Raw genomic sequence first — 144179 nt, 5'->3', positions numbered from 1 at the left:
AGGCAAGTTGGTACCTGAGTTCTATAGTGACCTGTTGCTTGGAAGTTCAATCCCCCACACTTAGCCAGAAAAAAAAAAAAATTGTAAACAGATCACCACCGCACGCACATAGAGACCAACATATATTGAAAAAAAAAAAAAAAAAACTCTTTAAAGTCATGTTTAGTGGTGAACTCAAGAATTTATTTTTGGGGGAGTTAATAATAAATAAGATGGCTAAATCTTTTTTCTTTGTATAAACTACAAAGACAATTCAATACAGAAATTTAGTACTTTATAAGTTATTGGGTATTCATTACTACTTTTCCCATGTATATATGAATCCTCTTTACATGTCCAGCAGGTTAATTACAGGGTTAGGTATTTCATTTCTGTTGTTCTAATGAGAAACTAGTTTAATTAACACTACTCCATGGAAAATAAAATGCAGGGCAATCTGTGAAGTTTCCACGAAGTGCCTTATTTTGGGCGATTTTTTAGACTAAATCACACTTAGGATTTTCACATCAAGTAAGTGAAAAACAAAAGTATTACGTAATTAAATTCTCCCTAACCAAACAACAGGCAATGCTATTTGTAAGTAGTTTAGAGCTAAACATTTAGGCATATATCTTATTCAACATATCCTTATAGTTGAGCCTGTACTTTCTTTCATGCATGAAAGAGAATTTGACGATGCAACTATTCTACGAGGCTTTGACCAATAAATATATTATCTTAGCACATATGGAGTTTGTTATATGAGATCAATTAATGTTTTTGTCAATATGTTATTTACATATAAACCACAACTGATCTATTTAATGTCGAGTACATTTAGAAATAAATCTACATAAATTTAAAATAAAGAAAATTAATATGAACATCCAACTAGAGAAGGGATCAACTTATATGTGTATCATCACTCTTCCCGTGTGTAGGTCCTTTAAAGCTAAGAAAAAGTAACGTGCCCCTTGCTAGCAAATATATTATTTTTCTTGCATTTTTCAACATAAAACATTTTATATTAGAAAAAACTGAAAAAAAAAAAAAAAATTAGATTAGTATATTGTGACAAACTTTGTCGTTGTTACAACTTACGTAAAGAAATGGAATGAATAAATTAATAGACTAGTTGATCTAATTAAGTTGAGAACAAGTTGCCTTAGTAATTACTTTAGGTTTAAAACAAGTATGATCTTGAAAATAAAAGTTAAGGATAATTACATACCATCTTTCTATGATTTGGTTCTATCACAATTTAGAACACAAAATCACAAACATTTAATTATTACATTTGATCCCTAAGATTTAGGCTAAAATGAAATCATTAGATTTTTCTCCACATTATCCCTAACAATTTCATTTCAGTCTAAACTTTAGGGTCAAGAATCATATAACTTAGTAGCATAGCAAGTTCTTCTTTATTTGGAGAATTACGATTCAAATCTCTCCTCATTGTTGTAACTATTGAATACAAAATAAAAATAAAACTTTAGAGAGTCAACATGTAGTAGTTGACAAAACTTGTGAGGCTAGATTGTAATAGGCCATACAAAAAGGAGAAATTTTTATCCACAACTACAAAATCTAATAATTTGGAGAGAAAACCCCAAACAATTTATATTTTAATTCAAACTTTTGAGAGGTTAAATATAACAATTGAAAGTTCAAATATTTATTAAATTATTATCAAACCAAACCAAAAGGGAGTAATTTGTAATTTTTCCTGAAAGTCATTGTAAAAGAAACATTTGGCTAAAAGTATATAATAAAAGAATAAGATCAATTACATGTGATCATGATCTCATAACTTATAAATATTTTTTTTCTTTTGTCTTTTTTAATAATTCAATTCAAGGATGGGGCCAGGAGATTGATTGAGTGCGGGGCGAGAAGAGGTGAAGTATTTATGAAAGAAAGAGTCTTAAAAGCTACGATGATGATTTGGTTGTCTGAGTTTTTTGAATGTTGTAAAAGGAGGTTAGTATGGACCAAACCTAATGTAACCTTGCTGAATTTCGTCAAGTTGAACAACATGATACTCACATATATCCACATGCAATTTGAGATGCCGTTTCAACGAACTAATATTATTTGAATTATTTTTGTAAAAATAGTCAAATATTGTAGTTATTTTCCCCCTAATCTACAAATCAAATAAAAGTTTCAATGATATTGTTCTAATAAAAATAATTATTATTATTACTAAGATTAATTATAAAATATGTCAAGACAAATAACAAATAAACAAATAAAAGGACAAACAAACAAATTAACAAGATACCCACTCCAATACTATGCAGTATGCACGACACTACAATTCACACGGACCACACCTCAAATTCTCAATAAGTCTAAAGGCGCACCAAAATTGATAACAAATTTTACATAAGTGGCAAATTGTCAACAGTAAATAATAAAGTAAAATTTGTTATAAAAATGATAACTTATCAACTCAACAGGTGTAAAATCTATTATTAAATTGTTGTGTATAGAGTTTTATTAAATTTCAACAACAAACCAGTCAAAACTTTCAAACTCAATCAACTTTATAGTAAGTGTGCATTTTGGATACAACTTATTTTACTGAAAATTAAAAACTAAAAACAATAAAAAAAATATTTGTTTATTGTTTATTATTGTTTGGCACTGTTCATTGGCCTAAATTTACTGTTCATGACCAATGAACAGTACATAACACGCTGGTTAAAAAAAAAAAAAAAAAAATGCTCTAAACGCAAACATGGACATGAATCCAAACTGGCCTTAAATGTCTTCTCAAAAAACTTTACAATAACTAAATGTAAAGTCTTTACTTTCAAATAATTAAATAATCATGCATTCAAAGCAATTGAAATAAAGCATCAATCCAAAAAAAAAAAAAGAAGAAAATAGAAGAAGAGAAAGATAGACTTTAACGGTACAAATATATATTTTGTAAAACAAAATATTACTCATTTTCTCAGTGAGACTCTGCTCTTATGACCATCTATGTGAGAGAGAAAGAGTGACTGAGATCAGTGGCTGAGCCAGAATTTCAAGTCAGGAGGGGCAAGATTTAAAGACAAGATTGAAGGTAAAATTAATCTAAGAAATATTAATCAATACTGATAACAAAATAAATAAACAACTATATGCCAAAGTCATTGTCATACATAATCTAATATGAAATTTTACTTTAATTCATTTTTTTCATTTCAAATTAAATTTACTCAATTGCAAAATCTACTTCAACACGAGCTCATTTAGAATTTGACCTGGACATATTACTATGAAGTATATATGTGTTCCTCAATGCCATGAATGCTTTTAAAATCTAATGTAGACATTCGAGTTTATAGCAAAAACTCAGTTTTTTTTTTTCTTTTTTCTTTTAGATCAGCAAAAACTCAGGTTGAGACTGAAAATGGTTGATTACAAGAGAAAAAAAGTTGTAAATAAGAGGCTATTTGGTGAGGTGCTACAGTTTGGTATCACTATATTTTTTTTCCAGTCCTATTCAACGAAGTTGTGTGCAAAACCAATGTACTAGTAGGTGGGACCCATTATTTAATAAAAGTGCTACTTCAGTGCTTTGTGCATGTAAAATTGTCTTCTTGTTGACTAAAAGGTTGCTTCTGTTAGGAGGGGAAAATAACCTTTTACCACTTTTATTAATAGTATACTACTAATACATAGAAAATTTTTGAGAAGGTCAGGGGGGGCAACTGCCCCCCCCTCGACCCCCCCTCTCTACGCCCCTGACTGAGATATATGCGACGCGACAGAGAGATAGAGTTAGAGAAATAGAAAATCAGTTTAATGGGCTAATTCTTTTAAAATTTTTGTTGGTAACTTTTGTTGATTGGGCTATTTTTTCTTTTGTTGTTGGAATTTTATTTTTTAGATTGATAAACTTTTGTTAGTAGGCTAATTTTGTTGTTACCTATATATACTCTTTAGTTAGTCCCTGATTCAATTGCTACAATAAGAACGGAAAAATTATTCAAACCTTTTTTTTTTATGAAATAAATCAGTTAATATTACTTAGCTATAAGGCTGTAAATTTTAAATATGTTTGCAGTTTTTACCTCTTATAAATTCTTCTCATACATCCTTTTTATATATTCCTCATTTCCTTTTACAAAATAATGGAGTTTCTATCATGTTCTTTTTCAGTCCAAAAAAGTTAAAAAGGAAACAAACAAGTTTAAGCTAGCTTTTTACAAATCAGCGACAGGGAGTTTTGAACGTTATGCATGCATTGCATGCGAAAGGCTCCAACTTCCAAAAAAGGTAACCAAACAAGTAAGCTTTCTTGTATTTTAGTGTGAAGAAATAAGTTTATTCACATGGTTCTCACCACCAAAACCGTAAGTAACGCATGGTTCTCACCACCCCAAATTCCAAGGCTCAAAAGCTAAGTTTTTCATCCTAATCTTTCCCTCAAAACCCCTATAAAAACTCTCTCTCACCACCCCAATGAACCAACCAACACACACATACAATATTGTAAGAGAGATATGGCAATGTACATCAATACTAACATCTTGCTCTTGGCTTTCTTCGCCATTACTGGGATTCTGTTCTCTGGTAACAACAACAACATGGTTGTTGGCGAAGATTGCCAAGCTGACATACTGGGTTTGCAAGCTCAATGTGCATTGTACTTTCAGAAGGTTTTGCCAAGGATGAACCCATCTCAACAATGCTGCAGTGTTATCAAGAAGGCGAACATGCCATGCGTGTGCCACCACATGACCAAGAATGATGAGAAGATACTTGACATGAAGAAAGTGATCTTTGTAGCACAGTACTGTGGCAGGCCAGTTGCCCCTGGGACCAAATGTGGAAGTAAGAAACTCTTAAAACTCTTTATATATATATATATATATATATATGAACCTATTCTACACAATTTATGTGTTCCTTTTATTCCATATGGTAATTGGAAATGAATTTTGTGTGTGTGTGCATGTTTTTTGTTTGGTGATGAGTTGGTAAATTAGCATAAGTTTGGATTAGTTTTTTATTTTGGCTATTTGCTTATATACAACTTTTTAACATCTTTTATAATTCTTTCTATTTTTATTTTTGCGGGATTAGTATATCATAGTTTAGTATTAAAAAAATAGAGTGTGGCTGTTTGAATTTAAAAAATGATAAGAGATAAGGAGGAAAATAGGATGCATCTGTTTAAATTTCAAAACTAATAAGAGATAAGAAGATGTTAAATTACTAAGAACGTGAATTTACTGAGAGGTTTTAAATTTTGAGCTTTTATTTTATGAATTTGTCCATCTTAATTGAAAACCTATAAATAAGCGAAGAGGGAATATTTTGAAATATTCAAGATAGAGTTCACAGCTTAAGTAGCTGAGAAGTCCTTTAAATGGTAGTCTAGATAACCAAATAATTGAAATAAACAAATAGACTTTCAACAATAGTAAGTTAATTCAAATAGACATATTCGAACTTATTTTGACTTAGGTAAAAATGAAATTATTCCTTTTGTATTTTCTTTGATCTATGGCTTGAGTTACTTTACTTTTCTGGAGTAGAAAAAACAAAAAAGGGTTGCTTTGCTTAGTCGCTTATGGAATCGCAATTTGGGTTTATACATGTTTTGCTTATCTCTTGTAATATCTATTGCAGGTTACACTGTTCCACCACCGCCTCCAACAGCATGACGTTAAATAAAGTGACTGCATGCAACTTTAGGAGCTATGACTCATGTAATGTCAGAGAAGAAAAAATGACATAAATTTGGAAATCATATGCTTCTATGTTTTATTACTAAAAATATCTATCGTTACTAGTGTGAATTTAAGTTTGCCAATGGAATGAATTTGTTACATTAAATTTTTAAATCCATCAATTCCTGACGATTGGGACAATGTTAACTTAACATGGACAATCTTCATAGCTTTTGGAATAATCGAAAATTTAATATAATTAATTGTTAAGAACAGATCAAAAGCATTATTTAAAAGTCTATGGTTGTCAGATAAGAGTCCTAGGATCAAATTCTACCAACATAAAAAAAAAAGAGGACAATTAGTGTAAAAATCATGTCAATGGGTCAATGGACATTCCGGTTGTACGTCCTTCTTCTTATTAATAGATACAATAGAATTTTAACACACACACACACACACACATATATATATATATATAGACACACACACACATATATATATTACGTTAACTACATGATAATTGTTCTCTATAAGCAAGTCAAAACGCCAATTAATTATTGGTGTAGGTGGTATTTGAATCTCGATATCTTAAATAAAATAAAATAATATAATCATTTTAATGGGTTACCCACTAACCGCTGCTATTGTGTTTACTTGTTAGTACTACTTATTAGGATTTCTGTTGAGAGGAGAAGAGCAAAATTATTGCGTCACACTTCTTTTTTATTTTGTTTGTGGTGTGGGAGAGTTTGGGAGACTCACACCCCAAGTTGTGTAACTTGTGTTTGATAGAACTTTTTTTTTTTTTTTTTTTTGAGAGAGAGAGAGTTCCAACCTATGATGTCTACTCCTGATAGTACTTTTTATTATCAGATCATGACACCAATCGGTTTTTGATATATGTGGGGATTGAACCTTAGACTCTTATTCAACCATTAGAAACTTTACCAGTTGAACTAATTGAAACACACATGTTTGATAGCACTATGTTTGTGAGAAGTTATGCACCATCCCTTTCATAGTTTGGGAGTTCCACGGCGCTCTAAAGTCAAGAGCAATGATGCACATATTCATGTTAATTTGGAGAGAATGGGGTAAGAGATAATTAATAAAATGCGAGGTGAAGGGGTTATCACTTATCAATCAGAATCTAATAAAATGAAATTACAAATTTTCCCCTACTATAATTTAGTTCTTAAACATTTAAGTTTTTATTCTTTTTTTGATAGTTTGATAGTTAAGAGAGAGGGGTTTGAACTATGAATATCTCTACTAAAAATACCAAAGAAAAAAAAAATGTCAATTGAATAAGGCCCTTGTCTTTTAAATGTTATTTTTAACTTCTTTAAAGTATGAGTTAAGAAACAATTAACAGGTTTTTGTTCAAATACTACTTAAAAAATTTATCATAAAAGTCACTCAGGTATATATAAAACTGTGGGGGGTAAAAGACCAGGAGGTCCATGTTAATGTCTACAAAAGACCAAGGACCCAGTCCAAAGAAAAACCCCTCCTCGGCCATGGGAAGAACCCTCCTCGGCATGGATGTAGCCGAGGACAAAGGGAGCAACCTACTACTGGTAGTGACGCTCTAGATCATTCCACGAAACAAGAAAAGTACTAAAGCAGAAAAGGACAACGGAGAAAACGGAAATGTCTGAGGGAAAGGCTGCCATTATTGCACTCAGTGCCTTGTGCTTGACATAGCCATACTTTTCTGCCTTTACAACCACTCCTAACAACTAGAGGGAAGGGCTAATGGGACAAGTACCTACCCCAGGAACCCAATTCAGGAGGAAGGAACCTACTATAAAAAGGGAGTGGAGGGAGACATAGGGGAGGGGCTGAGACCCCTAACACACCGGAGGCACCAGAAAAAGCTCCTCGGACTGCGCCGAGGACCAATCTCCTTTGGTAAACTCAGTTAACCTCAACTTGATCATGAAGAACACCATGTTAACTATTGTCCATATACTAAAGTCTAGCTCTTTAACCCATTCTCTACAAATTCATTGTACCGGTCTCACTGGTCTAAGGTCCATACATCTTGGGCCTGGGCTGAAAAATGTGACCCTATAATTGGCGCCGTTTGTGAGAAGAGCTTGTGCGTTAGCGAATGCAACGGTTAATCACGGTGGGATCAAGCTCCTATTAGCAGGAGCCCCTCAAGAAGACCATTTTGGCAGTGGTACAAGCTACACGAAAGCCTTCCCATCATTTCCAAGAACACATCGTCATTGTCGTAACTTAGCTTCCACTTAGGTCTACACTTCGAAGCGTTGATTACGTGGGAAGGATTGCTAAACGGAGCGCGGTTCTAGGGGCTTCTAACGTCAGATGTGTGCCCCGTACACTTGTCAAATGGCTGATTCTCACGGGCTTAGTAGTCTGGTTCGCTGAATTCCTTTCAAAGAAAGAAGTCGAGGGCCAAATCGGAATCTTTTGAAGCGGTTAAACAGAACCTTAGCTATGTCGGGTCTCTAGACCTCCGACTTTGAGGAAATAAACGCATACTAACAACTTTCTAAACGACTAAGTACTAGACAGAACCAAGGTCTTGCATGGTCCTCGGACTCAAACCTATGGGGAAACTAGCTACTTTAAGAAAATCTAAGTGCTAGACAAAACCAAGGTCTTGCATGGTTCTCGGACTCAAACCTATGGGGAAACTAGTTACTTCAAAGAAGAATCTAAGTACTAGACAGAACCAAGGTCTTGCATGGTCCTCAGACTTAAACCTATGGAGAAATTAGATACTTTAAGAAAATCTAAGTACTAGACAGAACTAAGGTCTTGCATGGTCCTCGAACTCAAACCTATGGGGAAACTAGCTACTTCAAGAAAATCTAAGTGCTAGATAAAACCAAGGTCTTGCATGGTCCTCGGAATCAAACCTATGGGAAAACTAGTTATTTCAAAGAAGAACCTAAGTACTAGACAGAATCAAAGTCTTGCATGGTCCTTAGACTCAAACCTATGGGGAAACTAGCTACTTCAAGAAAATATAAGTGCTAGACAGAACTAAGGTCTTGTATGGTCCTCGGACTCAAACCTATGGGGAAACTAGCTACTTCAAAAACAAAAAAAAAAAATCTAAGTACTAGACAAATCCAAGGTCTTGCATGGTCCTCGGACTCAAACTTATGGGGAAACTAGTTACTTCAAAGAAGAACCTAAGTACTAGACAGAACCAAGGTCTTACATGGTCCTCGGACTCAAACCTATGAGGAACCTAGTTACTTCAAAGAAGAATTTAAGTGCTAGACAGAACCAAGGTCTTGCATAGTCCTCGGACTCAAACCTATGGGAAACTAGTTACTTCAAAGAAGAATCTAAGTGTTAGACAGAACCAAGGTCTTGCATGGTCCTCGAACTCAAAGCTACTTCAAGAAAATCTAAGTGCTAGACAGAACCAAGGTTTTGCATGGTCCTCGGACTCAAACCTATAGGGAAACTAGTTACTTCAAGAAAATTTAAGTGCTAGATAGAACTAAGGTTTTGCATGGTCATCGGACTCAAACCTATAGGGAAACTAGCTACTTCAAGAAAATCTAAGTGCTAGACAAAATCAAGGTCTTGCACGGTCCTCGGACTCAAACCTATGGGGAAACTAGCTACTTCAAGAAAAACTTAAGTCATAGACGGAACAAAGGTGTCGCGTGGTCCTCGGACCTCCGGTTTTGTGGAAACTAACACGCGACGGTACCTTTCAAAGCGTTTAAGCTAAGTTCAATCATGCCTCAGTTCTCGGACTAGACGCCTAAAGCAGGTTAAAGTTATAAATATCATCAGAAACGTGGAAAAGAACCCTAGTACCCGGTGCTCCCCTCGGACAGTTTACTTTAGGTTACACGTCCTTGGGCGGTCACCCTGTTCACAATGCAGAACATGCGGTTGTTTTCCTGGTTAGTCTTATATAGTTAACTTACTTAAAGTCGACATTGTTGTGCCCGTCAGTTTTGATAAGTTCAAGGTGACAACTCTTTACCATCAACGACATCAGTTCTAAGTACTATTCAAAAGAAAAAACACCAGCACACCCATTCATAAAATAATTATTGCAGAAAAGAAAAGGTACACAAAATGAAATAAAATCGTCTTTTTATTGGATAAAGAAGAAGTACAATATACATAAAAGGGCTTAGACAAGCCTATATCATAAGCTAACTATAAAAAGCAGTACACGGGAGTGATAAATCCTCAATCTTGCTCCTGCAGCAATTAAGCAAGTATGGATGACACCGGCGATGGAAGAGAAGAAGAAGCAGAGATGCCCAATCCACGATCTTGCTCCAGCAGCAATCAAGCAAGTATGGATGGCACCGGCGGTTGAAGAGAAGAAGAAGCAGGAACGCCAAATCCACATACTTGCTCTAGCGGCAATCGAGCAAGTATTAGTCTAGCAACAATCGAGCAAGTATGGATGGTACCGACGATGAGAAATCCAAACCCACAAACATGTGACATACGGCGCTAGAAGAAAATCCATATTTTGTCGCACCAAAAATCTGATGCGACCTACACCTGCTTCAGATTTTGGCTGAAGGAAGAGAGACTTCTTTCTTGTCTAGTCGAGGGGGAGAAATATCTTTGGCCTCTGTCTCCCTTGTTCTAACTGGGTCATTCTGAATCCCGGAGACACTTAGGGTTTCTGAAGAGGGTCACCCTTATCCTGGACCATTTCACTACCTAAATCTCAATCACTATCATAGTGGAGACTTTGGGAACATTCGGAGAGTTAAAAGCCTGAAAAACTCAAAGGTCTACGAATAAAGAAGAATGATCTCCCCCTCATGTGTCTTATATAGGGGACAAACCTGGTGGTAATCAATTTGCCCAAATCTCCAAGAAGGAATTACAAGCGAGATAAATCTCGCTCAATTTCCAAAGCAATCTTCAGCCATTGGATTTGTGTCACCTCGTGAAAAGACCTTAATGAAAGCGCGCCTCGTGTATCGAAACGGCAGGAACGCGGCTTGGATAAACTAGAAGAATGTCTCACAGCCAAGAACGTGCCTCAGGCAAGTGAAGAGGCACTGGCACTGATGAAGGACAAGATTAGACAAGCCATGACAGAGGCCCGATGTCACCAAAACCCTCCTCTCCGTCCGAGGAGCCGAATAGTAGGATTTTGAGTGGCTATTGTGGGGGGTAAAAGACCAGGAGGTCCATGTCAATGTCTACATAGGGCCAAGGGCCCAGTCCAAGGAAAAACCCCTCCTCGACCATAGGAAGAACCCTCCTCGGCATGGATGTAGTCGAGGACAAAGGGAGCAACCTGCTACTGATAGTGACGCTCCAGATCATTCCACGGAACAGGAAAAGTACTAAAGCAGAAAAGGACAACAGAGAAAACGGAAATGTCTGATGGAAAGGCTGCCATTATTGCATTCAATGCCTTGTGCCTGACATAGCCATGTTTTTCTACCTTTACAACCACTCCCAACAACTGGAGGGGAGGGCTAATGGGACAAGTACCTACCCTAGGAACCTAATTCAAGAGGAAGGAAACTACTATAAAAAGACAGTGGAGGGAGACAAAGGGGGGGGGGGGCTGAGACCCCTAACACACCAGAGGCACCAAAAAAAGCTTCTCGGACTGCACCGAAGACCAATCTCCTTTGGTAAACTCAGTTCACCTCAGCTTGATCATGAAGAACACCGTGTTAACTGTTGTCCATACACTAAAGCCTAGCTCTCTGACCCATTTTCTACAAATTCATTGTACCGAGCTCACTAGTCTAAAGTCTCATGCATCTTGGACCTGGGCTGAAAAATGTGACCCTACAAAAACTATGTGTCGATAAATAATTTAAATATTATCTTGAAATGTGGGGTGTAATATGTGAGTGCATTAATTGGTGTGTGTTTCAATAAGATATGTTAGGACTAATCTGTTTGTAAATATGATACAAACATCAGGGCTGGCTCAATAGGTGATGCAATTGCCTAAGGCCCCTAAATAAAAGAAGGCCCCCATTTGTAAAAATATATATATATATATATATATAATATTTATTTATATATTTTAGTTAAAAAAAATTTTAAGCATTTTTATTGGTCAATAAAATACATTAAAAAGGCCCCGTTGTATCTAAAATGCAAAAAGTTAAAAAGGAAAAAAAGAGAATAATGAAAATAGTCCTAATAATATTCAAACATCTGATGTAACAATAATTGATAATGAAAAACAAAATAATTTAGAAGAAAATGAAAAAATGACTAACCTACTTACTAATAATATCTATGATCCAAGTCAATGGGAAAATATTGATACAAAATTAAGAGATTTATTAGTAGAAAAGGGTCCAATTAGAGACAATGATCTAAAATTTCCTTTAGATAAAGATCGTAGACATTTTTCTACTACATTTTATTTTAAAAAGTTATCAAATGGGGAGAAATTTGATAGAAGATGGCTAGTGTATTCAAAAGATTTGGATAAAGCATTTTGTTTTTGTTGCAAGTTGTTTAATTCAACAACACATGGTAGTAGTACAAATCAACTTACTAATGAAGGAACTAATGATTAGAGAAATATTAGCAATAAGATTAAAAATCATGAAACAAGCAAAGAGCATGTTACTAACATGAATGCTTGGATTGATTTAGAAATGAGATTATTGAAAAATAAAACAATTGATAAAAATTTCCAAGAACAAGTTAACAAAGAGAAAGATAATTGGGAAAAAGTGTTGTTAAGAATTATTGTTGTAGTAAAAAATCTTGGAAAAAATAATTTGGCCTTTCGAGGAAAAAATGAAAAGATCTATCAAGAAAATAATGGAAATTTTTTAAGTCTAATTGAAATGCTTGTAGAATTTGATCCAGTAATGCAAGAACATGTACAACATATTCAACATGGTGCAATTCATAATCATTATCTTGGACATAATATACAAAATGAATTGATACAATTGTTAGCAAATGAAATTAAAGGTAAAATTATTAAAACGATTAAGGAAGCAAAATATTTTTCAATTATACTTGATTGTACTCCTAATGTAAGTCATCAAGAACAAATGACTCTAGTACTACGATGTGTGAATATTTCAACTAGTCCAATAAAAATAGATGAGCATTTTGTAGAATTTTTAAAAGTAGATGATACTTCTGGAAAAGGTATTTTTAATGAAATTATAAGTGTAATAAAAAGTCTTGAACTTGATATTAATGATGTACGTGGACAAGGATATGATAATGGGTCTAATATGAAAGGAAAAAAACAAGAGGTACAAAAAAGAATAATTGATATAAACCCTAGAGCACTTTACACACCGTGTGGGTGTCATAATCTTAAACTTGTGCTATGCGATGTGGCTAATTCTTGTCCTAAAGCTATATCTTTTTTTGGAGTAGTACAACGTATATATACATTGTTTTCTTCTTCCACAAAGCAATGGAAAATTTTACAAGATAATGTTTCAAGTTTAACTCTTAAACCATTGTCACAAACACGTTGGGAAAGTCGAATTGAAAGTGTAAAAGCAATAAAATTTCAAGTTTTAGAAATAAGAGATGCTTTGTTACAATTAGCAAAAACGAGTGAAGATCCTAAAACAAAAAGTGAAGCTGATTTTTTGGCAACATATGAGCTTGAAAGTTTTGAATTCTTGTTAGGCATGACTATTTGGTATGATATATTATTTGCCGTTAACTCTGTTAGTAAAAATTTACAATCAAAAGACATGCATATTGACATTGCCATAGATCAACTAAAGGGTCTCATATCTTTTTTTAAAAAATATATAAAGAAGATGGATTCACATCTGCTATGATTTCATCTAAAGAGATTGCAATCAAAATGGAAATAGAGCCTATATTTCATGAAAAACGTATAATTTGTAGAAAGAAACAATTTGATGAGAATGTCAATGATGAGATAACACAATCTGCTGAAAAATCTTTTAGAATTAATTATTTTTTATATATAATAGATCAAGCTATTTCATCAATTGAAAGTAGGTTTGAACAATTTCAAATATATGAGGATGTTTTTGGTTTTTTATTTAATTTTGAAAAACTAAAAGCACTAGATGATAATAGTTTGAAAAAAATATTGTCTTAATCTTGAAAGTTTTCTCAAACATGATGTTTATTATGATATTAATGGCTTAGATTTATATTCAGAACTAATAGTTTCAAAAGAAGTTGTGAAAATAGATGAAAATACTCCAATTAATGTATTTAATTATTTAAAAAGACTAGATTCTTTTCCAAATGCATATATTGCTTATAGAATATTACTAACAATACCTGTTACGGTTGCATCTGCAGAATGAAGTTTTTCAAAATTAAAATTAATAAAATCTTATTTAAGGTCTACTATATCACAAGAAAGATTAAGTGGATTAGCTATATTATCAATTGAAAAAGAAATGTTAGAGGAACTTAAATACAAAAACTTAATTAATAATTTTGCATCTCAAAAAGCAAGAAAAATAGATTTTAAATAAAAAATTTTAATATATATATATATATATTATTTTATTAATATTTAATTATAAAAAGGCCCCCTTAAACTTTTCACCTAAGGCCCCCAAAGTTGTTGAGACGGCCCTAACAAACATACAAGTGCTTTTATTAAAAATAATGCTAGTTGGAGAAAAAAACTTAAAATAATAAAACAATGCTTCTCTTATGGTGGATTTGATAAGAGATCTGATTTTAGGACAATGTGAAATTAATTAAGTTTCTACGGAGAGATGAGAGAATGTGATTAAGGACAGAGAAAGGTTGAATAATAAATTGTTTTAAAAAAAATAGAGAAAATAACAAATGCATGATGCTACAATGCTGCTTTAAATTTGATGATATTAATGTAGCATATTGTAAAAATTTAAATAGTGTTAGAGTACCAAATGTGGAGGTGATTTTGCAATAGAATGTTCTTCTTTATTTGATCCCCAAGGTTTAGACTAAAGAGAATTTGTCAACCAAAGTATCCCTAATAGTTTTATTTTAATCCAAACTTTAGGGTGAAGAGTCTTGTACCTCATGATAGCATAGAATGTTCTTTATTAGAATAACAAGCATTTCAATTCTCCTCTTCATTGTTGTAACTATCGAATATTGAAAAAAAAAATCATACTTTAGTGTGGTCAAAATGTAGCAATCGAGAAAACTTGTGAGACTAAATTGTGATTAGGCCAAACCAAAAGGGGAATATTTATATTCACCATTGCAAAATCTATAAATTGAACGGAATCCTAACAATTTTTGTTTTAATTCAAACTTTAAGAGAGTCATATATAACAAAATTTTGTAGACTGTTTAAATTGCAATAAAACCAAACTACAAGAAAGCAATTATATAATTTTTCTAAAAAGTCATTGTAAAAGAAACATTTTGCTAATTGTATTTTTACATAATAAAAAAATTAGATGAATTACGGGTGATTATGAACTCATAAATTATAAATACGGTTATTTATTTATTCAATTGTTACAACAAGTAAAAAATGCATAATTTGAATCATGCATGGTTCTCCTTATTAAAAAAAAAAAAAAAAACAACAACAACAACTCATAAAATCCCACTTAGATAGTATCTCTCTTATAAACTCCAATTATACACCCTCCTCAAAAATAAAAAAATCTTTTTTTTTTTCATTTATTTCATTCTAAAAAATAAAAAGAAAACAGACAAGTTTAAGGAAGCTATTACCAATAACTTTTTTACATCATTAATTACAACAGGTTTTGAACGTTAGGTTTAGACCTCATGCATTGCATGCCAATGGCTCTAACGTCCAAACTTCCAAAAGGTTACAAAATCTCAGGGCCGGCGTTTTCGGATTGCCCATATGATTTTCGGGAAGCCAAGATTGAGACTCAACTTTGGGCTTAGAATATGGCCCAAAGGCTATTGGTGAAGTGTGAAAGACTCATTTTTGCTCAAAGTCCGGGTTGCATCCAACAAAGATTATAATAAAACTCCAAAAGTACCTTTTGCAAAGATTAGCTAGCACAATGAATGACACACCACAATAAGTGCTTAAATAATAGTCTAGCAGTAAACAAGAGAAACGTCCAGTGGTAGATGTCTGGAAAATTAATAAATGTATTTGCACAATAAAAATTATGCATTTTCTCTGTAGTCGGTTAATATAAAAGTGGGTCTATTATAACAAATACACAAGAGGAAAATGGTTCAATAGGAATATGAGAGATCTCCAACGATAGACGTCTGACAGATTAATAGGTGTGTTTACATGATAAAAAATCATATAGTTTATTCATTATTATTAAGTCAACATGAGGGAAAACTTCCATCGTATCCAAGACATAATGGCCTTCATTATAATAGCAAAAACAAGGATTAAAGGCCTTATAATTACAAGTAGAAAAGGAAAATTAGGATGGAATGAAGGGAGAGAAAGAGTATCCATCTAGTGCAGCAAATGTTTAAAAAAGATCTCTATGTGCCATACTATGCCCATAATGATGAATATATGTGTATAGTAAGTGATAGGAATGACTTTATGGAAAGTATGAGTGAATATATGGAAATATGGAAGAGAGTTTGAACATTTTCAGGTATGGTGTAAAAAGTGTTGTTTATGGCTATTTCAAGGTGTTGAGAGTTTTCTAAGAAGATGGAGTGTGATATTTATGGGTAAGTGTACATGGATATTTATGAATCAAATGCTGATTTATGAACTAAAAAGTAGACTTATGAACTAAAAATGACATGATAGATGAAAAATTTCATGATGAGATGTTTTTTTAATGTGTTGATGGTAGTTCCTTTTATAGTGAAGCTTAAGGGATTAATTAGTGAAATTTAGAGAGGACCAAGTCTGACAGTAGCAAAATCCTAGAATATCACTCCTGAGATTTGGCCCAAAATGGTGAGACTTGTTGTTAGAGTGTTTTGCTTATTTGGGTAATGCTGTTAGAGGCTAAAATGCTCCTAATCTAGGCATTAATGCTGGGATTTGAAAATTAATTTTGTCCAATAGGATTAAAGTAAGTATGAGGACTCGAGATCTTGCTTGGTGCAACTAGGATTATCAAAGCTCAAAAAGGTTGGTTGACACTCCAAACCAAGTGTCAATCTTTGCTGCCTCTACTGGGAGCTTTTGCTGGACAGCCCTTTATGCCCTCCAAACCACTTTTCCCTAATTTTCCCCTTTTAGGATTCATGGGATTGTTTCATGAATCAATTATATATGGTTTTGGTAATAAACTAAACTATTTAGTTGAGTATTTCATGAGTTTGGAAGTCTTGGTTATAGCTTCCTTGAGCTGTGACCAAAACTTGGAGAAGAAGGGTATTTATTGCCCATTAGCTTTTAGGTGTTAGCCTAGCCTCTGGTACTGTTCATGTCAGAGGTGGCAGTGGCAAAGAGGCTGATGGGACAAGTGACCAGCTCCTAATTTAGTTTGAGAGCTTGATTGCTTCTTGAGATGCTCTCCAACGGAAGATAGAACTGAATGGAGTTCTCCCGCTAGGTTAGTTTGTGCACAGGGACTGTTTTGGTTGAGATTTCATGTTAGGCTTGGCCATGAGGGTTGAGTATTTTGGTGGGCCTCTGACTTGGTGGTTCTCTCCACTTGGGCCTATCTTTTTTCTTTCTCATTGTGACCCCTACAAATTGGACAAATCTACTATATATTGCCATGGATTTTTATTCCACATGGGCTTTAGTTGTTAGTAAAAATTAAATGTATTCATGGGCTTTAATAAATATTTATGATAGGTCTTGGGTATTAATTTCCATGGGCTTTAAATAACGAATTGCATAGTTTCTCATAATTTTTGCCATATATTATTTTGTAAATGATATTTTCTTTAGGGCTTTTAAATAATGACCTCCAATGTTTCTTATAAATAATATTTACCATGGGTTTAAATAAAATATGGTAACAACCATTGTAATGAAATAATGTGATATTCTCATGTGCTTTTCTATAGATAATCATAATTGGCTTGTAACATGAATAGTTACCATGAGTTTTGGAAATAAACATTATGAATGTTCTAATATAAGATAAATAGTGACCAGGGGTTTTTATATAAATTCCATCGGTTTATAATATGGTATGAAATAAATAAATGTAATGGGTTTAAGATAAATAATCATAACTTTTCATGGGCATTTATATTAGTAACACAAATTCATAATTCTCCATGGGCTTGATATATGTTTGCCATAGGTTTTGGAAAAATGAATTGTGTTACATAACATAAATAGTTACCATGGGTTTATAATATAGTGTGAAATAAATAAATGTCATGGGTTTAAGATAAATAATCATAACTTTCCACGAGCTTTTATATTAGTGACACAAATTCCTAATTCTCCATGGGCTTGATATATGTTTGCCATGAGTTTTAGAAAAATGAATAATGTTACATAACATAAATAGTTACCGTGGGTTTTATAAGATATATTCCATGGACTTGCAATATTATAGTAATAGGTTTAAGAACTTAAAGAATTGTTCATCATTGGACTTTAAGTGAAATACTTGTGATATAGTATTTTGCCGAGTATTGATAACCTTGGGCTTTTTACTAAATAGTGTCAAGTAGCTAGCTTGGGCTTTTAATAGTGTTAATGTAAATTAGGCTTTTGTTATTGTCAATGAGAATTGGGCTTTTGAAATATTGACAAGTATAAGTAGTCTTGGGTTTTATAAAGGATGGGATGTGTGCATTGAGCTCGTGGGGTCGATTTTGGGCTTAGTTAAATAATAATAATGAAATTAGATAAGATATGAGTTTTTGGGCTTTTGTGATAGTTTATATCGTGACCCAATTTAAATAATGCAATATGAAATATTTGTGGGCCAATGGGATGAGAAATATTCATGAAGGCCCAAAATGATTTATGGGTGATATTTTGGTATTTTTCTAGTGAATAAATAAATGTAATTAAATAGGATTGGGGCACACAAAATGAGTGAAAAGAAAAAATGTACCTGTAGAAAGGGAAAATTCCCGACCTATCACAAGTTGACACGTCACATTATCAAGTCCACAAAATACAGCCAATTACAGAGCACCATGTATTGCTGCTAGGTTTTGCTATCACTATTCAGAAGCCAATAGAAATTTGCCAAGTGTCATGCAAGAACCAATCACGCATCAGCGCACGTGTAAGCGATGACTCAAGCAACCTCGCACGTGTAAGCGATGACTTAAGCCGACCAATCAAGCTGTGACATGTGTCACCAATCAAGCTCCCCCACGTATCGCTCACCCACCCCAAAACTCCTATAAATAGAAGCCTTCTTGAGACATTTAGAAGGACGAGAATCCAGAAGTGAAAAAGCTCTGTGAAGATCAAGCCTCAAAGCCTTCAAGAACTTCAAGAACTTCAACCCCAAAATCGGAGAACATTCGAAGCAGAATCATCCAAATCATCTGCCTAGATCCTAAAGTTCACGGGAATCAAGCCAAAAGTGTCCGAAAACATCAACAAATCACAAATCATTGAAGCTCAACGGATTCAAGCCTCTAAAACTCCGAAGAACTAACACCACAAACCTTCGAAGACGAAGAACACACGAAGAACGCAAAGAACAAAGGATTTCTAAACAAGCTCATAGCCAGAGATTCATTGTAATTCAGTTTCAGCAATCTTCGATCCATCCCTCAACCAAATTGAAGGATATTTTGTGTTCAAGTCAAAACCACATTACCACAAATCTAATCAATAAGTTTTGCAAGGAGATCGAATCAGAGGATCACTCTTTTGTAATTCCAGAGAATTGTACCACACAATCATCAATACAAATTCGCATTTGTGAAACTATTTTACTTGTTTGATTAATTTCAAACTAGAAATTTAGTCGCTTACAGTACCTTAACACCAAACAAGTAAGCTCTTTGTTTGTCTTTTAGCAGGAAGATATAAGTTGGTTCACATGTATCAACCCATTTGTACCAAAACCGTAAATAACGCTTGTTTCTGCACAAAATAATTCCAATTTCAAGGCAATAATGCTAGGTATGCAATGAATATATATATATATATATATGTGTGTGTGTGTGTGTGTGTGTGTGTGTGTGTGTAATTCACAACATTTTTAATTAGCCTACCACCTTACACATAATCCATCTCAATGTGCAATTAATTAATTTATTTTCATGGGTTCCATTTAACTCAACTGGTAAAATTTCTTGTCGAGGAGAAAAAGATCTGAGGTTCTATCTCACCTACATAAAAAACCAATTGGTTTCTTAGTCTGATAATAAAGAGCAATCATCAAAAGCAGACATTAAAGGTTGAACTTCTACCTCAAAAAAAAAAAAAAAAAAAAAAATTAGTAAGCTATGTGTGAGGTTGTACACTAATTTGGAATGTTGTGAAATTATTATGATTTTTTTATTGTGTTCCACGAAAGACTCACTCATCAAATGGTAACTAAAACAGGTTTCTACACAAAATAATTCCAATTTGAATGCAATAAATGACTCGCTCCTTAAATGGTAAGTAACTCAAGTTTTTGCACAAATTAATTCAAATTTCAATGCAATAAATGACTCGCTCCTCAAATGGTAAGTAACACATGTTTCTACACAAAATGATTCCAAATGGTAACTGTGGGGCCCAATAGTTTGTGGCCCTGACCCATTTATTCATTGGGGTCTAAAGGCCCGAGCCGAGAAGGGTTATAGCCCAGGATTGGTAATACAAGTACAAAATAGCCTTGGGACACAGCCGAGGACGATTCAGTCCTCGGCATGTCCGAGATCTCACAGGAAGGAAGGGCAAAAATGGTATAGAAAATAGTTTGGGAAAAAATCTAAAAATATATGTGTCAATAGAAAAGGGTACGCTGGAAAGTATAACGACCAGGGAAAGCTGCCCTTACTGCCATTCAATACTCTGCACCTGACAGAGCCATACTCTCTAGCCTTTACAACCACCCCCAACCACTCTGAGTATGGGTTGATGGGACAAGTATCAATCTTGGAATGCCGATCCTACACGTGGACAAAGGATAAGGAACACAGGCTAGTATAAAAGGAAAAGTAAGCAATCCAGAGAAAGAGGCTGGGAGAAATGGCCAAAAACCAGAGCCTCCCAACCCGCCTCCAGGAGAAAGACTCCTAGGGCGAAAATGACTTAATCAAGTATGAATACCACGAAAAACCCACCGTCTGGTGACTGAGGCCTAGCCTTTCAAACCCACGCTCTACAAATGATATTGTTTGGATCTTTTTACGTACGAATCCAACACTGTTATGGGTTGTTACAAATCGTGTCCTTACAATTGGCGCCGTCTGTGGGAAAGGCTTGTGTGTTGGCATAGGCGGTAGGTCAAGACAGTTCCCTTGTCATTTCTAGCGGCTGGTTGTTGTGTTTTAGCGTAAAGTTCCACTAGGGGCTATGTTTCTTTACTAGGGGCTACGCTTTGTAGCGTCAGCCGCACAGATGGTTCTAGGGGCTCGGTCGAGGAGATAATTCCCTCAAAACCAAGGTCTCATGCCATAGCCGAGGGGTTATTTTCCCCCGACTACTTATAAATATTTATCGAGTTTTGGACAGAACCAAGGTATTGTATGGTCCTCGGACTCAATCCTATGGGGAAACCAATTACTTGGAAGAAAAACTGAGTTTTGGACAGAACCAAGGTATTGTATAGTCCTCGGACTCAAACCTATGGGGAAACCAACTACTTGGAAGAAAAACTGAGTTTTGGACAAAACTAAGGTATTGTATGGTCCTCGAACTCAAACCTATGGGGAAACCAACTACTGGGAAGAAAAACTGAGTTTTGGATAGAACCAAGGTATTGTATGGTCCTCAGACTCGAACCTATGGAGAAACCAACTACTCAAGGAGAATTTTAAATTACTCAATCCTCGGACCAAACACCAGAAAAAGGTTAAGGCTACGAAAGTCATTAGGAAGATGGCAAAACGCCTTATTATTCAACAACATACAGGTGCTGTTCATTTTGGGTATCCTCGGGTGATTATTTCCTACACGGCATCAGGCATTCCGCCATCACCTCGTTTACGTTTGGGGCATACCACCCATTTTTCAGGTCGGTCTTTTTGTATACAATACCTCCAATACATTTATAATAGTATTTTTTATCTTTAGTAAGGATCTTCGGCCCTAAGTATCGTTTTCTCGGGTCGGCATTATTGCGCCAGATAACTCTAAATAAACCCATCATAGTATACTTTTCTTTTTCCTGGTAAAGATTTCTGCCTTAAAGTATCATTTGTTCAAATCGGCATTCTTACGCCGACCAACTTTGATAAACACGGAGCAAGCTCCTTTTATTAGTGGGGGTTTCGGTCCTAGGTATCGGTCAAAGTGTAAAAATAAAAAGAATTCACAAGATAGTATGTTTATTCGCGATGTAACCATTTCGGAAATAAAGAGATAGAACATGTGAAATAAAGTAATAACGAATTTTATTAATATAAAGAGGTATTACAACGTACAAAAAAGGGCTTAAACAAGCCTATACAGAAGGTGGATTACAAAAATAATAAAAGGAAAACAACAACAATATAACAAATAAACAGTCAGATGTCTTTTTAAACTCGTCTCCGAAATCCTTTCAAACTCTGTCCCAGTAGCGCCCATATTGAGAGGAGGGCCTTCTTCAGAAGAAGATGGAGGAGATGAAGAGAAAGAAGGAGGAGATGAAGAGAAAGAAGGAGGAGAAGAAGAGGAAGAAGGAAAAGCGCCAGGATGGATCTGGCGGTGAAAAGAAGAAGAAAGAGAGGCCAAAGGAGGCACCAATGAAGGAAGAGAGGAAGAAGCAGGGATACTTTGTCCCTACATCAGTCCTGACTCCTAACACGCTGGTGCCATGTTAGCTATGCTCGTAAGAGAGCGGCTGGTACTGATAATGGGTGACGCCAGCTCAGTCGTGCCAAAAGTTTGACGCGACGAGCCCCTATTTCGGATTTTGGCTGAAAGGAGGGTAAGAAGGATCTTGAGTCTCTGCCATCCCTGCCCTGACCGAACCATTTTGAGCTTCACGAGAACATGGTATTTCTGGGAAGGGTATAGTTCTTTCATTACTTGCTCCTATCTCGAATGTATCACCAGTTAAGATGCAACTAGCGGATAAAGTAAACTCTGGAGGAAGCTAAGTGTTTCAGATTTCAGAAGGATTAAAAGGGTCTCTGTATAAGAGAAATAACCTCTTGCCTTCCTTCTTATATGTAGGGTAGAACGGGAGGTATTTAATCTGTCTAGATTTCCAAGAAAATTTATAAACGAGAATGTACCCGTTCCACTTCCCACATCGTCAACAAACCGTCGAATTTAAATAGTCTCGTAAATGGAAGTCATTAAAGGCGCGTTTCGGATAATCAAACGGTGGGGACACATTGTGAATGAATTCACAGGAATGTCTCGTAGACCGGTATGTCTCCTGGGTAAATGAAGAGACACTAGCATTAATGAAAGACAGAGTTAAACGAGCCATAATAAAGGCTTGGCATTACCAAAATCCTCATCTCCCAACCAAGAGGTCGGACAACAGGATTTTGAGGGGTTATTGTGGGGCCCAATAGTTTGTGGCCCTGGTCCATTTATTCATTGGGGTCTAAAGGCCCGAGCCGAGAAGGGTTATAGCCCATGATTGGTAATACAAGTACAAAATAGCTTTGGGACACAGCCGAGGACGATTCAGTCCTCGGCATGTCCGAGATCTCACAGGAAAGAATGGCAAAAATGGTATAGAAAACAGTTTGGGAAAAAATCTAAAAATATATGTGTCAATAGAAAAGGATACGCTGGAAAGTATAATGACCAGGGAAAGCTGCCCTTACTGCCATTCAATACTCTGCACCTGACAGAACCATACTCTCCAGCCTTTACAATCACCCCCAACCACTCTGAGTATGGGCTGATGGGACAAGTATCAATCTTAGAATGCCGATTCTACATGTGGACAAAGGATAAGGAACACAGGCTAGTATAAAAGGAAAAGTAAGCAATCCAGAGAAAGAGGCTGGGAAAAATGGCCAAAAACCAGAGCCTCCCAGCCCGCCTCTAGGAGAAAGACTCCTAGGGCGAAAATGACTTAATCAAGTATGAATACCACGAAAAACCCACCGTCTGGTGACTGAGGCCTAGCCTTTCAAACCCACACTCTACAAATGATATTGTTTGGGCCTTTTTACGTACGAATCCAACACTGCTATGGGTCGTTACAAATCGTGTCCTTACAGTAACTAACATAGGTTTCTGCACAAAATGATTCCAATTTCAATGCAATAAAGCTAGGGACACTATGAAATTTTATTACAAATTCATGACATTTTAAAATTAGTATCACCGCACACCCTTAGTGTAGTGGTCACTCCACAAGTATAAATGCTTGTGAGGTGTGGGGGGGACAAAGGCTAGGGTTCAAGTTTCCAGGAGAAAGTTTCACACACATATACACTTAGATTAGGCTAGAGTAGAAATTCTATCTTGAATCAAAAAAAAAAAAAAAAATTAGTCTACTGCCTCACACATGATCCATTGCAATGTGCAATTAATTTAATTATTTTCAATAACCTATGTGTGAGGTAGTATTCTAATTTGAAAATATTGTGAAATCATTATGGTTTTTTTTTTTTTTTCTTTCCCCAAAAGTCTCACTCCACAAATGGTAAGTAACAAAGGTTTCCGGACAAAATGATTCAAATTTCAATATAATAAAGCTAGGGACACAATGAAAGCTTATTATAAATTCACAAAAATTTTAAATTAGCCCGCGCCTTACACATGGTCCATCACAATGTGCAATTGATTTATTTATTTTCAATAATCCATGTGTGAGGTAGTATTCTAATTTGGAAATGTTGTGAAATTTTTCTGATTATCTGTTGTGTTTCCATGGAAGACTCAACTCCTCAAATGGTAAGTTTCATCCTAATCTTTCCTTCCTATTCCCTATAAAAACCACCTCTCACCAACTCAATGGTCCAAACCAGCAAACACATACATTCAAAGAGAGAGATATGGCAATGTACTTCAATACCAACATCTTGCTCTTGGGTTTCTTTCGCCATTACTGGGATTCTGTTCTCTGGGAACAACAACAACATGGTTGTTGGCGACGATTGCCAAGGTGACATGCAGGGATTGGTAGCTCAATGTGCTATGTACGTTCAGAAGAGTTTGCCAAAGATGAACCCATCTCAACAATGCTGTAGTGTTATCCAGAAGGCGGACATGCCATGCGTGTGCCAGCACGTAACCAAGGATGTTGAGAAGATAATTGACATGGAGAAAGTGATCTTTGTAGCACAGTACTGTGGCAGGCCAGTGGCCCCTGGGACCACCTGTGGAAGTAAGAAACTCTTAAAACTCTCTATATATATATATATATATATATATATATATGAACCTATTCTCCACAATTTATGTGTTCCTTTTATTCCACATATGGTAATTGGAAATGAATTTTGTGTGTTTATGTTTTTTGTTTGGTGATGAGTTGGCAAATTAGCATAAGTTTGGATTAGTTTTTTATTTTGGTTATTTGCTTATGTACGATTTTTTAAAGTTTTTAACATCTTTTATAATTATTTTTATTTTTTTGGGATTAGTATATCATAGTTTTGTATTAAAAGAATAGAGTGTGGCTGTTTAAGTTTTAAAAAAATGATCAAAGATAAGAGAGAAAATAAGGTGCATCTGTTTAAATTTCAAAAATAATAAGAGATAACAATATTGTAAACTACTAAGAACGTGGGTTTAGTGAGAGGTTTTAAATTGTGAGCTTTTATTTTACAAATTTATCCTTCTTAATTGAAAACTTATAAGCAAAGAGGGAATATTTTGAAATGTTCAAGACAGAGTTCACGGCTTAAATAGCTTAGAAGTCCTTTAAATGGTAGTATAGATAATCAAATAATTGAAATAAATAAATAGACTTTCAACAATAATAAGTTAATTCAAATACACATATTCGAACTTATTTTGACTTAGGTAAAAATGAGATTATTCCTTTTGTATTTTCTTAGATATATGGCTTGAGTTGCTTTACTTTTCTGGAGTAGAAAAAACAAAAAAGGGTTGCTTTGCATAGTCGTTTATGGAATCGCAATTTGGGTTTATACATGTTTTATTTAACTCTTGTTATATCTATTGCAGGTTACACTGTTCCATCACCACCACCAATAGCATGAAGTTAAATAAAGTGACTGGATGCAAATTTAGGAGCTATGACTTATGTAATGTCAGAGAAGAAAAAATGACATAAATTTGGACATCATATGCTTCTATGTTTTATTACTAAAAATATCTATCAATACTTGTGTGAATTTAAGTTTGCCAATGGAATAAATTTGTTAGATTAAATTTCTAAATCCATCATTTCCTGATCATTGGGACAATGTTAACTTAACATGGAGAATCTTCATAGCTTTTGGAATTATCGGAAATTTAATATAATTAATTCATAAGAACAAATCAATGGCATTATTTAAAAGTCTATGGTTGTCAGATAAGAGTCCTAAGATTAAATTCTACCAACATAAAAAATAAATAAATAAATAAATAAAAAAAGAGAAAAAAAGGAAAAAAAGGACAATTTAGTGTAAAAATCATGTCAGTGGGTCAATGGCTGTTACAGTTGTACACGTCCTTTTTCTTATTAATTGATACAATAAAATTTTAACAAACACAAATATATTTATATACACACACAGATATATATATATATATATATATATATATATTACGTTAACTACATGATAATTGTTCGTTATAAACAAGTCAAAATGCCAATTGGTTATTGGTGTAAGTGGTGTTTGAATCTCAATATCTTAAATAAAATAAAATGATATAATCATTTCAGTGGGTTACCCACTAACCGCTGCTATTGTGTTTACTTGCTAGTACTATTTGTTAGGATTTCTGTTGAGAGAAGAGCAAAATTATTGCGCCACGCTTCTTTCTTATTTTGTTTGTGGTGAGGGCGAGTTTGGGAGACTCACACCCCAAGTTGTGTAATTTTTTTTTTTTTTTTTTTGAGAGAGTTTCAACCTATAGTGTCCACGCCTGATAATAGTTTTTTATCATTAGACCCATGGGCGTAGCTAGGAATTTTTACATGGGGGGGCCGATTCGAACCATGAAGGTTGAAATCGACGACGATGAGTATCATCGTTGTATGGATAGTCTATATTTTTAGGTTGATATGAACATTCTTTGAGATAAGCTCGTTGGATTTCATCTTGTTTGTTGATAGGGAATTTACATATTTGTTTACGTGATCCTGAATCACGATCTATCTCTTCAGATTGAATTCTTGAACATTTGGAGGGGTCAGGGTGTTCATCAGGCATTGAAGTATCAACATTTGTTTCTACAGCCACAGGTGTCCTAATTTCTGAATTTCTAACATCTTTTTTCTTAAAGAATGCATCAATTTTTTTTTCGTTTGCTCATAATTCTTTTAGCTTTAAGAATATGACTCAAAAATAAACCTGAAAAGAAGTTTAAAAAATAAAATTTTAATTAGAAATTTTTACTTAGTTATATGGATGTTATTCATTCTCAAGAAAAAACAAAATTTCCACTATAATTTAAACATACAACCCATTTTTAATACGACTTTAATTAATAATAACCCCTCAAACAAAAACAAAAATTAAACACACGAGTATTGGTATACAACATAAACCAAATAATTTAACAACACCCATAGCCACATTCACAGCGACATGATATCTAACTAATCAAAAATAGGTAATAAATCAAAACAATTTTACCTTAGAAACTTTGTCTGCACAAAGTGCAAAGATGGGTCACCCATATGGCAATGCCTACTGCCTCTGCCTGACTGCCTTCAACTTTAGATCTTCCCTTCAAGACTCATCACAAACAATCTCCCCATGCCTTCAATTATGTATTTCTCTAAAAATCTATGAAAATATAAAGAGCATGTGAATATTTAGGTGTAGATAGTTGAGAAAATCAAAAAAAGACATTAAAAAGAGATGAATGTCTAATGGAAAGAGCAGAAAATTCACCAGTCACCAAGTAGTCACCAAGTTCCAAAACTAAAGCTGATGAAGAAAGAAAAAATTGGTTAGGATTTTTTTTTTTTTTTTTTCCCGGGACTGTGAGTAAAGAGGACTGGAGTTTTGGGGGCTGGGAGGTAGGCAAAGGTACCAGTGCAAATGAAAGTGTATCAAAGAAGACAAAACAAAAGAATAAGAAGTAAAGAAAGGGATTCCGTGGGTCAGTGGGTGGATTTTTCGAGATGAAGAGAGTGAAATTTTGTTTTTAGTGTTTGGATTTGAGCGGGCCAGCTTGTTTTATTTGGAGTATATAAGGTGATAAGGCCTAAAAATAAAGCTGGGCTTGGGAGTATATTTGAGCTGGGCTTGGGAGAATAGTTGAGAATTGGGCATTTGGGGGGGGGGGGGGGGCCCAATTTTTTTTTCTACCTACTCTAATGGATTTTTTTTTTTTTTTTTTTTTTTTTTTTGCAGGGGCTGGGGCCCCCCCAAACCACTACATGGCTCCGCCCCTGATTAGACCAAAACACCAATCGGTTTTTGGTGTAGGCGGGTGATTGAACCTCAAATATCTTATTTAACAATCAGAAACTTTATTAATTGAATTAACTAAAACCCACATGTTTGATAGCACTATGTTTGTGAGAAGTTATGCACCATCTCTTTCATAGTTTGGGAGTTCCACGGGGCTCTAAAGTCAAGAGCAATGATGCACATATTCATGTTAATTTGGAGAGAATGGGGTAAGAGATAATTAATAAAAGGTAAGGTGAAGGGCTTATCACTTATCATTCAGAATCTAATAAAACAAAATTACAAATTTTCCCCTACTATTATTTAGTTCTTAAACTTTTAATTTCTTTTTCTTTTTTTGATAGTTCGATAGTTGGAAGAGGGAAGGTTTGAACTATGAATATCTCTGCTAAAAATACCAAAGAAAAAAATGTCAATTGAATAAGGCTCTCGTCTTTTAAATGTTATTTTTAACTTCTTTAAAGTATGAGTTAAGAAACAATTAACAGGTTTTCGTTCAAATGCTGCTTAAAATATTTATCGTAAAAGTCACTCAGGTGTATATAAAACTATGTGTCAATAAATAATTTAAATATTATCTTGAAATGTGGGGTGTAGTATGTGAGTGCATTAATTAGTCTGTGTTTGTGTGTTTCAATAAGATATGGCAGGACTAATATGTTTGTAAATAAGATACAAACATACAAGTGCGTTTCTTAAAAATAATGCTAATTGGGGAAAAAAACTAACAATAATAAAACAATGCTTCTCTTGTGGCGGATTTGACAAGAGATCTGATTTTAGGACAATGTGAAATTAAGTTTCTATAGAGAGATGAGAGAGATGAGAGAGATAGAATGTGATTAAGGATAGAGAAAGGTTGAATAATAATTTTTTTTTTTTAAAAGAGAGAAAATAACAAATGCATGATGCTACAATGCTGCTTTAAATTTGATGATATTAATGTAGCATATTGTAAAAATTTAAACAGTGTTCTAGTACCAGATGTGTAAGGTTGAATTTAATCAACCATTTTATTGGCTTTATTCCGTGCCAAATTTGCTTGTATTTCAGCACTTAGTAACCCTGTATTTAGGTGGGTTTGTTGTAAGGGTAGTGAGTGAGATAGAGTGAAGTTTGCTCAAGAGTGTGCAAGAAAACAGAGACTCGCGGCTTGGCCTCGCGGGTGACTCACGGCTGCAAACCGCCAGACGCAGCACACGTGCCAAGCATGCCAGAAGGTGAACAGTCATGCTAGCTGGAGCACTACAGGACAAAACAGGACAACTGGCCATACGGTTATCTCGCGACTGGATCTCGCGACTCAGTCAAGTCGCGAGGTCAAGCCACGAACCACCCCTGTTTTGTAAATCCTGACGTTTCACATTCCTCTCTCACTCCAGTATAAATACCCCTTTTACCCACAAATGTAAGAGAGCTTCTAGAGAGAATTTTAAGGGAGAAACCCTAAAGAAAAACAAGATTAATTCACCCACAATCTATATATTAGAGTCTCTTCAAATTCCTCAACTCTCTTCCTCTTTATTGTCAAATCCTTGAGAGGCATTTTACCAAACCTTGTTTTCACCATATTCATCACTGTGAGAGGGCTGTTTGGATTTCTGGGAAGCAGTTAGGAAGGAACCAATCTACATTGGTTGATGCTACGGTCTAGTAGCGGAATCCGGGAAGCTAGAAAAGAAAAAGGTTCGGCGCAACCTCGTTGGAGCAAGAAGCTTGGAGGGCTTAGGTGCACTGGGTAGATTAGGCTTGGAGGGTTTATTGCTGTCCATGTATCCCAACTACATTTTCTAATGGATTGTTTACCGCTTGGAGTGCGGCGGAGAGGTTTTACGCCGAGGGCTTCGGTTTCCTCTTCGATAACATATCGCCTGTTGTCTTTGTGTTTGCATCTTCCTTTCCTTTTATCTTTGCCTTTTATTATCTGCTGTGGGTTGTGATTTTAATTTGGCTTAGATAGTTTTTCCAATTCCATATTATAGCTTATGTTTATTTTCCGCACACTAGTTGTTTGACATAATGCTTGAATTGGTTAAGTTGTAATTTGGGGGTCTAAACGTTCAAGGTTGTTTATACACATATTTGAACTTTCAAGATGTGGAGGTCATTTCGCAATAGAATGTTCTTCTTTATTTGATCCCCAAGGTTTAGATTAAAGAGAATCGTTAGGGTGTCATCCAAACTATATGTACGTTTTTAGACTCGTTATCATAAGTTGATTAACCTAGTTATTTAGTCAAATGATTACTTAGATAAATTATTCAGTTCCAGGTTAACACAATAAAATCATATTATGTAAATAATGCAAAAATATAAAGAACACAACAATATGATAACCCAGGAAAGTCTAACCGGTAAAAAACTTGGGGAAGATTTAACCTAACTATTCTCAAGGTAAAACATATCCATTATGAAAGAATTGAAGTTTTTACAATATAACTTAGACCACTAACATTCTATTACTACCTCTAGTAGAAGACTTACTATCACGACCACGTGACAACTCCGAGTCCACGAACTACTTTTTTTGATCCATAGCAACCACAAGTTCTCCTACTTGTGACTTTGAGACTCTACTCAAAGGTTTCATATCTTCTTTAAAGTTCTTTGTGCAGCAACTAAAGAGATCTTCAAATTTTTGACGTGAATCTTGATCATGACAATTCTATGTGTGTGTATGAAGGTAAACACTTTTAGATCTCATAGAAGATTCAACACACACCTCTTCAAAGATTTCTAAAACGTAACTAGGGTTTTTCCTTTTATTCTTAAAGTAAAACACAAAACCCTACACGTCATATGGGCTTGGGCTTATTGGAAATTCTGCAAAAAAATAAATTTGCACGAGTTTCGTTCAATAGAATATAATTTTTGATCGATCGAGTCTTGCAAATTTTGTCCAATACTTTCTGCAATCACTCGATTCCAATTTTAAAATTAAACACACTTTGAGCAAGCCTAAACCGAGACTCTATGTTTTGATCATGGTTTACCAACATATTACAAATTGAAGTTCTAATACATTAGTTCCTATAGTCTTAGAACCTAATAAACTCTCCTTTTGGCAATCCGTGACAAAACACATTACAAAAATAAAATGCTCAGAGTAAAAACAGCCCATTCAATTTAAAAAGCCCTAATTACATTTCAACCTAAACCACTATCTCTCAGTTGCAAAAGTAGACAGCAGCCACGACTGAATTAACCTATAAATTCCTGAAACACTAAACAAACACGTAAACGCATTTGTGGAAAATACAAATAAAACAAAATAAACTTCTTGATTTCACAAAACATAAAATAAAAGACATATACCATGAATAACCTCATAATATAAATCAATAATCAATGTACCATATGTGAAACAAGAAACAATAAAAACATAAAAATACATAAACATAATGTCTCCCCCTAACCTATACAACCCATATATCATGCCAAAATGAAATCATAAGCCAAAATAAACCGAATACATCAAAAAAAAAAACCTAGATACAATCTACCAAAAAAAAAAAAAACTCCCCCTATCTCCATATGTATGTACTCCGCCTTTTTGTAATGAATTGCCAAAGGGCAATCATGACTCATCAAAGGGTGGAGCTTGTGGAGTAGAACCTCTAGCAACCACCAAATATGCTTGTAAAGCATTGTTGAGGTCTAAAAAAAATCGTAACACCAAGGCCCAAAGAAATTACACAATGGGCCAATCCCATGGAAGGTGATATTAAAAAGGTTGAGCCCACCACAAGGAAAAAAGGATGGCAAGCCCAAAAGACTTGAAGCCCAAAATCCATGAAGGGATAGGCCTAAGAGCCCATGAAACAAAGGGAAGAAAGAAAAGGGCCAAGCCCACCAAGATCAGAGGATAAAAAGAAAGAGTCCAGTGGAATGGACTAGGCCAGGATCCCCAGAGGCTGCCAAAGGTTCGGGATCCTCGGGATGCGTAGCACAGTTGAAGTGGGATTGAGACAACTCAAAAGGGGTTCCATGAAACACAAGAAACGAAGGGAAGATATGTCATTCTTAAGCACCCAGTGATGCAGCAAAGAACTAGAAGGTTTGGAGAGCAACAACTCGTGAACAAAAGGTTGGTACCTTAGGGAACCCAAGAAGAAGAACCATTAGGGGAAGTAGCTGGGAAAACCTTCAACCTGGCAGGGATGGATTCGGCTCACTTGGGAAAAATAACAAAAAGGAAGGATGGCCAAAAACTGAGTCTAAAAGGTAAGAAGCCTTGAAAGAAGAGAGATTGAGGATCAGCTTTCCAAGGACACCCCGGAATGGAAAGTCAACAAATGGCTTTTAGGGAAACAGCACTAAAAGAGGAAAACTATGAGAAATAGGGAAAGAGCCAACCATCAAAATGGCAGGCATAATAGAGACTTTGGTACCCAGGGAGCCAAGGGGGAAGAATCAGTGGTACCCCGAACCCTAGAATGACACTATAAAAGGGGGGGAAGCAGCCAACATTAGGGATTCATTTTTTTTTTTCAGCAATAGAGAATCATAACAGAATCATTGAGAAAACACTGTCTAAAACTCAAAGAAAGTAGAAAAACAATGCCTAGTATCCCAGAACAGCTACTATAGAATATACTTGGATTCAAAGGGATTCAAACTTTGCAAGTCTTAGAGGCTTAGATAGCCATCTAAGTTTGTAATTTTTGAGCTTATTTGGACTTTGTAACACATCATAGTGAGCACATTGTAATTCACAATTAAGAGAAAATAATGAAATATTTCATACTAATTTAAGGATCCTTAACAATTATTTTGTGTGTTTCTTTATTAAATTGTCTTCCTTTACTGTTTTCTTGTTGTTCAATACATATATTCTTACTTGCTAGTATGTATGTATTGTAGGATTCTTACTATGTGCCCCACTTGGTTTGTAAAACAGCCTAGTTAGCTGCGGTGAACCAAGTCCAGTCCCTTTAAACTACAACAGGAGGCCTTGGGGTCCTCGCTTCAGCTTAGGCTTGGACATTGTCCAAAAAGAGACTCTCACAAGCATGAAGCTCATTGAACACATCCAATTGAAGCTATCCATGCGCTGCTTGAATGGTCATAACAGTATCCAGCATACTACACAAGGAAGAGTCGCTCGATGTAGATGTTGGAGGATCCATAGCAGCTGTAGGGTCTACATACACCTCAGCAGAAAGGTCACCAGAAGGAGGAGGCTAAGATGCATCACTTATAGAAGACTCCACTCTAGGGTGCTTAGAGCTAGCTTTCAACTGAGTTGCTCTTTGCCTAAGGAAAGTGGCACCTATAGGAGCTATGATACGTATCAGCTCAGATACGGGAAAGTTTTCTAATCCTAAGTCCCAAAGAATCCTATGAATAAAGACTGAAAGAACAAGCCATGAGATTTGGCACTACTCCTATGAACCTTAACAAGTGAGCAAATGAAAAGAGTGGGAAAACTCATAGAAGCATTAGTGACGAGAGTGACATCTCTCAATGGGGATAGTATGAAGATGAGAGATATGCCAAATACAAAGATAAGAAATCCTGAAAAAAATAATAATAATTGAGCTTAGTAAGCTCAGTAGAGGTAACCCTAGGATCAGTACCCCAACTAATGGAAGTACAAATGATGAAGGACACGATGTCATCAAGAGGAGGAGACTCTGTGTAAGGGTACATAGGATACTGTACCAAAGGTACACCAAGAGTAGAGGCCATGACATCAGGAGTAATAACATAATCTTGACCCCTTATCCAACTCTTCACAAACTGAATGTTGGAATCATCGGAGTGGACAGAGAGGTCGAGTAGAACTCTCTAATCAATGCAGCCAAAGAAGGATGCTCTACCTCTAAGAGTGGTAACCAACCCCTACGCCCAAAAGTTCCTATGAATTTCTGGATCCACCTCATCTAGGAGAACCCTACGCTCAGCCTAAATAGGTCTAAACACAATTAGCTTCTCATAAGCTTCTTGGTTTTTCTCAAACTGAAACCTATCACTTTGAAAGGCAGAAGAGGATTGGGTAGAGGTTTTCTTAGCCCTAGTCTTCCTAACCATGATGCTAAGAGATTAGAGGAAAGGAAAACAAAAAACAAAACAAAAAACCAAGAGCAGACTACATTAGAGAGGGTTAGAGCACAAAAATAACAACAAATAACAATCTATATGGTGCATGTTATGAATGCACATATGATGCATGCTCTAATGCATTAAGATTTGTTCAATATCACTTTCTAAACCAACAATTTACTTGAACATAGAGTTTTAATCCAAAAACCCCAAATTTTGAAAAACCCAATTTCAGAAATTAAACAAAATTGATCAATTAACCATTATACTAGTTATAAAACATCATATAATGAATTAATCCATCAATTACACAAGTCAATTTCATCAATTATAGTCCAATTGAACAAAAACTCCAATTTCTCAAAGTTCCAAGCCCTAGAATTTTCAATTCTCCTCAAATCACAAAATTGATCAAATTAATGCATGGGAACCACTTGTATATGAACTAAGAACAAAAACCTAGTGATCAAATATGTTTAAAAACAACCTGAAAATAAAAATCCCAAATTTCCTATGTTCGAAAATTTTAAAGAAAAATGCATGAAACATGTAATTAAATTGAAAAAGAAAGGGTATAAAGGTCTTACCAATGCTTGAGAACAAAAACCTTGGAGCAATTTGTGGAAGAAAAAAACAAAAATCCCTTAGATTGGATCGGTCAAAGTGAGAAAGAGAGAAAAAGTCTGAAAAACTTTTGAAATAGTGAAGAACATGTGAAGGTGAAGCTTTTTAAAAGACTTAACTTTTGAATTTCAATCAGTCGAAATTGGGGTTCGATCAATCGAAAAATAGATTCGATTGATCGAGCACCAATAGAGCCAAGTAGATTCAAACCAAATTTTTTAATGTATTTTCAATCAAATCGAAAAATACATTCGATTGATCAAAAATCTGGAAAATTGAAATTTTTGAAAAAAAAGGAAGTTTTATGCAAAAGCCACTCAAACCAATTTATTTCATGAATGAAATGCATGATTATGAGTGTAAAAGTTTTTCAAAAACATTTAAATTCAACCCAGATCTTCCAAAAACAAGACTTTTACACTTTTTGTCCCCAAAACACAATCAATAAACATGTTTTGTATCAAATCATGGAACATATAATCTTGGATGGCCATACCAACTTCACACACAATTTCATGTACTAAGTTTAGCAAAGAATAACTTGTGTAGTGTGTGCAACTAGTAATAGCATGAGATACATGTGAAGTGATATGTAGATAGCAATCAATCACAATTTCTACATTATTCATCATATAAGTTTGAAAGTGACTATTACCTAAAGAGTTGCATCATATAACTCTCACATCTCCTAGAAAACAAGCTTGCATTCATGTAATTTTTTTTATTTAGCCTCATAATGTACACATCATTTTTATTTCATTGTGAAATTGTTATTTTAGCCAGATTAATGTACACACCAATTTTATTTCTTTGTGTAATCTTTATTATAGCCAAATAATGTACACACAAATTTTATTATTATTCCAAGACTACACCTTATTTTTTTAATGTACATGTGCTACACTTTCTCAAACACAAAATCTTACGATATGCACTAAGATGCTCATGATTAGCTAGTAAACAATGATGAGATGGTTATTTATGTCTTTCTTTTGGGATTTTCTAGTCCTAACAATCAAAAGCATGCTACTTCAAAATCAAGATCATGTGATCAAAAACTATAAACAACTCTCACACAACATACACTACATAGCTAAAACTAGCAAAGTGCAAAAAAAAAAAAAAAAAAAAAACACTCATCCAAGCTAAACAAGGTATACAAGCATGTTATGAAACAAACATGGCCAACCTTAACTATAAATCCAAGATATATAATACAAAACATACCTCTCCTTTCTCCTTCTTTCCTTTTCTTCTTTTTTTTTTTTTTTTTTTTTTAATAATAACAAAACAACCAAATATGAAATGCATGGATGTTATACAATGCAAATCCTAAAAACAAAAAGAAACAAAACGTTAAATGAAGAATGGTCACAAAGAGTATTGAGATGAAGTACAAGGACCATATCAAAAAGACTCGATTAGATTAAGCCTTTTGCATCTAAAACTTCTTAGATGAAACTTTGGCTTTAGAGTTATTATACATATTAGAATGATGTGTAACTCCAGGATTGGTATAAAGGTTTAAAACCTTTACCAACTCACCAATAAGTACCATAAGATCTTGTGCTTGAGGCACAGGTACTCTTGGCTTATTTGCTTGCTTTGCAGCTTGCAATTTGAAACAGTTTGAGTGAGTATGCCCAACCTTTTCACAAAAATGACAAACCTACAAATGTCTATCATGCTTCTTATCCTTAGGAAGGTTAGGATTTTTAGGCTTAGACTCTTTAAAATCAACCCTAATCTTCTTAGGAAGTGGTGTAACTTCTACTGGTTTGACAGTCTTACTCTTGGGGGGCCCAGAAGAAAAAACAAAGTTTATGGAATGAGTTTCAAACACTGAGATGCTATCGACAAAACCTAGACCTGTTTTGTCTAAGGGAGATTTCTGAACACTCAACTTGTGATCAAGTTTAGAACTAGTAGACCTATTTATCTCTAGCAATTGATAATTCTAGTTCTAAGTTCTTAATCTTATTAAGCAACATCATATTTTCAGTATTCACCTTATCAATCAAATTATTAGCATTAAGCAATTTCAGCAACAAATTTTTCTCTTCAAGTTCAAGGGAGGCAATCTTCTTTAAACCTAAGTTTACACTCACAACATCCTTTGCAGCAACCTTGCATAGCTTATTAAAAGTTTCTTGCAAGTTAGCACACTCAGAGAGTTCCTCATCAAAAGGGTTCTCTTCAACCACAACACTTTCATCAACTACAGCAGTAGCTGTGAATGCAATGAAGTTTCCATCTTCATCACTACCAGACTCGTGATTAGAAATTTCATCATCACTAAGGATTATAACCATAACTTTACCCTTTGACCTCAAGAATGTAGGACATTCAGATTTCACATAACCATACCCATGACAACCAAAACATTGTTGACCTAGAGAATTACTAGAGGTTTGACCAACTTTCTCTTTTGATTTATTAGTATTGTCAACTTTAGTTGATTCATTCCTTTTAAAATTCCTAGGTTCAGTATTGTTTTTACCTTTTGCCCTTCTGTTGTTGTTTCTAAGAAAATTTCTAAAGTTCTTGGCAAGATATGCAATCTCTGTAGAAGAGAGTTCATCATCAAATCCATTCCCATCAACATCATCAATTAACTTAAGAGCCATTGATTTGGATTTGTTTGTTTTGGATAGGTCTAGCTCATAGGACTAGAGAGATCCTACTGGCTCATCAACAGAGATGGAGTCCACATCCTTGCTTTCTGTAATGGCTGTCACTTTGGGTCTAAAGTCCTCAGTTAAGGATTTAAGAATCTTCCTAACAATCTTAGGTTGATCATAAATTTCACCCAAATTATAAGCAGAATTAACAAGATCATTAAGTTTAGCATAGAATTCATCAAAGCACTCATCATCAGACATTCTAATGCTTTCAAATCTAATAGTTAACTACTGCAATTTATTAATCTTAATTTCCTTTGTGCCTTTATGCACAGTTTGGAGAATATTCTATGCAGTATGAGCAACTTCAACATTTGAGATTCTCTTGAATTCCTCCATAGAAACAGTATTAAAAATAGCATTCATGACTTTGCTATTAGAAGCAACTAACTCTTTTTGAGAAGTTGACCACTCGCTAACAGTAGTAGTCAATTTCTCCCATCTGTGTTCAACGGAGTTCCATACTCTTTTATCAATAGATTTCAGGAATGCTTTCATCCTTACTTTCCAGTAGACATAGTTGTTCCCATCAAAATAAGATGGGATCACAAGAGAGTGACCATGTTCCATGATAACAGGGTTCAATGATCAACTCTTAAATCAAAAGATCTAAACACAAGAGTTAACCTGCTCAGATACCACTTATACATTTTTAGACCCCTTAGCACAAGTTGATTAATCTAATTATTTAGTCAAGTGATTACTTAGATAAATTATTCAGTTCTAGGTTAACATAATAAATCATATCATGCAAATAATGCGAAAATATAAAGAACACAACGATATGATAACCTAGGAAAACCTAACCGATAAAAAACCTGGGGAGGATTTAACCTAACTATCCTCAAGGTAAAACAGATTCACTATGAAAGAATTGAAATTTTTACAATAGAACTTAGAAAACTAACATCCTATTGCTACCTCGAGTAGAAAACTTACTACCACAACCACGTGACAGCTACGAGTCCACTAACAATTTCTTTCTTTGATCCACAGCAACCACAAGTTCTCCTACTTGTGACTTTGAGACTCCATTCAAAGGTTTCAAATCTTCTTTAAAGTTCTTTGTGCAACAACTGAAGAGAGCATCAAGTTCTTGAGGTGAATCTTGATCTTGACAACTCTATGTGTGTGTATGAAGGTAAACACCTCTAGATCTCACAGAAGATTCAACACACACCTCTCCAAAGATTTCTAAAACGTAACTAGGGTTTTTCCTTTTATTCTTGAAGTAAAACACAAAACCCTTCACGTTATATGGGCTTGGGCTTAATTGGAAATTCTGCAAAAAATTAAATTTGCACGAGTTTCGTTCAATCGAATCTAATTTTTGATCGATCGAGCCTTGCAGATTTTGTCCAATACTTTCTACAATCACTTCGATTCCAATTTACAATTAAACACACTTTGAGCAAGCCTAAACCTAAACTCTATGTATTGATCATGGTTTGCCAACATATTACAAATTGAAATTCTAATACATTAGTTCATAAAGTCTTAGAACCTAACAGTATCCCTAACAGTTTTATTTTAATCCAAACTTTAGGGTGAAGAGTCTTGAAACTCATGATGGCATAGAATGTTCTTCTTTATTAGAATAACAAACATTTGAATTATCCTCTTCATTGTTGTAACTATCGAATATTGAAAGAAAGAAAAAATCATACTTTAGTGGGGTCAAAATGTAGCAATCGGGAAAACTTGTGATTAGGCCAAACAAAAAATGGAATTTTTATATTCACCATTGCAAAATATATAAATTGAACGGAATCCTAACAATTTTCATTTTAATTCAAACTTTAAGAGAGTCATATATAACAAAAGTTTGTAGATTGTTTAAATTGCAATAAAACCAAACTACAAGAAAGCAATTATAATTTTTCCAGTTATTGTAAAAGAAACATTTTGCTAATTGTATTTTTACATAATAAAAAAATTGGATCAATTACATGTGATTATGCTCTCATAAATTATAAATATGATTATTTATATATTTATTCAGTTGTGAGTAACGCAGGTTTCTACACAAAATGATTCCAATTTCAATGCAATAAATGACTCACTCTTCAAATTGTAACTCAGGTTTCCGCACAAAATGATTCCAATTTCAATGCAATAAATGACTCGCTCCTCAAGTGGTAACTAACTTAGGTTTCTGCACAAATTAATTCAAATTTCAATGCAATAAATTACTCACTCCTCAAATGGTAAGTAAAAATGATTCCAAATGGTAAGTAACATAGGTTTCTGCACAAAATGATTCCAATTTCAATGCAATAAAGCTAGGGACACAATGAAATTTTATTACAAATTCATGACAATTTAAAATTAGCCTCCTGCCTCACACATGATCCATTGCAATGCACAATTAACTTAATTATTTTCAATAACCTATGTATGAGGTAGTATTCTAATTTGAAAATATTGTGGAATCATTATGATTTTTTTTTTTTTTGTTTTCCTCGAAAGACTCGCTCCACAAATGGTAAGTAACACAGGTTTCTGGACAAAATGATTCCAATTTTAATGCAAAAAAGCTAGGGACACAATGAAAGCTTATTACAAATTCACAAAAATTTTAAATTAGCCTACTGCCTTACACATGGTCCATCACAATGTGCAATTGATTTATTTATTTTCAATAATCTATGTGTGAGGTAGTATTCTAATTTGGAAATGTTGTGAAATTTTTATGATTTTCTGTTGTGTTTCTCGAAAGACTCAACTCCTAAAATGGTAAGTTTCATCCCAATCTTTCCCTCCTATTTCCTAAATTTTTTATGATTTTCTGTTGTGTTCCTTGAAAGACTCAACTCCCCAAATGGTAAGTTTCATCCTAATCTTTCCCTCCTATTCCCTATAAAAACCACCTCTCACCAACTCAATGGACCAAACCAGCATACACATACATTCAAAGAGAGAGATATGGCAATGCACTTCTATACCAACATCTTCCTTTTGGCTTTCTTTGCCATTACTGGGATTCTCTTTCCCAGTGACAACAACATGGTTGTTGGCCAAGGTTGTAAAGCTGATGTGGTGAATTTGGTAAACAACTGTGGTATGTTCGTTTTAAGGAATGCGCCAAGGGTAGATCCATCTCCACAATGCTGCGCTGTTGTCCAAAAAGCAAACATTCCTTGTGCATGCAGCCAAGTGACCAGTGAGACTCTGAAGGCACTTGATATGAACAAAGTGGTCTTTGTAGCAAAGTTCTGTGGCAGGCCACTGCCCCCTGGGTCTAAGTGTGGAGGTAAGAAACTCTTTATATATGAAGCCTTTTTTGATAATGAGTTGGTAGATTAGCCTAAGTTATTTATATATAATCATACTTACTGTGTACAACTTTTAAAAAATAAACAAATAAGTTTACTACAAATGTTAATCCAAACACACATTGTTCAACTTATTTTAGACTTAAATAAAAACGAAATCATTCCTTTTTGTTTTTATAGTTTTGATTTGTAATGGTTCACTGGAGGTCACTGTGATCTACGGCTTAAGTTGCTTTCACATTTCTGAAAAATAAGATAAAAGTTGTTTTACTTACAGTCGTTTATTATAAATCGCAATATGGATTTATACATGTTTTGCTTATCTCTGATTACATCTATTACAGCGTACAATGTCCCACCAGCAGCATATCTTGGATGAAGAGACCGCTTGCAAATCTATAAATTGCGACTTTTGTAATGTTACGGGTGAAAAAATGGCATAAATTTGGATATCATTTGCTACAATGTTGTATCATTAAAATTTTCTACCGTGACTAATGAGAATAGTTGAAAAAGTAATAAATCTACACTCTCATATGAATTCTTTAAGTTTACTGGCATTGATATATCAAATTTCTTTACAAGGGGATAACCCACTCTCTTGTGTGAGAAATTTAATATATTACCGCGTAAGGCCATTCTCTTGTGAGAGATTGGATATATCACCATGACATAGAATAAAGAGGCCAAAATGCAAAATTTATCATTTAATTTTCACTTGTTGGACATTACGGTTGTACATCCCTTTACCTCCGTGATAATTGTTTTTTATAAGCAAGTCAAAACACCAATTAGTTATTGGTGTAGATGGTATTTGAACTTTGAACCCAATATCTTAAATAAAATAAAATAATATAATCTGCTATTGTATTTTAGTATTTGTTAGGATTTTTGTTGAGAGGAGAAGAGCAAAAGTATGACCCACACTTCTTTTTGATTTTGTTTATGGTGGAGACTGAGTTTTGAGAGACTCATACCCCAAGTTGTGTAACTTGTGTTTGTTAGCACTATGTTTGTGAGAAGTTATGCACCATCCCTTTAATAGTTTGAGAGTTCCATAGGGCTCTAAAGTCACAGTACTAGAGCAATGATACATATCTTCATGTTTGGAGAGCATGGCGTAAGAAATAATAAAAGGTGAGGTGAAGGGATTATCACTTATAAGAATCTAATAAAAAGAAATTAAGATTTTTCCACTATTATAATTTAGTTTGTAAACTTTTAAGTTTTTATTCTTTTTTTTTTTTTTTTACTTTTTATAATTTGGTAGTTGTGTGAGGGGGTTTGAATTTTCAAACTATGAATGTCTCTATTAGAAATGCTAAAAAGTGTCAATTAAGTTATATGGCTTTTAATTTTTAAATATTATTTTTAACTTCTTTAAAGTATGAGTTAAGAAACAATATATCAACAGTTTTTCATTCGAATACTACTTAACGAATTTATCATGAAAGTCACTTAGGTATGTATAAAGCAACGTGTCAATAAATAATTTAAATATTATCTTGATATGTTCGGTGTAATATGTGAGTGCATTAATTAGTGTGTGTGTGTTTTATTTATTTATTTCTTAAGATATGGTAGAATGAATGTGTTTGTAAATATGATACAAACATACAAGTGCTTTACTGTTCAAAAAAAAAACATACAAGTGCTTTTCTTAAAAATAATGCTAATTGAAAAAAAAAAAATAATAAAATAACACTCACAACAATAAACCAATGCTTCTCTTGTGGCGGATTTGTTAAGAGATCTGATTTTAGGACAAGGTGAAAGTTTCTAAGGAGAGATGAGAGAGAAGGCAAAGAGAGAATTTGGGACAGAGAAAGCTTGAATAATTTTTTTTTTTTTTTAAAAAGAGAGAAAATAACAAATGCATGATGCTACAATGTTGCTTTAAATTTGATGATATTGTAGCATGTCGTAAAAATTTAAACATTGTTAGAGTACCAGATGTGGAGGTGATTTTGCAATATTTTGATGAACGGTTTTTTTTTTTTTTTTTTTTTTTTTTTTTTGCATTTCAAAGGGTTTAGATGACCAGATAGGAATGTTTCAATTACTTTAGGCTAAATACAAGTATGATTGTGAAAATAAAAGTCAAGGATAATTACAAAATTTCTCTGTGATGCACTATCACAATTATTAGATTTGATCCCCAAGGTTTAGATTAAAGAGAATTGTTAGGGTGCCATCCAAAGTATCCCTAATAGTTTTATTTTAGTCCAAACTTTAGGGTGAAGGGTCTTGTAGCTCATGATAGCATAGAATCTTCTTCTTTATTAGAATAACAAGCATTTGAATTCTCCTCTCCATTGTTGTAACAATCAACTATTGAAGAAAAAAAATCATACTTTAGTGGGTCAAAATGTAGCAATCGAGAAAACTTGTGAGACTAAATTGTGATTAGGCCATACCAAAAGGGAAATTTTTATATTCACCATTGCAAAATCTATAAATTGAACGGAATCGTAACGTTTTTCATTTTAATTCAGACTTTAAGAGAGTCATATATAACAATTGAAAGTTTGTGGACTGCTTCAATTGAATAAAACCAAAATATAAGAAAATAATTATAATTTGACTAATGCTACAGTCACAAACTATTTTACAGTATTTTTACAAAATGTTGATGTGGTCTACCTCCTATTGGTTTTCATTTAGGCCCACTATTAATATCACATTTTTATTTACCAATAATCACTCACCACATAAGCACTTTGTAAAATTTGTTGTGCTAATTCCGTATTTCCTTTAATTTCAGGCTAAAAAATAAAAAGAAAACAAACAAGTTTATCGTAGCCATTACCACTAACTTTTTTACATCATTAATTAGCACATGTTTTTGCATGCCAGTGGCTCCAAATTTCAAACTTCCAAAAAGTTACCAAACAAGTAAGCTGATCTTTGTTTGTCTTTTAGCAGGAAGATATAAGTTGGTTCACATGAGTCAATTCATTTGTTCCAAAAACGTAAGTAACGCAGGTTTCCGCAGATAATGATTTCAATTTCAAGGCAATAATGCTAGGGATGCTATGAAAAAAAAAATATATATATATATATACAACATTTTTAATTAGTCTACCACCTTACACATGATCAGTCACAATGTGCAATTAATTAATTTATATTCGTGGATTTCAGTTAGCTCAACTGATAAAGTCTCCTGTTATCAGAAAAAAGATCTGAGATTTTATCCCACCTACATCAAAAACCAGTTGGTTTTTTGGTCAGATGATAAAAGGCAATTTCAGAAGCAGATGTCATAGGTTGAAACTCTACTTCAACAAATTATTTATTTCAATAACCTTGTGTAAGGTAATATACTAATTTGAAAATGTTTTGAAATTATTATGATTTTTCATTGTGTTCTTCGAAAGACTCACTCCTCAAATGGTAAGTAAAACAAGTTTCTACACAAAATGATTCCAATTTCAATGCAATAAATGACTCGCTATTCAAATGGTAAGTAACTCAGGTTTCTACACAAAAGGTTCATCTGGTTGGAGTGGTGGAAAAGTAGGAAGATAGAAAATGGTAGGAGGATGAAAAAGTGGGAGGATAGAAAAGATTTTAATTTCTCTCATTTTTGTTTGGTTAGGAGTAGAAAAGTGGAAGGATGGAAAAAATGAGTTTGAATAAATTTACTCATATACCTTTATTAAAGAATGATGTCCAATTAAAACAAGAAAGTGACAAATAACCACAAAAAATAGAGCAATCAGCCAAATTTATTAAAAAAATAAACATCATGTCCCAAAAAAAATCATGTCTAGTTTTTTTTTTTTTTTTAAAAAAAAAAACAACTATCACGCCTAGGCCCTAGAAAATAAAAAGAAAAAAAAAGAGGCACACCCAAGCCTTATAAAATCAAAAGAAAAGAAAGTGACAATGTTACCGCCCAAAAAAAAAGGGCAACTAGACAAAGCCCATGTGCACATGCACATGGGCATTTTTTGCAATCAAGAAAAAATGCAACCCCACTCAATTTTCTCCCCATTTTGGGGAGAAAACATTTTGGTGGGCTCAGGAAGAAAACACTTGGGCCCATCATTTATTTTTCTTCCTTCCCACCTAACCAAACATACTCTAAAAAAAAAATTCCTTCACATTTTCTCTTCAAAGTTTTTCATCTACCCTGTTTCCAAACAAACACACCAAAATGATTCAAATTTCAATGCAATAAATGACTCGCTCCTCAAATGGTAAGTAACTCAGGTTTCTGCACAAAATGATTCCAATTTCAATGCAATAAATTACTCACTCCTCAAATGGTAAGTAACACAAGTTTTTGCTTGATTCCAAATGGTAAGTAACATAGGTTTCTGAAGCAATAAAGCTAGGGGCACAATGAAATTTTATTACAAATTCACAACTTTTTAAAATTATCCAAACTCTTCACACATGATCCATTGCAATGTGCAATCAATTTAATATTTTCAATAACCTATGTGTGAGTAATGTAAAATAGACCGCTATGGCCTTTCTAGACTCCCAAGTGCGCCTAAAACCGCACAAGGCAAAAAGGAACTAGTAGAAATCATTTGGGCAATAGAGTCAGAAATGCATGAAATTTGGCAAATTGAAAAGAAACGGCCTTCCGAGCAATAGTCATTGCTTTGCCACGAGGTACCCCTTGAAAATGGCGAATAGCATCATTTAGGCTCCAAAAATTGCGATTTTGTCGTTTATAGTAATTTTCGATTCCTTATTAGCTTTTTGCTCAAAAGTCAAAATAAGGTCTTGCTTATTTTGGGACGACCCTTCAAGTCAATAGTTTATCATTTTGCATTTAACTCATTTTTTCCATTTTTGGAAAATTCTATTATTTTGTCATCTAATTGCGTAATTAGTGTGAATTAGGGTTTTGGACGTTTCCTAACTGTCCTAGGATGTTACTTTTCAGTATTCATATGTTTTGTAGCCGTTAGAGGCAAATTAGATTATTATAAACAAAATACAGACTTTTGTCGAATTCTTTCTTTGATAAATTCTAGTTTATCTCCTTGTGGATTCAAGGAATATCATGTGTGCTTTCTTCAGGCTTTTGAGACATTAGTGAGATAGAATTCTAATTCGAAAATGTTGTGGAATCATTATGATTTTTTTTTTTTTTGGTGCTCCTCGAAAGACTCAATCCACAAATGATAAGTAACACAGATTTTTGGAAAAATGATTCCAATCTCAATGCAAAAAAACTAGGGACAAGGAAAGCTTATTACAAATTCACAAAAAAATTAAATTAACCTACTGCCTCACACATGGTCCTTCACAATGTGCAATTGATTTATTTATTTTCTATAATCTACGTGTGAGGTAGTATTCTACTTTGAAAATATTGTGAAATTTTTATGATTTTCTATTGTATTCCTTGAAAGACTCAACTCCACTAATGGTAAGTTTCATCCTAATCCTTCCCTCCAATTCCCTATAAAAACCACCTCTCACCAACTCATCAAAAGACTCACTCCTCAAATGGTAAGTAACACAAGTTTCTACACAAACTGATTCCAATTTCAATGCAATAAATGACTCACTCTTCAAATGGTAAGTAACTCAATTGTCTACACAAAATGATTCCAATTTCAATGCAATAAATGGCATGCTCCTCAAATGATAAGTACCACAGGTTTCTGCACAAAATAATTCCAAATGGTAAGCAACATAAGTTTCTACACAAAATTATTCCAATTTCAATGCAATAAAGCTAAGGACACAATGAAATTTTATTACTAATTCATGACATTTTAAAATTAACCTACCGCTGCACACATGATCCATTGCAATGTGAAAATAATTTAATTATTTTCTATAACCTATGTGTGAGGTAGTATTCTAATTTGAAAATGCTGTGGAATCATTATGATTTTTTGTTGTGTTCCTCGATAGACTCAATCCACAAATGATAAGTAACACAAATTTCTGGACAAAATGATTCCAATTTCAAAGCAATAAAGCTAGGGACACAATGAAGGCTTATTACAAATTCACAAAAATTTTAAATTGGCCTATTGCCTCATACATGGTCCATCACAATGTGCAATTGATTTATTTATTTTCACTAATCTATGTGTGAGGTAGCATTCTAATTTGGAAATGTTGAGAAATTTTTATGATTTTTTGTTGTGTTCCTTGAAAGACTCAACTCCTCAAATGGTAAGTTTCATCCTAATCTTTCCCTCCAATTCCCTATAAAAACCACCTCTCATCAACTCAATCGACCAAACCAACATACACATACATTCAAAGTGAGAGATATGGCAATGCACTTCAATTCCAACATCTTCCTTTTGGCTTTCTTTGCCATTACTGGGATTCTCTTTTCCAGTGACAACAACATGGTTGTTGGCCAAGGTTGTGAAGCTGATGTGGAGAATTTGGTAAACAACTGTGGTAGGTTCGTTCAAAGGGATAAGCCAAGGATATCTCCATCTCCACAATGCTGCAATGCCGTCCATAAAGCAAACATCAAATGTGCATGCAGCCATGTGACCAATGAGAATGTGAAGCTGATTGACATGGACAAAGTGGTCTTCGTAGCAATGTCCTGTGGCAGGCCATTGACCCCTGGGTCGTGTGGAGGTAAGAAACTCTTTATATAGGAAGCCTTTTCTGGTAATGAGTTGGTAGATTAGCAAAAGTTTTTTTTTTTTTTTTTTTTGATCCACATAGATTAGCAAAAGTTATTTATGTATAACCATACTTTTTTCAACTTTAACAAATAAACAACTAAGTTTTTTACAAAAGTAAATCCAAACACACATAGTTCAACTTATATTTGACTTAAATAAAAAGGAAATTATTCATTTTTGCTTTTGTAGTTTTGATTTGTAATGGTTCACCGGAGGTCACTTTGATCTATGGCTTAAGTTGCTTTCACATTTCTGAAAAATGAGATAAAAGTTGTTTTGCTTACAGTCATTTATGAATCGTAATTTGGATTTATACTTGTTTTGCTTATCTCTAATTACATCTATTGCAGCGTACCTTGTCCCTCCAGCAGCATATCTTGGATGAGGAGATTGCTTGCAAATCTATGAATTGTAACTTTTGTAAGTTACGAATGAAAAAATGGCATAAATTTGGTTATCATATGCTTCAATGTTGAAAAAAGTAATAAATCTACATTCTCCTATGAATATTTTAAGTTTACTGGCATTGATATATCAAAATTCTCTACAAGGAAATAACGTAGAGAGAAATTTAATATATCACCATGACATAGAATAAAAAAATCAAAATGCAAAACTTACCTTTTAATTTTCACTTTTTTTTCTTTTTTTACTTTTCAATTTTCTAAGTTTGAGTTTTGTTATTTCAGTCTTCTAAGTTTCATTTATTTTCAACTAAGTCTTCCATTAGTGTTCTATTAGTTGTTGCTATCCATTAACCAAAATGATGTTTTGGATTATTTTTTTAATTTCTTAATTTCAAAAAAAAAAAATGAAAAAAAAGTTAATTACAAAAAACATAAACTGAATCCAAGGACTTGGATGTTTTATAGTAAGGATTGGGAAAATTCTCATAAGTATGGGCTCGCTTTTTTTTGTAATTGGGAACGATGTCGTTCCTAGCCCGCTAAGATACCCTTTGCTATTAGAGCTTTGAATAAGATTGCTTGCTGGTCACTGCTCTTGATCTATTTCTCAGCATAACTCTCTATTCTCATATACAGATATACTCAGCCAAATATAATAAAATTCTGATTTCTCACTGCCTAACATGAAACAAGAATTTTATACAGATCATGTTAATGGATACCTTTAGGATAATGGTTAACAATATATTTTAGGAAAATTTTGATACCATTTTTATGGGAAATTGAAAAAGTTGTTAAAATATTAATTACTTTTTTTTCTTTCTCCATAAAAAAAAAAATTTAAATGGATTATTAACTATTATCTTAAGGACATCCATTAGCGTTTCTCTTACATATAAAGTTTCAGTCTTTTACACCAAAGAAAATAAATTTAAAAAGAAATTAAAGTGATGTAGAGAACAATATCAGAGATACATAACTGAGAGCTACCCTGTACTAAATAAGCGTAATTTACTTTGAAATCAACATGAGTTGCTGCAAGCGACTGTCTCAAAGGTTAGAAGCAAAAAGTTCTATTTTTTTTCCTAGAAAAGCACTACTGTAATGTTTTATTTTATTTGTTTTTATATTCAGTGGGCTAGGAATGACGTCGTTCCCATGAGCCCTTTACTTTTTTTTTTTTTTTTTTTTAAATTAATGTTTTTCATTTTTTTTTGAAATTAAAAAATTTTAAAAAAAATCCAAAATGGCATCATTTTGGTTAATGGATGACAGTAACTAGTAGAACTCTACCTGAGGACTCAATTGGGAATAAATGAAACTTAGATGACTAAAATGACAAAACCCAAACTTTAGTATCGGTTTAGAATTCGCTTATTTTGTTGAAATAGTACAACGAAACTCATAATTAGTATCAAAAAGTGCAGTAGAACCTATGAATAATAGTAAAAATAAACTTAATAAAATAAGTTAGTAAAAATAATTTTTACCAAACACACATTTAGAGGACTGAAATGAAAAAATGTGAAATTTAGAAAGTGAGTTTTTCATTTTGACCAAATAAAAACTAAAATCTAATGATTTAGGTGGTAATTTCGGTCCCTTTGTTTTTTCGTTTGTCAAAACCCTAGACTATAATAGACCGAAAAGGTGGAGTGGACAAGTTGGTCCGATTATATTCAGTTCAATCAATTTCAGTTTGGATTACCAATTTGGGCGCACTATTGGGCTTTTGCCCAATCAATTTTGAATCATTTTTATGAAAAAAATCAACGAATTTGTAACCATTAGAATTATCAGATTTGTAACCAATATAAATTCAATGGCAATTTGGAGTTTTTTTCCGATTAGTTTTGTTTTTTTAAATAAAAATAAAAATTAACCAATTTGGAAAATTATTATTAATGAACTAATTATAAAGATAAAATCAATGGTAATATTATTCTATATCTCTTGTTATTGAAAAAGATATGTGATCACATTTCCCCTACATAAAAATAAGTAAATAAATAAATAAATAATAACGGTTAGTTTACATGTTTTACTCTTATCCAAGAATATAACAAAACTAAAAGACTTCTATGCTTTAGACTTACAAGTTACAACATATACCATCCATCGAGAGTCTTGTAACTTAATTGACAACTTCCTATGCATAAATGGTCTGAAGCTCTAGAGATAAAAGGGCACTAGTTAAATATCTAAAAAAAAAAATACATACACCACCATATAAATTCCCAAATTTTGAGAACATTACTTGCAGGGCAATGCCCCTTTTTTCTTAAAAATACAGACTCTTCATGTCAAAAACAAAAACCTCTTGCTTAACAAGAAACAAAATCCCCATTCATCTTCCAATCTATTAACTTCAAGAGATGGATTGAGAAGTCTTTTGCTTGATATAATTTCCAAATCATTCATGGACCCCAGGATCGGATAATGTACATGTGTCCCATACCTGCCAATTCTTATTGATATTAATCATCATCTTCGTCAATTACACAACTTCCAGAAAAACAAATCTCAACTAGGTAAACAAAATATTGAAAATTTTTCCACTCACTTCCAAACCAGGGCATGAGAATTTATATAGAATATTAAAGCTAAAAAAAGATGTTTACTTATGAATGCTTATTTACTTCATTACATCGGATGTAAGAAAAATTATAATCATAACTTACTGCTTTAGGATTTATGGATGCAACACATGAAGGTTGGTTGTTTGATAGATCCCAAAGCTTTACCTGCACCAAATGAGGACCAGGCAGACAATGAAAAAATACATTACATTAACAATTTGCAGGGTTCATGAATTGTCTACGGGAGATAATAATAAAAATTAGTCAATAACAACAATTATGGAAAAAACAAATACCATTTTTTTTCTTCAAAAAGGAAAAAATAAAATTTTCTTCTTCAGAATGAAAACCCAAATTAAAACGGAAAAAATTGTATAAAAAATAAAATTTCACCTATTGGAAGATGGTTTCAGGTAAGAAGTAGTAAAGTACTCACTACAAATGAGTGCTCAGTGTGTGAATTCCATGCCAAGCTTTCTACATCAGCTGTGACTAACCATTTACAACCAGAATGCTCTGGCATTTTTCTATCCTTCTGCAATGCACGAACATGATAAAATACATCAAGTCACTTTATTTTCAAAGCAAGAAAAGGTCGTTCATGGCACAGTTTTTGAATGTTATGTTCAGACCTCATGCATTGCATGTCAATAGCTCCAACTTCCAAAAAATTACCAAACAAGTGAGCTCTTTGCTTATATTTTAGCATAAAGAAATAAGACTGTTCACATGCCTCAACCCATTGGTATCAAAAGTAACGAATGTTTCTGGTTTGAATGTTATCATTAGACCTCATGCATTGCATGCCAATGGCTCCAAGTTCCAAAAAACTACCAAACAAGTGAGCTCATTTCTTGTATTTTAGCAACATGCACCAACCCATTGGTACCAAAAGTGATGCATGTTTCTGCACAAAATGAGCCCAATTTTCTAGGCTCAAATGGTAAGTTTCATCCTAATCTTTCACTCCGAACCCCTATAAAAACCATCTCTCACCAACCCAATGAACCAAACCAAACTAACATACACATACTTTCAAAGAGTGATATGGCAATGTACTTCAATACTAACATTTTCCTTTTGGCTTTCTTTGCCATTGCTGTGATTTTGTTCTCTGATAACAACAACAACATGGTTGTTGGCCATGGCAAAAGTTGCCAAGCTGAGTACTTGCAGGGTTTGATATCACAATGCACTGATCACCTTAAAAAGAATGTGCCAAAGACAAATCCATCTGCACATTGCTGCGCTGTTGTCAGTAAGGTCGACCTTCCATGCCTAAGCAAGCAATTGCCCAAGGAGATTTTGGAGACGATTGACATGGACAAAGTGGACTTTGTAACAAAGTCCTGTTGCAGGCCCAGCCATGGCCCTGGTCCAGGCCCGGCCCGGGACTAAGTGTGGAGGTAAGAAACTCTTTATATATTAGTCTTTTCTCCACAATTTATGTCTCTTTTAATGGTAAGTTGTTTATGTATAGCTTTTTCAAGCTTATTTTTAAAAGAAATTTTCAATGTATAGCCATACTTTTTATACTTTTAACAAATAAACAAACAAACAAACTTTTAACAAAAAGTTTATCCAAATGCACATGCTTAAACATATTTTGAATTAGGTAAAAATGAAATTATTCCTTTTGTTTTTTAATTTTGATATTTAATATGGTTCATTGGAAGTCACTTTAATCTATGACTTCAAGTTTCTTTTTTTTTTGGCTAAAAGATCTATAGTTTATTAAGTTACTTTGCCTTTTTGAAGACAAAAAATAAAAAAGTTGCTTTACTTATAGTCATTATTGCAATTTGGATTATATATGTTTTACTTATCACTGGTTACATATATTGCAGATTACTTCATCGTCCCACCATCAATAGCATATGTTGGATGAAGAGACTGTTGAAAATCTATGAACCGTGACTCATGTAATGTTACGGATGAACAAAAATGGCTTAAATTTGGATATAATATGCTTCAATATTGTATCACAAAAATTTGTACCGTGACTAATGAGAATTATTTAAAAAGTAATAAATCTACATTTTGCTATTGATACTAAAATTTGCCAATGGAATGAATAATCAAACTTTAGTGCTGATTAGTTCGATTCGACCACTTTTTTAACAGGTTTTACAACCAGACTGGCTTGTCGGTTTGGGCTAGAACTCAGGAAAAAACATCCGTTGAAATTGTATTTGGGCTTTTTTTCCAATTAGTTTTGGGCTTTTATAATTAAAAAAAATAAAGAAAAAAATTTAAAAAAAAAAAAAAAAACCAATTTGGAACAATTATTATTAATGAATTAGGGGTCAAATGAATGGAAGTTTTTTTTTTTTTTTTTTGGTGGAGAAGGAAATGGAAGTATTAGTTAATGTCTCTTGTTGTAGAATAAGAGCGCTTGTGCTTGTATTCTGCCTATATTTATAAAATAAAATAAAATAATTTACACCTAGGAAGTTAATAATTAATCTATTAGATCTGACCAAAAAGCGAAATAAAAAAAAGTTAAACCAAATTGGACCGAATTGTACCAATATAAACCAAACTGAACTGAACCAAATGGACTGAATATGTCTTTAAAATTGACCCTTTCAATCCTCTTCTAATTTCTAATCACATTCACGTCAATGTGAATCCAAGTAAATAATCCCATTTGTCCACAAAAACACTCACCAATTCAAAAATACAACCTTAAATTCTCCCCTCACTGAAATCCCCCACCAACAATTTGCCTCAATAGACACACCAACAAGTCATCAACCCCTACGGCCAAAACATAAATCATCTCCTTAGTAACCCAAACCAACTGTTGTCTAGCCAAGGAGACGACTTTTGGATACAATTCATGAACAACCTTGACAACCAAAAGGACAACTAAGCCATACCCAGCCATCAATGACAATAGCATTTAAGTTCTTAAGAGCATTAGCATTGAAGAATGCTAATGCCATATCTAAGGCCTTTTTGACATTTCATGGCTCAAAAACGTTTGTATCAAAAAATTGTAGACCCCACTATTGCAAAATTTTTTACAATAGTTCTACAATACAATTCTAACTTTAGAATTGTACTATAGCAGTATTCTAATATATATATATATATATATATATATATATATATATATTTTTTTTTTATTCCACCCTTTCCCCCCCCCCCCGAAATTTCTCTCTCCACTATCTCAGTAATTCAATTCTCTTCTCTCTCTTCTTTCTCTGTTTCTCCATCTACTCTCTCCTCTCTTCAGACCCAAACACCATCTCTTCTCTCTCTTCCTTCTCTGTTGGGTCCGGTGTTTGGGTCGTTGGTCGTGGTTGGGTCCGGTGTTTGGGTCGTGATTGGGTTATGGGTCCGGTGTTTAGGTCATGGGTGACGGCGTGGGTCAGTGGTGGTTATGGTTTTTGGCATGGGTCACTGTGGTGGTTGTGGTTTTTTTTTTTTTTTTTTTTTTTTTTTGGCTGTGACCGGTGCTTAAAGGGGTTGTGGGTCGTGGTTGGGTCCGGTGTTTGGGTTGTGGTTGGGTTGTGGCTGAAGTGGGTTGTTGGTCGTGGATTGGCGAAGCTTCACACGGCCTCTCTCTCATCTCTCATCGTGGATCGACGAGCTGGGTTTTAATCGGTGGGCTGGGATCAGTTGATGGTGGGTTTGAAACGGTGGATCTGTTGATCGGTGGGTGGATCGGTTGGGTTGATCATCGGTAGCTCCGATGGTGGCTCTGGTGATGATTTTTTTTGAATGGGTTTGCTTCGGTGGGTTTCAAATCGACTGGGTTTCAAATCGGTGGCATGGGTTTCTGATCGGTGGCTTGGGTGGTGGGTGTGGTGGCCGTTGTTGGCTCCAACTGGTTTGATGGTTTGTGTGTGTGTGGCTCTGTTGATGGTTTGATGGTTTGTGTTTGTGTTTGTGTGTGTGGCTTTGTTGATGGTTTGATGGTTTATGTTTGTGTGTGTGTGTGTGGTGATGGGTTTGGATAGGTTGATCGGTGTAACATGGGTCTGTGTGTTGAACCGATGCTAGAGGTTGAAGGAGACTAAGGAAAAAAAAATACTATTCGAAAGCCCAGGAAAATGGAATCATGCCTAGTCTGAAAAAAAGTATCGGTTAGAAAGAAATAATAAAGAAAGATTAAAGATTAATATTTTAATAAAAATAGAGTTTTGGGACGCGGGAGGTATTGTAAAATAGTATAGTATAAGTAATAAAGTGGCCTTTTGAGATGGTAAAATAGAATAAGATAGAATTCTTTGATGCTAATGCTCTTATGAGTTTTTGCAAAATGGGGTTCGCATAAAACACCACAAAGAATAGCACTGTTGAGCTGAGCATATTGTTGTTGGTCTGGGATTGTGAAGTCAAATGGGGGTCTTAGTTTTGGTTCCAAAAGCATATTGTTTTTGGATTCGAAAGCTACGTGATTGTCTTCCATGGTTGCCCTTGATTATTATCTTTTTTTTCTTTTTGTGTGTATCTATGTGCGCACGCACTTGTTCAATAATTTGTTAAAGAGAGAATCCGAAAGAAAAAGTGATATGAGGTACAACACCAAATTGCATTGTGGATTTCAATGAACTTAACTCTCTTGTGGTTGAATAAGATATATGAGGTTCGAATCCGGCTTAAAACAAAAAATCAATTGATGTCTTGACCTGATAATAAAAAGTAATCATTATAAAGCACATATCATAAATTGAAATTCTACCATATCTATCAAAAAATAACAAGTCGCCTCACTAATTACTTTAGATTAAAAACAAGTGTGATCATGAAAATTAAATTTCGGGATAACAAAAATTATTTCCGTGTGATTTGGCACTACAAAACTTAGTACACAAATATTTATTTATTACATTTGACCCTTAAGGTTTAGACAAAAATGAAATTGTTTGTTCATTTAGATCCCTAAAACTAAATTGTTTAACCTAATATATTAACCAAGTGCTTACTTAGATTAATTATTCAGATCTAGCTTAAACAACAATAAATCATATTAGGCAAAGATGCGGAAAAGTAAATAACACACAATATGATGATACAAGAAAATCAATGAAACGAACCGTTTCAAGGTAAAACCTGGAGAAGATTTCACCTATCTATCATCAAGGTAAATAAATTTACTATAAGAGAGTTGAAGTTTTTACAATTAGATTTAACCCTAAATATATTGTTATCTCTTGTAGTAACTTACTAACACGACCACGTGCAAGCTCCAAATTCACGGACTTCTTCTCTTCTTGGATTTACACCAACACAAGTCGTCTTGCTTGTGACTTTAAGATCCCACTCAAAGGTTTTAGATCACCTTCAATAATGATCTTGATGCAGCAACTATATTCTACCAATGCTTGATTGTAGTTTTGGCTCCGGTAGATTCTTGTGCAGTTAAAATGTACAAAACCTCTCATATCTCACAAAGAGTAACACATAAGTCTTCTCCAAAAAATTCAAAACATGGCTAGGGTTTCCCTTTTATATGTGGAGAAGTTTAGATGAAACCCTAAACGTTTTCATGAGCTTGGGCCTGTTCAAAAATTCTGTTGAAAAATTATGCCTGCAATTTTCGATCAGTCGAGCCTAATTCTCTATCGGTTAAGCAAGGCAGAACCATACTTCCTTTCTTTGCAATCAGCTAGACTTGAACCTTGAAACTTGTAACAAACACTTTTAAGCATTGCCTAAAAACCTAGACTATACATGTTTTGTTCTCGGTTTGCCAACACAATAAAAATATGATTCTAAACATTTAAACCTAAATCTTTAGAACCTAACAGACATCATTGAAGTTTCATCTAAAGTATCCCTAACAATTTCATTTTAATCCAATTTTAGAGTTAAGAGTTTTGTAACTCAATAACATAGTATTAGCATATTCTTTTTTATTAGGAAAGTCAAGGTTCAAATCATCTCCTTATTATTGTAACTATCGAATAAAAAAATTCCAAACTTTAGAGGTCAAAATGTAGCAATTGAGAAAACTTGAGACTAAACTGTGATTGAGAAATCTTTTATCCACAACTACAAAATTTATTAATCTGGACAAAATCCTAAAATTTTCCATTCTAATTCATATGTTAAGGGGTCAAATATAACAATTGAAAGTTTGTGCATGGACTGATTAAATTGTGATAAAATTAAACTACATAGGAGTAGATTATAATTTTTCCTAAAAGTTATCGTAAAATAAATATTTTGTTAATTTATCAAGAGAAACATTTTCCTAAGAGCAACTATATATAATAAAAGAATAAGATTAATTACATGTTACAATAAGTGAAAGAGAAATTGGAACCTTGTGCTCCTTATGAAAAAAACTATTTAATGTCACAAAACTATAAGACTCTTGACAAGTTATAAATATGTTTATACCTCTTATAAAGTCTACTTATAAATCCCTTTTATATTCTTTGTTTCTTTTTACGAAATAACTAGTATTATACCTGTCTGACACATGGCTTAACTAAAAGTTAGATATAAATAATTTAAAATTACATATAGTGAGTAACTTGAAACTTTAATAGGAATATCTAAAAGTAAATTAATAGTAGTAATCATATTTTGTATCAATAGAATCCGCAGGAGAGAAGTGGGGGTTTTTTTAAGATGAGAGAAGTGAATTTATAGTAAATAACCATATGGATGTGGAGTAGGAGGGCATCTTAGTGCATGGTTCTTAGTGATATGATTTTGATGATAAATATTAAATTTTATTTTAAATTGCTATAAATTTTTGGGAGTCGAAATTTAGTTGAAGTAGAATTTTAAATTTCTTTAATCTTGTTATAGATTTTATGATAGAATAAAAGAAGTGAAGGAAAAAAAAGTAACTGACTTAGAACAAGTTATCTTTACTTGAAAGAAAAGAAAGAAAAAATTTCTGATAAAATGGAAAAAAAGAAGTTAATATCGATAAAAAAAAAATTAGATTATTTTATAAATAAAAAAAGAAAGAAAAGAAAAGAAATAGAACCTAAATTAAATTATTATGCCCGTAAGGAAATATGAAATTTTTTTTTATTTTTTTTATTTTATAAAGTTGAACAAACGTGGAAATCAAAAAATGGGAGAAAAAAGAAAAAGAGAGAGCTGTGATATTATCAATAATTAAGTTTTTATCTTTATCCAAACAATTGATAAAGCAATATAGGAAAAGTTGATAAGAACAACATATAATAAAAGGTAATAAGAACAATTAAAGAAAATAATTGATAAGAACAAATAACTTAAATAGTAAAAATATAATTTAAAGGAGTACATAAGTCATGAGTGTTTTGATCTAGAAATCAATCAAATTATAGAATAAATGAAAATCAAAAGCTTAGTGTTTGATTCTTACTTGTTGTATTATTTATATGTAATTAGTGTTACATGCATCTTCATTAATACGTTGTTAGATATGAATAAAAAAAATTATGTTTCAAAAAAAAAATTTGAGACCAGAATTTCAGATTAATAAGCCTCCATCAAACGATTCTTTATGATCTAATCTAAAGTTGTTGATAAGAGATAAAAAGAAAAATAAATATTATTGATTATTCATAAACGAAAAAGAAAAAGTGCTAAACAATGCTGGAGATAAAATTTTAGTTTACGTATGAATCAAATACATTCAAAAAAAATTGTTTAAAAAGAAATAGAGAAGTTGAAAAATTGATAAGAACAAATAATACTGGTTTTTTATCTAAATCATAAAAAAAAAAGGAAACAAAAGAGTTTAAGCTAGCCGTTAAAATAACGCCCAAGGCTCACATGCATTGCATGCCAAAGGCTTAACTTCCCAAGAAGTAACTCTTTCCTTGTATTTTACCAGGAAGAATTAGCTGGTTCACATGCATCAACTCGTTTGCACCAGAAGCAACACTTGTTTTTGCACAAAATGAGCCCAATTTTCAAGGCTCAAATATTAAGTTTCATCTTAATCTTTCCATCTAAACCCCTATAAAAACCAACTCTCACCACCCCAATAGACCAGCCAACATACACATACATTCAAACTTCAAAGAGAAAATAGATATGGCAATGTACATCCATACTAACATCTTCCTTTTGGCCTTCTTTGCCATTACTGTGATTTTGTTCTCTAGTAACATGGTTGTTGGCCGACGTTGTCAAGGTGAGCAGGATTTGATGTCTAAATGTGCTGCTTTCGTTAAAAAGGATGGTCCAAAGGCATATCCACATCCAACATGCTGCGGTGCTATCCAGAAAGTAGACATTCCATGCATATGCAAGCAATTGAACTCAGAGATGGAGAAGAAGATTGACATGAATAAAGTGGTCTTTGTAGCAAAGATGTGTAACAAGCCACTGGCCCCTGGGTCTAAGTGTGGAGGTAAGAAACTCTTTAGGTCATAAAACCCTTTATATATAAAGCCTCCACAATTTATGTGTCCAGTTTACTCCATATGGTATTTCAAAATGAATTTTGTGTTTTGTGTGAATTTTTTAGTCATGATTTGGTAGACTAGCATGAGATTGGATTAATTCTTACACAAAGCATAACTATACTTCTTACAACCTTTAACAAATATACAAATAAGTTTTCAACAAAAAGTTAATCCAAACGCATATATCTCAACTTATTTTGACTTGAACAGAAAGGAAAATACTCGGTTTTATTTTTGTAGTTTTGATTTGTAATGATTCATTAGAAATCATTTTGGTCTATGGTAGCTTTTGCTTTTATTGAACCAAAAAAAAAAATAAAAAAATAAATAACAAAAGAGTTGCTTTTCTTATAGTCACGCGGATCGCATTTTGGTATTACATATTTTGCTAATCTTTTGGTTACATCTATTTCAGATTTCAGTGTCCCACCAGTAGCGTATATTGGATGAAGTGACTGCCTGCAAATCTATGAAGTGTGGCTTGTGTAATGTTATGGATGAAAAAAAAATGGCATAAATTTGGATATCATATGCTTCAATGCTGTATCACTACAAATTTCTATAATGACAAATAAGAATTATTGAAAAAGTAATAAATCTATATTCTCCAATGGATATTTTAAGTCTGCACGTATACGTAGTGAAATATCAAATATCTCTACAAGGGAATGATCTCTCTTGTGAGAGAAATTTAATATATTATCAGAGAAATATTGGTCAATTTTAATGTGGAATACTAAATGGGCCTGCACTATTGGGCTTTTGCCCAATCAATTTTTGGTTTTTTTTTTTTTTTTAATAACAAATTTGTAACCATTAGAATTATTATATTTTGGACTTTAAGAAATAAAATGAAAAGCCCACAAGTTCAACGGCAGTTTGGGCTTTCTTTCCAATCTATTTATATATATATATATATATATATAATAAAAATAAACCAATTTTGAACAATTATAATTAATGAATTAAAGATCAAATCAATGGGAGTATAACATAATGTCTCTTATTGTTGAATAAGAGATTTGAAATTGTATTCTGCCTACATCTATTAAAAAAAAAAAATCTAATAGTGTCTTACTGAAGAATACAACAAAACTTAAGAATTTCTATGCTTAGACTTACAACATTCACCTCCATATATATAATAACAACAATTATGAAAGATGTATACCATTTTATCCGCTCAGACTCAGTTGCAAGAAGTTGTAGAAGAACCCATCATAACAAAAAGTTACACCTAGGAAGTTAATAATTTAAAAGATCTGACCAAAAAGGGAAATGAAAAAAAAAAAATACACCAAAATTAACCGAATGGATTGATATCGACCGAATAGACCAAACTGGACCAAATGACTGAGCGGATCGAACTATAATTATATATACAAAACTGACCCAAATAAGAAAATTCTAATTAATCACATTCAGGTCAATGTAAATTCAAATAAGCAATCCCCATTTGTCCATAAAAACACTCACCAACTCAAAACGTAACCACAAATTTTCCACTCACTGAAATCTCTACCAACAATTTGCCTCAATAGGCACACAAAAAAACCATCAACCCCTATTGCCAAAACATTAATCATCTCCTTAGTGACCCAGACCAACCGTTGTCTCTAGCCAAGGAGACGAGTTTTGGATAAAATTCATGAACAACCTTGACAAGCAAACGGACAAAATAAGCCATACCCAGCCATCAATGACAATGGCATGTAAGTGTTTAATATGAGTCTTCGTGAATTGGGGTTCGCATAAAACACCATAACGAATAGCACTGTTGAGCTGAGCATATACATTGTTGTTGGGAGTCTTAGATTTGGTTCCAAAGGCATATTGTTTTTTTATGATAAAAACTTAAAAAGTATTCATTATAAAATAGACGTCATAGGTTGAAATTTCATCATATCTGTAGGGTCTCGATTCGTGGCGGACCGTAACAGTGTCGGGTTCGCACGTAAAACGGCCCTAACAATATCATTTGTAGAGCGTGGGTTTGAAAGGCTAGGCCTTGATCGATAGGCGATGGGTTTTTCATGGCGTTCATACAAGGTTAAACGATTGTCACCCCTAGAGTACTTCTCCTGGAGGTGGGCTGGGAGGCTCTCGTTTTTGGCCATTTTTCCCAGCCCCTTCCCAAAGTTACTTAGTTTTCCTTTTATACTCGCCTGTGTCCCTTATCCTTCATCCACGTGTAGGGTCAATCTTTCCAAGGCTGATACTTGTCCCATCAGTCCATCCCCCAAAGTCGTTGGGGGTGGTTGTAAGAGCCAAAGAATGCGGCCCTGTCGGGTTCAGAACATTAAATGACAATAATAGCAGCTTTCCCTGGATATTTTAGATCTTTCTTCCATGTTCCAGTCCTATACCGTTTTTACCCTTCCCTTTGGGGGTACTGTGGGTCTGCCGAGGACTGAACTACCCTCGGCGGTACCCAAAGGCTATTTCGTTGAACTTGGGCCATAATCCTCCTCGGCTTGGGCCTTTGGACTCTCCCTGGGTAGATGGGCCTGGCCCATAAATCATTTGCGCCCCACAATATCTATTAAAAAAAAAACTCGCTTCACTAATTAATTTAGGCTAAAAACAAGCATGATCACAAAAATAAAATTTCAAGATAACTAAAATTATTTCCCTGTAATTTGGCACTAACACAATTTAGTATACAAAATATTTAATTATTACATTTGACCCCAAGGTTTAAACTAAAATGAAATCATTGAAGTTTCATCCAAAGTATCCTTAACAATTTCATTTTAATCCAAGCTTTAGGGCCAAGAGCCTTATAGTTCAATAACATAGTATATTCTTCTTTATTAGCCTATTAGGAAAATCATGTTCAAATCTCTTTAATTATTGTTGTAACTATTGAATATATAAAAAATCCAAACTTTAAAGGGTCAAAATGTAGCAATTGAGAAAACTTGTGAGACTAAATTGTGACTGGGAAATCTTTTATCCACAACTACGAAATCTATTAATTTGGACAAAACCTTAACATTTTTTTATTCTAATTCAAACATTAAGGGGTCAAATATAACAATTTAAAGTTTGTGGATTGATTAACTTGTGATAAAAATAAACTACAGAGGAGTAAATTTTAATTTTAGGAGGACATCTTATTGCATGGTGCTTAGAGATATGATTTTGATTATAAATGTTAAATTTTATTTTAAATTGCTTTAAAATTTTGGTAGTGTAATTTTTGTTGAAGTAGAATTTTAAATTTCTTCAATGTAGTTATTGATTTTAGGATAGAATAAAAGAAGTGAAGAAAAAAAAAGTAACTGATTTGGAGCAAGTTACCTTTAAGAGCTTGAGAGTTGAGAGAACAAAATCCGATAGAATGCCCCAAAAAAAAAAAAAAAAGTTAATATCAACATAACAAAACATAGATTTTTTTTTTTTTTGGAAAGAAAAAAAAAAAAGAATAGAACATAAATTATGCCCGTAAGGAAATATGACAGATTTTTTTTTTTTTTTTAAGTTGATATAACAAACGTGGAAATCAAAAAAATGAAAAAATAAAATAAAATAAAAAGTTTGATTTGTTGATATCAATAATTAAGCTTTTGTCTTTATCCAAACAATTGATAAAGCAATGGAGGAAAAGTTAATAAGAAAAAAAGAAGTTAATATTGACAAAACAAAAATAGATTTCTTTTAAACCAAAAAAGAGAAAAAGAACCTAAATTATGACCGTAAGGAAATATGAGAGGGATTTTTTTTTTTTTTTTTTAAAGTTGATATAACAAACGTGGAAAAAAAAAAAAAAGAGTGAGTTTGTTGATAAATTTGATATCATCAGTAATTAAGCTTTTGTCTTTATCCAAACAATTGATAAAGGAATATATAAAGGAAAATTTGATGAGAAAAATATATAATAAAAGGTACCTAATAAGAACATTTAAATTACATGTATTATTTATATGTAATTTAGTGTTACGCGCATTTTCATTAATACATTGTTATATATGAAAAAAAAAAGTGTTAAGCAATTTATCTTGTATAATATTTCAGATTCTTATAAATAAATAAAAAAGAAGTATATTTTCAGTTTTTTCATTAAAAAAAATAGAAGTAGAAAGGAAAATAAAAATCATTTGATAATTCATAAACGAAAAAAATAAAAAGGACTGAACAATGCTGGAGATAAAATTGTAGTTAAAACAAGTTTAAGCTAGCCGTTACAATAGCTTTTTACATCATTGGCCTATGAAAGTTATGTTCAGACCTCACATGCATTGCATGCCAAAGGCTCAACTTCCCAAAAGATAACCAAAGCAAGCTAGCTCTTTCCTTGTATTTTAGCATGAAGAATAATCTGGTTCACATGCATCAACCCATTTGCACCAGAAGTAACGCATGTTTCTCTGCACAAAATGAGCCCAATTTTCAAGGCTCAAATGCTAAGTTTCATCCTAATCTTTCCATCCAAACCCCTATAAAAACCAACTCTCACCACCCAATGAAGCAACCAACATATACATATACACATACATTCAAACTTCAAAGAGAAAATAGATATGGCAATGTACTTCAATACTAACATCTTCCTTTTAGCTTTCTTCGCCATTACTGTGATTCTGTCCTCTAGTAACAATGTTGTTGGCCAAGATTGTCAAAATGATGTGCAGGGTTTGATCTCTCAATGTGCTTCTTACGTTAAAAAGGATGGTCCAAAGATAAAACCATCTCCACAATGCTGCGATGTTATCAAGAAAGCAGACATTCCATGCGTGTGCAAGCGAATGACCGCGGAGATTGAGAAGACGATTGACATGGAAAAAGTGGTCTTTGTAGCAAAGACTTGTGGCAAGCCACTGGCCCCTGGTTCTAAGTGTGGAGGTAAGAAACTCTTTGGGCCATATAACTCTTAATATATAGTGCCTCCACAATTTATGTCCCTTTTGCTCCATATGGTATTTCAAAATGAATTTTGCGTATGGTGTATTTTCTAGTGATGAGTTGATAGATTAGCATGAGTTTGGATTAATTTTTAACCAAAGTATAACCATATTTTTTACAACCTTTAACAAATATACAAATAAGTTTTCAACAAAAAAGTTAATCCAAACGCACATAACTCGACTTATTTTGACTTGAATGAAAAGGAATATACTATTTTTGTTTTTGTAGTTTTGATTTGTAATGGTTCACTGGAAGCCATTTTGATCTATGGCTTAAGTTGCTTTTGCTTTTCTTGAACCCAAAAAAAGTAGCTTTCTTATGGTCATGTGGATCGCATTTTGGTATTACATGTTTTGCTAATCTTTGGTTACATCTATTGCAGCTTTCAATGTCCCACCTGCAGCGTATATTGGATGAAGAGACTATCTGCAAATCTATGAACTGTAGTTTGTGTAATGTTATGGATGAAGAAAAAAAAGAGGCATAAATTTGGATCTCATATGCTTCAATGTTGTATCACTAAAAATTTCTACCATGACAAATAAGAATTATTGAAAAATTAATAAATCTACATTCTCCTATGGATAATTTAAGTTTGCACGTATTGTGAAATATCAAATATCTCTACAAGGGAATGATCCACTCTCTTGTGAGAGAAATTTAATATATTATCGTGCGAGACTCATTCTCTTGTGAGAGATTCGATATATCATCATGACATAAAATAAAAATTAATGATTTAGGTGGTGATTTCGGTCCAATTGGGCCTTTTGTTTTTGGTTTGTCAAAAGCCTTGACCAGAATTGACTAAAAAGGTTGAGTGGACAAGCTGGTTCAATCAAGTTAGTATCAATTTGGATTACAAGTTTAGGTCCACACAATTGGGCTTACAATTTTTAGCTTTTGCCCAATCAATTTCGGGTCATATTTTTAAGAAAAAAAAAATTAACAGATAGTAGATCAAATTTCAATCAGGTTTGAATACTGAGCAATCCCATTGACAACTATATCTTTATTACAATAGGAAAGATGAAAAACAAAGTACAAAGTGGATTTGTAGAAATGATGAAATCATGGTGAACACAAAACATGTTTGGATCACCATCATCAGATTCCTCATATATCCAAACCTGTTTTGCTATTACATACCTCGAGCTGACTGGCTTCATCCCCACTAAGTGCATTTGCTACCTCTAATGCTTGGCCAACTACACCTTTGTAGCATCATCAACAACATCCACATCTTCGTCACTGCCACTATGTCCACTGCATAATCCAATAGCCATATAATAAGTATACAAAACAAAGCCAGTAGTAATTTGATTAACAATATATATATCAGAGAGAGACAAAATTATTGTAGTTACTGTTCGGTTCAGTCCAGTCCAACCAGTCTAAGACTCATTGATTAGTTTACATGAATAGTAGTACTATGTAAAGTTACATGAATTAGTTCACTAAGTGGACAATGTAAGTGGGGTTTAAGAGTTAATTAAGAGGAAACCCTCCTTACAAACCAAATTTGGATACGGGTTTTTTTTTTTTCCTCTTCTTTTTCCCAAAACTTATTAGGGTGGGAATGTTTGACAAGATCCATGAGCATAACAATTTTTTTTATTTTTTGGCTGTTGGATCATGCTGGGTTGATATTATTAACAAATTAAATGAGTCTATTCCATTTTGTCATGTGAAATGACTTGATTCATACAAATGAATATTAATTTTATCTTATATAAATTTTAATTTTAAATAAAAAAATAGAGTAATTACAAGAATTTAATAGCTATTTAAATAAGTTATTTATTCAAATTATAAACTTCAAATCATTTAATTTAAAATAGGAAAAAAAATAACTTGTCACCTAATTTTTCTTATATTACGTGTGTTGAGGTCTAAAAAATCATAGCAACCAGGCCCAAAGAAATACCACAATGGGCCATAGAAAATGAAATTAAAAAGAGGTGGTAAGCCCAAAAGGCTTGAAGCCCAAAAACCATAAAAAGACAAGCCCTAAAGCCTATGAGAAAAGAAGGAAGAAAAAGAAAAGAGGCCCAGATCAGAAGATTGGAGAAGAACCAGCGTAAAAAGCTAAGTCGGGATCCCCAGAGGCTGCCAAAGGCTCGGGATCCCCAAGGCATGTAGCACAGCTAAGACAGGATTAAGACAGCTCAAAGGAAACGCCAAAAAAACACAAAGAAACAAAGGACAGATACGTCCTTCTCAGGTACCAGAGATCCAACAAGAAAAAGGAGAAAGCCTAGAGTAACCTCTCACAATGCAAAGGAACGGTACCTCAGGGAACCAGAATAAGGAGCTATAAAAAAGGAAGTAGCAGCAAAAAACTTTCGAATCAGCATAGTTGGATTCCGCCCACTTAGGAAAATGACAAAGAGGAAGGACAACCAAAAGCTGAACCATAAGGAACGTGACATCAGAAACAAGTGCACTTCGGAATGGAAAGTTAGCCATGGGCTTTCGAAGAAACAACACCAAAAGGAAAAAAAAAAAAAAAAAAAAGGCTCAACCTTTTGGGCGATGGGCACAAAACAAGCTCTGGTACCCAGGGAGCAAAACAGGGGAATCAATAGTTTCCCGGGACTCTAAAATAACACTATAAAAGGGGGGGTGGGGAAGCAGCCGACAAAAGGGAGGAATTTCGGGTGAGAAAAAGCAATAGAAAATCACAACAGAATCATTGAGAAAGTTCTGTCGAAAAACTCAAAGAAAGTAGTAAAATATCTCTCCGTATCCCAGAAACAGCTACTATAACACATACTTGGATTCAAAAAGATTCAAATTTTGCAAGTCTTAGAGGCTTTGATAGCCATCTAAGTATGTAATTTTTGAGCTTATTTGAACTTTATATCACGTCTTAGTGAGCATATTGTAACTGATGATGCACAAAAAATCAGTAGGCTGAATGCTCCGGGCTTCAATGGGCTAATGGTTGCTTGAAAGGCCTGAAAAGAAAGAAACACAATATCAAAGGTGACCGGGGTGAACCGGCCAAGAACCCTCCGATGCTTAAGTTAGTCTTTGTGTTTTGGAAACTCAAGAATTCCCAACTTTTATGTAATAGTGAAAAAACTCCCTCTTATTTTGCATGGATGAGTCTTTATATAGTAGGCCTTATAGCGGTTACTTGTTTAGTAACCGCCCCAATATTCATGGAGATTCCGAAGATTCAGACTCAACTCCCACAACCGCTATAGCAGTTAGAATAAGAAGTCTTATCTTCTATAACTGCCATAGCGATGAAGAAGATAAAATAGTAACGCGTGGTCTGAATTACAGGCTGGTGTAGACAAATCCATCTTCGGAATTTTTCCTAAGTGTTGGGAGATCGTCTAGGTCACTTCATAAGCTAGACGACCCTTATGGTCTTGGATGACCTTTCTGGTCCTGGACGAACCTTCTGGTCGTGGACGACCCTTCTGGTCTTGGACGACCTCTCTGGTCTTGGATGACCTTTTTGGTCTTGGACGACCCTTGTGGTCTTGGACGACCCTTTTGGTCTTGGACGACCCTTTTGGTCATGGACGACCCTTATGGTCTTGGACGACCATTCTGGTCTTGGACGACCTTCCGGGTCTTGGATGACCCAAACGACCTTCTGGGTCTTGGACGACCCTTCTGGTCTTGGACGACCCTTCTGGTCTTGGACGACCCCTCTGGTCATGGACGACCTCTCTGGTCTTGGACGACCTTTCTGGTCATGGACGACCCTTTGGTCTTGGACGACCATTCTGGTCTTGGACGACTATTCTGGTCTTGGACGACCATTCTGGTCTTGATGACCATTCTGGTCTTGGACGACCCTTCTGGTCTTGGACGACCTTCCGAGTCTTGGATGACCCAAACGACCTTCTGGGTCTTGGACGACCCTTCTGGTCTTGGACGACCCCTCTGGTCATGGACGACCTCTCTGGTCTTGGACGACCTTTCTGGTCATGGACGACCCTTTGGTCTTGGACGACCATTCTGGTCTTGGACGACCATTCTGGTCTTGGATGACCATTCTGGTCTTGGACGACCTTCCGAGTCTTGGACGACCTTCCGAGTCTTGGATGACCCAAACGACCTTCTGGGTCTTGGACGACCCTTCTGGTCTTGGACGACCACTCTGGTCATGGACGACCTCTCTGGTCATGGACGACCTCTTTGGTCTTGGACGACCCTTGTGGTCTTGGACGACCCTTTTGGTCTTGGACGACCTCTCTGGTTATGGACGACCTCTCTGGTCTTGGACGACCTTTCTGGTCTTGGACGACTCTATGGACGAACTGGAGATGGTCCGTTTTTTAGTTCACCATCAATTGCCCCCTTTGTCCATGAGTTGTCTAAGTCACTATAGCAAAATTCTTGTTCATTGTTCATTTTTGGCATGTGTCGATGTTTCATTAGTCAATTGGCATGCCACGTGGTGTCATTGTTGTTGTCGATTTTTGACACCTCAGATTGTGCTACATGTTATGATCTCATTGGTCAACGTATTATGTCGATTCGTTTACTGAGGAGATTGCCACATGTCAGCTTCTGGTTGGTCCACATCAACCCATTGACTTGGTGCTTATAAATTGGTACAATCTCTCTCTTGCCCTCTCATTTTTCTGATATTTTCCTCTGCCATCTCGTCCAGGAGCCTTGTCTAGTCATCCTTGTCCATAGGCTTTCGTCAGGTACTTCTTCTTTTTCTTCGTCCTTAGGTTTGCCTTAGAAAATTCTGTATTTTTCCTATCATGTCTTCATCTAGTGGTAGTACTGTGAGAGCAATAGACGAGTATCAGGATGAGTCCAATGGAAGTAGCAGTAGCACTAAGAGTAGTAGTAGTAGCTTTAGTTCCCAAGATGAGCATTATTGGTCTGGGGCTCTTGGAGTTCCTTTGGAGGTCTTCCAGGAAGAGATGAGGCAGAGGATAACTTCCAGTTCTAGAGCTAGCTCGTCAAAGAGGGCTAAATCATCCAAGACTCCTTCTCAAGACGAGTAGGAGAATGTCATCTATAGTTGATTAGGGGTCGTAGTTCTTCTAATAGGTTACGGAAGACGAAATTTTTCTTCGTCTTTGGAAATTGGGCTGGGGACCCAATTGATGTAAATAGAACTCAGTTCCCTCCTTTTACCAGTGCTTTAGGTCGTCTTCGTCCTGAGGGTATGTTTTCTTTGAAGTTACTTCATCTTTTCATTTGCTCTTTCCCTCATCTAACAATTCTTCTCGTCCATGCAGTTGTTACTCGTCCACACTTAGACGACTATAGAAAAAGCTCGCAGTTATCTTGATAGGTCCTTCCATAATTTGGCAACGCTTCGTCGTCTTGAGCCCACTAAGGAGAATATCATTCACGAGGAGACCACTCATCGAAGTAAGAGTCGTCTTTCAAAATTTTTTTTTTTTATTTTTTTTAGTCGTCCAATTCTTCATGCTTTCTTCAATATAGGACTAGTCACCATGAAGGAGAACAAGGGTAAGAATGTTGCCAGTGGGATTGAGGAGGAGGAAGTCCAAGTTCTCTAGGACAAACTAGTTCCTTTGGTCGTCTAGAGCCCCACCATCCAACCTCATGCTTGGAAGAGGAAGGGTATCTCCATTGATGTGGACCTTAGAAACCTTACTAGTCGTCGACATCTGAAGAAGGTCAGAACTAACAAGCCCCCTTCTATGACCCCCTCGTACAAGGCCCCCAAATCCAAAGATGCGATGGCATACCTGGACGGACTGGCTGTGAACTTGGTCTCTTCTGAAGTTCCTCCTTCAGCCATCCAGACTGAAGCTCTTCATCCTTTTGTTGGTAGACCTCCTCGCAAGACTCATCCTTCAACTCTTGTTTAGGCTCCTCCTATCTTGGTGTTGGACGAAGGCCATGCATTTTCTTTGTTGATTTTTTTTTTTTAAAGAGAATTTTTAACTCTTCCTCGTCCATTCCTATGTCAGGCAATGGAAAAGTTTTATGCTACGTCCTAGCAAGCTAGGGAGTTGAGTGATGATGTTAAGGTTCTGGCAAAAAAGAACGAGTTGGAGGACGAGCTTTGTCTGAAAAAGGGAGAGGATCAGGCTTGGCGAGGAGCTTACTTGTCTTCTGGAAGTAGAGAGGGAGCTGGGGAATCAAGTTGAGGAGCTTAAGGAGACTCGTGTTGGTCACCTTAAAGGAAAATGCCGAGTTATCCTCGTCCTTAGAGAAAGCAATGGACGAAGCAATTGAAGCCTTCAAAATGTCTGACGAGTTCACTAGGCGTCTGGACGAGCAATATGCTGCTGGCTACGAGGACTTTCACTTTGATGTTAAGGAAGCCTATCCTAAGATGGACTTTAATGTCTTCAAGGTTCCAATTTCTGCTGAGAGTTCTTTGCTTCAGACGAGCTCTGAGGATGTAAATATCATGGACGATGCCTCTACTGAGCCTTCCAAGGATGATCCAAAGTCTGGGGATGCTCTCAGTGGTTTATCAAAGTAATCTTCAATTTAACTTTGTTTTTATATATTGTTCATGGTGCCCTTTTTTTTTTTTGGGGGGGGCTTATTTTAAGTTTTATCTAATTACAATCTTCTCGTCCAAATGTATGGATGTATGATAACAGATACAACTGCCTTCATTGGCATGTACAATTTAAGGGTTTTTGGATGATGGTCGTCTACCCTTTTTATGTTTTATGAATGAATATTTACTTCCATTTTCATTCTTCATTTGGTGTTGAATATGTTATATGCTTTATGTATGAACGAAATTTCCCTTGTTTACATCGTCCATGTTATTTCTATGGTTTTAAGTGTGGTCCATCCACTTATAAGACATTTTATCTCGTCTTAACTATATGAACGAATTTCCTCTGTTTACATCGTCCATGTCGTTTTTTATGGTTTTTAAGTGTGGTCCGTCCACTCATGAAGGCATTTAGCTCGTCCATGTTAGAATAATTTTTTATGTTCAACACTTTTACCATTCTTTAAATTTTACAAGTATAACTTGTCTATGAATGGTATTTCTTTTGCTAGCTTTATTCATCCATAGATTTGACTTATAGCTTGCATTATCCCTCATCCATAGGCTGGACGGTCCTTTACTCGTCTTTGGGCAAGATGTTGCCAGCATTTACTCGTCCAAAGATTGGATTGTTTAGCTGGTCAAATTCATCCATGGATTTTGAATATTTTTACGTGCATATTTTTCCTCGTCCATTGGTTAGACAAATATAGCTTAGGTTTTACCTCGTCCATTGATTAGACGAATATACCTTAGGTTTATTTTTCTTTGCTTTATCCTTATTTTAAGGAAAGCTTATAGACGTTACATCCCTGCGTCCAGAGATTTTACTCGTCTTGGGCTTTTAGCCTTCTTGTGGATTAGTTTGAATGAAAACAACATGAAAATTAGGAATTCACACAACATTGTATACATTGGGAATCCAAACTGTATATACACAATATAAACATCGTCCACAAGCATGGCACATGCTTAGAAGCTAGTGCCTTTAGGGAATTAAAAATACTTATGTACAATTTCGTCCATGACTTCGTCCATGACTTCGTCACTGATAGTCCATGACTTCGTCCATCACAATTTCGTCCATAGACAGCGTAGAAGTTGGAAACTAATGCACTTTTTAGGGAATTAAAATATTAAAAACATGTAGTACTAGCAATAAACATAAATAAAAATGAGGGAAGTAACACATAACTCCAACTTCGTTCATTGATACTATCTTCTTCGATGTTCAACATTCCAAGGGTGCTCTAGCTTCTGTCCGTCTAGGGCTTCCAAGTAGTATGATCCTTGTCTTTTGCAATTGACAACCCTGTAGGGTCCTTCCCAGTTAGGCCCTAGTTTTCCATGAGCCGGATTTCTGGTTGCCAAAGAGACCCTTTTAAGGACGAGGTCCTCAATGTTGAAACACCTAGGTTTCACCATTGCATCATATTGTCTAGCCATAAGATTTTTATATCTTGCTGTCCTCTGCTCTACATCCATCCTTACCTCGTCTATTAGATCGAGGTTAAGACAAAGTTGCTCTTCATTCTCCTCGTCTGCCCCCCTCGTCCTTGGTGGTCGTCTAGAGAGTTGGACATTCTGCACCACCTTCAGGTATGTCTTTCTTGACTTGGAAGATTGTCCTGTTGAAGTTCCTCCTACAATAACTCTTATTTCTCCAAGTGAGGGCCATGATGGTTCTTCTACCTTTCCTTTCAACTTCTCGTCTTTATGATCTCATCCAAGAAAATTCCTCAACTTTCCATGCCTGATAAGATTCTCTATCTGCTACTTTAAGACATAGCACTCGTCCGTGTCATGCCCATGGTCCTTGTGGAAGCGGCAATACTTGTTCTTATTGTGCTTATTAGGATCTCCCTTCATCTTCTCTAGCCACTTCAAGGATGGGTAATCCTTGATTTGCATAAGCACTTGATCAAGTGGAACATTCAAGAGCGTGTAGTGCTGACTCCTTCTTGAAAACAAACCTGCCTTCCTGTTGTTTTTCTTCTCTCCCATCCGGGCCTTCTTTGGACGAAGGCCTTGGTCAGGATGGCATGGGAGATCAGCTTCCATTCGCTCTGCTCTCTTTCTCTTCTTGGCAATGATTGCACCCTTTGCATTCATAAGTTTTGGGCTGAATGGACGAGTTCAGCCATGGTTTGTGGTTCCTGATCATAAAGCTTACGGATGAATACATTCGAACTAACTCCATTGTGGAAGGCTACCAACAGCAACGTGTCATCCATCTCGTCTACCATCAGGGCTTTCCTGTTGAAGCGAGTGATGAAGGACCACAAGCTCTCATTTTCTCCTTGTTCTATAGTCAACAGACTGGACTAAAAGCGTTTATGCCTTTGTCCTCCAATAAAGTTGTTGACGAACAACTTATTTAACTCCTTGAAAGAACCAACAGTATCCGGAGGTATTTTACTGATCCACACTCATGCTGGCCCCTTAAGGGTGGTTGGGAAGGCCCTACACATTATCTCATTTGGAACTCCTTGAAGGTGCATTGTGGTCTTGAAGGTTGCAATGTGATCACACGAGTCACGTGTTCCATCATACGAATCCAAGGAAGGCATCTTGAACTTGGAAGGTAAGGTATGACTATTGATGGAAGCTATGAAAGGGGAATAATATTTTCTCCTTCTCTAACTTCTTGACTCTAAGCTTGCCCTCATCAGTGGGTTGATAGGACTCGAACATTGATCTTTAGGCTATTTCCTGTAACACAAAGGACACAGAATCAGAGGGGACCGGTGGGGGACCGGCCAAAAATCCTCCGATGATCAAGTCAGTTACTTTGAACTCTCTGTAACGAAGAAATGTTCTCTCAAAAAGTAAAAGTGTCTGAATCCCCTTACCTTTCATCGAAGAAGCCTTATATAGTGTGTGTGTGGAACGGTTTATCTGTTTACGAACCGTTCCCAATGTCGAGGAGTCCGGCGAATTGGGAGTAACTTCCATAACCGCTGTGGAAGTTACCTAGGTCGGACTGGCCGATGAACTCGTCCATCCATAATCAGGATGGACGACACCTCCAGGATGATCTCGTCCATCTTTAGTGGAAGATGAACGAGATCATCTTGGAAGGCTTGACGTTCATAAATGATAAATAGATCTCACAAGGTATTGCTCGTCCATGTATGGACGAGGTTCGCCAGTACGCTCGCAATTTTCATCGCCTATTGTAGCTTCTTTCGTTGGACGAGACACGTGGACGAGTTATGGACTTGGGATTATTTATGACACCATCAGTTGCCCCCTCGTCCATGTGAGTCGTCCAAATGGTTGAACGTCTTTGTACTGGTGTAATTGGTTTTTTATTATTTGCACCACGTGTCACTTTTTTATTGGCGACTGATTCCGTCGATTTATATTTCCGAGGTAGATGCCACGTGTCGCTTTCGTATTGGTTGGGTCGTTTCGATTACCCAGGTCATCATCCTATAAATAGTGGAATGCCTCCCTTAACCCTTTTCATTCCAGAAATTTTCTTCCTTGACATCCGTCGTTTAGAGCCTCGTCTAGGAGTTCCTCTGCGTCTAGAGTCTTCTTCCGTTTAGAGCCAGGTACTCTTCTTCCCCTCGTCTTTAGGTTTTAAGTTTCTAAATAGAGATGTCTGCTACTTCCTCGTCTACTGATAGCCTTAATAAGGCTATAGACGAGTACTGTGAGGATACTAGTGAGAGGTCTAACTCTAGCAGTGCTAGTGATGAGAGTGGAGGAAGTACGGACGAGAACTACTCTTCTGGGGCCCCTGGGCTCCCTATTGAGGTCGTCCAAGAACAGCTTAGGAGAGCTTCTGGCTCTCAAGCTGGTTCTCCGTCCAATCCTACGGACGAGGTAGAAACCGTCTTCAGTTGCGCTGTAGGCGTCCATTCTAAGACGGACGAACAGAGGTTAAATAGCCTTAAATCCCGGTATCAAATCCCAGACGAGTTTAACCCTAGGCTGCCCGTCCGTGGAGAGTGGTGTTGTGAGCCCCGTTTTGGTATAGGCGTCTATGAATCTTACTTCTTAGGTGGCCTTAGGTTTCCTTTAAATGCCTTCACTAGAGAGTTATTTTACTGATCCACACTCATGCTGGCCCCTTAAGGGTGGTTGGGAAGGCCCTACACATTATCTCATTTGGAACTCCTTGAAGGTGCATTGTGGTCTTGAAGGTTGCAATGTGATCACACGAGTCACGTGTTCCATCATACGAATCCAAGGAAGGCATCTTGAACTTGGAAGGTAAGGTATGACTATTGATGGAAGCTATGAAAGGGGAATAATATTTTCTCCTTCTCTAACTTCTTGACTCTAAGCTTGCCCTCCTGCGCACCATTCATGACGTTGCCTCGTTTGGTTGATCTCCCGGGTCAGTTCTTGATTTTGACGCCATGGCGGTTGCCATGGACTGTATTTGTGGGACGGAAGGCGGTTGCATGATAGGTGCTGACTGGTGAGCATTGGGGTGGCTGGAAGCGTTCCCACTCTCCTGGTGGCCTGGACTAGTGGCCATTGACCTTGTCCGAACCATACAGCCTTTTGTCTAAGAAAGATAAATTGCAAAATACAAATTTAACTTTCCCACAGACGGCGCCAACTGATGATGCACAGAAAATCAGTAGGCTGAATGCTCCGGGCTTCAATGGGCTAATGGTTGCTTAAAAGGCCTGAAAAGAAAGAAACACAATATCAAAGGTGACCAGGGTGAACCGGCCAAGAACCCTCCGATGCTTAAGTTAGTCTTTGTGTTTTGGAAACTCAAGAATTCCCAACTTTTATGTAATAGTGAAAAAACTCCCTCTTATTTTGCATGGATGAGTCTTTATATAGTAGGCCTTATAGCGGTTACTTGTTTAGTAACCGCCCCAATATTCATGGAGATTCCGAAGATTCAGACTCAACTCCCACAACCGCTATAGCAGTTAGAATAAGAAGTCTTATCTTCTATAATTGCCATAGCGATGAAGAAGATAAAATAGTAACGTGTGGTCTGAATTACAGGCTGGTGTAGACAAATCCATCTTCAGAATTTTTCCTAAGTGTTGGGAGATCGTCTAGGTCACTTCATAAGCTAGACGACCCTTATGGTCTTGGATGACCTTTCTGGTCCTAGACGAACCTTCTGGTCGTGGACGACCCTTCTGGTCTTGGACGACCCTTCTGGTCTTGGACGACCCTTCTGGTCTTGGACGACCCTTTTGGTCTTGGACGACCCTTCTGGTCTTGGACGACCTTCCGGGTCTTGGATGACCCAAACGACCTTCTGGGTCTTGGACGACCCTTCTGGTCTTGGACGACCCCTCTGGTCATAGACGACCTCTCTGGTCTTGGACGACCTTTCTGGTCATGGACGACCCTTTGGTCTTGGACGACCATTCTGGTCTTGGATGACTATTCTGGTCTTGGACGACCATTCTGGTCTTGGATGACCATTCTGGTCTTGGACGACCCTTCTGGTCTTGGACGACCTTCCGAGTCTTGGATGACCCAAACGACCTTCTGGGTCTTGGACGACCCTTCTGGTCTTGGACGACCCCTCTGGTCATGGACGACCTCTCTGGTCTTGGACGACCTGTCTGGTCATGGACGACCCTTTGGTCTTGGACGACCATTCTGGTCTTGGACGACTATTCTGGTCTTGGACGACCATTCTGGTCTTGGAGGACCATTCTAGTCTTGGACGACCCTTCTGGTCTTGGACGACCTTCCGAGTCTTGGATGACCCAAACGACCTTCTAGGTCTTGGACGACCCTTCTGGTCTTGGACGACCACTCTGGTCATGGACGACCTCTCTGGTCATGGACGACCTCTTTGGTCTTGGACGACCCTTGTGGTCTTGGACGACCCTTGTGGTCTTGGACGACCCTTTTGGTCTTGGACGACCTCTCTGGTTATGGACGACCTCTCTGGTCTTGGACGACCTTTCTGGTCTTGGACGACTCTATGGACGAACTGGAGATGGTCCGTTTTTTAGTTCACCATCAGTAACCATAATAAAGAAAAAACTAATGAAGTATTTCTTATTAATTTGAGGATCCCTAACAATTGCTTTATATATTTCCTGATTATTTTGCATTCCTTTTGCTGTTTTCATTGTTGTTCAATACAAATATTCTCGTTTGCTTGTTTATGTGTATTGTAGGAAACATGCCATGTGCACTACTTGGTTCTTAAACAGCCTTTAGCTGCGGTGAACTAAAACCCAGTCTACCAAACTACAACTATTTGGCCCAGGATTCTTGGGCCTATGTGCTAAAGAAAAAGGCACTCTCACAATGTGTAGGGATGAAATGCCAAAGAGTATGTATTAGGCCGTGGGCCTTGTTCGAGGACGATTAGTGGTCCGAGGATAGCTAGACGATAGGTAAGATGTAAGAATCAGAGCACCACGAACAAACTATGACTGTAAAGGTTTGGGAAGGTAGTCCGAGGAGGAATGCATCCTCGGCTAAGCAAAGCAGAGATTAGAAGGATTGGTCCGCCCTTAAGGGCGACACTTTGAAAGGTTCTACTGATAAGGATAAACATCGAGGAAATATAGGACAAAGGGAAGCTAAGAAATATCTGAGGGAAAACTGCTACCACTGCATTGAATGCTTTGTAACTAATCCTCTGACCGCATTAATATAAAGGTGATGTCTGAACAGTGACAAACAGCCTTACAGTTATTCCCAAAAACTTCAAGAATGTGCTAATGGAACAAGAACCAAAGCCAACAACTTGACCTACACATAGACGGTGGAGATGAAGAAGAGAGGGGTATATAATAGAGAGAGAAGCCCCACTATGAGGGGGATCGGAGAGTTGAGGGAAAACACTGTAACAACAGGAACTAGACTTGTAACCAAATTCAAGTGAAATATACACAAAAATTAATCTCCTTGAATTGTGCCGATGACGATTTTCTTTGTATAAAACTAATTTATCTTTGCTTTCTGATTATCTGGACTCACCATAATTATTATCCAACTCAATAGAGCCTAGTTTTTTGACACACTCTCTACAAATTCATTGTATTGAGATTTTTGGACCTAGATCCTTTTAACTCTTGGGCTTAGGACCCAATCCGCGCCCCTACATTACGTATTTATAAATTTGAGTAGAATTTCATTGAGTTGAAATAAGAACTTTTGATTATATAGTATTAATACATTAATTAATTTTGTTAATTTTTCTATAAAAAAAAAAAGAAAAAAAAAAGATGTTATACAATAGAATTTGTGTAAATCTTATTTATTTTTATAATTTTTATATAAATTTATGTGCTTACAAAAATGCATTCAATTTATTAAACAAGTTGAAATTGGTTTGTATCTATGTTAACCCAATACAACTTGTCTACTAATATTTTATGTAAGTCAAGTCCTCTCAACGTGCTTAATAAATAATTTGTGTTAAGATTGAAATATTTTAATACAATTATTAAATAAGTGGGTTTTATAAATAAAAAAAGAAAAAAAAAAGAAATGAGTGGTATTAATGCTAGGCCATATAACCAAATACCCTTAAATTAACATGACACGAAGAAGATCTAATAATACAAATTGCAACAGCTCAATTTTTAAATTTTTGTTTTAGAAATATTTTTTCAAGCAGTCTTTTTTTTTTTTTTTTTCCCTTCTCCTATTAAGGTAAGAATTATATAGAGAGAGAGAGAGAGAGAGAGATGTAAGGATATTTTTTGTGTTTATTAAAATGTCCAAACAACTTAACATTTAATCGGAATAACCAAAAAAAATCTCAATATAAAAGTGTCTGTGTCCAATATCATCTTGCCACGTTCACACGGGCCTAAATAAGCGTCCCCAAACCTTAGGTTCGGAACCCCGAAGAAAATTAGTCTTGGTCTCCTTTATCCACTTTAGTTTCAATCATTTTTACTCACTGGATCTCACACTCTGAAGCTTAGAAAGTGGACTCAAGTTCTCGAACCTTTGACCTGGGTATGTAATAAAATGCATCATAGAATCCTTGTTTCGTTAGGTTTTAGTGTTTTGCAAATGTTGTTTTGATTGTTTTGTGACTTTGTCCCATTCTGTTTGTCATATTTGTTTGTCTTAGTTCCGAGGTTGTTGGGTACTGAAAAATGTTTGATCTTTTCTAGAATGTTTTTTGATCATGGTATTATATGGTTTTAGATTCTGTTACATGGGTTTCCTTTAGATTTTTTGTATGCTGAATGTATTTTTGGATAACAAATTATTGGGGTTTCTCATTTTTTGTGTGTTTGATTAAATTTCTAATTTTTTTGGATTTGCCTTTGTCTATCTGTATTAGTACTAAGCAGAAATGGAATCAAGCTCAAAAAATTTGGTTCAAAATTGGTTTTTGTTGACTAGGATTTTTCCATGAGCAATATTCAATAATGGGTTTATGTACTTATGGATGATAGTGTGTGTAAACAATATGCTGTAGATTGGCTAGTGGGTGTTTGGTGCTTGTGTTTTTATGTGTAATCATGTGTTTTAGAATGGATAATCTCTTTTGGTATTTACTAGGTGTCTTCTATGGTGGTAACTGGTAAATGTTTGGGATTCACTTCAAAGGATTCAGTGAGATCCCTTTTGATCTGAGTCATGTGTGGGGTAATATTATATGGGAATTGATGGAGTTAGCTTTTCTTGGACTTTTTTTTAGTAAGTAAAATAATTTTAGTCGAAAGAGGAGTTAGTTCGAATACACAATTTGTGCTTTGAACCACTTCTAAGTAATCACTATCTGAGATAGAAAAGATCTAAGAACTCTAGATAAGATGATGCAGTGATACTATTCAAGGTAGTCATCCAATCATACAAAGATCTTAAAATAGATTGCTTAAGAATCTGATTTGTGCATCAATAGTTCTATTGTTTCTATCTTGCCAAATTCTCCACAATACACAAAATACTACTACATGCTTTATTTGACTCAGTTAGCTGCAAAGTTGGACATGTTTATTGCCTAATGCATACATAATTGGAAAATCAATTTATGTTATCTTTTCAGTCTGATTTTGGACAGCATTGGCCCAATTGACTAGCTGAAGATGGAATTGTTATCATTATTCTAAAATTCTAACTATGCCAAGTTGTATTTTTTGGATAGATTGGAGAACTAATAGAACAGACCGTTAAATTTAAGAATAGGGATGGCATTAGTATCTGGAGCAAGATCAACTCTGAACCCCAATGCCCCACCCTTCATTCCTGCCACTTTCTATCAAGTGGAGGATTTCTCATCAGAATGGTGGGAACTAGTGAAAACTTCAACATGGTTTCGCGACTTTTGGCTGAGTGAGCACCAGGATGATGATTTTGAAGGCAATATCGAGGTTGATACTGCTGATGCTGAGGATAATGATGATGTCAGCATTGATGAAGCACACTTGACCGAATTGTCTCAGCTTGAGGAAGTATATCTGTCATACAAAGATATTGGAAACACTGGATTGTTCCCCACTGCTCCTAAAAATGAAAGTACACCTCTTAATGGTATGCTTGTTCTCTTTATAATGATATGATAAAAGTATTTCATTTCTTAATTCTTTTTTTGTGATCTCTGGATTGTTGTCTCAATTTCACACAATGGCAATCTTCCAGGAGCTTGTGACTTTTTAAGGTTTTTATTCATATGCCATGTCTTTCTACTTCCATTGGTCGCTCAAATTACATTTGAATCTTGGCATTCCCAAGTATTTGTTTTAATGGCACTATGAGTATTATCTCACTTTCAGTGATGTGAGTGCATCCTAGAATATCGTTTTTAACTTGGATCCAAACCTTAATTTCTGATTTTGTATTCAGGTTTTGAAGAGGATACTAAAGCTTTTTTGAAGAAGCTGAGTGTTTCAAAATCTCCAAAAGAAAGAGGTCCCAAGTCCCCAGCAGGGTCTGCAAAGTACCAACAGAAGCCAGTCCGGTATGTGAGCCCCAAATGCACTCCCCGTCTAATTCATCAGCCTCGCTGAAAAGTTCCACACGAAATTTCAGCTTGTCTCTTGCAATGGCACCGACACTAGTAGTCTCACTTTAAGTTAAATCTTTGTACATGAGCTTGCAACCCTCTGTATCTTTTGTTGTCAGTTTTCGTGTTTTTCTTTCTGCCAAGTTGAAGAACTTGACTGAAACCGTGCAGAAATAATGGTCCAAATGTTGAGAAGTTTGTAAATATCTCAAGCACCCCATCTTCAGTGTGTTCAGTTACTTCAGTATTAGTAAAACATTGTGTGGAATGCAGCCCTTGCTTGATATTCAATCCATTGCTTATTAATTCTAAGCTGTGTGTAAGTTTGATTGCTTGAATTACTGGGGGAAATTGTGACTTCCATCTAAAGCTTTCCTCTAGAACTGCTCAGTGGCATGCATATGTTTAATGTTTTACTAGCCAATAGTTTTGGCTAAAATGGCAACCTTAGCTCAGTATATACGTAGTTGGTACTCTTTATTGTGGCTAATGATAATTGCAGGGCTATTTTGGATGAGCCTAAAACTTGATTGGCTAAGAATGAGTTGATTGGTCTAAGTATATGGAAACTTCCTCTCTCGATGGTCGTTCAGAAACCACACCTGAAGAGATTTGAACCTAAACCAGTGTTAATACTGAACCCAGCTTGATATGCTTCGGAAAATCCCTAAAAACTCATCCATCATGTGGTTTTTTTAACTAGGGACACTTAAAAGTTATTATAAAACTTTACCATATGGGTCTTAGAAATTGATGTGTCAATTTTAAAAATATAATACAACAAAAGTATAAGTTGTACTTAGTGTACAAAACTCCAACTTTTACAAGGTTGGCTAGAGGTCATGGTAGATAGTTCTACTCTTAATTTTTTGGAAATATTGATTTCCAAATTCAAACTCCCTTGTTAAAGCACCAAGGCTGTCAATTTTTTAAAATACAAACAAAAACAAAAAATTAAGAAATTTATTTATAATATTGTTGATGTGGTTCTGTCACATTTATTATCATATCAATTTGTAAACATTTGTAGTAAACTTGGTAATTTTAGCATTTTTTTATATGTTTTTATTTTTGGGTACAAGTGAATTTGTTAGAAATTGGGTACAACTACTGAAGGGGATTGGGATGCCAAGCTTTGTGTTACTTTATAGAATCAATTGCATAAATAAATTGATTTTGGTTCATCCAAAGCATTCAAAGCCGCCTTTTAACTACCTTATTTTTACAATTCCACCATACTCCCACATAAAGGAAACTTAAGTCTACCTCAGCTTCAGCTATATTCTGGTTTAACATGTGAGGCTTGAATTGTTGTGGGCTACAAGACTACAAGTCTACAAGAGCACCATGCACCACTCAACTCCTGAGTAATATAAAGCCCATTGTTTTGAGTTAGATTTTTCAAAAGTGCATGTTAGCTAGGTTTGGCTTGACCTTATTTCTATATCCTCAGTGCAACATGAGACCTCAGTCCAATACAAGTCCACATTTGCATGCCTTGTTAAATACTTCTAGAAAAAGCTCACCAAACCCACCAACTACACACATGCTAGAGGATAACGCAAACCCAAGTTAGCTTTCAATCATTTTCCAAGAGACATCTTGAAAGCTAAGAAGACTATATGGCAAAGTAAATTCCTACACTTCCAAACGACATAATTCCCATGGTTTCAAATGTCACAAACTGAAAAAAATTATACCAAATCTGAATAAGTTTACCCCGCTTAGAAATTCTCAGAAACAATCAAATACATCAATGTGTATATCTTTGTTGCCATAGGATTAATAGTCTCTCTCTTTTTATGAGAAAATATGTCTGAACTTTTGTGATCCTCAAATTTATTTGCCTTATGTATTGTACAAAAATTTCCTTTAATTTAATTATTTCCCCTCCTTCATATAGTATTAAAATTCAAGCAATCATAAATAGGATATTGGTGAGATTATGGCGAAAATTTATTTTACTTGTCGGAATCGCATCTAAATCAGTCACTTTCAAGACTTACAATTTGCATAATTGACTATTATAACGATGTCAATGTGTCACTTTTCTTATGTTCTCATAGATTTTTCCCATTAACCCACTTAAAAAATCATGTTGATTTTCTATTTTTCTGTTCAAAATTACTTTGCTTTTCTATAGGTTTACATAGTGATATTCCAACAATCTCTAACTTAGAGAATGCAAATGGTATTTTAAGTAGTTTTTAACATCAAATCTTCTATCAATTATTAGGGTAAAACTTGAAATTTCAGAAAGCTTTGAGAGTTCATGACTTCCCGAGCATGAAGCATGTATATAGTCAGGGGCGGCCTAACATAATTTGAGGCTTAAGGCGAAAAATTTATGCGGGGCCTTTAATATGTAAATATTAATTAAACAAAATTATTTAATACTAATTAAATTAAGGTTAATTTGATACATTAAATACATAAATAATACCAACTAGACTAATGTTAATTTCATATAGTGAATTGAATATCATAGTTGACTTATAAATATTAATAAAAAGAAATAAAAATATATTGCGATTTATTTTGGATATAAGATGATGCATAGTTAAATAAAGTTGTAATTGAATTTTTAATTTTATATTTTGATTTTAAGAGAGAGAGAGAGAGATAGATATTATTTGGTGTATGGTTTTGTAGGATATTAATTTACAAAAATCAAAGTCTCAAACTATTAGGGGAAATTAATCTATAATTGATGATTTAACACATTTGCAACATCTTTTTGAAATATTTTAGGGTTTCAATTGAGTTAAGGTTCTATTAGTCTTATATTTTGAGAGTCTTAATAGAAATGAAAAAGAAAAATGCACTAATTAAAAGCATTATAAAATGTTCAAAATATAATGTGATATTGTCTCTCATTGATGAACTTCATCAATTTAACCAATGAATGTTTATATCACGTTTTTTGTGATTAATAACATCACAATTTGTAAGCCAATAATAAAATTTGTACATTACTAATAAAAAAAATGTACAACTTTTAGAAAATATATATAATTTTATAAAAATTTGGGCCTTTAACTATGAAAAATGGGGCCTTTTTTTTAAGGAAATTTTTTTTTTTTTTGGTGGGGCCTTAGGCCTAGGCCTAACTTGCTTAGGCCTTGAGCCGGCCCTGTATATAGTACCACACTACCATCCATGTTTCTCTCACTCGTGGATGAAGTTAAGTTTAAGATTTGACTCTCCATGAGTATGAGATTTGTGGGAACATAAATTATTTTTTTCCCCTATCAATTGTAACTAAGAAAATAATATGTCTATCTTTACGTTTAATCAAGGCTCTCACGTCAAGGAAAAAAATAAACTACTACATGTTAGTATGTTACCAACATTCTTAATATATTTCATACCACAAATTTAAATCTACAAGCTACAAGTCTACAACCGACCTTGGCAGCGCAATCTTCGCATCAAATTAAAATTGCAACAGACATCAATCAAGCTGCTGACAACCACACCGCCATGCAGTGTCCACATATCATGGCTTGTAAGCCTTGTATTGGACCTAAAGACATATACTAGATTCGACTGTTCTGCTAACTTTTACACTTGTTGAATTCTGGAACATACAGGAATGTGATCAACCTATTAATTAATAGGTGTAAGAGTTTTATTAACTTTTGAGTAGTTTATTTAATTATTTATTTATTCTTTTAGGACGGAATAGTTTATTTCTTTTTTCATAATGACTATTTTTTAGTCTTTACTAGCAAGGACAAAACACTGATTTAATTGAGTTTTGATGTAGACAGAGTTTGAATTTCAAATATTTTATTTGAGGACAATAAGCATTATGTGTTGAGGTAATTAGAACCGGCAAGTAGTTTATTTCATAATGACCCTTTTTCGTTAAAAAAAAGAAAGAAACTCTTTCTTTTCTATTTTTATTTGGGTGCTTTTTCCAGGTGACTTCTATTCTATGGTAGTTCTACCTCCAATTTCTTGGGAGGCACATTTGTTCCATGTCAAAAGTAAAAGGAGGTATAATGAAAGAAAAAGGTGGGGCTTAAAGAGTTAAAGGAGCCAATGTTACTTGTCATAACAAATTAAAAAAATGATATACTTTTAGCCGACCATTTTCAATCTTTCAGGACAAACGTGTTTTTTTTTTTTTTTTTTTTTTTTTTTTTTTTTTTTTGGAGCAAAACAACAAGATTACTAGTATATTAATCAAGATTAGTATTATATTGATCTTACATAGTGGTTTCAATAATCAAAGCTGGTGGTTCTATGAATAGAACCTATAGCTTAATTTAGAGATTATAAAATATGAAAACGATAATAAAGCTCAAATTTGCCTCTCATCAAGATGTAATTTTTTTTGTGAGATAGGATAATTAAGTAACATAAATTTGTGACCAAAGTGGGATGGAACAATGATTAGGTTAAATATAAGTTTGTGATTGGCTTGTTAACGAGATTCATGTGAGCTAATGAAAACTAACGCTCTACCAAATCCTATTTAACTATGGCACTCTTTTCCTCCTTTTTTTTTTTTTTTAATTAAAAAAATTGATGCTCATCACATTTGTTCAATAAGCTAAAGCTTTCTGGTGATGATTAAAAGACAAAAAAATATTCGAAAAGAGGGCATCTTAAGTATTTTTTTGGTCAATAATGTATTGCACATAATAGAAGCAAAGAATTTATTTCTTAATAAATCTCTAACTTTAACAAAGAATGTTTGCTTTTGAAATTTATTATAAGAAATAAGCACTACTGCATTATGGCCTAAGCTTGGGTGGAGTTGGACTGAGATGGTTCTTTGGTTGGACTTGAATCTTGCCTGGCATTCAAATTATATACACATAAAAACCAAACAATTTAAAAAAAAATAAAAATAAAAAATAATTAAACAAGACATTGCATTGTATTGCCTAATGCTCAAAATTTGAAGTCGAAATGTTCCAGTTATGATAATAATTGTGTTTTACCACATGAGGATGAAGCGTAAATACTTTTAATTATGACATTTGCTACATAATTATTGTAGAAAACTATTTAGTACTTTTGGAGTATGGCAATATGATTCTTCCTCCTCTTATATGAATGGTAGATCCAATTATGAATTTAATTAGTTAGATCTATATCATTGTATTCCAAGCATACTGAATCATTATGACATCTACTACATAATCATTCTAGAAATTTATTCAGTAGTAGTCCTGGAGTATAGCAATGTGATAGTCTATTCTTTCACATGAATGGTAGATACTATGAATTTAACTAGTGAGATTGACCTATTATAATGTGAAAGAAGAGAATATTATATTACTATATTTTTAGTACTGAATTATTATCCAATGATTATGCTCTATCATAAACATGAGATAAGTATATAGTGGGGGAATGGAAGGTTAGGTTTGAAGACAAACATGAAGTACCATTAAAGATGTCATTACAATTGGATGGTATAACCCTTTTTTCTTTTTTTCTTTTTAGAAACAATTGGACTATATATCACTTGAACGCCTAAATTTGTTATATATAGTTGGCTAAAAAAAGTAGAGTTGATTTTTTTTATCAAATTATGATCTGATCTAATTATTTTTTGATAATAGATTTAATTTACTTCTAGAAGTTGGATTTCAAATATGAAAAAAAATATTGAGCTAGTGTAGTTTGTATATAAAATCCTATTTGGCTTTTGTAAGCAACCATCCTATATATTAGTCCAATCAGCAACCAATAAAAAAAACTTTCACTTTTTTAGTCAACAAATATTTGTAACGGGCTAATTGAGTCTGGAAAGAAAACAAATAAGTAATTATTATTTATTTCATAGTTCATATTCAACTTGGATTAGATTTACTTAGATAGCACAAGTCCAGTTCAAAAAATTTCAGCTGTATACACCTATACACATCTTTTTTTGCTAAGGTTTTTATTTTATTTTAGGTATACCTAAAATAAAAGAAAAACCTTAGTAAAAACCTATACGTATAGGTGAGCATTTTGGTAAATGCATACAACATACAAATCACATCATTATATATTATCGTTAAATTGTGGGGGTGGATCCACCACCAGGGCCAATGTCTCTTGGACTTTGAGGAATTTCTCTCCCAAAAAAAAAAACTGTATCACTCATAATTTTTAGGTATACCTAAAATAAAAGAAAAACCTTAGTAAAAACCTATACGTATAGGTGAGCATTTTGGTAAATGCATACAACATACAAATCACATCATTATATATTATCGTTAAATTGTGGGGGTGGATCCACCACCAGGGCCAATGTCTCTTGGACTTTGAGGAATTTCTCTCCCAAAAAAAAAAACTGTATCACTCATAATTTTTAGGTATACCTAAAATAAAAGAAAAACCTTAGTAAAAACCTATACGTATAGGTGAGCATTTTGGTAAATGCATACAACATACAAATCACATCATTATATATTATCGTTAAATTGTGGGGGTGGATCCACCACCAGGGCCAATGTCTCTTGGACTTTGAGGAATTTCTCTCCCAAAAAAAAAAACTTTATCACTCATAATTGAAAATTATAACAATATACTGCTAATCGCAATTTCATAATAAACTCATTCAAGACATGTTTATAGTTTGTACAAAAAAGAAAAATTATTTAGAAGGTAGATATAAAATTTTGTTTAAAATAATTTATTATTATAAAAAAATGGTTATCAGTTTCCTATTTTCAACTACCCAAATTCCCATATGAAAGTATGATTATAACACTAAGAATAAATTATAAATTTAGGAGGTGTTTGGTTTGCCGTGACATTACATTACACTGTAATATCATATTATTGTAATATTAAATTAATGTAATTCCAATATAAGAATACAATATTATATTGTTTAGGAATGTGATAAAATTAAAGTGATGTGATATATTTTGTAATTTTAGATTATGATAATATTAAAAAAAATAAAATGAACCAAAAATATTAATCTCACATCATTGTAATGTAGATCACATCAAATACACATCATAAATAAGTAAAAGCCCTTTCCCCCTTTAAGATTTTGAGGGTACATATTTAATTTTTCGAAGTTTCATACTGTTGATGTGTTTACACACTATGATAGAGATGTTACATACACATAATACATGAAAGAGATGTTGAATACGCATAATACATAAGATACCAGCTTGAAGATAGACTATTTATTTTATGTGTTAAATAAAATCTTGCATTGCTCTTTCAATTTCATATGTGGCAAATTATTTCCAGGCATAGAAAAACATCCTAGGATCCTATTTGGCATGCTATAATTGGTCAACTGAACATCATGATAGAAGAACCCAACAGCTCCAAATCCAATCCTCCATTGATAAAAAAAGAACAATGTGGACCCAGAAATAAACCGACTTTTCAATGTATATACTATTTGTCAAAGTAGCCGTTGCACCCCACTGTTTTTAAATATTACAGTTTCCAACGAATCCTTTTCCAGCAAGAAATCCATGTCCCTCTTTATTTCCTCCCTCTTTACTACTACGCTCCCCTTCTCACTCTCCCATCTCTCTTTTTCTGTTTTCTTAGCTCTCTCTCTTTCTTTCTTTATTTCCCACCAGCTTTATCTCTCTCTTTCTCACGTATTCTATCTCTCTCTTTCTCACATATTCTTTGCCATCATATACTCGAAGAGAGAAACAGAAACAGAAAGAGGAACAGAAAAAGAAAAAGAAAAAGAAAATTTTTTTGTGATGGATTTTCCAGTCTCAGAAACCAAGCCTTCGACCCCATTATTGTCTGTAGCAGCAAGCAGTAGCAGCAGCAATAGCAGTAACAGCAGTGAGACCGATGAGAGCCCTGTAACATCCTTTCGTTTCGAGCCCCAGGATGCTAAGTATCAGTTGTCTTGCAAACCCTCACCCGGGTCTTACTCGTATCGATCATTGGCAGTTCTTTCAGGCCATATTGGCTCGGTTTCTTGCCTGGCCTTATGTGGTGAATTCATATTGAGTGCTTCACAAGGCAAGGATATTATAGTTTGGCAACAGCCTGATTTGAGGCTGTTCACAAAGTTTGGACAAGGGGATGGCTCGGTGAAAGCCCTTGTAACTGTTGGGAACAAGGTCTTTACAGCACACCAAGATAGTAGAATTAGAGTTTGGAAGGTGTCAAGAAGTTCAGAGAATGTGTTTAAACTTTCTGACACTCTTCCAACTACTAAGGACTATTTGGGGAGGTTCATGAAGCAAAGCAATTATGTCCAAACTAGGAGGCACCACAAGAAGCTGTGGATTGAGCATGCTGATAGTATTTCTTGCTTGACAGTCCATAATGGGTTGATTTATTCAGGGTCATGGGATAAGACCCTCAAGGTGTGGAGGCTATCAGATTTGAAGTGCTTGGAATCAATTAAGGCACATGATGATGCAATTAATGGGTTGGTGGCAAGTAAAGGGATTGTGTATTCTGCTTCAGCTGATGGGAAGATTAAAGCTTGGGGCAAGGAGGGGAAGAATTCACATGCTTTAAAAGGAATTTTGGAGGGTCATAAGGACGTTTCGATTAATTCAGTTATAGTTTCCGAGGATGGAAAATGGGTTTATGGAGGAGGGTCAGATGGGTTTGTGATGGGGTGGGAGGGGAGCATGAATTTTGTGAGTTGGAAATTGGTTAATAAGACAAAAGCTCATCAAATGGCTGTTCTATGTATGTGTCAAATGGGGGAGTTTTTGTGCAGTGGCTCTGCTGATAAGAGTATTGGTATATGGAAAAGAGAGGCTTATGGTAAGCTCAGTAAAGTTGGGGTCATAAGTGGCCATGAAGGTCCAGTCAAGTGCTTGCAGGCATCACCAAGTAATATTGGTGGCGGGTTCTTGCTCTATAGTGGAAGCCTTGATAAAAGCATAAGAGTTTGGTGGGTTCCCAAGAATACTGCTAATAGAGATGATCATGATAACTCTTCAATGGAAAGTGCAGTGAAAAGTTCAAGTATCATGTTGTGTTAGGAAACAATTTTCATGGTTTTTGAGTAATGAAGCACTGGTTCCCTTTTTTCAGTGTCTGCAGTGCTTCCAAAAGTGGTCCTTGTAGTTGCATATTGTCCATAGTCATACAAATATCAGATTTGGTGGAGAATCAAGTGCAAAAAGAAGAGGCATAGCTGAAGGCTTGAAGCCTAACTTGTGTTAAGAGTCTGTTTTTCTGGTTTGAGATTTTATTGTGTTCATAGGATATAATTAAGGGGATATGATAAACTGGGGTGATATTTATTTTTGTTTTTTTGTTTTTTCCTTCTTCTTTTTTTTTTCAGTCTCTTTACAATGTGTAAACTTATTGTCAAATGTAATTAGGATTCTATGGAATCATTCAATTGGGAATCAAATATATTCTTTGTTGGTTGCATGATTAATATTATGTTGCAGTTTATTGTAGTTGGTGAGGAATATAATCAAGTCTTATTGGAAACTTGTGCCTGCTTAGGACAAAACTTAAGCTAAACCGGACAAGCATTAGGATAAAGGACCCTCGAACATGGTTTTGCTTTGAACATGACACTGCTACCCTACACCAATTTTTAGGAAAGAATACTATGATTTTATTAAGAAATCACAAAAGCTTTACCAACCAGAGAACAATTCTTGGCTAAGGAATCTGTCCTCCACCATATGTTTTTAAATATTTTTTTTTCCTATTCTTAATTTTCATTTATATATTCTTCACTTTTTTCCCCTGTGAAGATTTGGTGCCCCAAATAAAATAATTTAATCATAATATGAATATTTTTTTTTAATTGCTTTCTTCCCCATTCTAAACGTCTATAGTTCTCTACTTTGTAGCTTTTTATATCTTCACTAGTGCGTTTAGATATGTTTTACTAATTATTTATTTGCTAAAGCTACTATAGAAAACGACAAGAATTTTTTTTTTTCTTTTCTTTTCTTTTCTTTTTACGAGACCCATCAAAATAAGCTCAATAACCCCAAAAAATTGACTTTTTATTTGCACTTGCCAAACCCACTTAGATCTAAAAAAATGAGTTTAAACCCTGAGAGTAACCATTCAATTTAGAATATAGAAAATTGGAAAATTTCCTAACAATCACCAACTTGAAAAGGTAGAGGTTAAGATTTAATAAGGGTTTTTCCCTCGTCAAGTATTGAATCTTACACATATAATAGCTAGTAACCTAGGAAAATAACAACCTGCACCAATGAGGCTCTTGGCTCAGCTGACTTTTACTTTTCTAAAGAGCAAAGCATCTTCAACTTTTAATTTTCCCCCCCTTTTTCTTAGCAATGTCCATCCTAAGTTAAGAACTTTCTAATGGTGCAAAACCAAACTGTAACATCATTGACTGACCCCCTTTGTTGAATTCACAATTGTCGGTTTGGTTTTGGTATAAAAAGTGTAAAGCTAAATAGTAAATACATTTTTTTCCCTTGGATCGGTGCATACAAAGTCTTTAAAGCAACCATTAAGCTTGTTGAACCAGCAAGCGGTTAACTAACAGTATTCTTGGTTCAACAACTGGTCAGAATTCAATAGCACTGTTTCATCCTATATTTGTTGTTGCAACAGTGAACTATGAACTGTTTGTGTTGGACCACAAAAGGCCCATTAAAGAGGTAGAGAACACTAATAAGGCCATCTCAATTCATGTGAATGCAAGCAAGCAAGCAAGGTACCATCTAAAGCAGCAGTATTTTGAAGTTGATGCATAAAATAACTTGTTTGTGGAACCCTGAAACTATTTTTTATTTCTCAATAGAGAGACCAACTGACCTTTAAATTGGACCACCCTTTGCTTTATGTGGGGAAACATTCCTTAGGCCAATATTTAAATGAAATCAAAGCAGCCATCCCAAGTAACAAGAAGAAAACTTCAATGAGGATACAGCCAATCCACACCATCTCTCTTTTGTGTAGCCTCTTTGGGGATTATGCGGGACCCTCCTGAAGTTAACTAGGCTGAGCTATTTCTGGGGAAGAAACATTTATAAATTCCTTGAATTAAGCTGACCAAACCGCTTGTTTAACTCACTTAAAATGTTTGTAAACTCAAAGCTTTACAATTCAGGAACATCTAAAAAATTTTGTAACTTGTAATAATTAATAATTAAAAAAATGGTTCACACATAATAAAATGTAGAATTCATTTAAAATATGTAAACATGGATAAAAAAAACTTTTCAATTCCGGAACCATCTAGGAAAGAATAAGTGGTTAAAATAAAATAGTTTTTTGACATGCTTTCAATGAACAGAGTTCTTCAGCTTCAGATTTTCATCAGAAGTCATTCACAATAGAGTTATTTGAAAGCAATAGCAGAGCAACGGATTTGACTTGAGGGGGGATTTATATATGACACACACACACATATATATATATACATGCATGATGCATGTGACTATATATATACAATTAAAGCATTCATTTAAAAAATCATTGATATTTTAATGTAAGAAAACCTACAAAAAAATAACATCCTCATTCTATTATGTTTATCTATTAGAATTTTTTTCACTTGAACAATCCCTTTTTTTCAATTTTTTAAAAGTTAAATTCCACTTATGAATATAATGATGGGCTATGTTATAAATAAAAAATAAAAAAATAAAAAAAGAGCTAAGTTTGGCTACAAACTTAATTGCAGTCTAAGACTACAACTTCACTCAATATCTTTTTATTGAATATGAATTTTAACAAATCCACCATTAGATTACTATTAAAAAATATTAAGTGATATAACATTATTTAAAGTTATACAGATAAATTTATAAAGTTGACACATATATATAAGTTGACACATAAATTTCTAAAGTTGGATTCAAAAAAAATTACAAAGTTGGACAAATTCTATTTTAAATCATATAATATAGGAGTAATCCAGATTAAAGCTTATATTTTCAAAAACAAGTTACTTTAATTTTGAGAATAGCTTGTTTAGTTTTTTTTCTTTTATTTCCTTATTACAACTAATTTAGTTTTTTTAATTGAAAATACTGTAAATAAAAGCTAAAAACTAAAAAAATAAATATGTTAATTAATTTTTAGCTTAAAGTACTTCGGGAAAAAAAAAAAAAAAAAGAGTAAAGTGGGACCTGTAATAACCCAAATACCTAGTCAAACCAATAATCCAAATACCTAATGACAATGACATCACAAGAAGACCTGGGCTGCTGGGCAAATACAATTCCAGTATTGGGTCTCTCACAGTACTTTGGATTGGTAGTCTTCACCTATATATAAAACAAACCCATATCCAATTTTCACACGAATCAATATTACAAATACCCGGAGCACAAATAACAAAAATCCAACTTCAAAAACCACAAAATGTGTTTAAAATAATTTAAAATGAATTATGAAGTGAAATGATAGAAAAGATTTAGTTTTTTCTTTTGTCTTTAGTTAAAATGATGAAAAAGTGAAGAAATAAAAAACTCATTTGTTTGGTTTAAAATAAATAAATAAAAAGAGAATGGAAAATAAAACTGATACAAATTAACCATATGTCCCAATTAAATAAAACAAAGATAATAAAATTTTTTATATGGAAAATAAAACTAATATAAATTAACAATTATGTCCCAATTAAAAAAATAAAAGGTAATACATTTTTTTATTAAAAAACTATGTATGGACACTCAAAATTATAGAAAACATAATAATAATAATAATAATAATAATAATAATAATGAGAGAGAGAGAAGTGCACAAGCTAAAGTATCCAAAACAAATGACAAAAAATAAAGTACAGAAAATGAATAAATAAATAAAAAACTTAAGAAAACTTAAAAAAATAAATAAAAAAAGCCCAAAGAGGTTTTTTTTTTTTTTTATTGGTTTTCCTCGCCAATTGTCTTCTCATTTTGGAGAGAAAATATTTTGATGAATCCACGAAAAAAACACCCCGACCCCGCCAATTTTCTACTCTCCTCTCTCCAACCAAAAAACCAAAATAATAATAATAATAATAATTCTCTCATCTTTTTTTATTCTTCCCTAAAATCCATCCAACTAAATGAACCCTTAGCGTGGTACCTTGAAAGCCGCATAGCTATTAGTCTGATTGAACAATTGGTTGTTTGCCGCTAATAAACAGGGACAATGCAAGGGTAAACTTCCCTACCCTAATTTCTGAGATTTTCTCCTTAGCCAAACACAACAATAAAACAAAATTAGAAAAGTGATGAGAGAAAGAAAGGGAATTTGAAGAGTGAAGACCCTCTTCATCTTCCTTTTTCTTCTTCTACATCAATGGTTTGTGGTGCTTGAGAAGCAGGGGCTTTATTTTTCTGATCTAAATGGACTACAATAATCAAGAGCCTAAGAGAAAAGCCTTTCACAAATAGTTGGGCAAAACATTTAGGAAAGAAATAAGAAAAATAAGTTTTTTCCTTAAAAAAATATAAAAAATTGAGGCTTTAAAGTTTACATGACAAACCTCTTAAGGTCGACAAAAAGTTAAAAGGCTTCAATTTTATAGTATTTATTTATAAATTAGGTTCAAAGTCATATAAGGGTGCTCAAACCTCTTTACACATTAATGTTCTTAGGTATGCAAAAGCTTACAAATACAAATTGTCACTTCCATAATGTTCTTAAACCAAGCCCGTAACTTGAAGCGTAAATAATAATAAAATTACCATCAGGCAATTGAATTAGCACTTGTGTGAAGTGCCCCTACTAAAGAGGCATAGAAGTGGCACTTGTTTTCAATCAAAGTACCATGTTTTCCTTTCTCTACTTTGCGGATAATCCATGTGCCACCATAATTGTAGTTCAGTTAACCATGACATGGTCCAATACTTCTTGGGCCATAAAATTAAAGACTTCGGTTTTATATTATTTATAAATTAGGTCCAAAGTCATATGCAACAAAATGTCACTTACATAATGTTCTTAATGTTTGGCTTGCAGATATACAAAAGATTACAAATAAAAAAAATTAAAAAATACTATAAGCTCAGCTAGTTGAACTTGCACTTGTGTGAAGTGCCCCTACTAAGAAGGCATAGAAGTCATCCTTGTTTTTAATTAAAGTATCATGTTTTCCTTTCTCTACATCTACATCTTGACTATGGATAATCCATGTGCCACCATAACTGTAGTCCGGTTAACCGTGACATGTATCTAGTGCACTAGTAGTCAATATCTAAGTACACCGGTAGTTTCATCTGTTAGTAATATCTTTGGACTTCTAGCTATTGCACGTAGAATGGTCACCTGTTGATTCTGCTTTCTAGACAATTAGACCCCATAATCTCCCAATATTGTATCATAACCCATCATTTTGCATTTTAAGAAGAAAATATAATAGTTTTTCTTATAACATTAAAAATGATAAGGAAATTAATATAGAAAAATGATTTACTTTGTTTGAACTTTTTGTAAGCCACTAATAAAAATGTGAGCATTTGCCAACTCAGCTGCATTTTTTATTTATGCCAATGTTACATGTGAGCATTTCCTCCATTTTCATATGCAATATTTTCATTGAAAAAATCGGTTCTTGATACACAAGATCCATATGTTGTCTCGACCACTTTACATTAAATTTATTAATTTCAATTGCATTAAAGTAATCAAGATCATAAAACATTTGCAATAGTGCGGCTATACCACCCAGCCTTTCTCCAACAAGGGCAACTTATTAAAAAAAAAAAAAAAAAAACCAAGATTGATTTCATATCAAAATTATTTTCATATGAAATTTGGTTTTTTTTCCCAATTTTTTTAGTAAATTCCCTGCTTGGAGAAAGTGCAAGTGGTATATCGTGATAGCATTATTGCAAAGGTTTTATAATCTTGATCATAGTTGTCAGTATCGTACGATACGCGATACGTATCGTACGATACGTATCGAATCGTGTGTAAAAAGTTCCGTATCGTATCGGCGTATCGTAAGTGCTCATGAATCGTACGATACAGTGTATGTATCGTATGAATCGTATCGTATAGTAAAATTATACGTATCGTACGATACATAGACAAATGCTTTAAAATGAGATTTTTTGTTAAAATTTGTACTTTTATTTGAATCTAACAAGTTGTTAGACTTGTTTTTAACACAAAATTATTAGTTTACTTAATTTTGCTTACTAAAATAACATATTGATAAGTTTTTTTCCCCTCTCTCCTTCAATTGGACTATACAGTACACACGTACCTTTCACTTTAATATTTAAAAATTTATTTAATTTTTTTTTTTTTTGTCGTTATTGTTATAAGTCCAAGAAACTAGAATGCCAAAAAAATTTATAGAAATAGAAATAACAAGAAGAGATAGTAAATGTTAATGACGAATGACGATGAAGAAAATTTTAATGAAGAAATAAATTTGCAAAATTATAAATATGATGATAGCATTGACTTAGACGGGGTTGATTAGGCAATTTGATGAATATGATGAAAATAAATTATTAATTTTGAGTCATTTGTAATATATTATCACTTTTGAATTTAAGTAATTTTAATGTGTATGTTATCAACACATGCTAGTTTGATTTATTTAGTTAGTTTGTTAGATATTGTTACATAAGTGATGAATAAATTAGTCATTAGTTGAATATATTTAAAATTTATAATGAATATATCCTTTATATATGTATATTTATAATTTTTTATAAATTTTATTAAGTGTTTGTGTATCTTACGATACACGATACGATATGATACACGATACAAAAAAATTAAAAATCGATTCACGATACGATTCACGGTTTGACAACTATGATCCTGATATTGGTGTTATTAAATTTGATGGAATTGATATTATAAAATCCTATGTAAAGTGATTAAAATAACAGATGGGTCTTGTGAATCAAGAACTGGTTTTACTCAATAAAATTATTTTTGCCAATATTGCATATGGAAAGGGAAGAAATCATGCAACTTTGGAAAAAATAAAAAATGCAACAAAGTTGGCAGATGCTTACATGTTCATTAGTGGCTTACAAAAGGTTAGAAGAAAGCAAAGTATTTCCAATATTAATTTCCTTATGTTTTTTTACTGTTACGAGTAAACCATTATTTTTTCTTTCTACAATTCAAAATGCTAGGTCATGATACAGTAGTAGGAGATCGTGAGGTCCAATTATGCAAAGAGCAGAAGCAACAAATTAAAGGACCATTGCACATACAATAATAAGAAGCCCAAAGATATTACTAATAGATAAAGCTACCAGTGCACTAGACATAGACTATGAGAGGGTGGTCTAAGAAGCATTGGACCGTGTCATGGTTAAATATTGAAGTACCATTCTAACATGGTCCAAGATGCTAACATGATTTCTAAAAACCATGTCTAAAAACAAATTTACTGAAATTGTTTCGAAAATTTTTGATGTTGAAGAACTTTATGTGGAGTGTCCAGAATAAAGGGGAAATTAAATATATATAATTAAAAAAAAAATGGTTTTTGAGAAGTGGTACTCAAATTTCAGCCCGCACTCGACATTTTCCCCCAACCGTTGAGGGCTTTCACTCATCGACGCTTGTTTAGCATAAAATGCAAAAAAGTGTGTGCAGATGTGCAACACTATAGTGGGGTGTGTGTGAGTAAACTTCCTTACCTGTATTCATTTTTAGGAGTTGTCACCATCCATTGGAATTCTAAGGTTTGATTGGTCACCTAATTCTAATTAATTTTATTTCCTAATCTTAGCTAAGAAAACCCTAGGTCTCCTAAGCTAAAATAGAAAATAAAACAAAATGTCTCAAACTAGAAGATAGATCCAAAAGCTCAGTTACGTGTAGGGAAGGTGCTAGGCACCCCACAAAACCTATCCAAAAGGATAGTACCTCGTTTCAAATTTAATCTTAAAACTCTCCATTTAAATAATAACTAAAATACTTGGTATTTGGTTTTTGAAAAGAATGATATGCATGTGCATGTGAAATAAAACAATGATCAAGCTTATCCCAGGATGACATGCAAAAGAATGGTATGTAATCTATCCTAACATGACATGTGAATGCATGACATGTATAATCTACCCTATGGTGACATGTGTATGCATCGACGCAATTTATTCAAGAAAACAAGATTAAATAGCATTGCTAAGCATGTGATTGCGTAACGTTTACTAAGAAAGTAAAATGCGTAAAACTTACTTCACTCCTTAGCATTCCAATTTTGCAATTCTTTTTCTCCAAAATATTTCATCTCATGCAAAATGAGACACAAGGAAACAACAAAAAATACAAATGTCAAATACTTATAAAAGATGTGAAAATAATGTCATTTGACAAATTATTGATCTTGAATAATTTTTTTTTTTTTTTTGGCAAAGTAGAAAAATCATTTTTGTGGCCTCGGGGTCTTTGTGCAATTTTTTGAGGTTTTAGGGTTAAAATGAAATTTTAGGAAGTTTAGGGGTGAAAGGTAATTTGGGAAAATTTTGGGGTTCAAAATGAAATTTTGTCAAATTGGACGTTTAAAAGGGAAACTTGCAAAAGTTGTGGGGTTAGAATGCAATTTTGGAGAGTTTTGGGGACAGAGTATTTTGGAAAAGCTTTAATGTGAATGGGCTTATGTATTTTCGGACCTAAGATAAGGCTTGTTTTGTTTGGATTTATTGAATTCGGGCTTGAGTTTAATTTATCTTAAGAGAATTTCGGGCCTTGGATTCCAGTTTGGTATTAGCAAAATTCAGACCTGGGCCTAAAATTGGGTTTGCCTGACCCACCTTATCCTAATGAAATCTATCTCCACCAATCAGAGCCTAAGGGATATATAGCGCATCAATGAAACTGTGACACCTCACACCCTATCATCAAACTCTTAGGGCCGTTTTATAGAAAAGTTTGAGCAATTTTTTTTTTTTAATAGTTTTTTTAGTTTTTTGAGATACATGGAGTGAAAATAAATGTGTAATGATTAAAAAACTGAAAATGTGTTGTTTGAAATCTCAGCCAAACGGGCCTTATTTTCTTTTATTTTTCTACTCAAAGAAGCTCTCTCCTTTTACACTCTAATGTCTCTCTATTTCTCTTTTTGTTTAGTTTGTGGGCTTGGTGATTTTGTTAGATTTGTGTGGCCATTTTCTGATTTTTTGGGTTTGCTGTTTCAAAAGATGGGATTTTTGGCTGTGGGATTTTGGTAGAGACTAGGACAAATGGGTTTTGAAGAGTGTATTCTTGATAAGGTCTAGACTTTAGACTCTAGGTTGCTGTTGAAATGAACTTGGATGTCTCTTGTGTTTTGACCTGGGATTTGTGTGTTTTGAATGTGTGTGTTCTGTTTTAGGCATGTGAACTAACTGTATATAATCATAAGCATAAAACCAACATGTATTGAAGACATTCTATGAAAGGTGAGAAGGGAATAGATGTTACTCATTTTGGTTTTGTGTTTTTTGCCATTTGCTCTGCTTCTCCTTGTTCTCCCTTCTTTGTGGCTGAAAAAACAGGAACAAACTTTGAATTAGATTTCAGGCCAAAAAGAACACAGAGAAGAAACAAGCGAAAGTGATAAAATATTACTGGGTCGTTTCTGCTCCATTCTGCTTCTTCTTCTTTTATCTTCTCTGCTCTGTATCCACATTTTTTTCTTTATTTTTGCTTCCATGTCTTGCTGCCCTCTTCTTGTTGTTGAGGTTGCTGTTGTTGTTGAGAAAGGAGACGCATTTGTTGAGTTCTTTGGCTTGATGATAGAAAGGATGGAGCTTTTATGTGCTTTTGGTTTTGTTTTGGAGGTTTTTTTTTGCTGCTGTTGGGAGGGAGCTTTCAGTGACTTTTTGGGACTATTTTTCTAGGTTTTGTGGCTGATTTCAGTGGGAGTTTGGGGCCTCTTTAGAGTGGAATGGCTACTGCTGAGAGCTGGCTTTGTGTTGGAGTTTCAGGTTGATGCTGCTGTTGTTGTTGAGAAGTTCGGGCTTATGAAAAAGGTGTGATCTTTGCAGCTGGTTTTTTCTGCTTGATGGTAGGAAGGAGGGATTTTTATTTGCTTTTGCATAAAAACTAAGGAAAAATGGGATGGGTAGAGGATAGCCGTGGGAGTGGGGTAGGGTGGATTCCTAGGACTAGAGGGTGGGTTTGTGCCTCCAAGGAGATGCTCATTGTTCGGTCTTTGTGAATAGGAGAATAAAGACATTTACATGGGACTATCTAGGGTTTGAGGACAAGGATACAAGGATGGGATTGGAAAGGAATCAATGCAGTGGGCCAAAATGGGTTTTACCCTTTCTCATAAACTTTTTAGAAAAATGTCTTATGTCTGAAATTTTTCAGTAAAATATTTTATATTTGAAACTATTTAGGAATGTGTTCCTGTTTTGAAACTCAATTTTTAGAAAATCGAATTTCAAATGTAAAACTTGATTTTTGGACAATCGAGTTATAGCGAAATTGAACTTAGAAAAAAAAAATTTCTGGAACTCGAGTCCACTTGAATATTTTCAAGGAACTCGAGCTTATGAAACTCGAGTTCCACATTTTTTTTTTTTTTTAATTTTCAGTTCGCTATAACTCGATTATCAAAAAATCAAGTTTCAAAACAGGAGTATTTCTCTAAGTAGTTTCAAACATAGGCATTTTGCTGGAAAGTTTTGACGAAAGGTGCAAATACCCATTTTGGCCATAGCACTTAAACAAGTGTATGGATTTTAAACCATAATATAATCTTGCCAAGTCCATTAATTAAAAGAAATTAACTTGATTTTTAAATAAACCACATGCATGACCCGATAAAAATAAATAGACCGACAAAGTAAATGAACCCGAATAAAACCAAGAAACGTAGCTTATGAAAATATATTAAATTCTTTAATCAATTATGGCAGGTAATTTTTAATCTCATGCTTGATTAAAAAGTCCCAAAATGACACCAATTTTCCATAAAAATCGGTACTAACAATTTAGCTCACATCATATAGAAAATTTGAACTCTTTTCATAGTTAAAATACAAGTGGGTAATTTCCTTAATTAAGTGATATCTCATTTTATTCAAACTTGATTTTTGCCCATGAGAAGCTAAATTAAAGAGAATTTCATGATTTTAAATATAGCGTCAAAATTAATCCAATTACTTAATTAAAATTCAATTAAAGCTCAATCACACTTAGTTGACTGCATAAAAATTGAAAAATCAACCAAAAAAATGGGGGTTTAATCATTAAAACCATGAAATCTTTTAATTTATGGCTAAAACTTCTATCAAAATTTAAAGTCGAATAAAATACGGTATCAATAATGAGGTGTGATGATATTAATGAGACTGAAAGCAAGTGCTAATAATTATAAAAGATAAGTTGTTATTTGGACATTAAAATTTTAGTTTATTTGAATCTTTTTTCTTTTATTTTTATGGTAAAGAAACTTGGAGAAATTGGACCTCTCTTTTATGAAATTAGTGGGCGTGTTCTGAACTTCTAAATTAGAAAAAAGGGTATTATCTTCATTTGCAAAAAGAATGACTTTATTATTGGATTCGACTAGTAAGAGCATTTTGGTTTGATAGAGGAGTGAGCCTAATTCGTGGGCCTATTAACTAAGTCATGGACTAACTATTTAAAATAATAATTAGCCTAAGCATCAAAGCAAGAGCATGAGGTTTGATATAGGGGGTGAGCCTAATTCGTGGGTCTATTAACTAAGTCATGGACCAATTATTTTAAACAAAGCCTATCCTACATAATTAGTCTGAAGAAAACCCAACCCATTAATAAGCCCTTAATAAAGCCTCCCTATAAGTTATACCTCTATTTTTGTCGCTGGAACATGTTTTATTCAACTAGTCTATCTGTTTTCCTTAAAAAAAAACAAAACAAAACAAAACAAAACAAAACAAACAAACAAAATAAACAAACTAGTCTATCTATTTTTAAGCTTTTGCATTAGCAGCTTCAGCAGTGCTCATGCTCATCCATTCAAACAACATCACATGCCGAGCTCTAGTAGTTTAGATACGCTTTAGTAAATAGTGTAAGTAAATTTTCTTTAATAGAATATGATTTAAAAAAAAAAAAATTATTGTTGTCTTCACCATTCTAAATACCTATAGTTTTCCGATTTGCAGAATAGAGTAAACTGATTAGGACTTTTATATATTTACATTTTACATTGTAGACATACCACATTCTTCATTTTTTATTATACACATTTGCCATTTTTTACGTCTACAATATAAAAAGATAATTTCCCAACTAATTATTTACGCTAAAAGTACACTAAAAAAAGAAAGGGAAATTTCTTTTAGGACCCACCAAAACAAGCTTCTTTTCTTTTTCTTTTTCATTTTTTCAAAACACCATTATAAAAACTAAATGCCCCCTAGAGGAATTTAGAAAATGGATTGATTTAAAGTTTTTGTTAAAAAAATTATAAGTTTTTGAAATTTTAAGATTTGCCACCTTTTTAATATTTTCAAAAAGAAAATAAAAAAATAAATTAAAATCCATTATTATTTAATTAAGTCAATGGATAAGAAAATTAATCTAGATGAGTTTAGAGATCTAATTATGTTATGGGAGGGTGTGACTCACGAATAACAAGAAAGTTTTTTAGTCTCTACTAAATAAGAGTTACTTGTCTACAATTAATTATTTAATTAACACAAGGTAAAAATCCAGTAAACTACCCCGAGGTTTGATATAATGCCAAACACATCCAACACTTTTAAAAAATAACCAATTTAATCCTTTAACGCAAACAGAGTTAATTTTTTCCATTAATAACAAAATTTTCACAAAATAAGAAAACCTAATAACACCAACCAAGGTCCTAACTCCACCACAAAGTTGCCATCAACCCCCAAGCAAATATCAAACTCCTAATGCCACGTTGGCCAAACCCAAATCTAGTAAATCAAATCACCCTTAACCCATAGAAAACCGTTGACCCACCGCCACAAGATCTCCATCACAAAATAGAGAGACGAGAAAGAAAGAGGATCCATCATTAACAAGTTCCAGACACCCAAGAAAAGAGGATTAAGAGAGAAAGAAAGAGTTAGGTGAGATTAGGAAAAAGAAAAGAGAGAGAGAGAGAGAGAGAGAGTCAGATCCGAACAAGCAAATGAAAAAAAAAAAATTTGAGAGAGATAGAAAGTCAAGTGAGATAGCAGAGAGAGAGACAGATTTGAGTAACAACAAGCATTAACACCGTTTATGTTAAGAATTAAATTGGTTTTTTGTTTTTAAGTTTTGGATGTGTTTAGTATTACCCTAAATCTCAAAGTAGTTTATTGGAATTTACCCTTAACACAAAATATTTATCTAAATTTATTATTATAACTCAAACAAATGGTGAATTTTATAACATAGTGGCCTAAAACTAAATCATGTGGCAAAGGGCATAGAATAATAGAGATGATAATAACAGAAACAATGGACAAGTAACAGTAATAAATAAGAACAATTTTATTATGTGTTGTGCAGCATGACTAAAGTCAACTTGTCCTAATTTTCATTATTACTTGTGGCAACAAAAGTTAAATTCATTATTGCCTGGATTCTATTCTAAAAGAGGTATTGGGCTTCTATTTATCAAATTTATTTGTACTTGAATTTGTTTGATCTAACACTCTGTTTGTTTCACTTGAAAATCTTCTGTAAAGATAGTTTTCTACATTTTTCAATGTTTGGTAGCACAAAAAAAAACTGGTCAATGGAAAACTATCTTTGGTCAATGGAAAACTCTAATAAAAATAAGGCTTATTTTTTATAAGCTGTTTTCCAAAAAAAATTTTTGGAAAACAATCTCTCTCTCATGCGTTGCATCTCCTATAAATATTATTTTCGTCTATAGCTGTGGGAAACATAATTTTTTGGCGCTTTCTCTCTCTCATGGTAAGTTTTCTCACTTTTTCTCTCTTCTCTTTATTTTTTCTCTCCTCACACCCTCACTGTCACTAACTCTGGTCTCTCCTTTTCCCATAGATCTCTCTCTTTAACTGTCTCTCTTCTCTCTTTTTTCCATGTTTCTCTTCCCTTCTGTAACACAATTCTCCGATTAGATTTTTCTTTACTTCACTGATTGATCAATAGCTCCAACTTGCAAAAGAGAACAAATTTACAACGGTAATTATTTCATTCATCTTTACCAAAATCCCAATTCTTTGTTTTGAATTTCAAGCTCGATTTTCTTTTTTCTCTAAGAAATTTTCGGTTTGATGGATTCCAAGCAGAAGTTACTTCTTTTTCGTACATAAAGTGCAAAAAATTAATAAAAGAAGAAGAAAGAATGAAAGAAGTAAAAGATGAAAATTTTAAACATAGTAACCATATTTCTCTAAATTGCTTTTACATGGGACAATTTTTACCGTGGACTAATAATATTGTTATATAATGAATGATAATTGTTTAGGAGAATTGCATTTGTTGGCAAATACATTTTTTGTTAGCAGATATTATGTAGTGATGATATATTATGCAGTACATTATGTAAATACATAATTTAGAGTAATATTGAAGACTTGTAGTTGACCATAGTAGACAAATGGTCGATATGTGTGTGTGTGTGTACGTACATTACTGTCTATATATATGAGCAAGATGAGTGGTAAAGATCATGAAAATTTGACAACTAATTAATTTTGATTGTATCTATTGTCAAAATTTTAGATTAATTAGTATGAAAACCAAATTCATTCTTGGTTTTTTATTTATAATAATTATATTAGTTAGTTTACATAATATACATGTTTTAAATTATACAAGAAATATTTAAAAAAAATTGCATACCAAACACCAGAAAACATTCTCAAGCGCATTTTCAAGGTCGTTACCAAACATTGGAAAATAAAACAATTTTCTAAAAAATGCTCTTTGAAAAATGATCCATTTTTCAGAAAACGTTAATGCTGAAACAAACAGAGCGTAAGCTTAGCTAACCCACCTATATTTCTTACCAATTAGCAATGTAAACTGAAAAGTGAAAACACTGAGAAAAATCTAACTTATAAAAGCCACTTAAAAAGAGTAAAGCTAGCCTTCATCTAACTTACAGTTTCCTCTCTATGATATCAATCAACAGGACCATTTCTAAATCTTCCACTCTCACTAACTCATTCTACATGCCAAACTTCAAACTTTTTAGCAACCTCAACCTATCAAGCATCCTATTATCGACAAAGAATTGCGAAGAAAGACAAAGCTATTAGGTGAGTTTAGAAATATACCTATAGGGAAGGCAGTAATCATAAAAGAACAGGTAGTTAACACAGATAAGTTCCTTAGCTTTTAAGATTTTCAATTGAAGTTGCTCCCATTAGGACTGTCTATAAGCATTGTTACTTCTCTATATATTGCCATTACATAGAAACACATGCACAATCACACACAATGAAAAACAAAAACAGAAAATATTATAAAATTATTTATTTAAATAAAGGAAAGGAGAGAGGCAAAATTTTCTTGATCAAAACTTATTCTGATGAGTAACATTCATGAAGACAAAAGGAATATAGTAAGAAGTTTCATCATTGCAAGACAGACAGAATAAAGACAGAAGAAAGATAGGCACCTACAGATAGAATAAGGATAGAAAGAAGAACGATAGGAAAGAAGCATCTACAGCAAAGCTTCATAATTGCAAGAAGAGAGAAGAGAGAATAAGGACAAAAAGAAGATAGAAAGACTGGGAAAAAAGTCTGCATAGTAAAAACAAAAATATACCATTCATGAAATGCTTAAACTATTCATTGAATAGTATCCTTCACCAACAGATTAATCAGGGTTCACTTTTTACAACCAGAGTTACTTTCCAAGACATACCATGAATAACATTCATGTTTTAATAAGCATTTAGCATGTTGTATCGAATGATTACATTATTAAAAATGTTAAAGAGGAATGTCAACAACATTACATTAAAAATGTCAAAGAGCAATGTCAACAACATTACATTAAAAATGTCAAAGAGCAATGTCAACAACATTACACCATTAGCATCGACTCTTCAAAACATTTTCTTAGCCAAATTGCATTTTAATATCCAAACAATATTTAATTTTTTTAGCAAAACGTTACAATAATCAACAAGTTTGGAAAACATTTCCCATTTTTAACTTTTCTATTCTTTTTATATTCAAACTCTCTCTCTCTCTCTCTCTCTCTCTCTCTCTCTCTCTCTCTCTCTCTATTTTGTAAAAAGATTAAAAATAATGGACATAGTTTAGCTACAAAATTAGTTGTAATCTTGAATTTTGACAAATCCACCATTGAATTACATCTTATTCTTATATCCTCCATGATTGCAAAATTTCAAAAAAATTAAAGTTCAATTGCTATGTCATTAATAAATTGTTTAAATTGCAAGTTTTTGTAGTTTAAAATTATGCATAAAATATAAACTCATAGATTATATTGTAAATAATGTCCAATTGACACAAAATTTGACATGTGTATTAAGACCGTAAAGAACATACAATTCAACGATAATTTTCAAAATATGTAGTAATGTTTATTTTATTGAATAAAGTTGTAGTCTTAAGTTACAACAAATTTTGCAGCTAAACTTTATTCAAAAAGAATTTATAGTGAGTACTTTAAAGACAAAGTTTAGCTACAAAATTAATTGTAATCTAAGGCAACAAGCTAACTCAATATCTTTTTATTGAAAGTGAATTTTGATAAATCCACAATTGAATTATATTTTCATCTTATATCTTCCATGCTTACAAAATTTTTAAAATATTAAAGATTAATAATTATCTCATCAATAAATTGTTTAAATTGTAAGTTTTTATAGTTTCAAATTATGCATCATTTTGTAAATAATATCCAATTGATACAAAATTTGACATGTGTATTAAAAATACGAAGAACATACAATTTAACGGATAAATTTTCAAAATATGTAATACAGATTAATATTTATTTTATTAGGTATGATTGTAGTCTTAAGTTACAAATAATTTTGTAGTTAAATTTTGTCCATACTGCAATGGGATGCATAAGCAGTATGCATAAGAGATGTAGAACTGCATTTGAAAAGTGGATAATTAAAATGGAAAATAACTTGAACTTTAATATTGACTAAGGATAGGTTCTTTGACCAGACTAACTTAGACATCACCTTACATTATACATAAAATTCAATTGTGCTTTTTTTTTTTTTTTTTTTTTTTTTGGGCAATGGTAATTATCTTCTGTGCATGAGGGGACACAAATGTTACGGATCTTTATTGGTTCCACCGGGCACGTTTTTAGAAAACATTCACATCTCCACAATCTCAACAGTCAACACAATATTTTGGCAACCAAAAGGAAAATAACATCCCATGACTTAATAATCACATATATTCAATGAGAATATCCAAGGATCTTGGTGAAATTATTCAAAGCACTCGGTGGATTACACCCTCTCATATAAAAGTAGACCGCATGTGTCGATCCCACAAATGGGACCGACATTTATGTTAATAGGAAGTGTAAATGTAATCACCACCTGGTTAATCTGAAACTCAACTACCAAGCTCATTGCATCACAACCACAATTAATAATAGTAAACGATCAAGAATCAAACTATAAGGTTCAAAAACATCTATAAGTTGTGACATGTCAAATCTTTTTCTATAAATTACACGAATGAGACAAGCCTCTCAAAAGGGCATTAGTTTAGTGACGAAACTCTTTGATGACCGTACTACACTTGCTTGTAGAAGAGCACATATGCATGTTCATGCAAAACCTGATTTGCATCAATGTGAATAACTGAATTATCATCAAACCGTAGCCACTGACCATTAGGATAGCGAGCATCGGCTGTATAATGCCCCTTTGATGGCTCCCTGCCATGGTGAGTAATTGTAGCAACAAGTTCGTATTTCCGACCCTGTACAAAGACATTTTGTCAGTCAAACTACAATTAAAACTTGATTGAGACATTAAGAACGAATGTGGATAGTAGATACTAGATGATAGCATGATAATAGATGGTTTTAGAAAGATACACGATAACATTCAAATCAATGTGACATCTGAAGTTCTATGGAGCACAAATAAATATTTGATTAGAACTTGTAACACTTAATCACCCAACAAAAACTCTAGCACAGGTAAGTATACAGGCACAAATCAAACGCATTCAACATGAAACTGTGAAGTACAACCGCATGCGCAATTGCTCACTCAACCAACTTTTCGGCTCCTCTAAAAAATACTAACTTTTTAGCACAAATAAGGTAATAAAAACAGAGACAAGGCCAGAGGTCATTTGACCAAAATAGAAAGAAAGAAAGAAATAGCTTCAGTACGGCAACAGGTAAATAAAATTCATATGCATCAACACCTACAAGTGTGAAGCATAGTATTTTGATCAGTCTTAGGACTTCTAGCTCCGTTTCCAGATCATTCAAACCTAAGGCCTATAACAACCCCAACACACCACTCCACAGCCTGTACCAAGGCACAGGCGCAAAATCAACACCTCTTCTAATAAGAAAGCAACCACATTAACTTCCATTACAATTCCCATCAATTAAAAAAACATAAGAACCCAAAACGTAGTAGATTGGACCAACACCAAATTAATCTACACTCTCTTTGCTCCTAAAAAGATAGACATGGGGAAAACCCAGCTATATCACATGAAAAATTAATATAAATGGGAAATAAATTTGTCTCCATAGATATAAAGTGTTTGACAGAGAGAGACACAGTATACATTTTAAACTCCATATACACATTTACTGATTACAACAAGAACAATAAAGCCTTTCCTAATTGCCACAATTATTTTTTTGCAAGTTACACAAGTAGTCAGTGGGTCATGAATCCATGACCACACCTTCTATCCCACTATTACCATAAATCAATGTCATCGGTACTTAACAAGTTACTCTACAATATACTTTCAATACAACAGTTAAATTTCTATTTTTCTTTGGGGGGAGGGATCATACAATTAAAAACATATATATTCTCACACATTTGGTAATATTATTTCACTAACATATAAAACACTATATATTTAATTCATAAAAAAATTAAAATTGTTGAAATGATATATTAGAGCATTATCAAAACTATGTTGTGCAGTAACCCCAGTGTATTAACTGTCAATAGCCATTATAAACTTTTAAAAGATAAATCATAACCATGTTGTTCAGTAGGCAGAGGAGCAAGATAATACCAAGAACTTGCTTCATGTAATAAAAGACATCACGCACAAGACAATTTTTACATTTCACAAAAAGAACATAACTTGTTCACAAGAACAAAAAAAAATGAATATTATTACAAGGGAGAGTAACAGTAATCATAACATTAGGATCATCACCTCAACAGATGGAGAAACAAGCAGATCACGACCCAAAACCAATTCAAGAGGAAAGTGCACAGGCTTAAGCAACTTTGCACTTCCTTGATTTCCATAACTAAAACGCTTCAGGTGCAGAATCATTATCTTTGAAAGTTTCTGTATCTGAAAAGATTTGCTAGCAGTCCCAGCCTGAAAATAATCAACATTAAACAACATGTTAACATCAGTAACATAAAGGATATAACTTATATACATGAAATCATCACAGACAAAACTGCACATGTGCAGAGAGATCACATGTTGTGTGCTTCATGAGAGAGAGAGAGAGAGAGAGAGAGCTATAGAGACAAGAATATTTTCTCTTCTTCCTCACTTATGCAGACATTGCTTTCACAGGACCCATACGATGATGTTAACCACCCAATAGCAATTAATGTTTCATAAGGAAAAAAAATGCAACAAGACCAAAAAGGATCTTAGAAAAAAGTTACCTTCCCAGTTGCTGATGCTCGGTACCCCTCAAGAGATTCTGGCACAGAAAATAAATGAAGTGCATCCTCAATAGTTCGAACTGCTTCAGGATAAATATCAAGGTGCAGCAAGAGATATGGTTGTACAGTAGCAGAAGGTTTTTTTCCTGCTCCACACATCATGAAAAGTATGCATAAAAACTCATTACAAACAATAGAGCAAGGTATTTGACTCCCAAGTTCCACACGCAAATTTAAAAGTAATGTAATATATGATAAATGCACAAGATGGAGTACATTCCTGGTGGTAAGGCTAAAGCATTTCTTTATTCTTTGTAGTCGCATAAATAACAATGCCCTACCTGATGCCTTCACCAGACTTCTCAACTGTCCCCCAAATATATCACTTAGTTCTGAAGGAACAAAACTTTGAGTTCTTGTCACAGCTGATTTGTTCTTTCGACCAACGGTTTCCCATTCATCATCTTCAGCAGAAGAAACTAAAGATGATTTGTTCCCATTAATGCTTGAAGACTGTCCTTCAAGTTTAAGTAACTCATCATGCATCCGATCCATGATGAAGCTAAGAAACTCCTGAGCATCTTCCTGCCTAAAAAGACAACACCAGAGACCAACTTAAATCAATCACAAATATCAAAATACAATAAAATCACATATGATAGCAACAGTTAGATACCAGGAATGAAAGATGCTAAACATGAAAAATTTAAGATACAATTTCAAATTCTATTTTGTACCAACTGAGTGTTATATAGCCTTTTTTTTTTTTCTTCCTGGGTTCATACCAATGTACACTAAATCAGCCAGATGAAAATTAAGATTACCTACCAGTGGCCTATTAACTTCTATTTTTCTCAACTTGTACATCGTTTTTTTATTGTTAAGTTGCACATATACTTGGTGGGTTTTGAATCTACAACCTCAACTTCCACCCATTCTTGAGGGAGGAGGGAGTGATACTTTTTCTAAAGCTCTTTGGCTTCTCAATAATCTGTATCTAATCTCGTATTCTCTAGAAAGAAAGCTAGATAACAGCAATAAACAATTCAAAGTGACTATATTTGGAAATTACAGCTTAATAACAATAAACCACTCAGAGCAGCAATATACCCATTCTTGAGGGAGGAGGGAGTGATACTTTTTCTAAAGCTCTTTGGCTTCTCAATAATCTGTATCTAATCTCGTATTCTCTAGAAAGAAAGCTAGATAACAGCAATAAACAATTCAAAGTGACTATATTTGGAAATTACAGCTTAATAACAATAAACCACTCAGAGCAGCAATATTTTGATAAGTTTTTTAACTAATAAAGGTGCTCAAGTAAAAAGTAGAAGAAAAGAGACAGAGAATCCTAACTAGCATGGGAACCTGTAAAATGAGTCGTGTCACATCAATCATGATAATTCTCCATTAAACTTACCAGTGACCATGTAATAGGCCCACCTTGAGAAAGCCCCACATTTTAACAGTAAGCATGCCAAAAAGGGACAAAAAACATGGCAGATATGTCACTTGGTTATTCTATTACTTTAAATATGACAGAAGGAAACATATACAATAGAAAAGAAGACGAGGGAAGGGGATAAAAGAGCTCCCTTAGAATGACGACAGAGTTTATCCAAGTGTCTAATTATCTCTCTTTGTAATCAATTTATAAAAATGTTACTACCTTTGTCCCATATTGTTGGTCCTATTTAGAAAATCCAACTTTGTAGGGAACAACAATTGATTGCGCTGTCATTTAGTAAAAAAGGTGAGAGTTTCCAAAACTACACTCATTAATTTAAACTTTAGAGAAAGAATGGTATTAATTTTTTAAATAAAACGTAAAGGGTAAGTTAGGAATTTCATTCATTAACTTCTCAAAACGGACAACATTTTGGGGCAACCCAAAATGGAATAGAGCACCAACAAACAGACGGAGTATTTCCATGCCCTATTATCCTATCTTAATTAGAAAAAGTTGCTGTTAGACAATCCTAGTCCATACATGGTGCAACATATATGACACCACTTTGTTATTGTTTGTATTTTTGGCCAGCTAAACAGTTCTCAATCACAAACAAGATTAAGCTTGTGTTTGGCACGCAGTTTATAAAGGCTTGCATTTGAATTGTGGTGTCCTGTATTTGCTGGATTGGGCTAAGGTTCAGTTAAATTAAACTTGAATGATTAGTTATTGGTGGCGGAAAGGAGTGGAAAGGATTTAAAAGAAAGGAGGGGGAAGAAAAGCACTTACTGGTGGTTGGCTGTCAGGCAGCAGTTGGTCATCAACAGTGAATTCAAGTGGCCAATGATTGACCACTAGTGGCAAAATTTAGAGGCCAGCGGCAATCTTGACCCATCAGCAGTGACCTTAAGTGTGACCAATTGCAGCTTTAAGACAAACTAATAAGGAATCTATAGTATCCCCACCAGCTGTATTTAATAAGACTACATCCCCATAGTATCGATGCATATGCCATGTGGAGGATTAAAATATCCAAAAGAATTTTCATATTCAATCCAATTGTCGTGACAAAAATTGAATATAGATAATTTTATCCAATCCAGTCTTAATATACAGTAATCAAGCTAGGCTTAAGATTATTATATAGAAGGAACAAGTACTGACACAGAACATGCACATACCTTGCTCTGCCGGAGATGCTACTCAGCACATCTGGAGTAAAAATTTTAAGAACCCCTTCAAACATGGTAGGCCTTTTGGCATCTCTCTTTAAGCTTGAACCATTTGGCATGTCAAAATCAGCAATGAACTCTGCAAATGCAGTTAATGTTGGATAGCCAACCTAAAAAATCGAAGTACAAAATGAGCACAGATTAGTTATGTTGATTTAGTATATTTTGATCATAATGACATAAAAACAAGATTAATTCACATAATATGTTTTAAAGGCAGAAAGAAGTAATAAAACACATTGCATCAAGAAAATAGACCTTGGGGATTTTGCGAGTTCTCAATTCCTGTAAAAGCTGAATAAAAGGAGAACAGGCTAGGAGAGCCTGCAGAGTTGCATTAAGAAAACATAAATTCCCTGAGTTAATTAAACCTCTAGGTGATATGTCTCTGCAAGAATTAATAGGACCATTAGATGCCTTCTGTAAGTCATTGTCACCCACAACTACAGATGAATCACTGAGAACTCCATTTTCCTCTGGGTTCTGAAATTTCAAACTCGAAAATTGATTCAAGAGACCATCTTCATTCTGGGATGTAATTGCAATGAAATCAGTACCATCAGCTTTTACTTCATCCACACCATTAATATGAGAGGAGCCATGGGTGGAACTGTCAACGCTTCCATTTTCTTTTGGAGTTCCAAGAACTCCTGGTAAATGATTGTTTAGTATTTTAACACTCTTCGGTTCATTGTCCTTCTTCAGCACAGGTGAGGACAGAAGACCATTTGACCCTTTTGGAGAATCCAGTTGTCTGCTTGATTCACCATAAAGACCACCCAAAGATTTTCCAGCAATAAAATCCACTGATCCAAATCGTAATTCTTTCTTCTCCACTGGCTTTTCAGCTTTGCCAGATGACGGCTTTAGAAGCAATGACCTGGTTTCATCTTCAGTGAATGATCCAAACACTAGTACCTTCTACAGACAGCAAAAGCCACCAGAAAAACAACAGTTAAAGCAAAAATAAGAATCATAATAACTTCACAAATCGCACAAAAAATCAGCATTCAAACATGCGTCACATAATCAGTCGCCAGCAATATTGCAGAGTATTCATATCATGGAAAATCCAAATAGGTAGGTGATGCTATAAACTAAATCTGCATTCAAGACCTACTTCTTGTAACCACTGTTTACTCATGCCTGATGCATAATCTTTTAAGAAAAAATGAAGCAGGAGAGTTGCATTATAAAGAGAAAAAATTCCAGCAGGTAATAAACATTAAAATCCTAGCTATAATTCTCTGAATCATTACCCAAGCAGGATGAATTCACCCAAGAAATCAACTGATTCCACTTGCACATCTGACACTAATTCTTAAACATACAGTGTCTTAGAAAAGAATTGCATTTTACACCAATCAGTTTATTTGCAATGCACAAAGATTGAAAGATACCACATGCATAGCTTTCATCTTGCCACTAACTTCCATTACTACATATAAATATAATACAAACTAATGCCTATATACTAGTAAAAGAGGTTGCTTTACAATTTTTGTTTGTTTCTTTTCTCTAGGGGTGAACCAAATGTAAATTTGCAGGCTCTATGGCATAAAAAATGTAAACAAAAAAGCTCCCTAAACAAAAGAAACACTTCTTCAGATTTAATCTCCAAAACCACTTCAGATTTACTATAATTTGAAGTATCAACATTCACACATAAGTACATTGAAAACTCAGCCTTATTTTTAACACATATCAATAACTGAGAACTTCAGAGCAACATATTGTATTTTTCTGACCTCTACACAATTTTAAATTCACAATTTAAGCATCCATGTAAAAAAACAAACCGGACCAAGAAAACATCACAAAAAATAACTAGAGCTTTCCCTCTTGATTAAAACATAGTGCCATCACACCATTAAACATAAACTCAAATCAAAATTTCTATAGACTTGTGAACAATTGCATCTCATCATTGAAGCAACCAACAACCAAAATTAGTAAATTTCAGAACTTTTTAATCAACAAAACTCAAGCAACAGCTAAATCAAACAAACGCACATAGTTCCAATTCATACAATAACTAATCCATAACATAAAAACTACATTGTTTCTACTCTTTTTCTTACCAAATAAAGCTTACTAAGAGCAAAACCTTAGAGTCACATCATATTTCCTATCATGCATGAGCTAATCCACAATTCAAACATTGAAAACAACATATAAAAATCCAATCTTTCTTACAACTAAACCTCATAAACACAACAACCCACAATCTAAAACTTCTTAATTCAACCAAAAACCAACCAAAAAAAAAACACCCACATAGCAAAAAAAAAAAAAAAAAAAAAACCCACATGAAAATCCAATCTTTAAATCAAAAAAAAAAAAAAAAGCAAAACCCACCAAACAAAACAAAATAAATAAACTCACCTTAGAGTCAGTCATCTTTGTGGGGCGGAAACACAGAAATCAGAACCCAAAATTGTGATATGAAAAGTGGATTTGAGAGCAAAGTAGGAGCTTTCTATAGAAGAAGAGGAAGAGAGAGAATAAGGGAAAAAGTCTAAAAGTGTATTGTAACAAGGAGACCCTGAAGGAACAGAGGAGAGAGAAGCGTCGATTGAAGACATGAAAAGAAGAGAGAAGAGTGAGGAATTGTGGTTAGAGAGAGAGAGCATTTAACAAAAGAACCCTCTCTTCTTCCTTCCACAAGTTCAAGCATTTACACTGCAAAGTTTTCGAACAGAGACAAATAGAGAGAGAAGAAGGGAAATTTTTGTGGTTTCTTTGGTGGGTTAGGGTTGAGTTTTTCTATTTTATATATATATACACACACAATTACACACACTTTGAGAGAGAGAGAGAGAGAGAGTTTGGTTTGTATGGTTATGTTGTGTTTGGATGCCGCATAGACAGTTACAAGTTCTTACAACAATTAAAATAAAAAGTAAAAAAGGTTGCTTTTATTTTCCTTTTGGTCTTTTGGGTTTTTTGTTTTGTTAAGAATTATAGGATTTCATGACAAAAACAAGGAGTTCCTTTTTTTGTTTTTTTGTTTTCTTTTATGGGGTATACCATACTATAAGCAATGCATGAAAAGAGGAGGGGATGAGGTATCACATATACACGTTGAAGTGAATATACTATTTTTCTTCATTTTATTTTCTTCCACTCTAAATATACCCTTTTAAATTTGTAATTTCCTATATATTAAAAGGTTATTGCAACACCATGAAGCAACTCTATATATTTCAACAACAAAAAAAAAAAATTGAAGTAATTTCTACATTATGAGTAGGTTTGAGTACTTTATTCTACGTATAACTTATCAAAGATTCTATTAAGATAACTTATCAAAAGTTCGTGCTTTGCATGATTTTGAAGATAATTGAAAATAATAAATAAATATATTTCATTACTATTATGTATTTTCAAAATTATCCTCTATTGTATTGAATATCTAAATAATGGAGTTTCAATATAACAAGTTCATCATATAATTATAAGGTGCAATAAAATGAGTTTTTGTAAGTGGCTTTCAATTTTATTAGCAATGATAGTAATAATGAAACATGATATAAAGAGTAGTTTTTACCCCCTTTTTTTTTTATAATAGAAAGCAATTTTCACTTTTGGGAGGTTGTTTTTAGTGTATTCTTGTACTTATGGCAAGTACACATTAATGTTGCCCTCAACAATATTACAAATATGTCGCAACAAACATTCATTTATTTCACTCTCAAAAAAAAAAAAAATTCATCTATTTAACCAAATAATAGTTTATATATGGCGAACAATTATTATTAAACAAGCGAGAAGAGATGCACAAGTTTTACAATCATGAAAACTTACAATTTATAGCTTTCTTATCTTAAGTTTTGTATCACACTTATTGTGTAATGTCGTGTTCTATCCATTTGTAATACTACAAGTTATGTAATGTCGTGTTTCTATCCATTTGTAATATTCCATAAGTATAAGTACTTGTGAGGTATGGGAGGATAAGGCTCGGGATTCAAGTCTCTAAAAAGGAATTTCACACACATATACACTTAAGATTATGCTAGAGTAGAATTTCTATTTTATATTAAAAAATATAAAAAAAGTTAAGAGGCAAATGGCATTTCCATTTCAATTGTAGGTGTAACCAACCTGCTATTAAAGATATGGATTGGTTAGTGTTGTTAGTTTTTTTATTCCTTTTTTTTTTTGGTAATAAAAAAAAAGGTAGAAGAGAGCAACTATTGTGACTTTCTTACCTAGACGTAACCATAGTAACACCTTACCCGTTATCGAGCAAGACCCCATACTCTTAGTTTGTGTGAAGAACTCACTTATTTTTTTGATTAATCATTGGAGATGAAGATGAGATATAAGAAACACCAACACATAACTAGTTGTTTAAGGCTCGAAACTAAGTATTAAGACTTGTTGGCCTAGTATCTTATCAACTAGGGCATCTGAATGTTGGTGTTAGTGTTGTTAGTTACTTATACAAATTTCTGTTATGCGCATTAATTATAACGGCTAGTTAGTTAGATTATCTTTGTATGAAACAGAGCACTCATTGTGCAATTTATAAAGTAGTGAACCAATAATAATTTCAGATTGATTCCTCCAGTTTTTTTTCCTTAGTAAGCTTTTTCCATGTTTGTCAATAATTAATTGATAGGGCTTAAATGACGTACTGATAGTAATAAAGATCCATTCGATTTTGAATGGATATAGACTGGATGCCGATTGGGAAATCACATGTCCATTGAGATACAGATTAGATATCAGTTTCTAATACACACAACCAAGAAGACCAATTTGAATGAAATCCCTCTATTATGTTGTGCCTTGCCCTTTGTCGGAACCCTCATCTCTTTGCTACATCATGTTCACATCATAAGATTTGGCCTTGTTGTCACCACTTGGCACTATATTTAGTGCGAAAACGAGCAATGTACTCAATGATTGGAAGAGTATTCTTACTCATTAATGCGACTTGTTTCGATTGGCGGTGGATCAACACTTCAACACCTAGGAGCGACTAGATGAGATGACGAATATGCAAGAAACTCAATCCAATCCAATCCAATCCAACCTTTAATGATGAATAGTGTCCAACTGTTCATAACTCTCTCTCTCTCTACTACATTGAACTTCAAAATCCAAACTCATATGTGATTCTCTAATGTTATGAATATTTTATTATAGAAAAAAGTTAACTGAGGGGGCCAGTTAATCAATAATTATTAAAACCGTGTTAACTGGGCCTGTGGTCCATCCGAGGACGTTAAACCATCCGAGGAGACCCACATAAGGTTATAAGGGGAACCAAATGAAAAGAAGAGTAAATATCACATGTGATGGGTCCAATATTCGTCCGAGGACAAAATCCTTCTCGGCAATATGTGTCTGAGGACGACCTAAACGCCGTATTGTCACAAACACACTTCGAAGCTACATTACCACTAAAGGTGGAACATGGGGCCAACGGTAAGAAAGAAAAGATAAACAAATATCTTTAAAAACTGCTGCCTTCGTATTAATTGTCTCTCAACTAACTCTTTGGCTGCATTAATGTGGAAGTGATGCTTGAACAGTGATGAAGCAGTCTTACAGCTGCTGGTTGGAAATTCCAAGAGGTGTTGGATGGGACAGGAAAGGATCCCCCGAATCCAACCTACACATGTGTGGTGAAGAAGACATCAAGAGGGCAATATATAACATGGAAGAATGCATTAAGAGAAAGGAGGGGAACTTCTAAACAATGGATGCTTAGAAAAAAATATTACGAAATAAAGAACTTAGCTTGTTTCAAGAATAAATTGGTCGTAATATCTGTATTAATCCATCTAGAAACGTTAAGTTTAATCGTTTTTCTTCTGAAGTTAATCTAGTTCTTTTATATCCACGTTACAAATTTATTGTTTGGGCCTTTAACGTTTGAACCCAATACAAGTTTGGGATCGACACAAATTGAGTCCTTACATTAACATATACCCAAAATGTATTGGTTTAAAAAATAATTTTATTATGAAAGAAAAAAGTAACTATTTTTTTTTACAACTTTTTATATTCCCCATAAAAATGGAATCAAAATTTTCATAAAATAGTCTATTAATAAATGTATTTTAATTAACCAGACCTTTTTAAAAAAAAAAAAAATATATATATATATATTATGTTTATTTAATTCTAGAAAAATAAAATTATCACGTTTATATATTTATATATTTTTAAATCTAACCCTCTCTTTTTTTTTTCTTCGAGATAGGAACATCTAACTCTCTTGAATACCAACAAGATGATTGATTAGCTAAATTGGCATGCTGAAGTCCTTCGTTCCCTGAACGAAAAATCCAGGAACATTCCAACAAAAGAAAAAATAAAAATCACAATCATATTACACCCATTAAAAGTAACTGGATTTTGTACATAATCTAAGGAGCAATAAGAATAATGGGGATCTGGAAATTGGGTCAGTGGCTTTGAGTCTGAGGATTCGGATTGGTTGGCCATGTTCGATAAAGAGCACAAGACAAAGAATGAGACTATTAAAAATAAAGTGGGTATCTGAATTTAAAGCCCTTTTTCTCTTTCTTTCTCTATCCATAGGTATAGATCAAAGGACGCAGTTAAGAAAATTCCTTCACCTCAATAGGTGCTGATTTATATGATTACTTTGGTGTATTTTTTTATCACATGAAAGTTATTTCTATTGGTCATGTGAATACTAATGTGTCGTATAATTTAATGGCACACATTTAGGAGCTTATAAACCTTTACATTGTGGATTGAATTTGAAGATTGAACGAATTTCATTCAAACCAATCTGTAAGAAAATCCTGTCAAAGATTTGACTGAGTCCTATTTTCTCATTAGTTTTGTGTAGAGTCCCTCATCTCACTCATAGTGCTCCCTAATCCCTCTCAATTGTAACATTCATAGAATCATATTCATAATATTTACCCTCAACCATCACCCAAATATCACAATAAAAATAAAGCCATGCATCATGCATTTTGGCTAATAGATTATGTATATGGGCATTTGAAGGGTTTAGTTTGGTCCTCAAATCACTGCACAAAAGCTTTGCCCCAAATCTTCTCTCTTTTTTTGCCCCAATTTTTAAATAGTTGATAACTTGATATACCATTTTTTTTTTAAATTTGATAATTACAATGAAAGAGGAATGATTTAAATATTGAATTTCATAGAAATAACAGAGAGTGTCAACCAGTTGAGTTATAAGCTTCTTGATATACCATCAATTTAAAATGCTACATCAATTTTTTAGATTTTCCATAACAAAACATTTAATCTTGACTAATGGGTATATATTTGTTGTGGCTGTCAAATTCAAACCAAACAAAATAATAGATCAACCTATACTTTTTTCCCCCATAAAAATATTCAATACTCTTAAAAATGTTCATTTCTCTTAGATTAATAATTGATCACCTATCATATGAGAAATTAATTCAATACACCATTAAATCTCATCATAAATTTAATTAACAAAACATATAATTCAACATCTCTTGTAAGTTAGTAACATTGTAAAATGTAAACACAAAATTATAAATTTGGAAATTAAACAATTGAAATTGATGAGTGCCCCCATGAGATCAATGAGTACCTATTTAAAGGAGTCATGAAGAGGCTTAATGACACATAATTGTTTTTTTATTACCTATACTTGTCATAATTTAAATGGATAAACTCAAAGTCTTGTTTTATAAGAGACATATGACATCATTTAACTTGTTAAACATGTTTTAATTTAGCTAACATCCAACAATATTTACTTAGATAGCTTGTATCACTTTTTTTTTTTTTTTTTAATATATCGACATGTAATTAGCTCTTGAATATTCCATGTAATTTCCATTTGGTAACATTTGACAAATTTTCGTTTATCTCTTAATAACAACAATGGTTCCCACTAAATAACACATGATACCTTGCTGTTGGCTGATTTTTAACAACTAAATAAGTGAACTTTGGTCTTAATTCAAATTTCCCTCTCTACATATATAGCTTTTTCTATTTAGAAGATCTACATACACAATATGCTCTTCTTTATCTGGCGAAAGGAGAATTGAGTTTCAAATCTTCACCGGTCCTTGGTTTTTGACCCATTTTTACTTGAATTTTTCAGTTTTTTTAATTAAGGTTTGGTTCCCAATTGAACCAATTGATTTGGTTTTTAAAACTATGCTTGTAACTATTAAATAGTAATTAAAAAGAAAAGGGTAAAATATATGAGATTTGAGCTAATGTCAGCCAAGTCTAAGATATTTCAAAATTGGCTAATTTGATCTCTAAACCCAACTTGGTACTTAAATTTTACTCATAATTTAATTAGGACCTTCAACCCTGATAGTTTTAAAATGTTTTAAATCTGATTGACATTAACCAAAATCATAGGTCAGTATTTTATCCCAAAAAAAAAAAAAATCATAATAATAATGCCATAAGAACAAATTTAGTAATTAATTAACTACTAATTACTCCCCAGATACTGAATTTATGATTATAATCTTTCAACAGTTTCCTAAAAAAAAAGGAAAAGAAAAAAAAAGAAAAATGAAAAGAAAAAACCAACCTCAACGACAACAAAGAACAACAAAAAGGTACAGCCGACATTCACATTCCCATGTCACTTTCTACTCTTGTCTGTCCCTTCACTTCCAAGTTTCAAACTTTCGTTTAGCTCCTCAAACTGAAACTTGACTTCTCTCTCTCTCTCTCTCTCTCTCTGTTTGTATGTTTTGAAAAGATGGCCAACAGCCACCAGCAATCGTTGCTGCGTTCAACACCATCATCTTCGATCTCCTCCAAGCTCCTCCTCCTCCTCACGGTTCTTCCTCTCACTCTTGCAGCCTTGGCTTTCGTCCTCCAATGGCGTGGAGGCATCACCGACCCCACCACTCGCTGGGCCCCACCTGGGTCCCAACACTTGTTCCCTGGGATGGACCCTTCTCCTCTCTCTCCCACCGCTCACCAGCACCAGTCCTCCTCCTCCTCTGACTGTGCCAGTCTTCGCCAAGGCTTGACTCCTTCGTTTCCTTACTACCATGGATGGAAGTTCGATGACTTGTCCAATCTCAAGCCTAAGGTTCGGTTTTTATGTGCAATTCTATGGTTTTGTGGTTGATTTGTTATTGGGTTTGCTTTGTTTTTTTTTTATTTTTATTTTGTGGATTGGATTTTGGTGGTGTTTTAGTATTGTGCTTGGGAATTTTGAGTGCTGCTTCAATCTAAGATTAAAAAGTTTAATATTTTGGTTCTGGGTTTTGCTTTTTATGGATAAAAATTTAGTGGTGGTTTAGTATTGTGCTTAGAAATGTTGAGTGCTGCTTCAATCTAAGACCAACAGTTTTGACTCTTTTTAAAATTTTGGTTTTGGGGCTGATCTGTTTCTGGGTTTTGCTTTTTATGGATTGAATTTTAGTGGGGTTTTGGTGTTGTGCTTGGAAATGTTGGGTGCTGCAACAATTTAGGAACAAAAGTTTTGACTCATTTTGAAAGTTTGGTTTTTGAGGTTGATGTGTTTCTGGGTTTTGCGTTTTGTGTATAGGATTTTAGGGGGTATTAATGTTGCTTTTGGGCTTTGATCTGTTTCTGGGTTTTGCTTTTTATGATGCATTTTGCTGGGGATTCAGTATTGTGCTTGGAAGTTTTAACTGCTGCTCCTATTGAAGACCAAAACTTTGACTTGCAGTGATGTTTTGGTTTTTGGGGTTGATCTGTTTCAGGGGTTTTCTTTTTGTGATTCAGGTTTGTACTGGTTCAAACAGAAATAAAGTTCGGTTCTTAGTGATATTTTGGATTGGTCTGATTCTGGGGATCTCTCTTTTTGATGAATGAGATGATATTTATTGACTGAAAAACCAATCAGAACATGTACACTATACAGCCTCAAACTGCCTGAAGAAACACTGTTCAAAACAAAATCCACTCAACTGAATACACCAGAAACAGATAAGTAACCAAACAAACAAAATCTGCTCTACTGTTTACAATCTGCAACTCTATCGATACAAAACTGAAATCTCAGCTCTATTTACTCATTGTGCCTTTCCTTTGAGCATACTTTCTGGAAATCCCCATACTCTGCATAATGCTGCACTATCAACCGATCTTTTAAACCCATTTCTACATTTAAATATGTTTTTGATTTCCTATTTAATTGAGTGCAACATGATTTCTTCATCCCTAGAATGGAAAATTATCTCATGAGACAGTCTTATGCAGCAGTTCCCTCACATCTCTTGGGCCCAAATTATTCCACGAATCCCTTCTTGCAATGTCATTATGAGATGCATAAATACAGGAGAGAAAAGTTCTACCCTGTCCTTGAAGCATCTGGATCCTGCTATGGCATATGTTAAATAAATCATAGATTTAAATTATGTTAAGACTAATAAAAAAAGTAAATTAAACCTCGTCATTTGGTCGTGTTACTTGTGTACATGAAAAATGAGCCTGAGTGATGAGTCTACAAATGATAGGCCTGTTGACGTAGCAATGGTTGAAGCATTGTTAATGTTATTAAAAAAAGAAAAAGGAAAAGAAAAAGAAGAAGAATCACACGGCTTTACATAGCTTGTGATCAGAATGAGAAACTGTGTTTTGGGCTCTTAGGATCATGCTACTAACAAATGATGTCATGTCACTGCAACCTCTGCTACAATCTGCCAGCCAATGTTGGTTTGATATAATTTGGAATAAATTACATCGAATCTTTGACTTATGTGTGCACTTCCTACTTAACAATTTTGTTTGCTTCTATGTTATTTATGTTGTTTGACCATACTTTTGTCTGTCACATATGCTGTGTTGTGTGCAAGCCTTTTGTGAGAGATTGCATTTGTTTGGGTTTAAATCATGTATTATTGTATTTATCTTAGTTTCTGAGTAGGCATTGCTTAGTGAGCCTTTGAATTTTGGAGATAGATTGGAAATTTGAAAGAAGATTTGGATTCTAATTCTTTTTGAGTTCTATTTAATCCAAATTGGAAAAATTTCCCCCTTTTAGAATTGAATTACATTGTTCTTTGAGATTTCGAAAGTTTACTAGAAAGTAGAAACTGAGAAGAGATTTTGAAAGTTTACTTGAAAGTAGAAACTGAGAAGTGCGTGTGATTTTTTATGGTTCATTTGTGGTAGGTTTGTGCATTGGGATTCAAGTTTGGGAGTTTTCTTTGTGATTTAGCATGGATAACGAATTGTGGGTTCAGTGAATTTTGGTCTGATTTAATGTGGCTTGGTGTTTTACTGTTTTTGAATGTATATTGGCAAACAAATTTGGATTTGTGAATACGAAGTCATACATTGGGTTTTGCTTTTGTGGACTGGATTTTAGTGAATACTGCTAGATTTTTTTCCCCAATAGTTACAATGGAGAAGGGAATTTGAACCCTATACATTATGTCAAAAACAATAGGAGGTGCTAGTTGAGTTACAAGGATCCTTGATTGACAGGAAACCGTTTGTCTGGTTGCTGAGTTTCTGAGAACATTGACTGTAAGAAAATGGAAACAAAGTGTTGATTTGCTTTATTTTCTCTTGGTTGTTGAAACTAGATCAACTGAGGTTATTAGTGTATTAATGCTTGGTTGAGTGGCAGCTCGTTTAATTGGTTCTGGTCTATGAACAATGGAAAAATTCTGACTCTGGGATCTGTTTTAAAATGATTATTTGGTGGCCTATGGTAAATATGATAACTTCAGTGTTAACTATTAAATGTTTTGATTGCTGTGATAGTAGGAGATAGAGAATTTGTTAAGAGGTCTAATATTGATGGTTGATGGTTGGATTGATCTAATCTGGGACTTTGTTTTTTGGAAATTGGTATTTGCGTCCGATTGTTCAAAGTTACTTTTATTTATATAAAAAAAATGGTTCCAAGTTACTATTTCTACTTCTTATAGTCATATTATGGATTCAATAAAGCAAATTATTGGACAATGGATTTTTTTGTTGAAGTCAATGTAAATAACATTCTTATATCTGTGCAGTTAACACTGAATTAAATGATTGGTTATAACCTTGTGCAGTTTGCTTCTAAACTTGCAGATATGTATTACGACAAGTACTTCAGCTGGTTTAGAGCAGATCTTGCCATGGATGTTTTTTCATAAGGTTATTGGAGTCTCAACCTTTTTTCTTTTTGTGGAGGGAAAGGCTGCATCTCCGGCTGTGTCTAAAGTTCTGGAATCTATCCCAGTAAGTTGATATATATCCTCTGCTCTGACTGCTTGACATTCATTTGTGTTGACCTTTTCGTTTTCTAACTTTTCAAAATGAAGTTGTTCTACTTTGGTTTATATTATGTTTTTTCTCTGAGCCTCTTTGAGCATGATTTTCTTGTTGTTTTCTCAGGGAGTAAAAGTGATATATAGAACAAGAGAGCTGGAGGAGCAACAGGCTAAGAGGTTTGATCACTTTTACTTTCAAATCACATATGATTGAATTGAAGCTTACTGTAGGGTATTGTTTCATAGTTTTTTCCTCTCTAGTATGTTGTTCTTAAAGCTTTGAACAACTTTTTCTTGTTTTTCTATTCCTGATGTGCTGGATCACTTTGTGTTGCTCCCATAGTACATTTCCATTGTACTAAGGTTTGTTTTGTTTTCAATAAAATTTTCATTACTTGTAAAGAAAAAAATAGAGTTACAGTTTTCTCCTAGTATTAATCATACGAATATTTACTGGTCTTTCTTCTATGTTTCATTAGTTTTCTAGACACTTTAGACCATTCACATTTTTGCTTCCCCCTATGTTTCTTTCTTTTTGCTGGAACATCATTTCTGTATTTGATGTAAGTAACTTTAAATGTTCCGGCATTTGATACAAGTAACTTCCTGAATTATTAAACATTGAAGTATTTCTTCTATCGCCTATCTTTAATTGTTTATGATATTTTGTTTCTTTTACTTATATATATAATGTGTCTTTAATTATTTATTTATATTCCTGTTTTTTTCGGGGACCATCAGCCGGATTTGGAATGAGACATGGCTTTCAAGTTTCTTTTACAAGCCTTGCAATTATGAGCTGTTTGTGAAGCAATCTCTCAATATGGAGATGGCTATTGTAATGGCCCGGGTATGAAAGATAGTATTCTCCTGTATCTCATTCCTCCCTTTTTTTTTTTTACAAGTCTGTCCCGAGTTAATTTTTCTCAATATAGTCTCTTGCATATTAAAACATCAGGATGCTGGCATGGACTGGATAATTCATCTTGACACTGATGAGTTATTACACCCAGCTGATGCTCGGGAGTATTCACTGAGGCAGCTGCTGCTTGATGTGCCTGGGAATGTGGATATGGTTATATTTCCTAACTATGTGAGTGAAATATTTAGATTTGTTATAATGATATATAAGTGATAACTTATAGTTAGGGGCCTTGTTGAAGATGGTAGCATATGCTGGTCTTGTCATTCTTCTGTACTCCCTTCAACAATGAGCTGTGGCATTCATTACTTGAATTAAAACTGATTGTGGTATTTATTTCTTTAGGAGAGCAGTGTTGAACGAGAGGATATCAAAGACCCTTTTAGTGAGGTAAACTTCCCTTATCATCCGCTGTCCTTTCATTCACTTGGTTCATTAAGTTTGATTATAGATGTCTGAAGGGAATGGGATATCTCAGCCAAGATAAAATTTCCTGTTTATTCATAAAGAAAATCTTGGCCTTTATAAATAGCGTTTTCATGTTTGTTATTGTTTGTTTCCTTTAGTGAATTAGACTCAAATATACAATGTTTCCATGTGCATTATCATGACAGATTCATAAATTTGTGGATTATGTGACAGTTAGAATGCCTAGAAGCCAATAATGTTTTCTTGATCAATTGACCTGCACAAGAACATGGTTATTGCATTTATATTTAACTACATAATTTTATATCTAACTTGATGGAGCTGATGATCCATTTTTCTATTGAATATATATATATATATATATATATTTGATAGGTAATTGAAGTTTTATTGATAAGAAAAGTATGTTGTGTTTACAATAGTAAATCCATTTTTCTATTGAATATACCAAGGGACTTTGGAATGTCACAAGTTTTAGAATTTCTACGTGGAGTTACTTTTGTGCCTAAAGAACTACTAACCCTTTTTTTCATAGAGCCTGTTGACATTAGAGTTTGTTAGTTGTATCATTTCTTAGAAACTAGTTCTCTGGTTTGGTAAAGTATTTTATGTGGAGTGCATGGGCACAATATTCTGTATCAGATTGGATTGTATAACCTAGTTAAACTGCATTGAAATATTAGACAGTTGAAGTTGAAGATACTATGGTTGTCAAAAGATAGGTGAAGGCAGTGGATCATCCACACGTGGTTATGTAATAAATTCAGTCTGGGACAAAGCTTGGTTGGAGATGATGGTTCTTTAAACATTCAATACTTTGGCTAGTATATCAGAGTCAGGTGAAAAACCATGAAGTGATTATTTATTATTTGACCCAAGTTTGGTCTTTTTCAATGTAGTTGCTTGCTATGTAACCATAAAGATGTGCTTCATGTGTCAAATTTCAAAGACCTTAGCAATTGACATGTATTCTAGAATCACAAAATCACAAACGTCAAAGTAGTTTACTCTTATTTGGTTTACTTAGTATTTTTACTTATCAAAAAAAGTTTACTCTTATTTGGTTGCTTGTGTAGCTCCAACTAGGTGTATGACCCCTTACCATTACTCATGTTGCAAAAACGATATCTTGTGAAATTTTTGCACATTTGGTATTTTCAATTGGGTTCTCTGCAGGTTTCAGCTTGATACATGGGGAAGTTTATTGTGAATATTTTTGTTTTGAAGGCTCTAGAAAGGGAAGACTGGATTTGATAATCATTATACTTTGTGACATTTTATTATGTTTTCTGTTTATTGATAATGATTTATCTCTATATTTTGCATTGAGCTCCACTAGTAACTTAATGCAGTTAATGTGATATCTTTATTAGAGAGACACTTTGATAAGTTTGTGATATACAAATGCAATGCTTAAGCTTCAAAAGAGACGAATCATGACATTTGTTGATCGGAGGGCATATTGGTGGATAGATGGTGGGTGGGGTTTGGTTAGGGAAATGAACACATGTTAAGGAATGTATAATGTGCAGCTTCCATTTAAATAGAATGAGGTTTTTTAGTAACTAGGTGTTCACCTAATTTTATTCTATACCATAGTTAGGTAACAGATGTGTTGGAGGTTTATTCTGTTGTCTAGGAAAATATTGTGGCATTATGTTTGCTTGTCTTTGAGGATACCTGTATAGTATTTGATGTTTGTCTTGTTCTTGTATCAATGCAAACAGATATCGATGTTCAAGAGAAATTATGACCATCTTCCAAAGGACACATATTTTGGCATGTACAAGGATGCAACTCGTGGTAATCCAAACTACTTTTTGACTTATGGAAATGGGAAATCAGCTGCTCGGATTCAAGATCACCTTCGTCCTAATGGTGCACACAGATGGCATAATTATATGAAAACCCCAAAGTATGTTAATTTCATACTGGAAGAAAAAAAAAATCAGTATCATGACTAAGAATTTTATTATTGGATTTCTGATGTCAATACTTTATGCATGCAATGGCTACTACCAGTGAGATAAAATTGGAGGAGGCTGCTGTTCTACACTACACGTATGCCAAATTTTCGGACTTGACCTCTAGGCGTGATCGGTGTGGCTGCAAGCCTACAAAGGAGGATGTCAAAAGATGCTTTATGTTGGAATTTGATAGAGCTGTGAGTCCAATGATTTCTCTTATTCAATATTTTTTGTTCATTAATAGTACTATTAAACAATCATAATAAGCAAAAAGTGGAAACAACAGGATTATGGAACATGAAATCAGTATTTTAGGTGTGTAATATTTTGTAACTGATCTAGATAGTCCATGTGCAATGTAAAGCAGTAATGTTCCACTAGGAGGTGCTAATTAGCATTTTGGAAGGACTTAATATAGAAAGGGAGGTCAAACTACATAAATTAAGGTTGGTGGGAAATTTTTGAAGCCTACCAGAAGTTGTTGTAAGGAAAAGGACCTTGATGATGTAACAACTAACAAGATATAAGTATATAACTGAATGTTAAGACTCATGATAATTTTAATGTGAACCAATTTGTGTGGAAATGTTGGATTGACCTGTGCATTAGTGGTTGCTTATATGCATGGTTGTTAATTAATTATAAAATCCTGGAAATGGAGGTTTTGAATGCAACTATTGGACAAGGCATTTATCTTTATTGGTTTTAATGAGTGTTGGCCATTTAAATGTTAACAATTGGGCCTGCATCCTGGAAATCTGTAGGCTTGTTTTAATCTCTTGAAACTCAGGTCAATGCCAAATTAGGGGTTAATTTGTAAGAAGAATCCTTGTTGCCAGTACTTGACTTTGTTTTGTTCGGATTGCATTTCCTTTTGATGAAACCTTCATCATACTAAGAGAACATAATGCATTGCAGGCATTCATAATTGCTTCTACTGCAACAGAGGAGGAGATGCTGAACTGGTAAATATTTAAATGGAGAAAATAATTTTCTTTCCCTGATCTTCATGATCTGTTTTCACTTCGAACCCATTGCAATCCCTTAAATTTAAACCTGAGATCTCTAAAAGAACTCTTGACATGAGCATAACATTTTTCCTTGCTTTTCATAAATTTATATATATTTTGGCCATTCTGATCTACTAGGTACCGGGAACACATTGTGTGGGGTGACAAAGATGTAAAAATGAAACTACTGAGGAAGGGCGTTTTAACTCGCATATATGCTCCAATGGTAAGCATGATTCTACAATTTTTTTTTTTTGGTTGGGAAAATTGGGGGGGGGGGGGGGGGAAGTAATCAACTGGTTCCATGATTTGAATTGAATGATGAAATTTGTTGTCCAAAATATAATAATAGAAATCAGGTCATTTGAGCCAAGAGCCTTGTAGCTCAATTGCCATCTTTGGGCATTTCCAACGGAGACAACCAAGGCTCAAATCCCCCCTTCCCCATTGTTGTTACTAGCAAATTATAAAAAAAGAGTAACCGGGTCATTTGTTAAAAATTAATAGTAAAAAATATTTTGACTCTTTGAAATATAAATTGATCCTACTTAATAAATGAAATAGATCAATTTTCTTCTATTTGATGCCAGTAATGCTGCACACCATTGCTGATTTTCCCCACTCTGGCCCCTGCTCCAGCATCCACCTCTTTATTAAACCATTTATATTACTATTACTATTTCTATGCTGTTAATGCTATTTTGCTGTGGTGGTTTCTCTTTTTTGTCCATATATATATACATACATTTTTTAGGTCTGTTTGGGTAGTGCGGCTGCGTCCACATTTTGGGCATTTTTTTTTTTTTTAAGTCCAGCGCGTTATGTACCATTCATTGGCCATGAACAGAGATTTTAGGCTAATGAACAGTGCTGAACAGTAATAAACAGAAAAAAAAAAATTTTTTTTTTATTGTTTTCAGTTTTCAGCAAAATAAGCTATATTCAAACGCACACTTTCTATTGTCTCTTGCCATATTTTTCAGGTCATAATACAAGGTTTAAGGGAGTCTGGTGTCTTCAGCTCTGTTATTGCATCTGCCCCAACAACTATTTCAAAGGATAAATTTTTATCGTCCATTGTTAGTAGTAACTCATCCAGAGCTGCTGCCTCTGAATCCCTTCCCTCAAGAAGGATTGGTAGAAGTAGAGAGCATCAGGCCACTGCTAGGAGGGTCTTGGAAATTGAATCTGCTGCATTTTATGAAGTGGCTGTTCCACCGTTGTCACCCCCAGGAATGAATGATGACCGCCTTATCATTGAAGTGTGATACACCTCCTAGTGTGATTGCCTCTTCTTCTTCCTGTTCAGATGCTTTGTAATCTTGTTTATTCACTTATGTAAGGGAAGAATTAATCAGGAGGGAAAAAGAATGAGCAAGCGGGCTTGTTACTGAGGTTCATATGTTTTTGGTTCTGTCGGTTCTTCCCGATCGCCATCCAAGCACTCTAGTAGTCTAGTATTCAAGTTCGAGTGAGATTTTGTGGTCAAGCCTTCAGTTGGCAACTTGGTTACAACTGGAAATCTTTGACTTGTCTATAGAAATTATTGTTGAAATGTCAATGTATATTTTTTATAAGCTAGCCCTTTCACTCAGGGAAACTATTGTGTTTGATATCTTGAACTCTATCTAATTGATTGATTTCTCATTGATTCCACATTACGGGGTTCAATATGGTTTAAAAGGTTTAGTTTCAGTGCTCTAGTTCTCCTGTATTTTAAAGGTACATAAATTGAGAAAGCTTTGCTGGTCTTGGGGGCCTAAAACTTGTTTCTTATTTGCAATAAATGTACTAGCACAAAAAAGAAGAAGAAGAAGAAGAAGAAGAAGAAGAAAATAGATAGAAACATCGAGGATAAGGTTGATATAGTTTGTTTAGGCATAAAACATTTCTAGAGAAATAGCTTGTTTTTCTGTTTGGTTTCACTCTAAAAGGGAGCTAAAAGGTGTGTTATGACTTGATGGAAAATTATTATCAAATTCCAACTTCGGAACCTACACAAAATTAAGTGGGAAAACAATAGGTTCATGTAAAAGAAATCAATTTCAACAATCAGTCAACTATATGGTCAAGGCAAGAAGGATCAAACCCTACTTGTCCTCTTATTTTTTCCCGGTTTGGCTTGTCATGTCATGTATTATGTAGTAATTACTTGCTAGAAAAAGTATTATGGAGTAATTAATGAGATTCTCATCAAAATTTTAGTGTTTACTTTTTGTAAAAATATATTCTTCCGATGATAATGCAAGCAGTATATATTCTAAGCCATGAAGTTTCATGTGCCCATTTTAATAATTTTGAAGTGGAGTTTCACATTCCATTCCAAGGTCCCAATCTCTATTCCATATCTTCTTTTAAGTAGCGGAACCTTGTGTTTCATGCCGTTCATTCTTGTTATCTCATCTCTTGTTTAAAAAGCTTCAGAATTATAGAGCAAACTTAGAAACTGGCGTATCTGGATTCTCTTAAGGCCTTTAATATTCTAATTATGCTATCTTTGTTAAGAAGTTATCTTATAATTTTTTTAAGGTATCTCATGTTGTGCTCATGAGCTACTATTCAAGCAATTAAAAGTTAACCATTTTATTATTATAACCTTACGATTTCAGTGGCACTATCTTTATTTGTGTTAATACCTCATCTTTATTAATGGTTTTGAAAATAGAAAATAAATGTGGTGACTCTAATTTTTTTTTGGGTCAATGGATCTTGGATCCATAACTTTACCCTTTACTTAAAACTTATAAAGGAGGTATTAGTTGAACTATGCATTAATAGAATCTGTAATAATTGACAATAAAAGAAAATAAGAAAAATGAACATAGAATTATCAATTATACATATCTCTAACAAATTAGTTGTGCACATAATTTTGAGGGATAATATAATTCCCATATTGTTTCCTAAAAGAGGTATTTTATATGCATTATGTCTAATCTAATTTAGACCAACTTTAGATTCTGATTCTAGAACGTCGGAAGATGAGAACAAAGCTAGCTAGCTGTGAAACATTAGCTCCTCCACAGTGATATTCCTTCACCCATTTGAATGCATATATATACACACTCCAAATGGCAAGAAGAAACTGAGTTGTGTAAAATTTAATACATCTTTGTACAAGCTTTAGTGTTTGCTTTTGCTTTAAAATGGCACAGCAGAAAGAGCAGCAAAATGCAAGTGACAAGCACAAACCAGGTCTTGCCTCTCTCCCGCACTCACTAACTCACAAACACACACACACACACACACACACACACGCTCATGCACATGCAGTACTGAGTTGATTATTTTGTGCTTTGGATAAATGATTTCATGGACTGCTTAGACTAAAGTTATATCATCCCCCAATAAACACCCAACAGGAAGTAAAGTTACACAAAAGAAAGAGAAGCAAAACGTGAAGCTTGAACATAGCCATGGCAAAACTTTTACTCAAAAATGGTAAGCTTATTATTATTAAAATTATGTCATCATCATCACGATCACCATAATTATTTCAATTTAAGATTAATTCACCATTAAAGTATTTTATTTTTACATCATCAGCACACTCTTCTATTAAATCCAATAATTCAAGATACTACAAAAAAGAAAAAAAGAAAAAAAGATCTTTCAGTACGTAATAAAAATATTTATTTCAGTATATCATGTTATATATACTTTAGTAACTTTACTGTATATTACATCATTTTTTTGTTTCCTCTCTGTCCAATTTGCAGCCTCGATCTTATATACTGTGGCTGTTTCCGTAAGCAATCCGTTGTTGAAAAATAAGAAATCGCAAAGGTGGCTGCTGATTACTTCAGGGTTGCACAAACTTGCTACTTTCAAGTTTCAACTGAAGAGTTCACAAGGCATGCATGAGCCATATCTAGTGTGCTACTAGTATTTTATCGTGTAAGAGAGTATTCACTTTGCATGAGTGTATTTATAATTTAGTAAGTAATTTGTGGGATATTTATCTCTGTTTCTTTGTTCTCAAAGTTCTGTACTTGATCATCATCGATCAAGGTTAATTATATTCCTTCTGAAAATAACATATGTATTTTTAATTAAAAGTGTTGTATTAATTTTTATGTTTTTGCTAGAAATTGTTGTAGCTGATATCTTTAGCCATATTGGATCCATTTTCATAGAACTAGATTTTCAGTAATCAGTATGTTGTTTGAGGAAATGGGCCATACCTCTTCTGAAAAGAACTGGCACATTAACCGTCTCTGTTAATGGTAAAAGTTTATTTGGCATGTGTAAATTTTGATACCTGCCAAATTGAGGTGAATCTATGTACATACTGAGAGAATATGAATTTATCAGCACGTTGATGGTTCCTATATCCGTGCTTTCATGACTGGTTGGAGCTGAGAGAATGTGATTTTATATATTGTAGAATACATAATAATGTACGAGAAGATCTATAAAGAGTCCAGAGCATCCAGTAGCAGTACAACATGCGGGTACTACTAGTTATAGTAAGATAGAAAGTACACTATCAAGTGAGTTGAGTTTGATGGTACCTCCTCATAACTTGCTTGCCTGAGCTAGGGAAGGGATTGGTTGTCATTCAGTGAATAAGTAGCAAGATTTTTTTTTTTTTTTTGAGAGAGTTTCAACCTATAATGTCCGTTTTTTATGATAATTCTTTATCATTAAATTAAGACATCAATCGATTTTTGATGTAGGCGGAGATTGAAACTTAAATATCTTATTTAACCCTTAGAAACTTTACTAGTTGAATTAATTGAAATCCACTAATAAGCAGCAAGTTGATCATGAGAGAAAACAAAATAAAATCTATAGACTATAGAGCCCTAAAGAAGATGATATACTTGGCCCGTTTGTGGAATATGTAGCCAGCAATTTGAATGACACTTTTCTTGTCACAATAGGTGGGAATAGCAGAGGTAATAGGACACTTAAATCCTGTAAGAATCAATATATAATTGTATATAACTACAGATGTGCCCACAGGGAACTAGGGGTGTCAATGTTCGACCCAACCCGCGAACACGACACGAACCCAACACGGTTTTTTTCGGGTTAGAGTTAGGCCTTAATGGGTTTGGGTCATAAACGGGTCGACCTGAAAGCAACACGATAAGAAACGTGTCATAAGTGGGTCAACTCGCGTAACCCGCAATAGACACGTTTGACACGCCAATTTATTTGTGTCAAACTCGAAATGACCCACTTAACACAACCCGTTTTACTTGTATAACAAATAAATAATTATTTTATTTTATATTTGTCAAATACCTTTTATATCCAACATATATTTTAAATTTAAAAAGAAAAGTAAGTAATTACAAATGAGAAAGGTAATCTTATTTGTTTCATTAGTTATTATTACTCTTACATTATTATTATTTAGTTCTTGTAAAACTGTTGAGGCATGATCATATTTTGTAACTACTAATACTTTTTTTTTTTTTGGCATAGAACTTGTACAAATGAAATTGGATGAGCTTGTGGAAGATGTTATGAACTTGGACATTAACAAAGAATCTATAGATGATAATCGTGGTCATAGTCAGTATTAGTTTACTATTTGCTCAAATTCTTTCAATATTGATACTTAGCATTTGGCGAGTTCCAAGGATATTATATTTTTGTTGAACTATATTATTTTATTTTTGTTAAACTATGTTATTTTGAATTTGGGTTGAAGTGTTGCACTTCTTTTGAAGTGTAAAAAACTTATTTCTAGATGAATGTTATATTTTTATTGAACTATATTATTTTGAATGTGGGTCGAAGACTTAAAGTGTATGCACTGGTTTTTGGGATATAAAAAAATAATAATTTATAGATGGATGTTATATTTAATATTATGTAGGTTGAAATGGGTTGTGTTACATTCGTGTCAACCCAACATGATTCGTTTATTAAACGTGTTAAATGGGTTGGGTCAGGTCAACCCGCCTTATTAACAGGTCGGGTTAGGGTTGAAGGATCCTGACACGATTATTAAATGGGTCGGGTTAGGGTTGAGCCATTTAGTCTAATACTCATACCTCGACACGACACGAACCCGACACGCTAACCCGAATTGACACCCCTACAGGGAACTCATTACGAAGACCCTAATAAGTAGTTATTTATTTTAAGTTTACGTCATGACATACGAAATCATCTAAAAACATTCTCATGATCTCATCATTTTCTTCTCTTCTTTATAAAATTGTTCCACTAGTATTGAAAGAGTATATAATGATCTTATAGTGTTTATTCTAAAACTATTCTCATCACTTTTCTTATAGTTGCGTTTTGCATTCTCATCCTCTCCTAATATCTTTTGAGTATTGCGAACTTTTTTCGGTTTAATTAAGACCAAGAGTAGTGGAATTTCATGTATCATGCCTTTATCTATCATTTTATTGTTATTATATTCAATCTCATCACAAAATAATTATCAGAACTTAAAAAAACAAGCTTCCAAATGGCAAAATTTGATTCAATTGCTTAGGCACTCATCCACTATGAAAGAATAATGGTTTTATGAACGAGTATATTGGAGTTTCACATTTTATTCTAAGCTCCAGATTTACACACACACACACACACACATATATATATATATATATATAAAATTTTTGTTGTACATTTTTTCTCGTACATTATTTTGCACAAGTTAACAACTACTTGTTTCAAAATTTGGAATTTGTCTCTGTCGCCATTATTTCTTTTAATCTCATCTATGCATAAAAAAGAATTAGAACTATAGAGCCATTACAAATAGGGGTGTTTGCAGTGTAGTTTGGGGCAGTTTTGGGCCATTTTAAGCACGACACTTTGCATTGTGGTCTGACCAAAACCATAACCATTCTGCACTTATTTTGAGGTTACACGTGTGGTGTAGTGCAGTTTGGTGTGGTGTATAAGATGTGGTTTGGTCAGTTTTAGGATGGTATATTTTTCAAGATATCATGGACAATGTCTAATTTACTATCAATAATGATGACAATATGACAGTAAGTATTTTTTTTAAAATTTTTTAAATATAACTTATGTAACAAAAAAAGTAACACAAATATATACAAAACAAAAAAGAAATCCATTAGAGATTGATAGTAAACTAAAAGTACCACAAATATATCTCAAAAAAAAAAAAAGTACCACAAATATATATAGTATTACAAAACAAAAAAAATAATATTAAACTTTTGAGCTTTTGATTTTGCGAGAGAGAGAGTGTGAGACGGAGAAGTGAATGATATTTTGAACATTTGATTTTGTATTTAAAACAAAGTCGTTTTGACGTGAAACTAGAATGCACTAACACTAGGTTGGCCACTTACTTTATATAATAGTAATTTATTAATATATATTTAATATAAAATAAATAAATATGTATGGGTGTAGTGTGGCGTAGTTTTGTGCGATTTTCTTGTCATAAAAATGTACCACACAATATGGTGCTCTACGGTGCGGTTCATTACCACTTGCAGTGTGGTGTGGTGTAGTTACCTCATTTTGCAAATGATTTTGGTTGGTTTGGGTGCAGTCGTGCGGTTTAGAGTTTTGGTGAACACCCCTAATTACACATCTAGATTTTCTTTATTAAGGTGTCTATCTATTTATAGATATAATTATAACATAAGTCTTTAATATTCACTTACGTACTTTTGATATAATCTGTTATTTATACATGTGTGAATGAAGTCATGCAATGAATAACAGAGTAAAATTACATCCAAAATATTTTTTACAACAATTTCAAAACAAATTCTAGGTGGCAATTTCTAATTTGAGCCGACCACTGAAATTGCTTTTTAGTCCATCAGTAACAACTTGTTACATAGAATTTGTTATAACATAGTTAATATCAAATTCATGGCCTTGCATTTTTGGGTTAAGTAGTGTTCCTATATGTTATATTAACTACTCGATTAGAGTTTCTTTAAGGTGTTACCTCCCTAATAGGTGGTATCAATGCCCTTTCCGCATGGAATGGGACATGCCGCCCTTTTCACAGTTAGAGTAGGGAAAGGGAACGGGTACTTGGAGCCCACACATGTGTGCATCACACAAGATTTTCCCACAAAAATAATCTTGAAAAAAGACCCAACAAAATGGTATTTACAAAAAGAGAGATGCACGAGAGATTCCCATAAACATGCATGAAAGTGTAGGGTTCCCATGAATAGATGAGCATGTGAGCTTGACATGTGATTATTATAGATAACATACAATAAGCCTATGGATAATGCATTGGTGAAGGAAAAAGCTTTAAACAAGGGGGGCTAGTAGGACTTATTTGTGACATACAAAAAGGTCTCAAGGCTCGTAGAGAGACAATGACTCACATGGGAGATTGTTAGATATAATGTGTGTGTGAAGTTTTGCACTGAATCATAATGAGAATGATGAGTAGTTAATATAGTATAGTTGGACCAAAACTAATAGGCTTAAGTTTTTGGGTTAAGTAGTGTTCCTATATATTATATTAACCACTCAATTAGAGTCTCTTAGATGTTATCTCTCCAATAGTATCATAATTTGTGTGTGTGTATATATATACATATATATAACCCTGTTCCATGTCCCCTTTTTTTATACTTCCAACTATAGCCCTATTACTTAATTAAAAGTGATTTAAAAATAAAATAAACATAAGGCATAAAGGTAAATCTAGGAATGTAAAATTGTCCCTTAAATTCTACTCCCACTAACACACCCACATATAAGACCACATTTTCAAAACAAAAAATTGAATTAAAAAGTTTATAAAAGTAAAAGTAATAAAAAAGTTTAGATTCTTTAAAATTAAGATACGTATTATATATATATATATATATATATAAATATATATATATATATATATATTAACAATGGCTTCTTAGCATTGCACGTGTAAAATGCTAATAATATTGATGCCGTCTTTGGTAAGATCGGTGTTATTTTATTTTATTTGTATGGCGTATTATTTTTTGATCATATAGGGGTTGTTTGGTAGGGTGTTTTAAGCAACAGTTTTCAGTGTTTAAACAATATTACATGTATCTCTACACACTTTTTCACTCACACGTATTTCCAAAAAATACAAACAACGTTACCAAACGGTCCCATAAACTATAAGCAAGTTTCTTACAGGTTTTAGCTTTGGGGTGAGTTAATTTATTACACAAGTGTGTAATAGATTTTTCCTTTAACTTTTGGAAGTTTTGCACACAATTTCTAAATTGTCCTCTACACTGAAATATAACAAAATAGCATTTTCTTTAAAATTGATACGTGTTATTAAAAAAAGAAATTCAAACATTCATTTCATTGTTTGAGTAGCACTAATAGTGGAGACCCAAAAAGTCAAAAGACCCTTTATGTGTGATGAGATGAGAGGGAACCAAATCTTGATTAAGTTTCACATTTTCTAGGTTTAGGGGGATTGGAGATGTCCTTAACCTTATATATGAAAGGCCTTAGACTCTAATTGGAAAAAGACAACATTTTAAAACCTTGAGAAATGAGGCTTTGTGTCACTTCTAAAGTGGACAATGTATATCATGACATGAGGAAGGCTTGGGTTTAAAAATAAAAAATAAAAGGAAAGGTTGTGCATGGAAAATTTAAGGGTACACCTTGCCCCCAATTTGTGCATGGAAGTATATAGGGAACATGTACCTTTCTCTTGCCCTAACTCCCTTAGAGCATTCTTATCAAGCCTTGCATATGCTATAAATGCTATTTTTTAACATCTTAAACCCAAAAATCCACTCCATCAAACCTGCTAAATGTTATAAAATTTGCAATACTGCCATAGTGCACTCTCATTTTTTAGAGCGTACTGTAGCAGTATTGTATATTATTTTATTAATTTATTTATTCTCTCTCTCCAGCTCTCTATCTCCTACCCCTTTCTCTTTTTCTGGTTCTCTCTCCGTCTCCCACATCTCTCTCATTTCCTCACTCCCTCACAACAAGATCGTACGTTTGAGATCGGCTTGGTGGCGAGGAGAACGGCATAATGGCGTGAGATCGGTGTGGAGGAGATTGACGTGGAGACCGGTGTGGAGATTGGTGTGTTGTGTGTTTTCTTGTGGTTCTTGTGGCCGGTGTCTTGTGGTTCTTGTGGCGGTTTTTTGTGGTTCTTGTGGTGGTGGTTTCTTGTTGTGACCGGAGCTGTGGCTGTAATGTTTGGTGGGTATCGGTGGTGCTCGGCAACGATTTTGGTTGGGGTTGAGATTGGGGTGGTGGGTTTTGGCTGGGGTTAAGATCGGGGTGGTGGGTTTTGGTTGGGGTTGAGAACGAGCTGGGTGGGTGGGTGGGTGGTGGTGGAGGTGGGTTGCTGTGGCTGAGGCGTGGGTTTTGGGTTTGATGGGTTTCTCTATCCTTTGCCTCCCTCTCTTCCTCTCACGGTTTGATGGGTTGTTGTTGTTGTTGTTGTTGTTTTTTTTTTGGCTATGGGGTTGATTTTTGGATGGATACTGATTGTGGTGGCAGTGAGTTGGCCATGGGTTTGGGTTTGCTGTGTTGGGTTTGTTGTGGAATGTTGATGGTTTATGGTGATAGTGGCTGACAGTGGCTAGCCGTTGAGAAGAAAGTGGTGGAATGAGAGAGAAAGTGGCAAAATAAAAATAATATTATTTATATGAAGTTGTAAAAAAATAGAATGTTTGATATTTGGTGGATTGTAAAATACTAAAATAGTATGTTAAAATTGATAAAGTAAGTTTTTGAAGTGGTAAATGCTAAAATATTTAGCATTTTTTATGAGAATGCTCTTAATGAGCTAGCCTACAATCTTGAGCTATCATGAACTGCCATCTATTGCAGGCACTGTAGCTCAAGAGTTAAACCAAAATATATTATTTTAATGGCACCATCAATTATAATATATATTTTTTTCTTTTTTTCTTTCCTGTTTCGGATATCTTCCCATTAACAGATCAGAAAAACACATATAAAAACCACCTAAACAAAATCAAACTCACATATAAAAATACGTATTTCTTCCCGGAATGCATTTCTCATTCTCTCAAAGACAAACCAGTGCAAGTTCACCTAAAATACTATATATATATATATGAAGGTAATGCACACACAAACCTGTAAAGGTACGATTAGCTAGCATCATGATCATTTCAATTTAACATCCAAAGCTAATGTTACTCTCTCTTTAATTTCTTTCTTCCTTAATTAACGTACACAGTTTTTCAAGGGACTCCTTGTATAAGACATTTCAATATACAACTATTTCTTACTTCACTATATGATTATATAGAGGAGCTTTATTATAAACATTTTTTTTGGGCTATGTACCATACCTATTAGTTTTATCAGTTAACATAGGGCATTCATATCATAATTTGCTATTACTTCAAATTTTTTTATTCTCTGTTGTCCACTTTGCAGCTTCTTTTATTTATTCTGCTGTAAATATTGCTGAGATGTTAAGCTAAAATACGAAGTTGCAAGATGGCTGCATAATACTTTGGGTTTGCACAAACTTGCAACTTTCAACAGAAAGTTCAAAAGGCGCATGAATGAGACATACATATTAAGCCATAGCTAGTGTTCTATTGTTTGAGAGTATATATCCACTTTGCCGAAGTGGATCTAAGATTGAGTAGGTTTTGTGGGGGATTTATCTGTTTATTATGGTCTCAAAATTCAGCTGCTAGTGGTGTACTGCCTGTAATAGTGTATAATGTGTATTCTGATGATTATTTTTTCTTATTATAAATTTTAGCCAAGAGATTTTACAATTTCAAGAGCTGGATTTATTTAATTATTTACTTTATTTTACGTCATGCATGCATGGCCTCTAAAAAGATTATCATGATCTCATCATTTTGTTTTTTTGCCTATTTTTAGGAAAAAAAAAATAATGTTCTTCTAACGATTTTTTTATAGCAATATTCTGAAAATATAAAAATTATTCTAGAAAAAGTTTCTCATAACTTTTCTCATATATAGTTGCATTTTCCATTGTCAATCTCTCTTAGCATCTTAGTAGTGGATACCTTTTTAGGCCTTTGGAATGATTAAATCATGAGTAGTGGACTTTCATGTTTCACGTTGTTCTACATTATATTTAGGAAAATGTTAAATCTACGAAAACGATTACTATATAAAACTTACAAGTTGAGGTAGCAATAAATATAATTACAGAATTTCAATCACTTAATAAGCGGATTTTTTTGGGTGCATGATTGGTAAAACATTTGTTTGTAAACATTATTATTTTCAATCTCATCTCTATTTAAAAGTTTAAGTATACAATAAAATTTTACAACATTTTCATAACATCCTAATTTTGAGTTGTGGTGGTTTTCGGTATTATATATATTTCTTATTTAATTTAATTTCGATCTATAATGGATTGACATCTCATATATTATGAAAATTGTGTGAGATTTTGTTACGCTCGTAGAAGAACTATTAAAGGACTATAACATAAAATAAGCTTCCAAATAGCAAAGATTCAAGTGCCCACCAATATGATTTAATGATGGTTTTATGAGTATCATTCCTTACTGCGTCTATTTATTATTTATTATTTATTATAGAAATCATAAAATTTCCATTTATAATGCCCGTTGCATGAAAATGTTGCTTTGATTGTCAGGCCAAGATACCAATAAATTTTTTGGAGTAGGCCAAGACATGGCATCTCATGATCATATACTACTATTTATAGCATAACAAGTCATATTATTGAAACAATATTTATAGTAGGGTTAAGTGTAAACTATGCTCTTAATGTTTGAAACTTTTGGATTTTACATCCTTAACTTTCAGAATTTAGATTTTATCCCTAAAATGATGTCATGTTATTTTTGTTAAGGTGCCACATAAGCTCGTCACATGTATTTAGCTAGTTTGTCCAGTAAAATGATGTCATGTTATATTTGTATCCTAAAAAACTTTAATTATATTCATTTGATAAATTCCTCAACCAAAATAAATAAATATTTAATTATAAGAGTCAATCAATAAATTTATTATGATCCAGTTGTTGTTTTTTGACAAATTCATTATTGAATTATATATTTTTCTTATATTTTCTATGCTTACAAAATTTCTAGAAAATTAAAAATTAATAGTTTTGTTATCAATAAATTATTTAAATTTCAAGTTTTTATAGTTTAAAATTATGCATAAAATATAAACTTATAGATCATATAATAAATAATATCTGATTGACACAAAATTTGAAATGTGTATTAAGAGTATAAAGAACATGCAATTCAACGGTTAAATTTTTAAAATATATAGTAATTTTTATTTTATTAAATAAGGTTGTAATTTAAGGTTACAACCAATTTTGTGGCTAAACTTTATATAATAAAGTGTTTATTTTTATTTTTGTTTTTGGGGTGAAGGAGGTTTTTATTTATTTATTTATTTTTTTAAATTAAGAAGCATAGTTGATATTCCCCCTTATGGGAAAGGGTAGGTGTAACGCTAGTACTTAAAAAATACAATTATCTACGTTTTATACTAAAAGCATTAATCAAGTAGAAATTAAGGCTTGCTTGATGTGGGATTTAATACAAACTCATGCAATACAACACATGCACACAATCTAATCAAATCCGAACAATTTGGGGCATCACACCATATTATTTATTTTCTCGACAATTAACTCAAATGTAAATTACAATTTATATATCCCCTACGGTTTGACACTTTCATTAAATTAATCTTTTTTTTTTAAGGTATATAATTTTTTTTTTCAAGTGAGGACCACCCTCACCAATACTTAGAGCCGCCTCTGGGGTTAGCCAGTTGGGTTCATCAATTGTGTATTGTGTAGTTTGTTTGTGTGTGTTTTTATTCCTCCTATTTTCAAATAAAAATTGAAAATGAAAAAATAGATGTCATCTCATTAAAAATATATTACTCCATTAATATATTAGCAACGTACACATAGATATTAATGAAATTAGACAGAAGGACAAATAGAACTTGTTTTTGAGACTTTAAGGACTAAAATCGTTGATTTGAAACACCAAGAACTATAAACAAACTTAATTTATAAATTTTGAGAACCAACAAAGAATAGTGGAGCATCATGTTCATTTAGTGCTTTGATAACCACCAACGAGTCGCCCTCTAAGATCGCTTTGTTTATGCCAATGTCAATAGCGAAAGACAAAGCCGTAGTAGCAGCTAGTGCTTCAATTTCAGAGCTGTTATAGGCTTGTTGGACTATCTCAGAGCAAGAAGCAATTACCAAGCCCGAGCAGTCCCTTATCACCACGTTGATACCAGACTTGTTCTCATCGGAGAAGACAGCCCCGTCTAAGTTAATCTTCACCATGTCCGCCGGAGGAACTTCCCAAAAATTTCTTCTTCTACTTCGTGCATGTCTCTCAATCCATGAAGCTGTCGAAGTTGACTGGCAGGCTAGGAACTTGGCATGCTTATCCTTGGACAGTTGGGCAATATGGTGGACAGTAGTGGCTGCTTGGTTGAGCCTAACTTGATTTCTTTGAGTCCAAATCGACCATGCAGTCATAGCAAAGAGCTCGGCACTGTTTCGCTGCACAATCATCCAAGATAATAGTTCTTTGAAGTTAAGGAAATGAACATGCCTCCTACAAGACCACAACTTGGGATCAGCCTAGACCACGTCGACCTCCTTGCATAGCCAGAGAGCATGCAATGGAGTTTCATGTTCTTCATGGCGGCGGTCACAAAGAGGGTCATCAATGATTGTCCTTCTCACTATGCTTACTCTTGTTGGTAAAGCGTTTTGGCAGGCACGCCACATCAAATTATTCACTTTGTTTGGCACTTGGAGAGACCAAATCATGGGAAGCACGGGTGCGGCTATAGTGCTGCCGCACCCACACCCGACTCATTTCGACGCGATGATTCTGTCCGAATAAGAAGAGGAAGAGGAAAGATTTGCTACCAAAAGATTTGTGAGAAAAAAAAGGGAAGGAGAAGAAGAAAGATTTGCTACCAAATGATTTGTGAGGAAAGAAAAAAAGAAAAGAAGAAGAAATCGTGGAGATGTCAGATGTGTAGACTTTTAAATAGAAACTTGGAATGTGATATTAATAAAGCAATGCACGTCGATAGTGGTGGGACTTGGCAATGGAGCTTCTTGGAATCTTCCTTCTTTATAAATATCGCAACACATTTGTTTATTTATAATAAAACCCCCAAACTTGAATATCTTTATTATGATTTTTTTTAAACACTATATTAAATTCAACAGTTTATATCATTTAGCTTAATAATAGCTAAATAATTTAGTAATTGTATCAATTTAAATAATTACTTATCATTAAAAAATAATATTATTTTGCTAAATTTACCCTCTTAAATATTAGCTATAAATATTAAATAGATCCCAAAGGTTTTTTATCTACTATTGTTCTTAAATTGGTATATATTTATCATTATATAAAAAAATATGCTTAGTAATATATAGAAAATATAAATATATTTAATAATTTATTAATAAATGTATCTTATTGCACCTGCATTTTACTTTTTCAAAAATTGTCGAGTCGTTGCACCTGCACCCGCACCCGAACCCGAACCCAATTCAGCACCCGTGCTTCCTAGGACCAAATGCCATCCATTCCAAAGTGTTGAATCCGGATTTGTGGGCTGTTTGGAGGATTGTAGCTTGGCTTCTTATTTCAAAAATCTATACCCCGATTTACAAGTATTCCTACCATCATGAGAGTATGGCTATATCACCACGTCCTCTGAAGCTACACGTCCAAGTGGGATTTTTTTGATCAAGGTAGCTTCATCACAAGCAAAAACTCCATCGATCAGCTCCTCATTCCATTGCCGTGTGGTCTCATTGATCAACACCGCCACTGTAGAGTTTTCCAACGATTCAATAGGATAGGACATCACTTGTGGAGGGTGTTTCCTATAAAGCCAGAAAAATGGAACGAACACTCTCTTGAATTCCCCTGTTGAGGGAGAGAAACATTGTCTCTTGGACATTCCCATTATTATAACAAGATTAAAAAAAAAAAAAATAAATAAATAAATAAATGGGACATTCGATTTGGGCACCATGACTGTAAAGTGCAAACCCCTTTCAAGAAATGCATAAATTGAATCGTATTGCATATTATATGGAGGCAGAATTTACAAGGATTTGATGGAGAAACTGTTTTGCTAAAACATGCACCTAGTATTTTGGAAGTACTTATTAAAGGAAAATGGTAGAAATACACAACTTAGAGGTAAGGATTTCCACTGAAAACTCTCATTCCCATTAACTCAACCTAGGCCTCCTTTTAGTGAAGTGTTAG

At 33.8% G+C, this 144179-nt stretch overlaps 9 protein-coding genes and 2 long non-coding RNA genes across 11 annotated transcripts; 10 read left to right on the top strand and 1 right to left on the bottom strand.

Annotated features, from left to right (window-relative positions):
- Positions 1-4430: 4430 nt before the first annotated feature.
- Positions 4431-5831, top strand: LOC115983494. Its single transcript, XM_031106200.1, has 2 exons — positions 4431-4815; positions 5617-5831. The coding sequence occupies exons 1-2, from the start codon at positions 4485-4487 to the stop codon at positions 5649-5651; spliced, it is 366 nt and encodes a 121-aa protein (XP_030962060.1). The 5' UTR covers positions 4431-4484; the 3' UTR covers positions 5652-5831.
- An 18730-nt stretch (positions 5832-24561) lies between these two features.
- On the top strand, positions 24562-25775 carry LOC115984630. Its single transcript, XM_031107653.1, has 2 exons — positions 24562-24934; positions 25741-25775. Exons 1-2 carry the CDS (start codon positions 24562-24564, stop codon positions 25773-25775), a joined length of 408 nt encoding a protein of 135 aa, XP_030963513.1.
- A 14600-nt stretch (positions 25776-40375) lies between these two features.
- On the top strand, positions 40376-41280 carry LOC115986500. The gene is made up of 3 exons (XR_004090755.1): positions 40376-40563; positions 40676-40751; positions 41118-41280. It is a non-coding gene; the product is annotated as an uncharacterized LOC115986500 (long non-coding RNA).
- Positions 41281-47030: 5750 nt separating this feature from the next.
- Positions 47031-47790, top strand: LOC115984629. Its single transcript, XM_031107652.1, has 2 exons — positions 47031-47355; positions 47756-47790. The coding sequence occupies exons 1-2, from the start codon at positions 47031-47033 to the stop codon at positions 47788-47790; spliced, it is 360 nt and encodes a 119-aa protein (XP_030963512.1).
- Positions 47791-58248: 10458 nt separating this feature from the next.
- LOC115987619 lies at positions 58249-59389 on the top strand. The gene is made up of 2 exons (XM_031111205.1): positions 58249-58711; positions 59182-59389. Exons 1-2 carry the CDS (start codon positions 58393-58395, stop codon positions 59214-59216), a joined length of 354 nt encoding a protein of 117 aa, XP_030967065.1. The 5' UTR covers positions 58249-58392; the 3' UTR covers positions 59217-59389.
- A 3756-nt stretch (positions 59390-63145) lies between these two features.
- LOC115983541 (male-cone protein 1-like) lies at positions 63146-64237 on the top strand. Its single transcript, XM_031106246.1, has 2 exons — positions 63146-63611; positions 64057-64237. The coding sequence occupies exons 1-2, from the start codon at positions 63290-63292 to the stop codon at positions 64089-64091; spliced, it is 357 nt and encodes a 118-aa protein (XP_030962106.1). The 5' UTR covers positions 63146-63289; the 3' UTR covers positions 64092-64237.
- A 13686-nt stretch (positions 64238-77923) lies between these two features.
- On the top strand, positions 77924-80389 carry LOC115988131 (protein EARLY RESPONSIVE TO DEHYDRATION 15-like). The gene is made up of 3 exons (XM_031111775.1): positions 77924-78078; positions 79220-79605; positions 79918-80389. Exons 2-3 carry the CDS (start codon positions 79263-79265, stop codon positions 80079-80081), a joined length of 507 nt encoding a protein of 168 aa, XP_030967635.1. The 5' UTR covers positions 77924-78078; positions 79220-79262; the 3' UTR covers positions 80082-80389.
- Positions 80390-87074: 6685 nt separating this feature from the next.
- LOC115986679 (protein JINGUBANG) lies at positions 87075-89432 on the top strand. Its single transcript, XM_031109914.1, has one exon. It carries the CDS (start codon positions 87532-87534, stop codon positions 89026-89028), a length of 1497 nt encoding a protein of 498 aa, XP_030965774.1. The 5' UTR covers positions 87075-87531; the 3' UTR covers positions 89029-89432.
- A 16805-nt stretch (positions 89433-106237) lies between these two features.
- Positions 106238-114193, bottom strand: LOC115986296 (ubiquitin carboxyl-terminal hydrolase 24). Its single transcript, XM_031109151.1, has 7 exons — positions 113793-114193; positions 111666-112328; positions 111357-111517; positions 109067-109314; positions 108726-108871; positions 108253-108423; positions 106238-106806 (listed from the first exon to the last, which is right to left on the bottom strand). Exons 1-7 carry the CDS (start codon positions 113805-113807, stop codon positions 106618-106620), a joined length of 1593 nt encoding a protein of 530 aa, XP_030965011.1. The 5' UTR covers positions 113808-114193; the 3' UTR covers positions 106238-106617.
- Positions 114194-120104: 5911 nt separating this feature from the next.
- On the top strand, positions 120105-129603 carry LOC115986526 (glycosyltransferase-like KOBITO 1). The gene is made up of 11 exons (XM_031109642.1): positions 120105-120474; positions 123438-123587; positions 123744-123796; positions 124361-124469; positions 124578-124712; positions 124887-124931; positions 126698-126885; positions 126993-127134; positions 127856-127902; positions 128086-128173; positions 128931-129603. The coding sequence occupies exons 1-11, from the start codon at positions 120136-120138 to the stop codon at positions 129213-129215; spliced, it is 1581 nt and encodes a 526-aa protein (XP_030965502.1). The 5' UTR covers positions 120105-120135; the 3' UTR covers positions 129216-129603.
- Positions 129604-131036: 1433 nt separating this feature from the next.
- LOC115988087 lies at positions 131037-131990 on the top strand. The gene is made up of 3 exons (XR_004091316.1): positions 131037-131142; positions 131310-131388; positions 131667-131990. It is a non-coding gene; the product is annotated as an uncharacterized LOC115988087 (long non-coding RNA).
- The last annotated feature ends 12189 nt before the right edge of the window (positions 131991-144179 follow it).

Source organism: Quercus lobata, chromosome 4 (genome assembly GCF_001633185.2).
Source record: "Quercus lobata isolate SW786 chromosome 4, ValleyOak3.0 Primary Assembly, whole genome shotgun sequence".
Classification (NCBI taxonomy): domain Eukaryota; kingdom Viridiplantae; phylum Streptophyta; class Magnoliopsida; order Fagales; family Fagaceae; genus Quercus; species Quercus lobata.
The sequence above is the reverse complement of the archived record's forward strand: the minus strand, read 5'-3'. Positions and strand labels throughout refer to the sequence as shown.

What these genes read in the sequence shown, in the direction of transcription:
- LOC115986526 (XM_031109642.1), top strand. Translation starts at nt 120,136, where the DNA reads ATGGCCAACAGCCACCAGCAATCGTTGCTGCGTTCAACACCATCATCT. An exon ending in TGTCCAATCTCAAGCCTAAG is followed by an intron (nt 120,475 to 123,437) that starts GTTCGGTTTTTA and finishes CTAAACTTGCAG; the next exon opens with ATATGTATTACGACAAGTAC. An exon ending in CTCGCATATATGCTCCAATG is followed by an intron (nt 128,174 to 128,930) that starts GTAAGCATGATT and finishes CATATTTTTCAG; the next exon opens with GTCATAATACAAGGTTTAAG.
- LOC115984629 (XM_031107652.1), top strand. Translation starts at nt 47,031, where the DNA reads ATGGCAATGCACTTCAATTCCAACATCTTCCTTTTGGCTTTCTTTGCC. An exon ending in GACCCCTGGGTCGTGTGGAG is followed by an intron (nt 47,356 to 47,755) that starts GTAAGAAACTCT and finishes CATCTATTGCAG; the next exon opens with CGTACCTTGTCCCTCCAGCA.
- LOC115986296 (XM_031109151.1), bottom strand. An exon ending in AAGTCTGGTGAAGGCATCAG is followed by an intron (nt 108,872 to 109,066) that starts GTAGGGCATTGT and finishes TGTGTGGAGCAG; the next exon opens with GAAAAAAACCTTCTGCTACT. An exon ending in GAGCATCAGCAACTGGGAAG is followed by an intron (nt 108,424 to 108,725) that starts GTAACTTTTTTC and finishes GATTATTTTCAG; the next exon opens with GCTGGGACTGCTAGCAAATC.
- LOC115983494 (XM_031106200.1), top strand. Translation starts at nt 4,485, where the DNA reads ATGGCAATGTACATCAATACTAACATCTTGCTCTTGGCTTTCTTCGCC. An exon ending in CCCTGGGACCAAATGTGGAA is followed by an intron (nt 4,816 to 5,616) that starts GTAAGAAACTCT and finishes TATCTATTGCAG; the next exon opens with GTTACACTGTTCCACCACCG.
- LOC115987619 (XM_031111205.1), top strand. Translation starts at nt 58,393, where the DNA reads ATGGCAATGTACATCCATACTAACATCTTCCTTTTGGCCTTCTTTGCC. An exon ending in CCCTGGGTCTAAGTGTGGAG is followed by an intron (nt 58,712 to 59,181) that starts GTAAGAAACTCT and finishes CATCTATTTCAG; the next exon opens with ATTTCAGTGTCCCACCAGTA.
- LOC115983541 (XM_031106246.1), top strand. Translation starts at nt 63,290, where the DNA reads ATGGCAATGTACTTCAATACTAACATCTTCCTTTTAGCTTTCTTCGCC. An exon ending in CCCTGGTTCTAAGTGTGGAG is followed by an intron (nt 63,612 to 64,056) that starts GTAAGAAACTCT and finishes CATCTATTGCAG; the next exon opens with CTTTCAATGTCCCACCTGCA.
- LOC115986679 (XM_031109914.1), top strand. Translation starts at nt 87,532, where the DNA reads ATGTCCCTCTTTATTTCCTCCCTCTTTACTACTACGCTCCCCTTCTCA.
- LOC115988131 (XM_031111775.1), top strand. Translation starts at nt 79,263, where the DNA reads ATGGCATTAGTATCTGGAGCAAGATCAACTCTGAACCCCAATGCCCCA. An exon ending in TGAAAGTACACCTCTTAATG is followed by an intron (nt 79,606 to 79,917) that starts GTATGCTTGTTC and finishes TTTTGTATTCAG; the next exon opens with GTTTTGAAGAGGATACTAAA.
- LOC115984630 (XM_031107653.1), top strand. Translation starts at nt 24,562, where the DNA reads ATGGTCCAAACCAGCAAACACATACATTCAAAGAGAGAGATATGGCAA. An exon ending in CCCTGGGACCACCTGTGGAA is followed by an intron (nt 24,935 to 25,740) that starts GTAAGAAACTCT and finishes TATCTATTGCAG; the next exon opens with GTTACACTGTTCCATCACCA.